The sequence below is a fragment of the Sebastes fasciatus genome, chromosome 8 (assembly GCF_043250625.1).
Source record: "Sebastes fasciatus isolate fSebFas1 chromosome 8, fSebFas1.pri, whole genome shotgun sequence".
Taxonomy (NCBI): Eukaryota; Metazoa; Chordata; class Actinopteri; order Perciformes; family Sebastidae; genus Sebastes; species Sebastes fasciatus.
Window position 1 is genome coordinate 5,267,398 of NC_133802.1, and position 129,424 is coordinate 5,396,821.

General features: G+C 40.5%; 8 protein-coding genes across 33 annotated transcripts; 4 read left to right on the forward strand and 4 right to left on the reverse strand.

The window, feature by feature from the left end:
- Window positions 1-1,269: 1,269 nt before the first annotated feature.
- dennd2c (DENN/MADD domain containing 2C) lies at window positions 1,270-30,213 on the reverse strand. The gene is made up of 19 exons (XM_074642887.1): window positions 29,979-30,213; window positions 25,958-27,047; window positions 23,585-23,709; window positions 20,809-20,891; window positions 20,469-20,627; window positions 18,123-18,201; window positions 17,788-17,832; window positions 15,407-15,597; window positions 14,893-15,002; window positions 13,404-13,473; window positions 12,684-12,761; window positions 12,158-12,298; window positions 10,236-10,384; window positions 8,618-8,795; window positions 7,648-7,689; window positions 5,484-5,592; window positions 4,320-4,562; window positions 2,273-2,359; window positions 1,270-2,192 (listed from the first exon to the last, which is right to left on the reverse strand). The coding sequence occupies exons 2-19, from the start codon at window positions 26,842-26,844 to the stop codon at window positions 2,161-2,163; spliced, it is 2,808 nt and encodes a 935-aa protein (XP_074498988.1). The 5' UTR covers window positions 26,845-27,047; window positions 29,979-30,213; the 3' UTR covers window positions 1,270-2,160.
- A 3,367-nt stretch (window positions 30,214-33,580) lies between these two features.
- ampd1 (adenosine monophosphate deaminase 1 (isoform M)) lies at window positions 33,581-53,408 on the reverse strand. 2 transcript variants are annotated; one of them, XM_074642889.1, is made up of 16 exons: window positions 53,285-53,407; window positions 49,374-49,382; window positions 48,240-48,405; window positions 46,158-46,320; window positions 44,040-44,205; window positions 43,707-43,926; window positions 42,605-42,734; window positions 41,859-42,053; window positions 40,485-40,616; window positions 40,081-40,244; window positions 39,742-39,868; window positions 36,663-36,826; window positions 36,272-36,392; window positions 35,412-35,585; window positions 34,910-35,020; window positions 33,581-34,008 (listed from the first exon to the last, which is right to left on the reverse strand). In XM_074642889.1, exons 1-16 carry the CDS (start codon window positions 53,304-53,306, stop codon window positions 33,853-33,855), a joined length of 2,220 nt encoding a protein of 739 aa, XP_074498990.1. In that variant the 5' UTR covers window positions 53,307-53,407; the 3' UTR covers window positions 33,581-33,852. The 2 variants fall into 2 exon arrangements, with proteins under 2 accessions (XP_074498990.1, XP_074498991.1); XM_074642890.1 differs by lacking the exon at window positions 49,374-49,382 and having other exon boundaries at window positions 53,285-53,408.
- Window positions 53,409-57,739: 4,331 nt separating this feature from the next.
- rassf11 (Ras association domain family member 11) lies at window positions 57,740-59,807 on the forward strand. Its single transcript, XM_074642918.1, has 2 exons — window positions 57,740-58,146; window positions 58,231-59,807. The coding sequence occupies exons 1-2, from the start codon at window positions 58,044-58,046 to the stop codon at window positions 59,547-59,549; spliced, it is 1,422 nt and encodes a 473-aa protein (XP_074499019.1). The 5' UTR covers window positions 57,740-58,043; the 3' UTR covers window positions 59,550-59,807.
- A 1,456-nt stretch (window positions 59,808-61,263) lies between these two features.
- csde1 (cold shock domain containing E1, RNA-binding) lies at window positions 61,264-82,129 on the reverse strand. 25 transcript variants are annotated; one of them, XM_074642902.1, is made up of 22 exons: window positions 81,990-82,129; window positions 78,477-79,158; window positions 75,712-75,900; window positions 74,870-75,068; window positions 73,432-73,598; window positions 72,484-72,570; window positions 71,029-71,126; window positions 70,863-70,944; window positions 69,652-69,780; window positions 69,411-69,536; window positions 68,693-68,908; window positions 68,378-68,518; window positions 68,098-68,262; window positions 67,626-67,643; window positions 66,597-66,704; window positions 65,120-65,298; window positions 64,887-64,999; window positions 64,676-64,795; window positions 64,390-64,568; window positions 64,075-64,238; window positions 63,054-63,186; window positions 61,264-62,811 (listed from the first exon to the last, which is right to left on the reverse strand). In XM_074642902.1, exons 3-22 carry the CDS (start codon window positions 75,868-75,870, stop codon window positions 62,764-62,766), a joined length of 2,631 nt encoding a protein of 876 aa, XP_074499003.1. In that variant the 5' UTR covers window positions 75,871-75,900; window positions 78,477-79,158; window positions 81,990-82,129; the 3' UTR covers window positions 61,264-62,763. The 25 variants fall into 25 exon arrangements, with proteins under 25 accessions (XP_074499003.1, XP_074499001.1, XP_074499008.1 ...); XM_074642900.1 differs by having other exon boundaries at window positions 68,348-68,518; XM_074642907.1 differs by lacking the exon at window positions 75,712-75,900 and adding an exon at window positions 77,180-77,433 and having other exon boundaries at window positions 68,348-68,518; window positions 73,489-73,598.
- Window positions 82,130-84,827: 2,698 nt separating this feature from the next.
- On the forward strand, window positions 84,828-89,578 carry sike1 (suppressor of IKBKE 1). The gene is made up of 5 exons (XM_074642920.1): window positions 84,828-85,247; window positions 86,567-86,672; window positions 86,757-86,899; window positions 87,021-87,134; window positions 88,434-89,578. Exons 1-5 carry the CDS (start codon window positions 85,089-85,091, stop codon window positions 88,623-88,625), a joined length of 714 nt encoding a protein of 237 aa, XP_074499021.1. The 5' UTR covers window positions 84,828-85,088; the 3' UTR covers window positions 88,626-89,578.
- A 1,015-nt stretch (window positions 89,579-90,593) lies between these two features.
- micos10 (mitochondrial contact site and cristae organizing system subunit 10) lies at window positions 90,594-95,604 on the forward strand. Its single transcript, XM_074642921.1, has 4 exons — window positions 90,594-90,734; window positions 92,141-92,188; window positions 95,156-95,262; window positions 95,376-95,604. The coding sequence occupies exons 1-4, from the start codon at window positions 90,671-90,673 to the stop codon at window positions 95,382-95,384; spliced, it is 228 nt and encodes a 75-aa protein (XP_074499022.1). The 5' UTR covers window positions 90,594-90,670; the 3' UTR covers window positions 95,385-95,604.
- Window positions 95,605-99,782: 4,178 nt separating this feature from the next.
- On the forward strand, window positions 99,783-106,157 carry htr6 (5-hydroxytryptamine (serotonin) receptor 6). Its single transcript, XM_074642923.1, has 3 exons — window positions 99,783-100,836; window positions 102,986-103,120; window positions 105,377-106,157. Exons 1-3 carry the CDS (start codon window positions 99,928-99,930, stop codon window positions 105,731-105,733), a joined length of 1,401 nt encoding a protein of 466 aa, XP_074499024.1. The 5' UTR covers window positions 99,783-99,927; the 3' UTR covers window positions 105,734-106,157.
- On the reverse strand, window positions 105,860-120,147 carry tmco4 (transmembrane and coiled-coil domains 4). The gene is made up of 14 exons (XM_074642922.1): window positions 119,995-120,147; window positions 119,181-119,331; window positions 117,979-118,153; window positions 117,766-117,793; window positions 117,546-117,675; window positions 117,130-117,227; window positions 116,709-116,852; window positions 116,469-116,588; window positions 114,538-114,702; window positions 114,162-114,298; window positions 113,778-113,862; window positions 111,842-111,959; window positions 108,380-108,497; window positions 105,860-107,080 (listed from the first exon to the last, which is right to left on the reverse strand). Exons 1-14 carry the CDS (start codon window positions 120,035-120,037, stop codon window positions 106,577-106,579), a joined length of 2,016 nt encoding a protein of 671 aa, XP_074499023.1. The 5' UTR covers window positions 120,038-120,147; the 3' UTR covers window positions 105,860-106,576.
- Window positions 120,148-129,424: the final 9,277 nt, after the last annotated feature.

The window sequence follows — 129,424 nt, forward strand, 5'->3', positions numbered from 1 at the left end:
ATCCGTGTCCCTGCAAATTTATTAAAATCTATTATTGGCATTTATTTCATCGCCGTTAATTGCTTTAATCATAATTCTTTTAAACAAAAATAACATTACAAGAAAGGAAGTTTTCTTTATTATGTATTGATTTATTTATTTTAGCTTTAATTTATTTATTATATTATTAATTTTATATTTATGTACATACTTTTTTTTCAGCATTGATTGATTTATTCATTTCATTAATTCTGTCATATTTAATCCTCCATATATACTGTTAGTGGACATAATATATTGTTTAACAGAATGCGCTTGTAGCCGCTAAGAGGCTGAAGTAGGCTCTTAACTGTGTGACTCGTTCCTAAAAGTCCAGATGTGTTTTACTGTTTATTAAATGAAAGGAATTACAAACAATAAGGCTAACTGGAATAACTAAACGTAATGTGACGGTCAACAGAAAATATCCAAACCTATCTCACCCTCTTTGTCGAACTTCCGCGGTCCAAGTGAACAGGTAAAAATAGGTGAAACTACACCCCTGTCCCAATTATAAAAATGTATTAGTATAGTATGTCGAAAAAAGCCATAAGTCATTGTATAGTGTGTCGACAAAAGTCATAGTATAGTATGTAAAAAAAAAAATCTTAAAAATGTATTAGTATAGTATGTCGGAGAAAGCCATAAAAATGTATTAATATATTTCGAAAAAAGTCCTAAAAATATCATAGTACAGTATGTTAAAGAAAGTCATACAAATATCATAGTATAGCATGTCGAAAAAAGTCATAGTATATTATGTTGAAAAAAGTCATAAAAAGTCATAGTTCAGTATGTTAAAGTCATAAAAACGTCATAGTATAGTATGTCGAAAAAAGCTTGGTGGGTCTAGTTTAATCATGGTAAGAGGAGATACATTTATTTTGAAATCTTGAGTTAAACTTTTAGTTTTGATATATCTCTAAAAGTATTTGAGTATTGACGACACACGCAGCATTTGGGGAAAAAAGGCTGCAAATAGAGAAAACAGATATCTGCCTTCTTTGTAATGAAAGAACAGGCAGCAGAAGACAATATAATGTGCTAACTTCGCCAGACAATCATTCACGCTCACATTAACGCTCACAATCACACCCATCTTAACAATGTTAGGTTATTATGGAATTTTTTCCCAATAAAGCCAAAAACATTCTGCCTACTGCAGGTTTAATCTTGAGTGTTTTTCTAGTTATGGTTTACTGTACACCCCAGTTTTCAAGGTATTTGCATTAGAAGTAGCATAGTCACTCATTAAATGCAGTCCTTGGGAACCCATTTATTTATAGGACACATCATGCTTTAATACAAAAATATTCCAAATACTGTACACTGGTTCTCAACAATGTGCAAAATCTAAAATATATATATATATTTACAACTCCAGTTAACAAGGAGAAAGACAGAAGAACAGACCTAATTTCCTCAAAATGTAAATACTCACTTTGATTGATGAGGTTTTAACCCGGAGTCTTAACACTTTGAAATGTTCTGATCACAGTTAATAAACCTACTCGATCTGAAATGCGAACAAATGGAAACGCAGTAAACAAATGGTTTGTGTACAGTTTGTGCTTACAGGAATGCAACATGGGTAATGGAGTTTTACATTAAAATGTATAAAAACATGCATCAGGTTGGAACCATACAGATTATTTTCAGTTGTAAAGTACTTACAACAGTAAATTTTACATTTACTGTATGTAATGCACACATTGTGTAGTAGAGCTCAATCTATGTGGAAAAAACGTGTTGCAAGTAAACATGTTTCCAGTCAAAGAGAACATAGTTACAACCTCACATGTTCAGGGTGATAACTGAGGTGAAGTAGCTGGAATGTTTTTTTTTGTAGTTTTCCAAAGACACAACGCCTCGTCCTCAAGGTTTCATAAAACAATGCTAGAAAAGAAAAAGCCTTTCCAGTTTTCATCCAATAAAAAAGTGCACTGCTCTCAGACATGCATACTGTACAAGGAATGTACGACGTGTACAATGAATCCCGTCCTCTCATACCTAAACGTCTCATTCACATCTAAGACACAAGACTCTCATCCACGTTCATTTCCTCCGGTCCAGCAGCAACAAGAGTTCTGTTTGTAATTACAAAGTCTTTCATTTAAAAAGCCACGGTGTGTTTGTCTGGTTTCATTTTATTTGTAGGAGTTTCATCTTGTTTCCTAAAAAAAAAAGAGAAAAATATTTAGCTGTTGAAGATTAACCTTTGAAAGTGAACATTTGGTGAAAGAGCAACACTTACCCAGTCCTTTAAGAAATTTGTTCACACCGCTTGGCTCCGGCTCAGGGTACGAATCCAGATACTCGGCCACTCTGAGCTCAAAGAGACCTGGGAGGAAGTTGGAAATGTTGAGCCACCGAGACAGAGCCAGTACAGAATCACATATTCAATCTTAAAAAGGAACAAAGTTTCATATTCTCTTCAAATGTTTCATTGTTCTGGTATTTGTGTTTAATTCAATCATACAAAACCCGACATGTGACCTCCCATTGAGTCATTTAACAACTTATTTTATGGAAACATCTGACTTCTTTACTCCAACTTTAATGTGAAATCTTTTTAGGATGACATTTCCTTCACAGGGTGCATCCACGCTACTCTTCAAACTGATTTCACAAGCAGATAGATTACAAGTCAAGATGGAAGTGGCTAATTTAGTTTTTTATTACTCTTGTCTTTTGTTGTATGTGGATAAACTTTGTTTGCACAGCATTATGGGAACATTAAAAGGTAGGGACATCTTAGGCAGCAATGACATCTAGGGCCCTATTTTAACCATCTATAGCGCATGGTCTGAAGTGCATGATGCAAGTGTATTCAGGGCGTGTCCAACTACACTTTTGCTAGTTAAGCGCTGCATAATCTGGGCGCAAAGTAAAACGGAAAAGGGGCTGGATTTAGTAATTAATCATAGGTGTGTTTTGGGCGTGACAGGAATTAAACCAATCAGAGTGTCATCTCCCATTCCCTTTAAAAGCCAAGTGTGCCTGCAACAGGCGCATGGCTGGTTAAAAGGCGAATTCGGCAAATTGGAGAAGCGAGACGTTTTCTGCTGAGGAAACGGATCAAGTTTAAAGTTCAAGTTTCCTTATTTATCAATTGCACAACAATTAGAGCAAAGCAGTCGTTGGCAATGAAAATAGGATGTAGTATGATGAAAAGTGGAACCTCTGCCTCCGCTGTCTCCCAATCCTCTGTCTCATCAACAACTCCATTTGACGGAATATGACCAAATGCACCGATAGCCTATCTAATTCATTATATGATAATGAGCACTAGGCTAAATATGATAAACATGAAAACGGCATTTCTTTCCAATGCAACCCACGAGGGGCTCGGACAAGCTGAGCGTAATCCTCCGGTGATGCTTTACGCACGGGTTTTCAGCTGGGCGCTGCCGGAGAGGCGGTGCGTAACGCGCGGATCCATCAGCCTCAAAACAGCGCCGTTTAGGTGGAGAGGGCCCGCAAACTTTGAAGTCGCCTACGTCTACACTCACACGATGAGAGGACGTCACAGAGGCGGGTTTGCACCGTGACCTCTCTGGTCAGGAGAGGTCAGGAGCGCTGAGGTTGAGCAACACAGAAAGCCTGAGAGCCTTACTTCATTGTATTCCATTATATTCTGAATTGTCACCTGCAGCCTGAATTTTGTGTTTTTCGTAACATAAATAAAAACATAGTTCTTGAGTTGACACTGTGGTTTAACTGAGGAGGAGGAGCGCTGCTGTGTGTCACTGTGTGTGTAACAAGCAGAGTGTTTGCGTGTTGAGACGCATCTTACCATCTGAATAATGCGCCTTTAAATTGCAGGAAAATACTGCACCAGAACAGGTTTTTCTTGGTCAATGGCACAATCGCTTTCTGCATGCCTTAAAATAGCAATGCGACAACGAAGCACCAGAACACACCTCATTTCCATGAGGCACACAGATAGGCGCGAGTACATTTGCTACTTGCACTACGTGGGCGCTGGGCGTGAAAATTACAACTGCCTCAGTCTGAAACTAGCAATGACTAGCAATATGAGGATTGTATTGACTTGAATATTTATTTTTCTTCCTATTAATTTTCTTACGATGAAAAGTAGTTCCTCTGTCAGAACTGAGTGTGAAGAAATTGCATCTCTAAGTTTTGTTTCGTCTTTTAAGAACTCTATCAGTGCACCTAATAATTTGCTGTTTCATAAAGTCATGTAAGAAAAAAAGTTTTCTCAATGCTTTAAAAAAAAAAAGAGAGAAAAGAATCAACCCTCTTGACTATTGGCACTGCTACATCAACACACTTACCTCTTACACCTCCGCTGCGCAGCTCTTTGTCCTGAATGAAGCCGGCAAACATCTGAGTGTCCATGAAGAGCTGCAGGAACTGGCGGACTCCACGGGAGGGGTGAGATTTGCGAAAGCTTTCGCGCTGGACCTCCCTGCTTCCGTTGGAGGACTCGACCATGTGGAGGGGATAGTGGCCCACCAGCTCCACGAAGAACCGCACAAAACCCTCCGACACCAGAGAGCTCAGGTCAGCCTGCTGACCTAGACGGGACACATTTAGGATGAAGACAAAAGGGTTGATGACAGACTCCAGAACAGATGAATTGTACTGTTGTTTTGCAATAAGATTATCTGACCGATACATTTGTTTAATAAAACAATAAAACAGACTTACTACAAATTCTGAGACAGGTTAAAGGCTTTTGCTTACTTTACGACTTCATATTGAAAGGTCTCTATTGTGGTGCACAAATGGATGTATTGCAAATTGTAATCTAGTAAACGACCTAAACGGGTCATCATTGAACATCAGTTTCAACTGCCCAGTTTGGAACATGTAATATCTGTTTACACCAGTGGGCTACCTCCGGGTCTGAGAAGTGAAGCCACTGCAGAAGTGCCTTAAACTTGCATTCTTTCTAATAGCCAGCAGGGGGCGACTCCTCTGGTTGCAAAAAGAAGTCTGATTGTGTAGAAGTCTATGAGAAAATGAGCCTACTTCTCACTTGATTTATTTCCTCAGTAAACATTGTAAACATGAGTTTATGGTCTCAATCGCTAGTTTCAAGTCTTCTTCAATACAGCATGATGTTCATTTAGTGAATTATGGTCCCATTTAGAGTCAGATAGACCATAAAGCAGGGGATGCTTTGGGGCGTGGCTACCTTGTGATTGACAGGTCGCTACCATGGTGTTGTCTGATATGGGAGTTGTTTTTGTCTTAGAACTTTAAACCCTTTCACTGTGTGTTTGGAGTTCATGAAAGTTATTTACAACCTTTTTGGTCGCCTAAAAATGTCTTATTCAGCGTTCGGTGGTATTTAGCTCCACCCTCTCGTGTCACAAGATGGTGAGGGCCAAAATGCCGAACTCAAAGCTTCAAAACAGCAGTCCACAAACCAATGGTTGACGTCACGGTGACTACGTCCACTTGTTATATACAGTCTATGAGTTTATACCAACCTCCACAGCTGTCTCCGTCCCCCTGTCTCAGGATATCTTCCCTGTCCTCCAGGATCTGCTGCAGTGCTGCCTGCAGTTTACTGGGCAGGATGCAGTCTTCATCGCCCAGCTGTCACACATCATAGCAAAGGTCAACAGCAGTCACATGATGCCATTTACAAACATACTGTACATCTAAACTGTCTCGCACACTGTCACAACATACATTTTGGTCTCAGTGGGAATCATTGCCTCACCCGTGGACTGGATCATAAATACCGTACGTACTTCTGACTGACTAAAAGTGCTGATTTCCCATGTATTGGTCACGTTTGGCCAATCTGTTCTGATGAACTAACAGCGGTACATTTTCATTTCGGAATTAGGTTTTTTGCTGTGGTGCATGAAGATGGATTTTAAATCTGCTGTACAAAAAACAAAAAGCTAATGCTGTTCAACACTAAAGGCAATCTGTTATTTGGACAATGACCCATTTTAAATCCAATGTGCCACGAGCCAAAAGAACAGATAGCGTGAGGCCGTCTAAATACCATACAGACTACACTGTGTAAGTCAAATCATCTCTAGCACTTTTATTTAAACAATGATGTGATTTATGTAAAATGCTGAGGAGGGAAGCTACCAGCAATATTGAAATTAGAGTTCTGTATATCAGACAGCTAATGTTGGAGTGGGTGGCAAGTCAATCGCTGCGTGTCCCATTAGCTTGTTAAGAGAGAAAGAGACTGTGCCTGAACAAATCAAATGTCAAATAAGAACCCAGTCAAATTAAGACAGACATAAATATAAATTAGGGCTGTCAAAGTTAACATGATAATAATGCGCAAACGCAAATTCATTTTAAAGCCACTAATTTCTTTAATACATTAACGCAACTTGTGACTTTTAGGTTGTAGCGGAATCAATTTTAAAGCTAGAGTGAAAATACTGGCATCATATGAAACTATAAAAACCTAAGGAATCCATTGGTACCAACCATGTCATACTAGCTTGTTGGGCAGGAGTCTAAATAACGCTCCAAACTTACACTAAATTTTGGAGAGGAAAACCTGGCATGGCCATTTTCAAAGGGGTCCCTTGACATCTGACCTCCAGATATGTGAATGAAAATGGGTTCTCTGGGTACCCACGAGTCTCCCCTTTTACAAACATGCCCACTTTATGATAATCACATGCAGTTTGGGGCAAGTCATAGTCAAGTCAGCACACTGACACACTGACAGCTGTTGTTGCCTGTTGGGCTGCAGTTTGCCATGTTATGATTTGAGCATATTTTTTATGCTAAATGTAGTACCTGTGAGGGTTTCTGGATGACATTTGTCATTGTTTTGTGTTGTTAATTGATTTCCAGTAATAAATATATACCTATATTTGCATAAAGCAATCATATTAGAGTATTGTTGATAAGAGTATTAAATACTTGACAAATCTCCCTTTAAGGAACATTTTTAACAGATAAATGTGCGATTAATTTGCGATTAATTGTGATTAACTATTTTAATCGATTGACAGCCCTAATATAAACACAACCAAACAAAAAAAACACATTTGTCATTAAAGGAGCAGTGTGTTGTATTTCGGGGGATCTATTAGCAGAAAGGTAATATAATATTCATAACTATGTTTTCTTTAGTGTATAATAACCTCAAAATAAGTATCCTTGTGTTTTTGTTAGTGTAGAATGAGCCCTTCATATCTATGTAGGGAGCGGATCCTCTTCACGGAGTCTGCCATGTTGCACCGCCACGTTTCTACAGTAAGTTTGGACAAACCAAACACTGGCTTTTTACATTACCTGAAGGCCACTGTAGTTCTCCAAAATGTTTAGGAAGGGAGGGGTGAGCGGAGGGGTATTCAATCTGCAACCTCACCACTAGATGCCACTGAATCCTACACACTCGTCCATAAATTGAATAGACTGACAGATCTGCAGCTCTGAATCTGCTGCAAAACCGCCTTCATGTTCGCGTCATGACATGGATTGCGGTCTGGGCTTGCATCCTATATAGTTTCATCTCCGCAGCGCTTGTGGGTGTGACAGAATTTTCTATCTGTCACCCTTAAAACATTCTGCATGTAAACAAGGGACAAGTGTAGGCAAAGCCATCTTTCCCCACTGGGACCACACCTATCACTCCCTTTATAAGCTGCTATGTGTACACACCTGAACGACAAACTTGTCTGCACACAGATCCACTATGAGCACCTGGGAAGACAGCGAGAAGAGAGAATGACAGTTAGACACTGCAAGAGTTCACGGTTTCGCAACAAGGTGGGGTGAGCCTGAGCAACAGTCTCCTGAGGGTGTTTCTCCACTACTATTCACACGCAGAGGAAGCTACTGTGGAGCCCTCACTGGTTCTGTTCTGATTCATTCACATTATGCAGTAAATATACACTCAGTGGCCACTTTATTAGGTACACCTGTACAATCTAATGCAATCCAGTACAACCGTTCTGCTATTAATTCTGCTTTTATGATGCTTCTAATGTTCTTTTTATTGACACCGTCATAGCACGTTAGCATTGATGACATAGTTAGTGGGGGCATTTTATTGGACTGCATTATATTCAGAGGCCTTTGTAATATAGAGCTGAAACGATTAATCAATTAGAGTCAACTAATTAATCGCCAGCTATTTTGATAATTGGTTTGAGTAATTTTTAAGAAAGAAATTCTCTGATTCCAGCTTTTTAAATGTGAATATTTTCTGGTTTCTTTACTCCTCTATGACAGTAAACTAAATATCTTTGAGTTGTGGACAAAAAAAGACATTTGAGGATGTCATCTTTTAAGACCAAAAAACTCATCGATGAATCGAAAAAATAATCAAAACATTAATCGACAATGAAAATAATCATTAGTTATCATTATCATATCATATCATTACTTAAACTATGACCTCAATAATAAATTGAATTCACACATTTCTGACCAATGAGTTTCTTGCCATGTTATGGCAGGGCTGTTAATAATGGATGGATTGTATTAGATTGTACAGGCGTACCTAATAAAGTGGCCACAGAGTGTACAGCCAAAAGATGGCAGTAAAACCTCTATACAGACTGACCGGTCTATTTAAACGGCAAATTGGACAATGCTTTGAAAACATTTTAACAGAACTCTGACCGACCTCCTCGATGGGCAGTTCCAGCAGCGGTGGCAGGCACGGTGACAGCACCCCAATGAGGAATGGGGTGGGGGAGCAGCTGATGTCCAGCATGCTGGCCGGTAGCACAGGTATAAAGGTATGCTGCCAGGTGAAGGGGTACAGCAGCGCCAGCACTGCATGGCTACACCGAGACAACACACTGCGGTGAACAGCAGAGAGAAAAGATTACAACACAAAAACACTATTCAGTTCTCACGCAGATCATATGACACAGAGACATCAATCATAGCTCCTTGAATGTAGCGTGGGCACACTAATACAAGTCTTTACCAGCACATTTTCAAAGTTACCAACTGTAAGAGCTTTCAGCAGTACTTGTGTATCAAAGAGTTCTCCCAAAATGCAACTGATGTATGCTAATACTCTTAGTGCGGTAGCTACTACTACTACTAGTTCTAGATAACACTCCTTGTCCCTGTAGATACTGCTGTTATTATACTAATAATATTATAATTATTATTATTATTATTATAATTATAATTAATATACAGCAACTCTGAATCCATTTTTTTATAACTTTAAACATCATCATCATCATCTACATTTAATAGATGTTAATAAATCCAATCAACGGCTAGATAATTATATTTCTAATAACTAGAGGCTGTCAATCGGTTAAAATATTTAATCACGATTAATCACATGATTGTCCATAATTAATCCTGATTAATCACAAATGAATTACACATTTTTCAGGTCAGAGGTCAAGGGACCCCTTTGAAAATGGCCATGCCAGTTTTTCCTCGACAAAATTTGGCGTAGGTTTGGGGCGTTATTTAACCTCCTTCGCAACAAGCTAGTATGACATGGTTGGTACCAATGGATTCCTTACATTTTTTAGTTTCATATGATACCAGTATCTTCACAAGTTGCAAGCTACGTTAATGCATTAAAAAAATTTGTGGCGTTAAAACGCGTCAACGTTGACAGCCCTGTTAATAACCCTTTTAGTCCGTTTTAGATCACTCTGTAGCACCGAAACTACCGTAACATGCTGCTGACTCCATCACAACATTCACATAATTCTCAATCTAACCACAGCGTTTACCATTGCTGATATTGGCAGGTTGATACTGGCTTGTTTTCAGTGTCATTATGTATGTTGGCAGATATGCGAAAAGGAATTGCAGTACATTCTTTTCTTGTAGCCTGCGTTTGCATGTATATATGACAGTTTACGTCATACAATAAATAAAAACATTTAAAGTTTATTATTCAACTGAGAAATGTCCTGCTGAGTAATAACCGGCTTGGGATGGGTCAGGACCTGTTATTGTTGTGGCTCTGGAGAGCCCACTGACACACTGCATGTGGTACTCGGCTGTACAAATAAACCTGACTTGACTTGCAGTTGAGACTCTGCCAAAGCTCAGCATTGAGGCCAAGGTACATAAATGACATTGGCGCTGTGCCTGTGTGATGTAATGTAGCGCAAACAAAAGGAGGACACATCAAGGGGGGAAGGGGAGAATTTTCAAATTGCCGATGTCATTATTTTTGAATTTCTACTGTATGTCATCCTTAGACATATACCGACAGTTAAGTGGCCCTGTAGTGTTTTGTGTTACCACAGCAGTACCTGAGTTTGTCAGCGATGAAGATGACCCTCCTCTCAAGCAGAAGGGAGGCAAACACCTGCAGGAGATTCCCGACACTGAGACACTCCAGCAGACTGTCAAAGTCCACGTGCTCCAGTCTGGAGTCCACTGGTCGACACAAAGTCAGGACCTAAAGTAAAGCAATAAGAGCACATGGAGCCAGGCTAAGTGTAAATGCAGTGGTAGAACTTGTAGCTGTTTACATTAGCTGTTCCACTCTGACTGTTGGGTGAGTGCCTGAAAGCTGTACATTAAGCAGAAACAGACTCTTTAGATGCATCCAGGTGGAGGATGGAGTTTAGAATCACAGAAGTGGAAACATAAGTTGGCTTCTTAAAGAGATAGTTCAGGTGTTTAGAAGCGGGGTTGTATGAGGTACTTATCCATAGTCGGTGTATTACCTAGGGATGCACCGATACCGATACCGGATCGGATATCGGGCCGACACTAACTCAAATAGCTGGATCGGGTATCGGTGACAATGGGGTAGATCTACTCAATTCAGATCTATGTTTGTATACTTCATACATTATATACTGGAATTTTAATTCCTGTTTAAGTTTTGAACAATTTGTTGCTGCATTAAAAAGGTTTACACTTGAATTATAATTTCTGTTCATTTTGAACAATTTGTTACCAAGTTGCTGGTGTACGATTTATTATTTTAATAATAATATATAACAATTATTTGGTAAATGGACTTGCGTTTATGTAGCGCTTTTCTAGTCTTCCGACCACTCAAAGCTCTTTACACTACATGTCAGCATTCACCCATTCACACACACACATTCATACACTGATGGCAAGAGGCTGCTATGCAAGGTGCCAACCTGCCCATCAGGTTCTAATCTAAATACTCATTCACACACCGATGGCACAGCCTTCAGGAGCAATTTGGGGTTAAGTATCTTGTTCAAGGAAACTTCGACATGTGAACCGGAGGAGCCGGGGATCGAACCACCGACCTTCCGATTGGTGGACAACCTGCTCTACCTCTTTTTGCTTTATATCTATGTATTTATTTGTTACATTTTGTTTTATAATGTTAAAGATAGGGTCGACGATGTTGGAAAGCTAGCATCATTTGAAAGTAGCATGGGCTCAGGAGCTCCGTCTAAAGCACCCCCCCAGCCCTCGGGGCTCCTTCCAAGACAAACGCCCCCCCACACACACACATGCACGAGCACCGCCGCGTCGTAACTACTTCACAGACACAGAGCGGAGAGAGGACCTCAATTCAACAACGCTACCTCATGACAAGTAACCACAGCAGTGCTACTGCAGGGCTGAGTTTTCTCTTCCATTCTCCAGTAAATGTGCGGCGGCGACACACTTTGAGTTCAGGCTGGTGCAAGCCAAGGGTAGAGTACGAGCAGGGAGGCAGGGAGGCAGGGAGGCAGGGAGGCATCTGATTGGTTCTTTCCAAGCGGGCCGCGAGGCAGTGATTGGTAGACGTTTTTGGCTAAAATACGTTTTTTTGCCGTCCGCAGCACTGCATTGTTTTGCTCCAGTGTCGATACTCCTGTCTGGTTCTCCAAGCTGGGGGCGTGCCGACTGTCATCTACTGGAGGTAATACACTGACTATGGATAAGTACCTCATACAACCCCACTTCAAAACACCCAAACTATCCCTTTAAGAGCCACCTAACTGCTGAAAGAGAACAAAGTAGTGATTTTGCAGCATTTCCTCTGAGTTGTGGAAACAGTAATGACTAAATTGATTATTGTTGACTGTTATTATATATAGCTGTCCCGACATGAACCCTTCAAAGCTGAAAAATAGCTATCCCCATTGTTTACTCAGATAACCTCCCATTCTGAGTCAGTCTGAGTGTGCAGGAAGGCGTGGTTAGAAGGAACAAAACTACTAATTAACATTTCCTCTTTTGGTTTCAGGGTTACCTCATTCCCGGAGCCCGGGAGGAAGCTCTTCACTGTGACTGTGCGTCCGGGGGCTGGAAAAGGGGCCTCCATCACGCTTCGCATAAAAGGGCTAACCAGCGGTGGGGAAATCTCCCTGCGCCTCTCCACCTCCTCTAAAATCTGGACAGACAGAGACAGACGAATCACTTTGTGTGCTGAAAGAACAATTTTTGATTAAAGTCTAAACAATAGAACAGAGCCAAAGTTTTCCTCCTGGCCAGATTCACACTTGCTGTTTGTAAATTTCACTCGGCCAACTGGAAAATGGGTGTGACGGACACACAGTTACATGCATACAATTTATTTTTTGAAAAACACACCCAGGGATTTGATCAGGATTATTTTCTAGAGTAGCCTCATTCCATCCTAATACATACAAGGAGTTTCAGGGCAGCAGCTTTCACACACTTCAAGAGGATTCCCGCTGAACCAGCTCCTTTCATCTCCCTACAAAGGTGTCTATCGGCAAACACAAGGGAGCACATGCATTGTATAGTTGCCTCACCTTTGCAAAGAGGTTGAAACAGCCCAGTTTGCTGACAATACAGTGCACCTCAGGAAGCCTCTTTCCTTTTCCAATGGGCTTAAAGACAAATACAGTTTCATATGTCATAAAGCAGGTAACAACAGAGAGAACTATGCCAAAAAAAACATCAAATATTAACATTTAACTATATAAAGTACAATCAGATTCTCATCAAGAGCTTATTTTTCCCTTTTGATGTGTTTAATAGTACTTTCAACTTTGTAGATTGGAAGAAAAGGAGTCTAAAGTCTAAACTTTTATGATCGTACAGTGAGCTTATCTACCAATAAAACTCCTCATGTTATCTTTGGTCTAACTGTCTACACTAAAGATAGAATAGACACATCAGAACACAGTTAAAGAGAGCTTAACAAGACAACCACAAACAAAATAGAAAAGGCAGATACACCACATAATGTCTACCTTAAAAAGTGTCTTTTGAAAAGTGTCTTAAAAAGACCTAAAAGCAGCTCTCCTGGTGAGGCAAAAGAAAGGGGAAAACGATGAAATTCTTCTTGCTCTCTGTCATGGATTCAGAAGTGGTTTATGGTCTGTTATTCACATATACTGATTCACATCTCCTCAGAGATGTTGAGTAAGCATGTGGCGGGCTGCCATGTCATCACACACACACACACACAAACACATAAGTGCTCGAGTCAATGACTCAGATGCAAATGTTGACACATCCAAACTCACCAAGATCTTACGGCAGTAACAAAACCAGCGGCTGCCGTCCTCTCCGGTCAGGACGAAGGAGAAGGTCTCACTGTGAACAAGACATAGACACAGGAGATGATATTCAAATGACTTCAGTTGACTTATTACTGTCTAATAAACATATACACATCATTGTGCAAACGTCCTTGAACAAAAGCTGAAATAAAGAGATTGAAAAATATCTTTAGGGAATTACTTCATTAAAAAAGCAAAACAAAGAAACAGACATCAAAACAATGTGGTTGATTAATGTCAGGACTGTTAAAGCTGCAGTAGGCAAGTTGGAGCAAATATAATTAAAAAAAGTTATTTTTATAAAACGGTCACTATATCCTGACAGTAGTGCATGAGACAGGTAATCTGAAAAAAATCATGTTCCTCTGAGTCCTCTGGTGTTCCTAATGGCATTTGCAAGATTTCACAGACCGGAGGAAAACAACCAATCAGAGTCGAGCTGGAGCCTTTCCATCTGAGCAACTGTCAATCACTCACAAACTCAGATCAAACGGTCAAACATTTTACAGCTAAGCAGTACACTACAAGATGTTTCTGAAAACATTTTATGCGAGAAATAGGCATTAGAGTAACAGAATATTAATTAATATTTGATCAGCGCTGCCTAGTTTGACTGTTTGATCGGAGTTCGTGAGTGATTGACAGCTGCCTACGTTGAATGAACAGCCAATAGGAACGCTCTCTCTCTGAAATGACCTGTGATTGGCCAACGTCTCCCGTCACAGGAGATTTTTTAAAGCCTGAAAACAGAGCCATGAGGAGGTGCAGAAGTCTAGTTGTCTCTCAGAACACTTGAATTACAATATGCTGCAAGGTTATTATGGATTTTTTGCCCAATGATGCCAAAAATATTCTGCCTACTGCCGCTTTAACTCTATGGAGATATAAAGGCAGAGCGTCTAGAAACTAGGTAAATGGACAGTGTGTCTTTTGTTTTTTTTGCACTACAACAGATGAGTGTTTTTAAGACAGGGAGGCAGTGGAAAATGAGCTCATAACCCACATTACAACAATAAACCATATCCGGTTGTAAAAAAAAAAGTAAAGAATGCCCACTGCACCTCAGCACTTCAACAGAGATTTAATTAGATCAGTTGAAATTTTAATTATCCCTCTAGGGAATTTGAGTTGCAATTTATGGGTTACAGCTGAGGTTATGAAGAGGAAAAGAGGAAATGGGGGGTATTAAACATAATACGACTGATAATTACGGTGTTAGAACTTAGCTAAATACTATACAGGAAAGAAAAGTTAAGACAACGTTTATTAGAGCACATGAAAGGTGTGTGTACCATAACAAACAAAAGAAAAGACTGACATAATGGAAATGATGAAAGATGAAAAAAAGAATACAGTAGTTACCATTGTACCATTGTCATAGCCTTTGGGATGCAGTTACTTCTGTATACATCTAGCATGCTATTAACAATATTACTGTAGCGCATGTGCTGACCTTGGCATGTGCGCAGAGGGCTTCCAGTCGTGTGAGTCCGGGAAGCAAAACTTGGGAATGACCCTCAGCTGATCCTCCGCCTCTTTGGACAGCCGGGATGACTTCTCAAACTGAAACAGAGGGACTCCAGTTACAGCAGTGCTTCTCCAAATCACTTTCTTGAACTGGTTCCAGAGGGACCCAGGTGACATCAGTGGTTATTTAATTGCATTAGAATATAATTTAATCTTAATTAAGTATGAGATATTTAGAATTTATTACTCAAGGTTTACTTGTCTCGAAAATGTATATGGAAATCTCTTGACTACTGTAAACCTGAGAAATTCCCCTCGAAATGAACATCATCACTTAAAATAGGAATCATCTTCCTTTCATTTTGCCAAACAAGATTATATTTTGGACATGAAATTAGCCCAGAATGCCATTCAGTTAAAGCACTGTGATCAAATTACAGTTCTGTCGTTTGCCTAGAAGAAGGGTTATGATAAGGGTTATGTTAAAAGGTCCTTCTGACCAGTTTGGGGAACTGCTGCGTGATTTCAGGGGAGTAGGTATTTCCCAGGGAGCCTTTTCTCAGCGACACCACCACAAAGATCTGGAAAAGCTGCTGCTTCTGCTGCTGCAGCTGGATCAGGTCTCTCTCCAGGGTGCGGTAGCCTGGCCGACGTTTCAGTGTAGACTGGATGTAAACTGATCTCCTGGAGCCTGTTGGACACCACACAATGAGACGATATGGTAAATGCTTGTCCCGGGACACATCCCATCCAGCACACTGGGGCAATTTGAGGCATTTTAAATATCAATTTACAGTATAATGGGGAAGTTAACTCTGATTACACAGTTTCCAAAACAATTGTCTTGGATAACTGGTAGTCTGTGTCTTACAGCAGTATTTTCTCAAAGTTAAAGCAACATTTTTAAAGCCTCTTGGCTTAAAGAACGGCAATGTCGGTCAGTCGACCACTCTGGTCCAGACCAATACATCTTCAATTTCAATTTCAATTTATTTTTATGTGGCGTCAAATCATAACAGAAGTTGTTTCGAGACACTTTTCATAAAGAGCAGGTCTAGACCATACTCTATAATTTAGACACCAAACAAGAGATCACCCATGAGCATGCATTGTTATGCGACAATGGCAAGGAAAACTCCCCTTTAGCAGGTAGAAACCTTGGGCAGAACCCAGCAAATTGACAATCTTGACAATATTGTGTCACGACCCGGCTCAAAGGAAGGACAAAATATGGAGACTACACATGACTCTTTAAAGTAAAGAGTTTAATGGTGCTAAAAATGGGATTGGGAGCATTTCTATTGCCTCTCAACGGCTCTCAACATGGCGATGACAAGTCGGCGGCTCGCAGCCAACGGTGCTAACAGTGCAAACAACGGCAAGAGTGCTGACAGACATAACAGTGTTAACCTGAGGGGGAACCGGAGGGTGGGTGCTATGCTTCTGCGACAACGCCATTGGTCAGGACTGTAACCGCTGTATGAGCTAGCCAGTGGGGCATGCTCACATGCACTGAAAACACGTGCGGCCGGCCCGGCGATGTCAACAAAGCAAGGAGAAGCTCGGATTACAACACACACAAAAGGGAGAGCGACTTCATTATCTGCTCAGGTAGACCTTACTCCTCTATAGCTTTACATAGTAAGTAGTTGTTTCCTGCTATATTAATGCTGTGAATATCAAATTTAGCACCTTTAAGGACGCTAAATTAAGCGTCCAGTCCGTTCATCAGTAATGTGTGTAGTGTGTGGATGTGTGAACATGTATAGGTGTAACAACACAACCAACTAAAGTCCAACCAAACCAAATAACTTAGAGAGGAGAGAGACCGACTGCTCAGACACACATATACTGTATATGGCTGAGCAGTCACACCAACCCAGGTGTAAGCCATCACACCTATTGAGCAACTCCCCAGATCAGGGAATTGGTCTTGAGGCCTAAGGGCCATCACAATGTATTAGATGGATTTACAATAAAATCTGGTACAGACAGATGTTCCCAGAGAATGTAATGTAATAACTCCAACAAGTAGCTCGCTAGAAACAAGTAGCTCACTACCCGTTTCTGAGTGGCTCGCTAAAGGTTCAAAGAATACGTGCACAAATTTGATAACACAGATCCACTTAGTAAACCTGTTTAAATTTGATCTAATCTTTCCGGCTGGTAGCATTCTACAAACGGAGAAGGTAAAGCAGCTGAAAACGACACTTAAAAGACAACAGTCTCTGTTAACCAAACTGATGAAGAAGGCCAACGCAGCAACAGAGGCTTCGTTTAGTGATGCACATCCTAACCAAACACAAAAAGCCTTTCGCCTATGGCGGGATTGTGATAGAGACCATGTATGCGGTGGCTGAAACGTTAAATGTCTGCTATTGGCGATGTACAATTTGGTGCTCTGGCTTGCTCACAGCCACTTTTATATTATCAAATTAGCTCTCAGAGGGAAAAAGCTTGGAGAACCCCTGCTCTACAGCCATCACCGGGTCAAAGTTTCATTCTGTCCAACACTTTGGTTACCAAATACCTTCCAAACTAGCTGTACTGTAATATACTTATTGCTTATTAGCATGCTCACACGCTAAAAGATGGTGAATCTGGCAAGTATTTCCTAGTAAACACAAGTATGTTGCTGGCATTTAGACCAAAGCACCCTTTGTGCCCAAGTACAGCCTCACGATAGCTGCTAGCATGGCTGAAGACTATAAAACAGAAAAAATGCAGATGCTGTAATGCAAACGATGCAGTCATGTGTTTATACTTCGGGAGTGTCGATAATAAAAACTGACTGACAGATAGTAAGCTGTTCTAAAGTTGAACCTGAAAACCAGATATACCATAAAGGGACATTACAGACATATTAACTCTATGGTGATACCTGTGGTGTTGTCCTCGGCGTCGCTCTCCGTCCCACTGGTCTCCTCTGTTGATATGAATTAGAGGAGAGAGAGAGAGAGAGAGAGAGATTAGGGAGAAGTAGAGGAATGGAAAAGACTTGAGAGAAGCCATAATCAGATGCAGACAGTCATCCTCTGTTTCATAATCAGCGGCCTCGCCTGCTGCAGCTGGTCTTGTGTGTACCATCAAAAGCTGGGTATTTCCACCGAGAGGCTCGACTTAATCTTGTTGAAGTGTTGATGTGAGTGACATTTGGGCCTCTGTGACAGTCTATGTGTGTGTGTGTGTGTGTGTGTGTGTGTGTGTTTGTTTTACCTCGCAGTGAGAGTCCCTGGTTCTTTATTCTCTTCCTCCCTCGCTTGTCGTCAAAGATGGTCTCAATCTTGTTGACGTACTGTGTAGGAAAACACACAAAGGTACTTGTCAGCCCCATAATTTCACAGCCATTATAGAATCATGATTACAGGGAATCATGGTATAACAGCCACTAAGTACATAATTATATTATAGATTTAATGCATTTTTTGATCCTTACATTCCTGCATTTTTCTGTTGATGCCCTGCAAGAACACAGTTGAGTATTTGGTAGTGGACTCTAGTCAGCTAAGGCCCTGCATTGATACACAGCCTCAACACACAAACAGGAAGCTGAAGCTTATCTCTGAGAGGACACACAACACACTGCCAGTTGAGGAGACAAACTTGTTTGACAGTGTAGGGAAAGTAAGTAAAAAGCCCCTACTAAGATAATGGTACCATTGTTGAGCAGAAAAATACATAATGAGGTGTTATCATGTCTGTGCCCATTTTCATCGTTTTAACATATTTTTCAAAGATGTGATCTAAAAGATTTCAAAGACAGTATAGGGCTGTCAAAGTTAACGTGATAATAACGCGTTAATGTAAATTTGTTTTAATACCAGTCATTTCTTTAACGCATTAACGCAACCTGCGATATTTTGGTTGTAGCGGGCTCACTGTTGGAGGCTAAATAACGCTCCAAACTTAAATTTTGGTGAGGAAAAACTGGCATGGCAAGTTTCAAAGGGATCCCTTGACCTCTGACCTCAAGATATGTGAATGTAAATGGGTTCTATGGATACCCACGAGTCTCCCCTTTACAGACATGCCCACTTTATGATAATCACATGCAGTTTGGGGCAAGTCATAGTCAAGTCAGCACACTGACACACTGACAGCTGTTGTTGCCTGTTGGGCTGCAGTTTGCCATGTTATGATTTCAGCATATTTTTTATGCTAAATGCAGTACCTGTGAGGGTTTCTGGACAATATCTGTCATTGTTTTGTGTTGTCAATTGATTTCCAATAATAAATATATACATACATTTGCATAAAACAAGCACATTTGCCCTCTGCCATGTTGATAAGAGTATTCAATACTTGACAAATCTCCCTTTAAGGTACATTTTGAACAGATAAAAAAAACGAGATTAATTTGCGATTAATCACGATTAACTATGGACAATCATGCGATTAAATATTTTATTCGACTGACAGCCCTAGTGATTTGGTTAAAGAGACAGTTCAGAGATACAGTAGTTTTGGGAAATTTTACTGTTTTTCCAATATTTAGAAACTAATAAAAGCCGAAGGACAGACCTTTTTTTATATATTTGCTGTTGTCTGAAGTTATGTCAAACAACAATATTAGACTATCTTGGTTCAATTGTTGAGTGTCTATGTGATCAAATAACATAATCATGATCCCATAGGCATCCAGGAATTGAGCGAAATTAAGCAAGTAAAGCTGCAACGATTAATCCATTAAATCAAATTAATTCGCCAACTATTTTGATAATCGATTAATCAGTTTGAGAATTCTTTTAAGAAAAAAAAAGTCTAAATTCTCTGACTCCAGCTCCTTAAATGTGAATATTTCCGGGTTTCTTTCCTCCTCTATGACAGTAAACTGAATATCTTAAGTTGTTGACAAAACAAGGAATTTGAGGAAGTCATCTTGGGCTTTGTGAAACACTGATCGACATTTTTCACCATTTACTGACATTTTATAGACCAAACAACTCATGGATTAATCGAGAAAATAATCAACATATTGAACGACAATGAAAATAATCGTTAGTTGCAGCCATATAAGCAAGTAAAGTACGGCCTGAGGAGAGGCCCCCAGTGTCAGTCTTTGAAAACCCCAGCTCTAAACTAGTTGTTATTTGAAAGTTATTTCATGGAAAAGAAACACGTCAACGAAGACATCTTGTTAAAATGCCGTCCGACAATAACCTTGATTGGCATTTGTCAAATCTGCTGGTACGCACGGAACAAGCGTAATGTGGGTCATGTTAATACCTCTGTCTAATTACTGTACCTTATTATTACTGTACCTTATCGTTAAAGCTCTCCCATGTCCGCGCCCTTCCAAATGCCATGAGACGTATTTTCAAATTAAATATGAAATGTTATGTCCGAAATTCCCTTGAAGCATTCATATACGTCGCTCTACCACTATCTCTTTCTTTCAGTGTCCTCTCCTTCCTGCTCAACAAGTCACGCCCGCTCCTGCTCTGCTCAACGTGACACGTGATTCACCATTCCACAGAGTACATACTTTGTTTTGTAGGGCAATATAAAAAAACAAAACATCTAGGTCAACCAAACTAAAGACATATTCCACATATCATTTACCTGAGGCGTCCTCTGGAGTTTTTGAGTGCTTGCACGCCGGGGTGTCGCTGGTTTTGGAGTATCGGCAAGACTTGTGGATTTAGATGCTGTGGTCGTTTGGAACCTCTTCCTTTCCACTTTGCTAGCGTAGTCTTGCAACGCTTGGGGTTTAGGAGGCAGCTGGAAGACAAGAAGTGTCGAGTTAAAACTCAGTTTTAGGTAATAACATGGTATCAAACCACAATATCTCCTCCCTTACAATCTCAGATTAGGCAGGGCCCATTTGATACACCCATTAACAGCTAATGAAAGATACTGCTGTAGCGTGAAAATTAGGCATAAATGGTACATCCTCCATTACCTTTGGGCGGCGAGGCCTTGCAATAGGGAGACACATGGGAGATCGCTTGACATCCTCATAGGGGTTATCTCTGGTCACTTCACCTGGGGGAGGACAGAGTGATGGGAAAGATAAGACAGGCTGACAGAAGTTTCACCACATACCACATCTTATGCATGCTTTCAATAAGATACTTTATATAAAAGCAAATAACCTTATTAGAAATGTTAATTCCTAATCATTTACATGGCTACTTAAATGAATATGGATACAGAAAGGGCTGTGACTAACGATTATTTTCACTATCAAAAGGGTTCCTACACATTTTGGGCAATGCTGCTCAAGGTGAAGAACAATTGTGCCACCCCTCTATTAGCAACAGGGACAGATTGGAATAGAAATCCATCCCGGGGTTTTGAGATGGAGAGGGCTTTTATGTGCAAGCCAAAACATTTTGGCAGTAATTTTATACTAATAGAGTTTTTGTGGTATAAAGAGAATCTGATGATACTGAAGACCTTCAAGACACTTCCTAGTGGATGACACCTCCTCAGTTTGTATAAGCACGTCGCCACTGCACTGAATCAAAACAAGACTGGCCAGGCAAGCTGAGGTGAGCTGGAACACTAGCCACAGTTCATCCCGTTCACGATGTAAACGACTGAGCCAATCAGATTTCAACAAAAATGAGGATCAGTCCAAATTAGGAGGGGCCGCTGGATGGCCCAGTCGGCCAGGCAGCGTTCAGCTCTGTGCTGTCTGCCTCCAGTTTTTGGTTACTTTTTATTATTATTATTTTCCGCATAATGAAAAGTTGACCCACATTTCGCCGCCAAAGTGCCGCCTTCGGAAATTGCCTAGTTTGCCTAAATGGACGCGCCGGCCCTGGCTGTGACGTACAGATGTAGAGGCAGCTCTGCGTAGAAGTGTGCGTTCTGTCGTACAACATAGACTACTTCTTGCCTCGCTTTCAACGACTTCAAGCTCGCTCTGGCCCGCTCTCTCTCACACAGTAGTGAACATTTTAGCTGCACTGGCTGCTCCAAATGCCATGAAAAACACTCTGCTGCTTGTATTATCAATTATATTTTTATATTTATACTTTTTATAATCTTTTTTTAATGAATGTTATATTTTAGAAACAGAATAAGGGCAATAGTCTGGAAAGAGAAATGTTTTTCCATACTCTCTTTTCTTTTTTCCATACTTATCCAGACCTGGAAATTACTCAAATGAAATTCCATACTTTTCCATACTGCATAGGAACACTGTATCAATCAATTATCAATTAGTTAATTATTTTCTTGATTAATCGATATATGTCCAAAAAATATGTACATATTAAAGGGACTGTTTGTAACTTTTTAAGCATATAAATGTACCGGGTCGGGACACATGCGCGCTCGTATATGGCGCTCCGCGCGCTTGCGCGTGGCTGAAGTCCCCGCTCCTCTGCCTGCCTGCCTGCCTTCACTATCACAACGCGCGCATTCTCGCTGTCTCACTCCACCTCTAGACGTGAACGCGCGCTCACTCCACACTGCAGAAGAGTTAGTTTAGCTCTGAGAATATCTAGTGAATGTAGAGCGGACGTTTGTGCAGAAATAAATGCTGCAGCTCCTCCAGACCAACAGAGGTTTCCTGTGTTTTGTGAAGTGGCAGGGCTCCGAAGCGAGTAAAGTTATCGTCTCTGACCAGGTGCCGGTGTCTCCCTGCGGGCGCAGTCGGGAGGCGATAACGTTTCTCTTCCTGCTTCAGCCCCGGCACCGACCCGCTTTTCCTGCTTCGAAAAGCCAACCCTAGGATCAGCATTGATTCATGGAGAGACCTTCGTCTGGTCAGCTAACATTACTGCCAAGCAGCTGAAATATAGAGTGATATTGTGCTTTTAGCTGACGTGTGTCGCCTCACTGTTTTGAGCGATGCTCGTTCATGTCTATTAAGAGCGAGCAAGCGCGAGCCCGACGCTGACTTTCGTTGACTTAACGACCACAGGTGTCGCTGTTAACAAGCAATTCTGAAAGTTACAAATAGTCCCTTTAAAAGACGCCATGTATAATTTTGCAGCGACCAAAGTGATGTACTAAAATGACTTGTTTTATTCCACCAATAGTCCAAACCCTAAAGATATTCACTTTAATATCAGATATAACAAAGAAAAGCACATGTGAGAAGCTGCAACCAGATATTTTGGGGCATTTTTGCTTGAAAAATGACTAAAACAATTAACTGATTATCAAAATAGTTTGGTAGTTGCCCATTCATTTTCTGTCGACCAACTAATCGTTGCACCTCTGGATACTTTTCACTTCACTGCAGTACCACCATGTATCTAATTTCTACCATTGGAGGTTACTTAACTGCAACAGTTGATGTAAAAGTCTAAAAAGCAATGTTTTTTTACTACCTACAATATTCCACAAACTGTAAGATCTGTGGGAAACCAGGAGGAGGAAACAGGCGCCTTTTGTAGGCATTTTTCCCAAATGTTCTCAATGATTTTTCCTGATCAGTTCACTGGTCCCTGTCCAGCATCACTCTTTAACAGGCTCTGTTATGGTAATATAAGAAGTTCTAAACGGGGCGTTGGAACTGTAAATTCAACCAATGACAGGCCCCCAACGGTCTTTATGACTTCCTGTCTTTGTCTCTTTATAAACACAAAAACAGTGCTAAGTTAAGTGGTTTAAAATACATGACAGCCAGACAGTCAGTGTAATGATCAAAAGCTCCAGACGTTCATTCACTATCAGCTCCACGATGTCTCTGTTTATATGACACAAGGAGTTCCACTTACAAACGATGTCCTCGTAGATATTGTCGTCAGAGTAGGCATGGTAAAGGGCTGAGTGTCTATCCTGGCCTCCCGGCGTGCCTGGCTTCGCCGTCAGCCGCGCCGCATCCTCGTACTCAAAGGACTTCCTGTGGCGGGTAGAGAAAGGGAAGGCAGTGAGAAAGAGGAGCCTGGCTGCTGTCCTAAAGATAGCCACCATACTACTGTTCACTCTATTGTCTTATGTTTAGTCAGCGTCCCACCACTAAATTCCTGATGTTGATATCAAACACAGCTAGACAGAGAGAGTGTGATAAACTGTCATAAAAGGAAATGACTGAGCATAAAAGTTAAACAAGGAAAAAGACTTACAGGAATTAGACAGAGATAGCAGTTGGCAACATGACAATGTCAGCTGTCATAGTAAAAATTAGGTCACAACTTTCCTCTACTGAAAACTTAAAAAATGAAGATATAGCTGTTAGAGCTGATTTACCATCGAGTGCAGTTCAGTGCAAGTTTTATATGGTTCCATTTTGTTTTTACATGTACTTGATTTTAGGTGCTTTTGTAATGCACACAAGTGTCGAAACAGAGACCGTTGCATGAGTCATGGTTCAGTGTGATGGGAGAGCTAGCCACATGGAGGGATTTCATAATGCATAGGAATGAATGACAGCTAATGACTTCCTCTTAAATTGGTAAACAAGGAGCCCTGTAGAACTGGGCTAACTGTGTGTACTGTGCAGATATGGCAGAAAGACTGGAGGTGAGAGACAAGTTATTGACATAAACTAAACAATTAACATTTGTAAAATGACAGAAATGTACCACAATTAGGCGTTTTCATCATTAGGTGCAGTGTTGCCAGATTGGGCTACTTCTTATTTAATTGGGTGGATAAAAATCATTTCATGCTGTGATAATTTGGCCAACTATTATTACTATTTGGGGAGTTTCCCCAATTAAAAGGTTATATTCCAATTAGGGCGGTCGAAGTTAACGCGATAACATGTTATGGCATTCACACAACTTGCGATTTTTAGGTTGTAGCGGGCTCAGTTTTAAAGCTAGAGTGAAGATACTGGCATCATCTGAAACTTCAAAAACCTAAGGAATCATACTAGCTTGTCGTGAAGGAGGCTAAATAACACTCCACACTTATGCTAAATTTTGGTGAGGAAAAACTGGCATGGCGACTTTCAAAGGGGTCCCTTGACCTCTGACCTCAAGATATGTGAATGTAAATGGGTTCTATGGGTACCCACGAGTCTCCCCTTTACAGACATGCCCACTTTATGATAATCACATGCAGTTTGGGGCAAGTCATAGTCAAGTCAGCACACTGACACACTGACAGCTGTTGTTGCCTGTTGGGCTGCAGTTTGCCATGTTATGATTTGAGCATATCTTTTTATGCTAAATGCAGTACCTGTGAGGGTTTCTGGACAATATTTGTCATTATTTTGTGTTGTTAATTGATTTACCAATAATAAATATATACATACATTTGCATAAAGCAGCATATTTGCCCACTCCCATGTTGATAAGAGTATTAAATACTTAACAAATCTCCCTTCAAAGTCCTTTTTCGAACAGATCAAAAATGTGTGATTAATTTGCGATTAATCGCGATTAGCTATGGACAATCATGTGATTAATCGTGATTCAATATTTTAATCAATTGACAGCCCTAATTCCAATAAACCGTCCCCTACTCTTCATGAGTAGTATGATTAACGGAGTTCAATGACTGATAACTGATGAGCAACAAAAAACAAAAGTCAATTCACTTAATTACTTCTAGGCTGACTTTTTGTTCCATTCAAATTATTATCTTAATTATATCTTTGCATTTTATTATTATATTCTTTCAACAACTCCTGGACAGTGTTAAGATGATAATGACAGACAACACCCGGACATGACAGACAGTTACAGAGAACCTAATAAGTCCTGATCTAAATGTACACATGGGTTACAAGTTGTGTTTTGTTTTGCTTAGCCTTCATTTAATGAGAGACAGCGAGTGTGAGACGCTGTGTGTTCCTGCCTGTAGATAATGACCCTGGACCCGTGGCCGCTGAGGAACTAGGCCACATCCAGACAATAGAGAACAATGCTGCCAGATATCATATGTCATCACACCTCGGACCCCAGCCAACAATTAGACTCAGTATCCTCCAAAAAACTGTTGATATTCAATAAGATCTCTGTTTTAGCCAGAGTCTAAAGCTGAATATTTAATGTGCATTTGTGAATTTCCTTATTCTATCAGCAGGAGCTGTTTTCTTCAAACACAGGATTCAGATCCACTGAAAGAAATTCCACCCCCTTTCAATTTTTTTAAAAGTTTTCAAGAGTTATTTGTGCTCTGCTTTTAGTGCATTGGCTCACCTGTTCTTTTTATGCCTTGAAAGCCCATTAGTCTTTGCTACGGGACATGGAGGAGGTGGGAAGCTCGGTGGGTGGGCCACCCTCCTACTCCTCCCATTGGAGTGGTTGCTATGAGGGGATCTGCTGTCCCGTCGCACGGCGTGCCCCGTGATATTGTTGTTGGCTCCCCGATACTGGAATGTCCGCAGAGGTTTGGGAGGAGGCTGAGCTTCACCTGAAGACTCCCTTCCTTTCTCCCACAGCAGCCTGTCTCCCTCCAGCTTACGCCAGAAACCCCGAGAAGTGTAGAAGTTTCCAGCGGGCATGTTGTCATCTTGGTAATCGGTCGACAGAGGTAGAAGTTTAGAAACTACTTCAACATCCAAGATACGATCCGTTTTTTGGTCGCCGTTGGCGGTGAAGATTGGTTTACCTGTAGAGTTAGCCTCCCCTTTGGGAGACGCAAACATTTGTGTTGCAAGTGGTTTATTTCCTGGGGTTGTGGTTGAAAATTCCGTGGAACATTTCTGCAGAGGTTCTGACTTCCTACCAACCACACCATATCCAGCTTGTGCCGGGGATTCCCGATAATCTAAGTCCAAACTCTTAGATTGTGAGTAGGTAGGTTTTGTGTGAAGCCCCCCTCTCGACCCGTCGCTGGAACGTCCGTTGCAGCCCAGGACATCTCCAGACAGAGTTCGGGATACGGTCGGAGGATGCTCCTTCACCCCGGCATCCTGGCTGCGACCTTCCCACTGAGAGATCTTCTCCCTGATGGTGCTGATGCCCTGCTCGTGAGAAGGGGGCCTCCCTGACTGGCGGCCCTGCCGAGCCACAGTGGCCCCTTTCTGCAGGCGATCAACTTCACCACCCCCTCGCCTGCCCTGCTCCAGCCTCAGAGCCAGCATGTTGAGAGGGGGCAAACGAATGCATCGGGGATTTCCTCACAAAGACGGACAGGCAAAAGCCACGTAATCTGTTGTCAATTAATAAAAGAAACGATGAGTAAAAGCAGGGGGCGCCACGAGGTTTATGGCTGTAACTGATTCCTTTGTGCGTCTTATTGTGCTAGCAGAGTGTCATTTCCTCCTTGTCTCCTCTCGTAAACAACCTAAAGAGAAGACAAGACACAAAGATTACTCATCAATCACTGTACTTAAAAACAAGTCCAGACAGCACACGGCAGGGTCAAAGGGATACTGAGGCAGCACAGGTAGGACACAGTTACATTTGAAAGAGCGCACATCTGAAGCAGTCTACTACAACTTGAAGGAAGGGACAAAAAGAAGGTCAGGAAGGATGGGCTCCTGTCAAGGTCGGTATCCAAAAATAAATGCAGTAAGAGAATAAGGAAAGACAGTGACAGGAACAAGGTTCCCGCAGATTTCTGCTGCTGCTGTGTGTCTTGAACTGCCCCTACACCCTCCTCTAGCCCCAGGGGAATTCTGTCTTCTCTGTAGCTGTCGTTCTTAACCACATAGCTGGCAAAATACAAAATGCCAATGATACAGCAAAGCATTAAGTCTATTCTTGCAAAGCTGTGTTTCAGATGAGTGGGAAGATTGCACATTTTATGTGATTTCAAAGAGCTTTAGAGGCAAGAAAACACGTGATTCTCAGAGCCAGAGACAATTAAGTGAATGATGGAAAACACTTTAACCACACCTTTCTACGCAGTGAAATAAAACCTCCTCAAATGCTTTAGCTATTTATCAGACGCAAGATCAAAAACATACAGGACGATAGACCCGGATTAACTGATGGCTCTGTGCTATGGTTAGAATATGTATGGTATAGAGCTATGATCTGTGATCTTGATCCGTCTCACCAGATGCTATCAAACACTGAGTCTTGATGTAAAGTTCTGCAGCGGCATCCCCCCCGACTCATAATCCCTGAGTCGACATCAATGCGGTCACTGTACACTCTTGTACTGCAGCTCCTGGCTTGCTGGAACCAAACCATTTGGACACGTTGCACATTAGGACCGAGGGCTGAGAGAAATGTGGAGAAGGGGAGACATGGTAAAATTCCACTGCACAGCTCATGATCATAATAACTCTATGAGCTGCATTCCTGCAGAGCTGTACGAGAAGGGGGTCGGGGGAATAAATTGAACCAGAGACAGTCGGTCAGTCAGTTTTGCAAGTGATGCCTTTGTTCGGGTTTGACCTAAATCAAACGTACGTGTGTGCGGGCTGGAATGCTGCCTCGATCATTGCCAGACCACGCGATGACAATGCGACTCGCAAACTGACCCACTTGCATTATTTGTCTGTGTGCGGTATGTTGTACAGGAAGGCATGAGTTGCACTTCCTGAGCTGCAGGAAGAAGGATCAGCCGACTGTCCATAATTATGGTGCGGGGAGATTTGCACCCAGTTGAAACCACTGGTTTGAGCTATGTTTGGATCATCTATATTCAAACCATCTGATGGTAATCAAACATTGTCTTTGAATCACAGTAAATCCAGAAATATACCAGCGGTTACAGTAACATTTACCAACAGGTCTAAAGTTGTCAGTTCCTCCTTTCTCATGGCGTACAGATAAAGTCAAATGTTATTGCCAGTGAGGCACACTATAAGGTGCTGTGATATCAAGTGACAGAGCCAGAGGGTCAAAATGAACTTCACTGACATTTATTAGGCTGTCAACTCTGCAGAATGTATATTCCAGTGAAACTCAGTGACTCATCAACGTAGAAACCAGACAGGGGACCAATGAAGCTGAAGTACCCCGTCATCACTTCGCAGCTAAATCAAACCTAATTGCACCTTCAAAACCACCACAAAACGCCCTCCCGAAGCAGGACGGCATGACACAACATGTTGTAGGTGAGGTGTTGTACGACTGTGGTTCACCATGTAGAGTGACAGTTGAAGCTATAATAAAAGAAAAATGTGGGTTTGCCCAAGTGCCAGCATAAAAGGACACATCAAGATTAAGTGCCTGAAAAATGACTGATCCATCACCAGCCACAGTTTGTGAGCATCCAAACATTCATTTTGACAGCACAGGTGAGAGAGTGATAGACCACTTTATCAACACAAGTTTGATCATTTGTGTTTAAAATGTCTTCAAATTTTCCCATAAACTCAGACCAAGACAGCTTTGATATTAAAAAATTGACAAAAATGTTGTGTCATCAAACTGAAGAGTTTTAGCACAGAATTAAAAGTAAAATTGACCCTTTTCGTCTGACGGGATTAGTGGAATAAACATATCAGATGCTTTCAGTTAGTCAGTTATTCATTAACTCAACTGCTTTTCCTAAATTTGACAACACCTGCAGAAGATTTCCATATAGTAGCTGTACTTTCTGCAATGACCTTAGCCAACTCTGCAGCATGAATTAGTTTAATTCCTAGTATTGCTGTTTAACATATATAAATAATCATAAAATGGCAATAGATGCAGGAGGAGAAACAAAGTGCCCTTGTTCTGTTATGGAGAAAACATATCGCCAGACTCCATTCAAAACTATAGACATTTTAAAAGTTCTTCTTTATTGTAAAGCCTCGTTTGATATAAATGAAACTCAATCGCTCCCCTGACTCATTAACATCTACTCTTTAATTCGGCCGTAACAAAAAAACAAATAACAATAAGTAAGTAAAGTTATCTAACTAGTTTACACTGCTCACTAGTCGCTTCTTACCAGCAGGTTAAACTACTCCAGCTGTCTGTTGGAGGATACAGGATATACGTTTTCGTTAACTCTGAATATGTTTAATGCACTAAAAAGCACATTTTAAACTATTATAAGCATGCCGAATTAAACAATAGGACTAATTGATACAGAACAATATTTGATACTTACATTTAGTATTAAATATAACTACTAACTATTAAATATACTTAAACTACTTATTTTTATGGTCAGCAACTGGTAATGTTGAGCTGATTACTGAATGCAGCTAAATACTCGCGTTAACTTAACGGAGGAGGAGAAAGACACTAACGAGACACTAATTAGATCAATACTAGTTACCATAACACCACATGGGAATATGCATAATCTATATGTCTCATCACTTACCTCTAGTAGTTTAAAATGATGAGCAAAACTCATGTTCTTCCCTCATTTTCCTCTCGATAAGATGAAACAAATAAAATCCGAGTCGTCTCGCATCGTTCACACCGGTAGAGGTTAGCAATGTGAATGAGTCCACAGCCAGTTATTGCTCACTTATTAGATCAAATGGACTTTTATGAAGCGTTGAGCATGTCCGCTGTACTAATAACTACACACAACAACAAAGAAAGTGTCCATTGACTAGAGAGAAGTAGAGCAGAGCACTCCTCGCCCTCCTACTCACACTAGCTGATGTCAAGCCAACCAGGAGATGTGTGACTTCCGTTTAAAACCTCCAAAATAAAATCTTTTGTGTTGTTTCTATTTTTTTATAATTTGATAACATACTTTCAGTGTTATTTTGTTAGGGAATTTAAAGGCAACTGTATTTTTATTAAAGTGGCAGTAGGTATATTTTTGACATCATTGGGCAAAAATTCCATAATAACCTTTCAGCATATTGTAATTCAAGTGTTCTGAGAGAAAACTAGACTTCTGCACCTCCTCATGGCTCTGTTTTCAGGCTTTAGAAAATCTAGCCGGTGACGGAAATCTTTGACCAATCACAGGTCATTTCAGAGAGAGAGAGCAAGAGCGTTCCTTTTGGCTGTGCTCCGGCTGGTGGGCGGTGCTTGGTATTTCCTCAACAGATCTCAACATGGCTGCCGGTTCACAAACTTTCTCATTTTACAGCTAAACAGTACACTACAAAATGTTCCTGAAAACATTTGAGGCGAGACATAGGCATTACAGTAAAAGAATATTGATTCATATTTGATCAGCGCTGCCTAGTTTGACCGTTCGGTCAGAGTTCGCGAGTGATCGACAGCCGGCTCTCATAGACGGCAGCTGGACGGCAGACTACAGATCAGCTCTGACTGGTTGTTTTCCTCCGGTCTGTGAAATCTTGCAGATGCTGTTAGGAGCACCTGAGGACACAGAGGAACAGGATTTTTATCAGATTACTTGTTTCATGCTCTACTGTCAGGATATAGTGACCGTTTTATAAAAATAACTTTTTTTAATCATATTTGCTCCATTTCTACCCACGGCAGGTTTAACTGAAGTTTTCGCAACTTCCGAAGTTAAAGTACACAATCAATGTTGTACCTTCACATTAAAAAGCGCCATTTTGTGTTATTTCCATTCATATATTTTGATAACATACTTTCAGTGTTATTTTGTTATGGCTTTTAAATGCATCTGTCTTTTTATTAACTGCAGATGGTATGTTATTCTGTTTCTTGGTCTACAGTATATAGGTAAATGACTTGTCACTAAAGTTTGGAAACACCAAAATTCCCATTTTAAGTCAAAAGAGGAGTGGGAGGAAGAAGAATGCAGATGTTTGAATTACAATCTGCTGCAACACAATCTAAAGCCTAGAGCAGTGGTTCCCAGAGTGGGGTCCGGGGACCCCCAGGGGGTCCTTGAGAGGGTTCCAGGGGGTTCCCAGCAAAAAGGGGAATCATTTCTTTTGACTATAATTCAATCCATAAGTAACACAATGACAGAATTAATTACTATTTTGGTCATGGGTTTCATACACTTTCTGTAATATAACATCTAAAAACAAAAATCCTATCAGATAGGGGACCCTGCGACACAATCTTATCAAAGGGTAGTCTGTGGTCTAATTTGTGTCCGTTTATGGTGTCCATGACGTGAAAAAGTTTGGGGAGCCATGGCCTAGAGGATAAGGGCTTCATGCATACATAGTAACTGCTATAGACTATGTACCAATTCAAGGTGAATCCACACTGTTGGAGGTGGTCGGCAATAGTTGGTGGACACGTTGTTTTTGTTGTTGTTGTTTTTTAACAAAGTTCATTTCTGTATTGTGTTAATACAACTCTGACAATCCACTGCACAAACATGTTTGGACTGATAGATATCCCACCCACCCTCCACCCATGACAATACTAACGGGGGCACTGAACTAAAAGGAAAACAAGTGAACAAAAAATTAAAAATAAAATAAATAAATACGCACAAATATACAAATGAAATAAAATAGTCATAGTTAAAATTAAATTAAAATAAATAAATAAAAAAATAAACACATAAATAAATAATGATAAATTGTTAGGAGTCTACGTTTTTTTTTTTATATGTTTGTCAGAGGCAATATCAGCCTAACATCGTTCCACACTGCACACCTACTTTTCCCTCTTGTTTCCTCCAGGTAAATGTCTATTTTATTTTTTAGACACAGATAAACAATTCATCGCAGACTAACTCCACGTCTGTCTTATTTATAACTTGGCTACACTATTTTGTAGGCAAGTCCTTTGACTTCCGGTTCTCCTCTGGGTGTCTCTGTGTGAACTTGACGCAGCTGCGACTGTGAGAAAAGTTCAGTTGGATCCTCTCGATCCAGGAGGGAAGACGTCATCACATCAACTCCTGCAGCTGTCAACGATGAATAAATACTGTTGTCTTCAAGTGTCCTGGGAAATATGGACGCTGTTATATGAGCTGCACCTGCGAGACTCCACGAGTTGATAAATACAACTGGGACTTTACTTTTATTTACAAAGTAACGACGAGATGTGATGTTCTGTGATGGAAAGCATTGAAACTGTTGAGAAAATACATTGTACAAGTAATGTGTTCATTCAATTTGCCTAATCCCAACTAATATCAAAGTCTAGTAGCCTAAATTTCTTCTTTTTCAAGGACCCATAAACTGAAACAAATTAGATTTTGTCCCAGGGTCCCCCATCTGATAGGATTGTTGCTTTTAGATGTTTTATTACAGAAAGTGTATGAACCCCATGACCATGTAGTCATACATTCTGTCATGGTGTTACTTATGGATGATTATACTGAAAACAGATTATTCCCCTTTTTTGCTGGGGACCCCCTGGAGCCCTCTTAGGGACCCCTTGAGGTCCCTGGACCCCACTTTGGGAACCATTGCTCTCGAGCATAATTTAATCGACATATTTGTTCAGTTATTCCAGACAATCCGTGGACCACAAAACTATGAGCTAAAGGGAATCTATTATGATTAGTCTTGAACGCCCCTGTAATTTTGTTCTTTAAACTTTCAAATGAACCTCAGACTTGTTCCATGGAACGAGGTTGAATGTGAACTCAATCCAGCTGAGATATAGCAAATGTTCGACTTTGCCATCCCAGTTTTGGTGTTCAATAATATGAGGGGTCATGGGAAATGGCAGACATCATGGAGAATCTGTCAATAACTAATGGTATAAGTGATGCATTATGCAACAACTCAGACTAATAACTTCATGACTAATGCACATTTCTCCCCTTCATTCTGCTGATACAGCTAAATGTCTACACAGCTAAGCTTCTAAAGGAAACAACAGCCATCGGAAAACTACTTTTGGTGCAGTGTAAAAGAAACAAGGCGCCCAATAAGAGTGCACATCATGTCTCATTTACAACTTATATGTCAGAGCTTATGAGGAACATCTGAAGGCAGCAGTAGCTCTGCCAAGTAAAGAAATCAACACAAGACAACTAAATAATGTTCCAAAGTAATTCTGATTAAATTATGAAATGCATCAATGGGGCAACTACCACACAAAGACACGTGTTATTTCACATTTTATTCCCTTTCTTTCTCATACACGATGTTTCTCCACATGGAATACACTCATACTGAAGTCAGTTGGACAGGGTGTGCAGATTATACAGTGAAGAGCAAACAGGTTTCTTCTTCCAAAGGAGAGAAGATCGGTGTGTAAGAAGGTCAGTTTCTTTAAGATTCAATTGTTTAAGAGTTAATGTGAAAAACAGATGTAGAAACGTTTCTACATCCCGACAGAGATGAGTTTGAGCAGGTATAATTCGTATTTGAGGGTGTTTACTCTGATTTAAGGCCCTCCTTGATGAGGTTGAGCTCATAGCACAGGGTCTCGTAGCGATATGCCATACGGATCTGGGCCACATTGGTCTTGCGGATGTCGTTGCCCTCTGGACCCTCCTTCAGGAAGTCATGACCCAGGAAGTGGCTCTTCTCCTAGAACACAAAAGGAAACCACAAGCGTGTTTTGGTGCGAGTATAAAATCATCTTCATGGAACATGTTTAATCTCTTTGATTTAAGAACAGCCTGCACATTTAAAGCTGAGGTAGGCAGGTTGGAGTAAGTATGATTAAAAAAACATCCTGACAGTAGTGCATGAGACAGGTAATCTGAAAAATAAATATGTGCCTCTGTGTCTTCCGGTGCTCCTAACAGCATCTGCAAGATTTCACAGACCGGCGGAAAACAACCAATCAGAGCCGAGCTGGAGCCTTGCCGTCTCTGAGCAGCTGTCACGGTCAAACTAGGGAGCGCTGATCAAATATTAATTAATATTCTGTTACTGTAATGCCTATTTCTCATATAAAATGTTTTCTGAAACATATTGTAGTGAACTGTTTAGCTGTAAAATGAGAAAGTTTGTGACTCGGCAGCCATGTTGAGATCAGTTGAGGAAATACCAAGCACCGCCCACCAGCCAGAGCAAACTTTCTCATTTTACAGCTAAACAGTACACTACAAGATGTTTCTGAAAACATTTGAGGCGAGAAATAGGCATTACAGTAACAGAATATTAATTCATATTTGATCAGCGCCGCCTAGTTTGACTGTTTGATCGGAGTTCGCGAGTGATTGACAGCTGCCTCCGTTGAATGAACAGCCAATAGGAACGCTCTCTCTCTGAAATGACCTGTGATTGGTCAAAGTCTTCCGTCACGGGCTAGATTTTTCTAAAGCCTGAAAACAGAGCCATGAGGAGGTGCAGAAGTCTAGTTTTCTCTCAGAACACTTGAATTACAATATGCTGAAAGGTTATTATGGAATTTTTTTTCCCAATGATGCCAAAAATATTCTGCCTACTGAAGCTTTAAAGTTCTCCATCAGGTGTGTGTTACCTCATGAGACATGGCGCTCTGCAGAACGCTGTTCCTGGAGATCTCACACATGTCGCAGGTACTGAGTTTGAAGACCTGGGCTGCAATAGCGTACTCCTCCATCAGGGGTTCCTGTGGACACAGAGATATTTGGATCACTCTTTTTTCAAGTTACTGAGGCTCAAAAGAGACCTCGTAGACACAGCTCCCAAAAGCTATAGTACATACGTTTGCCATGAACTGTGGAAGGCAGCATTTTCCAGAGGTAACTGTGTTTATGCAATTCACATTATTAAATAGCTAATTTTGCACACATCTGCATGCTCTACATATGGCATTATGCTTGCAATGCATGTTCAATCAATGCATGTTCTACTCCATTTCCGTTTGAGTGTGCTGTACATTACTTTGTCTGTACAATATGAATACAAAAACTAAAATGCATTCATCTGTAGATGTAATACAATACTCATTACACACAGCACAGCATGTGTCACTTTAAACTCTCTCCATGTGCTCAGACCTTGGTGTAGTGGAACTGCATGGGGTCGTCGGTGGAGAGAGAAACCACCAGGCCTTTCTTGTGGAACTCCAGCAGCGGGTTCTTGGCGTATTCCAGGAACAGGCTGTTGTTGCTGAGAGGGGACATGGCGACGGGGAGCTGGGTCAGGAAGTACAGGTACTGCAGCACAGGACTCTGGGGGTGGAAGAGTCATATATGTGATCAGTTTACAAAATCAGGTTCAGTCCACCTAGCATTTTGACTTTGATTTTTGATAATAAAGTAGGCAAAATTACTTGAAGGGCAATAAATAATGTATTAACTGCATGATTACTCATAGGATGAATCTCAGATCTGAGATTGCACTTGACATTAGATTATCAACTGTACTGTAGTCGAGATATCTCCTTACAAAGTTGCTCTTTTAAGGAAACCTAAAGAAGTTAAAGATTGTTGCAATAACTCAATAGTTATCAATACAGATAAGGCCTGCAGAGCCGAACAACATAAGGAAGGATAACACCCACTTGGATACATATTTCAAACATTGGATATTTCTTCCCCCTGTGACCTCTCTGTGTCCTTATGCACTTTAATCAGTTTATTAGATTATTGGATAATCTAACATCTTACATTGACAATTAGATATAAATTCAAATCCGGTGAAGATAATAAAGCATTGGAATGTATTTTAATCTTCTTCTCTTATGACTCAGTTGCACACTGTGTATAATGATTGCCATATTGTGCTTTAGGACCATGGAAACCTTGTGGTTCCTTTACAGAATCCAAGTCTGACACCAAGAACTGTTGGTTGATCACGTGCAGATGAAAGTACGTATGAGTGCTGCTGAGTTACGGTAAGTGAAGAGAGGACTGACCTTCTTGAGGTTGAGGCCGTGAGAGATGTTGTCAGCGGTCATGAAGGCAGCCAGCAGATGGGTGATGGCCCCGGCCTCACCGCAGTGAGGCCTGAACATGAATGTGTTCATCCCCCTCTCACTGGAAAGCAGATGAGAAACACATACAGTATTATACTATGGAAAGGACACATATTCCTAATGGACTTATTGTCCTTTTTCGTCAAATATGTACTCACTGTGAGTATTTACAGAGGAGAAGATGAGATTTAAAGTAATGAGGGAAAAGTATCATGGATATGAACACAAAATAGCAGGAATCTCTTTTAAAAAAAACAACAAAAGAAATTCATGCACCGCTTGCTAATACAGAAAAAGACAAAACTGTGTGTCCAGAGACAAAGTTACTGACCTGCGGAGCTGGTTGAGCACAGCGATGTTGGCATACATGTAGTAGATGTAGTAAGTGTAGGAGGGGTTCTTCGCGATGTCCCACTCCTCTGGTTTGGGGCTCTTAGTGCAGAACATGTGACCACTGTGCTTAGACTCATCGTCCACGCTATCGAAACCTGTCACCTGCACACCAGGAGGCAAACGGTTAATTATACAGGGAACAGAAGGCTCTCCTCTGGAGGTCATTCTGAGTCTTTCAACTCAAAATAACTGTGAAAAACTGGTTGCCGTCCTTTGTGTGTGACTACATTTCACCAGAAATTGGTGGTCTACTAATTTACTATCCACATGTCTGGTCACTGTAGTCTAAAAGGAGCGGGGGGTTCCCATCCACCATGGATGTATTTTCCTAACTTACATTTTTGTAATCCTCAAGGTGTCTAATAAACACATTTGATGTTTCCGAATCCCAACTCAAAATATTGTCCCAAGGTGCGTTTGGCGGCCATCTTTTCGGCCATCTTGGATTTCCAACGAAAATTGAAAATCAACGTAACATTTGAATTAGACATCATACAGACACAAATGACCCCATTTTGCTGTGTAATTTTTTTTTAACAAGTTATACATATGTTTATAATCTATACAAGCAAGTTGTCATTGTTCAAACAATAAGATGGGGTACCCATGCAAGATTTGGGTTGTAAATTAGTTGTAAAAGGGGTCCCTTGACCTCTGACCTCAAGATATGTGAATGTAAATGTATTCTATGGGTACCCACGAGTCTCCCCTTTACAGACATGTCCACTTTATGATAATCACATGCAGTTTTGGGGCAAGTCATAGTCAAGTCAGCACACTGACACACTGACAGCTGTTGTTGCCTGTTGGGCTGCAGTTTGACATGTTATGATTTGAGCATATTTTTTATGCTAAATGCAGTACCTGTGAGGGTTTCTGGACAATATCTGTCACTGTTTTGTGTTATTAATTGATTTCCAATAATAATTATGTAAATAGGGCTACGTTTGCATAAAGCAAGCATATTTGAGTATTAAATACTTGACAATATTTTAATATATTTAAATATATATATTTTAATATTTTAAATATTTTAATCGATTGACAGCCCTAATAATGAGTTTACTCATATGGTGGCTGTAATTATTGTTTATTTAGCAGCTCTTTACTCAAACATAGAGAGCGGCTGTATTTTCACCATTATATTTTTTAGATACAGACGTAGGCAAAGTTGTTGGTAACGTTCCGTTAAAGAGAGAAAAACCCACAATGGTCACTGAAATAACTTGAAACTGACAAAAGTAATAATAAATAAAAATTTACTGAAAATGAACTAATGAAAATCAGATATTGTTTTTGAATTGTGGTTCAACAGAATCATTTTAAAAAACAAACTAATGAAACTGGCCAGGACAAAAATGATGGTACCCCTAGAAAAGATGTAAAATAATGTGACCATAGGGACATATTAAACTAAGGTGTGTCCTGTAATTAGCATCACAGGTATCTTCAAACTTGTAATCAGTCAGTCTGCCTATTTAAAGGGTGAAAAGTAGTCACTGTGCTGTTTGGCATCATGGTGTGTACCACACTGAACATGGACCACAGAAAGCTAAGGAGAGAGTTGTCTCAGGAGATCAGAAAGAACATTATAGACCTTCATGTTAAAGGTAAAGGCTATAAGACCATCTCCAAGCAGCTTGATGTTCCTGTGACTACAGCTGCACATATTATTCAGAAGTTTAAGGTCCATGGGACTGTAGCCAACCTCCCTGGACGTGGCCGCAAGGGGAAAATTGATGACATATTGAAGAGACGGATAATACGAATGGTAACCAAAGAGCCCAGAACAACTTCCAAAGAGATTAGAGGTGAACTCTAAGGTCAAGGTACATCAGTGTCAGATCGCACCATCCGTCACTGTTTGAGCCAAAGTGGACTTAATTGAAGACAACCGAGGAGGACACCAAATCATAAAAAAGCGAGACTGGAATTTTCCAAAATGCATATTGACAAGCCACAAAGCTTCTGGGAGAATGTCCTTTGGACAGATGAGACAAAACTGGAGCTTTTTGGCAAGTCACATCAGCTCTATGTTCACAGACGCAAAAATGAAGCATCCAAAGAAAAGAACACTGTACCTAATGTGAAACATGGAGGAGGCTCGGTTATGTTATGGGGCTGCTTTGTTGCATCTGGCACAGGGTGTCTTGAATCTGTGCAGGGTGCAATGAAATCTCAAGACTATCAAGGCATTCTGGAGCGAAATGTGCTGCCCAGTGTCAGAAAGCTTGGTCTCAGTTGCAGGTCATGGGTCCTCCAACAGGATAATGACCCAAAACACAGCTAAAAACACCCAAGAATGGCTAAGAACTAAACATTGGACTATTCTGAAGTGGCCTTCTATGAGCCCTGATCTAAATCCTATTGAACATCTGTGGAAGGAGCTGAAACATGCTGTCTGGAGAAGGCACCCTTCAAACCTGAGACAGCTGGAGCAGTTTGCTCACGAGGAGTGGGCCAACATACCTGTCAACAGGTGCAGAAGTCTCATTGAGAGTTACAGAAATCACTTGATTGCAGTGATTGCCTCAAAAGGTTGTGCAACAAAATATTAAGTTAATGTTACCATCATTTTTGTCTAGGCCAGTTTCATTAGTTTGTTTTTTTAAATGATTCTGCTGAACCATAATTCAAAAACAATATCTGATTTTCATTAGTTAATTTTCAGTGAATTTTTATTTATTATTACTTTTGTCAGTTTCAAGTTATTTCAGTGACCATTGTGGGTTTTTCTCTCTTTAACGGAAGAGTACCAACAACTTTGCCTACGTCTGTATTTTGGGAGACTATTGTAGTTTCTTTGAAGGGGAGGGTGCAAAGAAAATATTGATAATGCAGCAGAGGGCCTTGCTTTTTTATAAAATAAAATACCCCAGTAACTTTCACAGAGTCCCTAATTCATGGCAGGGAAATTTGTCCTTTAACCAAGATACAATTTGGTGTCTTGTTGTGTCTCAGCTGTTATGATCATCCCAGTTACCTATGAATGCTTTGTGTAACTGTTTGTGACTCACGTGCTGGAGGAAGATGCTGAGGTCTGGGTTGGACTGTGGGTCGATGGTGGCCTGGAACACGGGAAGGAAAATGTTCTCCAACATCTTGCCAAAGTGGGGCACAAAGTCCCTGCTTCTGAAGATGTCGCTAAGGTAGAAGAGGGAGAAAACAGATTAATTCAAATATGAATTCTAGCCATCTTTCACACCTTTTGAGCCTTTTTTTCAGCAGTGGATTCTTTAATATCATATCCTAGGCAAAGTAGAATCTGTCATTTATCCACAAGGATAAATTATTTTCCATCTGTCTCACATTTTGGTCAAACTGCATAGAAGAAAGAATCCAGATTGAGAACTCACTAGATCCTGGGTATTTGAATCATCCATTTGAGGTGTGGGGAGAAGACTCTGTGCCTGACGAACCAGCCGGAGAGCTTGTTCCACTCGGTGGCGTTGCAGCCGTAGATGGACAGACGAGGCTCAGCATACTGGTACTTGGCATCCTCCAGGTCACTGGCTACTTCCTGGTTTACACAAATCACACAAATCAGGCTCAGATCACATGAAGTTCAGTATATAGATCATAGATGATCCATTTGGCAGACCAGTATAGGCTGATAAATAGACAACAGAAAGCTGTATAATATCTCCTTCTAGGATGTTGGCTTACAAAAATATGGATCATTTCATTATCAAAACCTATTTTTCTAGAACTGTTTTTCTGTGATGTTTTTTTTATCTATTCTTTTTATATAGAAACTGACCTTGATGATGGTGGCAAAGTACTCTCCATTGATGTGGTTCTCTGTCTTCATGTACAGGTCACGCAGCTCACTGGCTCCTACGGGGTTGTACTTGGCGTTGAACTTATCAAAACGTTGGAAGGTTTGTCTTCCCTTCAGGGAACAAATAACAAAGAGACAAGAAAAGAGATTTAGACCATGAAAGGTTGACTGAGGAGATGGGGCAATAGGATTGATTGATTTATTCTAACTGCCTTGGATTATCATTTTGCTTTAAATGTACTTGTGTGATTTTCCCCTTTTATATATACATACTTTATAAGCATTGTTGAAGGAACCTGAGACTAAAGATTTTCATTGCCAATGACTGCTTTGCAGGAATTGACAAATAAAGAACCTTGAATGTTGCAATAATGTCAAGAAAATTTGGATATTTACTTTAAAGGACCAGTGTGTAACATTTAGGGGGATCTATTAGCAGAAATGGAATACTATTCATAAGTATTTTTCCTTTAGTGTATAATCATCTGATAATAAGAATTGTTGTGTTTTCATTAGCTTATAATGAGCCCTTCATATACATAGGGGACGGGTCTTCTTCACAGAGTCCACCATGTTGGTCCGCCATGTCTCTACAGTAGCCCAGAACGGAAAAACCAAACACTGGCTATAGAGAGAGACTTTCATGTTTTTATGTTACCTGAAGGCCACTGTAGTTCTACGACACGCTTGTGAAACTGCAATAACGTGAGCCGCTGAGTGCAAAACCGTGGCATCGCCAGCCGCCGTCTGACTTCCGTTGCTCCTAAAGTAGTGTTATTATGGTAAGGATGGCCTCTGAGCGAGGGAAACGGTGTTACTAAAGTTTTGCACTCGGTGGCTCACGTTACCGCTGTCTTAGAAAGGGAGGAGTGAGGGGAGGGGTACTCACTTGGTTGCAATTTGCAACCACACCACTAGATGCTGCCAAATCTTACACACTGTACCTTTAAGTAGTCGTTTTCCAAATAGAGCGAATAAGGAAATTACATTTTAATGTCCTTTAGATGTTTAAATTGTGGTAATTTCTGATGTAATATATTTATTGTATTATCTACCAGTATGTATACAATCTACAATTTTAAGAAAAACTATGAAAAAAATGATTTTTAATATAAAACCTTTGACTGTTGTTCTCAGCATTTTGATATCAGAAACTCCTCATTATGTGTACTTACAATAAAAAAAAAAATCAATACTATTAAATACTTGGATGCTTTCTGACACAGTCAGAGAACAGCAACTGAAATTTCTCATGTTTCCTTTACATACTAATTCAATTTGCTGCTATGCATTTTTATTACTCTGTCTCTTCACATCTAAAGCTGCCAGTGTTCCAACAAGAGAGTAACGTACAGCGTGCACATCCAGGGAGTCCACAGTGAGGTCATAAGGGTGCAGGTGAAGGGACTCGAAGAGCTCCTTCATGGTGACCTCTTTCCCATTAAGCTTGTGTACGACGCGGTCGGCGTCCACGCGGTAAGACCTCTTGATGAAGCGCAGCAGGTGCTTCTGGTTCATGCAGGCAGCAGCATGGATGTGGGTGTCCACCTGGGATGACAGAGAGATGAGTGAAGAAGAGTGGATCACTGAGGTTTGGGGTTTATGTGGCATGTAATAACTCTGCTTGGACACAAGAGGGAACTAAACACACACACAAAAGGTGCATATAAGTGAGGGCAACAGCAAACTAAGTGGGAAATAGAAGTTTAAGATTCAAATGCATAGACCTAATAAGAAAACCTAATTTCATAAAATGTTTGAGTACACTGAAAATGTTGATATTCAGTGTACTCAAGGGACGTTTTTCAAATGCTTTGACTTTGAATAACTGTTTTCAATGATTTCTGTATGAACATAATGTGTTTTTTTGGGACATATGACACCATACATTCTACATTTATAAGATCTACGGCACATCCTCTCGTTAAAAGTCGATGTAAAGACTTTCAGATCAGGCAACGGAGGAAGAATGCAAAGATTCTACATTAAAATGCCGAAAAGCAAAGGTTTAAGGTTGATTTAGAGTTATTTGTGCAGCTTTTTTATGTTTTAAAGCTAAATTAGAAGCAGTGTCCGTGCTAAATGCTTTTCTTGGCTACCTTCCTGCAGTTGTAGAAGTCCCTGTGGGGGTTCAGCTTCAGCTCCTTCATCTCTTCCATCTCATTCAGCATCTCATGCACATTGAACTTGGACATGAGGAACTTCAGACGGCGGTGAGTGTAAGTCTTACTGCAAAACAAAGAAAAGCATATTAACACATGAGCTGCACTGTGGGCGACACAGTTTTAGAGCTAGAGTGAAGTTGCTGGTATCATATGAAACTAGAAAACCGAAGGAATCCATTGGAGGAATCTAAATGATGCTCCGAAGTTAGGCTAAATTTTGGCGAGGAGAAACTGGCATGGACATTTTCAAAGGGTTCCTTTGACCTCTGACCTCAAGATATGTGAATGAAAATGGGTTCTATGGGTACCCAAGAGTCTCCCCTTTACAGACATGCCCACTTTATTATAATCGCATGCAGTTTGGGGCAAAAACAATGCAGTTTTGTGTTCATGTGTGATGGTGTCAGTCCCAATAGGAGCCATTTCATTGTAGTGAGACCATTTTTTGAAACTTGACCTCACTGTATAAAATGACCTGTGGTAACCTCTAGGATAATCACAGCCTCATGAAACTTTACAGCCACAAACTAGAGACCTAGAGAATTCAGAGGATGGATGGCTGTCCTAGGTAGACTGACAATAAGGGGGTTTCTGAGCAGTTTCCAGAACAGAAGAGCTCGCCATCCAATCGCCGAAAAATGCAATTCTTGCAGAAATCTCCAAAAGTCAAAAGGTTTTGATACCACATCACAGCATGGTTTTTTCTATGGTGTTCCTCAAGGTCTTGGTGTCTTAATGTGGTATTTTGGAGGGATTTTTGATCATTTTTATCAATTCTTGAGTGGTAAAAAATGGTTCAATTTAACACCAAATCTGTGTAACAAATGGTATCAACCTAACATAGCATGGGAATGGCCATCATATACTTCCATCATAATGTTCTAAGCCCTTATACACTTTCAAAATTTATTTTAATCAATTCATTATTTATTAATTATTATTTTATTTCTGATTTATGACTAGAACATCTTGACAGTGGAAAAGGTTAAATTCTAAAATTCAAAACAGAGCAATCAACACATCTCAAGGGACTCACGTTGGGCCCTGTGCAATGAGAGCAATGAGGAAGTTCATGTCATCGATGAAGGTGTCGTAGTCGGGGTGGGGCAGGTCTTTGGGCTGATGTTTGTCAGCAGCTGCGGCGTCGTTGTACACATAGATGAGACCCTCCTTCATACGAGCAACGTATCCCAGATTCTTTGGCAGGTTCTTGGTATCAAAGGGGTCCTCCCCGTTCTTTGGAGGAGCTGTGAAGACTGTTGTATGGATGTAACATAGATATGAATCATTATCATTATTATGAATCAAATATCTCACATAAGCTCATTTATCAAAACCCCAGGTCCGCCATCCTATTGAGCCTCCTCACCTGGCTGCAACTGATCTTCAACTTTGAAGGTCTCCCCCTCGATATCACGCAGGTACTCGGAGGTTGTCCGTGGGAAGCGCTGGTAGGCCAGCCTCATGTACTTCTCCCTGATGGTCAAGGCACGGTACACACCCTTACAGGACAGCTCAAAGTCATCCATGGTCACCTGATTGGCAGATATAAGACATGTCACAGATTTTTAAGTTACGCATACCTGTGCAAAAATTGTAGCCTTACAGTTACATGTGGCTATGTCAACTTTTGAAGCATTCCTTTCAAAAACAAGATGAACCACCAGCTCTCAACTCCAAAAATACAAAATGTAATTCATAATTTGTATTTGTTTGATGGAAGGGGTGAAAGCTTCATTGCTAAAAAACTTTTCTGTGCAAAACATTGTCCCTATTTTGCGGTTTGTGTTTTTCTGATATGTTCCATTATTACATGAGAGGTCATTTGTTCTCTTTGAAATTATGCCATATGTTATATAGTCAGGGTATATGTCTTAACAAACGAGAGGTTTTGAGTAGGTTAAAGCAGGAATAACAATCAGTTCCTCCAAAGTGTTTCTCTCTCTGTAAATGTCAAACCCACAGTCATGAAACCTAAACCCCGGCCTGCTCTCAGATGAGCTCCATTCATGGACCTCTGGCTCTGTGGCCTCTGACCCACGGACACATATAGTCAGTGAAATTCAAAGTCTGCATCCATGTCCACTTGACCCAAGTCTAGTTTAGGAACCTTTCATGACATGCAGTAAATACAGTGGAAGAAAGCTCCTACTACTACTGCTAGTGGCCTACACTGTAAAACACCATACTGAAATTCAGTGCAAATCAAATATTTTTTTATAATGAACTTATTTTAAAAAGTTACAATTTCTTATAGGTCAGTTTCCAATCTTTATGCTAAGCTAAGCTAACTGGCTGCGGGTTGTTTTAGCCTTATATTGAACGGACAGATATGTAAGTGGCATCAATCACTTTAACTTTTGGCAAAAAAGAGACTAAGTGTATTTTGCAAAAACTGATTCCTTTAAATCAACTTGACTTAAATTTCTTGTTAAGTCTAGTGATTTGAAATGATGATTGAATGAACGTTCTCCTGACTGTTCGCTGAACTAACTAAATGAAGTTTCTGAAGAAAGTCGTTTGCAGCTGTCAACCTGCATGTAGCAGCTTGTGGAAGATTCCGGTGACGCACAATGACTGCACGGGTAGAGTTTGTGCAGAGAGGCAGGCAGCCAGGTATAGGTAGACAGGCAGATAAAAACCCCATTAAAAAAACCTTTGACTTTGAGACGAGGGAACCGGAAGTACACAAAATTCTAACACATTTCCTGGTTTTAGGATTCCTGCAGCACTCTATTGTCTAGTGGTGATACAGTGCTACCCTGCAAAACATTTTTAGCTAGTTCAACTAATTCCCTCCATTTTTGTCTGAAAAACTAAATGTTGTTTTTATCATTCTCCTCATAGCGTTCCCTGAACTTAAAGGGGGAAAAAAAACGTTGCTTGACTTTGTTAAATGTATGGGATACTATCCTTCATCATGGCTGGAACAATTTCAAAAAAATTGTCACTATTAGTCACATAGACACAAAATCATGGGAAAATATGGTCCAGGTTGAAAAATACAGAAGTTACCCTTTAAACGTCATCACGCCCAACACTAGTCCATCTTTAGCTAAGTGGTGGTGACATAAAGTCATGTGACCATGGTGTGGTTTGTTTATAGCTTAACGTTACCGTTTTACTTATGGCGATTGCATTTACATTTAAAAAATCATAAAAGTGGTGTTCATTCTTGAAGATTATCTTGCTGAACAGAATGTGCAAGTATCATAAACGTTTGTTTGCCACAGAGCTTATTTTCTGCAATAATCCAAAACCCAATGGAAAAATCATTGGCTTTTTGTGGAGGGAACCAGGGCGATGTTAACTTCCTGGTTGGCCTACAAACATAAGCACTCTATGAGTTTGATGCTACTTGCTGATGATTTTACATCAAAGATTAATTGAAGTCTAAAAAGGTGGGTGATCTAAAAATATAAAGGCAAACAAAGTACTCCAAGTTCACCAGTGAATTTGAATGGAATGAAAGGAAAGTGAACAGTACCCCGGAGGCGTAGTCTCCGATGATGGCCACTCTCTGGAAGTCGGGCACTTCCAGGTAGAGGGGCGTGTCCACCTTCACCGACACAGAGGAAGCAGTGTGGGCAGCAGGTGTGTGGGAAACGGCTGTAGGCACGGCCATGGTGAGGCTGCGCTGGTGCCTCTTGCTGTGGATAAAGAGAGGTGAGGTTAAGAGCAGTGGTTCCCAACCTGGGGTTCAGGCCCATAAGGGGGGGCGACAAAGATCACAGGAGATGCACCAGGATTTGTCTGCTCTGAGGTTGTCAAAACTAGATTTGCTCATCTATAACTAAAATTCTGCTTTAATGTATAACTAAAATTCTGCTTTAATCCGTATTTGTTGGCGTTTAGCCTTTCAAAAACAACATTTTCACTGCGGTCAGAAACCTATTGACTCTCCCGGTTGAGGCACACAAAGCGAGCCCCCCTACTGCATTAACTGGGCAGTCTAGCAGCAATCTAACAACATCATAAATCACATTTATATAACCACAATAACAAAAAAATCTATTTTGTCACTAACACTATTATAGTAAATCAAAACAAAAAAATACATAATATTATGTATCTGCATTCACTTGGTGAATCCGTCAAATTGCATCACTTTATTCATGTTGACGAAACTTACGAGTTCTATTCATTAAAGAAAGTTAATTTAATTAAAAAAAACAAAACTAATTTGAATCACACTGAAACGCCTTATTCAAATTGAGGATTTTGTTCGAGGATTTGTAATTTTTTTAGGGTGATGACGTTGGGGGGCTCAGCTTTTCTTAGATACAAGTAGGGGGGGCTTCAAGGAAAATTGGGAACCACTGGTTTAGGAGTTGGCTTCACCCATTTTCAACTTTTTTGAAAACAGAAATTACCCTCAAGACTAAAACTAAATGTAAGAGCCAAAACATGATGACATACTGAGGTTGTGGTGTAATTCAATTTTAGGAACACTAGGTGGCACTGTATTAATTGACTGACCCAGCCACGGGTATATAGGTAAAGAGGTGTGTTGTTGGCGTCAGGGTTTAGCCCGTTAGGGCTAAGGGTTTTTGACCGCAGGGACGCTGAATTGTTTGCCGTGTTGTTGTTGTTTACTCGTTGCTATGGTAACCGGACTTGCTTCTTTAAAGGGACTATTTGTAACTTTTTAAGCGTATAAATGTAGCGGGTCGCCACACATGCGCGCTCACATATGCGCGTTCGCGTGTTGCCGCTGCCTCTCCAACTCTGCCTGCCTGCCTTCGCTCAGAGAGCGCGCGCGTTCTCAGCTTGCTCCACCTCTAGACGTGAACGCGCGCTCACTCCACACTGCAGAAGAGTTAGTTTAGCTTTGAGAATATCTAGTGGACGTTTGTGCAGAAAAAAAATGCTGCAGCTCCTCCAGACCAACAGAGGTTTCCCGTGTCTTGTGAAGTGACGGAGCTCCTCAGCTAGTAACGTTATCGTCTCGTTACCGACCGGGTGCCGGTGTCTCCTCTGCTCTCTCCGGCTGCGGGCGGAGAGAGCAGGGAGACACGCTGCAGAGCCCCGCTGCATCAGCCTGCGCTGAGGCAGTAAAAGCCAACACTAAGATCAGATCTAAATCATGTTCATGGAGAGACCTTCGTCTGGTCAGCTAACATTACTGCTAAGCAGCTGAAATATAGAGTGATATTGTGGTTTTAGCTGACGTGTGTCGCCTCACTGTTTTGAGCGATGCTTGTTCAGGTATATTTAGAGCGAGCAAGCGCGAGCTCGACGCTGACTTTCATTGATTTCACGGCCACAGGTGTCGCTGTTAAGAAGCATTTCTGAAAGTTACAAATAGTCCCTTTAATACACTATCAAGAATAAATGAACTGTTATTGAGAAACCAACGAGCGGCTTGAGGATCAGTTTTGTACAACACAACAGACAACTAAAGGTACTATCTACAGCAAAAAGCGCGTCAGTCCAGGGCTAATCACCTCAGTAGCTACAGTATTAGACTTAGCTCCTACACTAAAAATAAAACCTTATTTTCTCACCATGTAATACCGTGATGTTGCGCCAGAGGCACAAACTGGCAATACATAATCTCCCGTCTCACCGTTTATCAGCATCATCCTCAGTGTGCAGATGGTGGGCCATCTCATGGTGCATGATGGGACAGTCCTCATCCACATCAAACATAGAGATCTCATCGCGGGTGTCCTCGCTTTTGGTATCAGATGCAAAGACCTGTTCGGCGAAGGCCCGCATCTTGTCATCGGTCTCTGTCAGGCACAGCAAAGGTTCGCTCCGTTAATAACAGAAATGCATTCTGCTCCCATCACACCATGCAGCACTAAACTAAATAGGCTGTGGCCATGAGGCGAGCCACTAATAGTACTTCTTGACCGTTAATCTATGCTGCATGAATATGACTGGAGAAGGATGGAGATTCATGATGAATGAATGGTGCACATGACATCCGACTACATCTATGACATAAAAAGGCACATACATTACCGAACCTGATGTGTGCAGACTCCAGCACATGCGTTGTATACATGACATGACAGGGTGCAACTCTGACCTCCAGTTTGGTCCCATGCACATAGAGGAACTACAGTGATGAAGCACTGACACACACTGTCGGCTCAACTCATAGGGATACAAGATAGTATAAAGCCTTTTTACATTTTTAACTCCAGACCCAGTTTTCCTATCATCTCTCACTCTGTGTTTAGCATTTTATTATTTGCACTCCATCAGTCAGGATGGAAATGGCTCTAACCTTACCAAAAGAGAGAGTTCACTTACAAGTATACTATTAGTACATTGATATTAGTATACTTACTAAATAAAGTATACTTGCGAAATATACTTGAACTTTACTTAAGTTGACTTCATAATAATAACTTGAAGTATAATGTTTTTTTGTAAGGGTATATATGGATGTAAGTGAGATGATTTTGATCAGAATTAATCAATATGTTGAAAAAATGACAGGAAAAGAGGGTCAAGGTCCAAAATGACTGGAGTTACGAACCAAGCAATGAACAACAGTTCTTTAACAGGCATTCAAGTTTCATAAGGAACACAATGACAATACGCAGCAAGAGTGGCATGACTTGATGCCTAACTACTGTCAAGATCAAACTATACTTGTTACATGCACTTACTAGCCAAGAGCCAAGGCTTTCTACTCAACAAATCCAGTATGGCACATGTGATTAACCCTCTCACCCTCCATACTTACTCTGTTGACCTGATTATGCCCAGCAAGAAAGTAGCACCGCCCAGAATAAGAATAATAAAAGAGAGTGTTAGAAAAGCATTGGTTAGAAAGGTGATATACAAACGTGAACATGACATGTAACTGCCATAGTTATGATACACAACATTTTAGGAACAGACACTGTATAATATTTATCAGTTCTTAACAATATAGAATATAGATTAGAAATACATGCAAAGTAGCTGTTGAGGATATGAACAATGAAATGAGACAATATGGTAAATGGACTAGTAGGATTAAGGTAACATACAGGGTCAGGAGGAATAATGGCAAGGACACGTGACTGTTAAATTGAATTCACAGTTACTTTTGAAATAACAGCAGCTGGACAAAGAATTGGTAACGGCATTTTCATGACACATGCAGAGATGATTTCGTGGTCTCAGCGCTCACAGTACTCCCAGTGCTCCCAGTGCTCCCAGTGCTCCCAGTGCAGTGGAGTAACACGTTTGGAATATGCAGGATACTCAGGTGATGTGATTCCATTACTGCACCGCTACCATTTCTAAACATCTACAACGTCAAACAACATTAAATAGGCGTTATCAGTCGCTATAAGCACCATAGATGTGGGTCATTAGGGGCCTACTACGCCTACTTCTAACATGTTGTAAAACTGAATAAAACGTCACGTTTTGAACACAAACAAAAAGGCTTCTTTAGGTTTAGGCAATAAAACTACAACTTCTTTAGGTTTAGGCAACAAAACTACAACTTCTTTAGGTTTAGGCAACACATCTACAACTTCTTTAGGCTTAGGCAATAAAACTACAACTTATTTAGGCTTAGGCAATAAATCTACAACTTTTTAGGCTTAGGCAACACATCTACAACTTCTTTAGGCTTAGGCAATAAAACTACAACTTCTTTAGGTTTAGGCAATAAATATACAACTTCTTTAGGTTTAGGCAATAAATATACAACTTATTTAGGCTTAGGCAACAAAACTACAACTTCTTTAGGTTTAGGCAACACATCTACAACTTCTTTAGGTTTAGGCATAAAACTACAACTTTTTTAGGTTAAGGCAAAATAAACACTTAAGTTTAGGAAAAACAAAGACAACTACATTATTGGTTTCAAACAGAATGTGGACTCTGGTCTCCTGGGTGAAAGCCCTGTGTTTTGTTTCCCATCCATCGTTCCTGATCTCCACCCAATATGGAATTTCACGCTGTCTATACTACAGCACCTGACTTCTGCTTCTGCTCCTGTAATAATTACTACTGTTGCTAGAGGTCGCTGTCGTGTTCTTTTTTTACCTTCTGTCGGTGATCTACCATGTGAATAGATGATAAAACCTACTAGTGGGTGTAGTAGCCCCCATCTATGGGGCTTATAGTGACTGATAACACCTATTTAATAGCCTTACAACAGTCTAATCGGCTGTTCAAACAAGTCTGGAGGTCAGTTAAGTCTTGTTTGTGTGCTGCTTTGCTAACTGAGAAGCATTCCCATGGTGGAAGAGTCATTGAGCTACCTGGGAAAAGTCATTTATTGATATAATTGCTCACATTCAGTTCAGTTTTGATTGGTGATGCTCTGTTTGTAAAGCATCTGATTATATACAAATATAATGAACCAGAGAACCGATATTGAATGTGAACAATAGATTAATAAATGGTGTCAATCTCCACTGTATTCCATTACTTTCCATTTCATATGGAATAGACGTTCATTTACTCAGATCCACATTACCAGGTTGCATTCAAATGCGCTTTGGAGAAAGAATATTTGCTAATGTGACTGTCTCACATCCATACAAGAAACCATGCATTTGAAATGCTTCACATCTTCCCCAAGCTCCTAAGGACGTTTCTCAGCTCCATACTCACTTCCTCCCTTTGCTGAATAAGAAAAAAGTCCCAGGCAGGGTGGGACAGTCCAGGTTAGAGGGAAACAAAACAAGCGTGGTTATGTCTCAAAGCAGCAATAATTGGGAAGTAAGTGAGCTACAAAAAAAAAAAAAACTGTCCACAGACTTTGCGTTTTTTTTTGGGACTATTCCTTTAGTAGAAAATAGTCTACAGTTAGTTATGCTGATTATCTATGGAGTGTCCAGGACATTCCATTTTGTATGATTTGGGTAAACTGACCCATTGAGACTCATCTGAATTTGATCAGTTTGATCATTAACACATTTGTTGTCAGCTGTCCACACCTGCTCCGGCAGATCGTAAAACCTGCCTGCATGGATCCGACTGCCCGACAACACTGGTGTGAAATCTCTGCAGTCACATCAGAGTATCACAAGTTGAAACAGTCTCAAACACATTCTCCACCAATACCTGCCAAATCATTACAACCACTTAACCTATTAGTTGTGAAACAAGCTCTTCATACAGCAGCTGGTCAGACCATTGCATTTCTATTCCTCACCCTTTGAAAAACTCTAAACAGCATACTGTTCATCATACTTGCCAGATGTCTGGTGGAGGTGAGCCTATAATTAGCCACCAGTACAACATCACAGCTATTAATAGCAGGAGTGGGCCTGATGATAGAGCTGTTTATTACAGAAGCCCTAAACGGACATGGTTCAAACATTTTTTTAAATGCTGTTATCTCGAGATCACGAGTTCATGAGCTTTGTTATCGCTAAGAAAACAAAACGTTGTTTTCTTTTATTACTTAAAATGTTTAGGTCGACGGTAAATGCGTTCAAATGGCCCAGATTGAGCTGACAGTGTGGATGTACTATGGCTGACAGTGATGGACTTGGTGAAGTTAGTGGAAGGATACACGTGTGACTATGTCCAGTTTTCAAAATAAGCTGCCGCCCTTGAATGAACAGCCAATAGGAACGCTCTCTCTCTGAAATGACCTGTGATTGGCCAAAGTCTCCCGTTATGGGCTAGATTTTCTAAAGCCTGAAAACAGAGCCATGAGGAGGTGCAGAAGTCTAGTTTTCTCTCAGAACACTTGAATTACAATATGCTGAAATGTTATTATGGCATTTCTGCCCAATGATGCCAAAAACCTTCTGCCTACCCCCACTTTAACAACATAATTAACTTGTGATGTCGAGATACTGGTATTAAAAAAATAAGCTTGAATCCTGTCCGTTTAGAGCTTTGAGTAGTTCATAGTAGGGATGAACTACAAGAAGGAACATGAACAAAACTAAAAACTGAAGTACAAGTTGAGCATCACCTGATCTCCTGTCACACTTGACCTCTGAGAATCTGCTGGCACATCACATCCATCAAACATCTCTTGACATTTTCACCGCTGAAATTCAATCACTCACTAACTAGATTATGCACCGACACACAACCCCCGGAGTTTTATGATACGAATTTAAAATGCTTGCAATTGAGCTCAAGAAAGGTATTTTGACGTAGGAATCACGCAAATTGCAAAAGTAAAAAGTCTTTTCATTTAAAATTTGATGACATCTTGTGATGTCTTTATAGCCTTCATATTTGAACTATATACATTTTAACCCCGATGAACCTGTCATTAAAGCTGTCAGTGCCATCCATTAGAGTGACAATGTAACAGTGGCAAACAGATGGGGATTTATTACCCTAACAGCTGGTGATATTACACACAGCACGGGGTGAGACCTCTGTAATATGCATTCAAAACATATTTGCAAAGTTTTGTGAGTTCTCACTTCCATTCTTTCCATACATCTCAACAAGCAGACATGAGGGTGGCTTTCTGACAGATTTTTCAGTTTTTCATGTGTTGGCCAAAGCATCCATGGAAAAGCATAACAAAAATGAATTCACTTAAGGTGAAGGCTTCCTCTGTTCATCTTTATAGTCGTGTGTCAATGTCAAATAACATTTGAAAATGCTATCCAAACGCTCCTTCTATAGATGAGAGTGCATGTTCAACCCCAGAGTCATTGTGCCCATACTCACCTGGCACTAAGACTTTCGGCATGGTGACGCTCTTCCTGTGAAACGCTCCCTGAGGACTTGGTAAAGGGTGAACAGCCACTGGACCCCTGTAGACGGGAAGTGTGAAGCCCTGTGCTTGGTCTGTGGAATATTAAGCTCCTTCTGCCTCTCACGTGTAACCAGAACCTGAACCATGCCCACACGGGACACGCCTAGACGTAACGGGGCAACTCATATGTGTCCAACTCTATTTTAAGTTGTCTATGTGCACACAGGACTCCCTGAGAGGCGCAGTGTGTAGACAAAGAGACGTGCATGTGTGTGTGTGTGTGAGGGAACTTGTAGTCCATTACATAACACCCTGATATCTGCACAAGTAGATCTGCACATGCTGGGTGGGTTTTTAGATGGGTGCTCATGTGTTTAAGGTGCAATGTGATCTGGGCAGAATTTTAGTTTCGAAAATTTAAAATATGAACTAATATTATCAACAGAATTTGAAGAGGTTACAGTGTTGACATTATGTCAAAGATGTCTGGGTTTATGTTGCAGAGATATCTACTGAAGTTAGCATGCTAAACAGCTAGCCCTGGGCCGTCCTGTCTTCTAATAGAGTGATTGCATTTACACTTCAAAAATCATAAAAGTGGTGTCCATTTGTGAAGATTATCTTGCTGAACAAAATGTGTATGTACCATAGACATGTGTTTGCCACCGACCTTATTTTCTGCAATAATACAAAACTCAATGGGAAAATCCCATTGTGTTTTTGTCGAGGGAACCGGTGCGATGCTAACTTCCTGGTTGGCCTACAAACCAGTCATCCCTGGAGCTATCTGCCCTCGCAGTTTGTTTCACGTCTGCTGGTTACAGTGTTCTCCCTCAATATTGGACCAATATCAAAAATTGTTGTCCCCATTAGTCACTTGGACACAAAAACTTTGGAAAATAGGGTCCAAGTAAAAAAAAAAAATAGAAGTTACCCTTTAAACGTCATCACGCCCAACACTAGTCCGCCTTTAGTGGTGGTGACGTGAAGTAGTGTAGATTGTTTATAGCCTAACGTTAGCTTTTCACTTCTGGTGAATGCATTTACACTTCAAAAATCATAAAAGTGGTGTTCATTTGTGAAGATTAAACCCATTGGCTTTTTGGAGAGGGAGCCGGTGCGATGCTAACTTCCTGGCTGGCCTACAAAAATACTTTATCCCTGCACCACTCTATGTTTAATTTTAACCATCTTAGTTTAGCATGTTGGCACTAATTAGCAATAAAAACAAAGTAGTATAAAGTCAGTTTTGCAGGTATTTGGTCGATAAGTAAACATTTTTGACCAACTGATGGCACTAGACCAAGGTCAGTAGGATCCATCCTCATGGGACCCCAAATATCTGTTCCAAATCTCATGGCAATCCATCCAATAGTTATTGAGATATTTCAGTCTGGACCAAAGCGATGGACCAGCATTGCAACCCCATCTGTTAGCAAGGCTAAAAAGTGGGAAAGTAATATCCACTGTACCTAAAAAGCCCTATAGACAGGTGGAGGTGACATCCTCACAAATAACCTGCCCTTAATTACCAGGTAGTATCTATCTCTTACGGGAGTAACTGGTGAGAGCAACTTTTCCACAAAAACAGCAATTTCAATTGCTGTTAAATATTTTTAATGGCATTTTTACTGCTGTCAGCATCACAAAGAAAATTTCATTCAACTCCATTGTACCAGGGAGTGGGCAGAAATCTCAGAGACAGGTATTTCAAAACCTCCACTAATAAAACCAACACTATCTGTACTGCTGAATACCAGAAGAGGAAAGTAGAACAAATTTGTAATTTTGGGTTGGTAGGCAGGAAAACTCCACTTGTGTAACACACTTCTGCTTCTCCGTTCATCCTAAGACGCTGTGCAGCTCCAAGACACTTAACAAGCTGTCTATTTTTAGGGAATGTGATCCTAAATGTCAACGTTCCTCTGGAACTAGTGAAAGAGGTCAAGTTAGAAACTGTCAGTCAGTCAGTTCAGCCAGTAGAGAAATAAAAATGCCAGACAGAAATTTTTAATAGGACATTTTGTAAATAATCTTTTTCAGCATAATTATACCTTTAAAATATTTTAAGATTCCAGCTAAAACTACAGTTTATGGTTTACTGGTGATTGGAATTAAAGTAGTGACAAGCATCAACAGTATTGAAACATTAACGTGAATGTTAGAGATGAATTTAACCTACTCATGCCTTGGCTGTTGTGCTATTTGGACAGCATGTTCTCAATATAAAATTACTTTTATAATAAAGAAATAGAATGAATTTCCTTCCAACAAATGATCTGATACACTGATACAAGTTTGAGCTTGAACATTTCCTCTCTGTGTGTGAATGTTTTATCCTACATTTCCACAGCCTTTGCCAAGTTGCCACATGAATGTGAACTTGAAGGACAAATGCACAGGCTGACATGCATGACCGGTTCTCTCAAGAATTTATCATCTGTGGTCTAGAGAGATCTGACTGTTCCTCACTGTGAACCTGAGAAACTATCAGCAGCTGGACATGTGGTTTACATGGGCAAGGGGGAGCAGGGAGTCCAAGTTTCCCCGTCTCATATTCCTCCTATCGTCACCACCCGGCCTGTCAGGGACTACCAAATTACAACAGGTGGTCCCAGAGAGAGTGGGTCGTGTTTGGCCACACAGACATTTCCTGTGATTTATACTTTTCTAATTAATTTCAAGCATCATATGGTAAGCTTGGAGAAGCAGCTGTGAAAACAACACCTCCATTAATATATTTACAATATATAAATAGTTCATGTTGGTGTCATATAACAATATTTGGTTTGATATCGAATATGATGTCAGGTTAAGTGGTGACTACTGATCATGTGGGAAGACATCTGAAACCTGAGCTCCTGCAACGGCCACACAGAGACTTCTGACATAAAGATCAATGCAGCGTTAAAGCCGCGTTAATGCACCGTGTTGCACTCTGCAAGTATGAACCGCAGAGTTTATTACATGCAACATCTTTTGTATAGTCATTTGATTATACGGTCCTTGAGTGAAAAGCAGAAACTGACACGTTACCAGAAAAAAAAGATAAATTGGAGTGCATTAGCTGAAATGAAATAGCCCTGCTTTTAATGAATGACAGGCCAGAAGATTTAGCAGCTCTGAGGATCTGAGGAATGAGTATGTGCGATAGTACTCACTCACTGCACAGTTTACAAGATCTGCATGTTTACACGTTCCGTTTGGATAGTAATCACCCTTCCTGTTGGAAAGATAAAGAGGAACACCCAGATCTAAAAACAGCATGACCACATAATCAGGAGTGAATGCACGTATACAGGACCTGTTTGTTTTCAGGAACAGCAAGTTTCATTAGACTGTTTAGATTCAACTCCACAAAAGGCACTGCCTTCAGTCTTAGTTATGCTAGGACATCATAGATTATGTTTTCTTAAACTACAGCTTACTGCACATTAAAGAGTCATTTCACATTTTAAAATCTCTCCATACAATAGTTTATAAAAATAGAGTTTGCTGATAGGGATTGAGTGACCTACAAATGGTGGAGATAGTGGTGATGAGTGAGAGTTGGGTGGAATCACACAGGACACTGTCTAAATAAAAAAGATGCTCAATAAAGTGCTACAGGAATGAGTTCTAAAACACAGAAATGAGTTAGCATTTTAGCACTTCTGGTTCCCTCGTCTGGAGGTCAATGGGTTTTTAGTTAGATGCCTGAAATAAGGTCTGTGGTCCAGCTGAAGAGATTTACGTTTTGTTCTACGCCATAAAATATGTCAATAAATACCCCACTCGTGAATTATGACGCCTTTATGTGTCTTAAAAAAGGCCGTTGTTAACAAGTGGCTAAATGACACTACTCAACGGTATCACGCCTACTCGTCCTCCTTTACAGCCTCGTTGTATATACTTGCGTTCATGTGACCGTGGTATTAGTTTGTTTATAGCCTAACGTTAGCTTTTTACTTCTGCTTATTGCATTTACACTTCAGAAATCATAAAAAGTGGAGTTCATTACTGGAAATAATTTTAAGGAACAAAAAGTGCAAGTATAAATGTGTTTGACAGAGTTTATTTTCTGCAATAATCCCAAATCCAGTGGAAAATCCCATTGTCTTTTTGTGGAGGGAATATGTGATCCCTCCACCACTCTACAGACAAATATGGAATGCAGAAAACTCCAGTGGTGAAAATTTGTCCGAATAACATGACACTGATAATTTGCATCAGTACCGACTGTGACTTACAAAATATCTCCTGCTTCTCTATTTATTTTTTTCCTGTTGTACAAATTCAACCTTAAGAAGTTCAACTTTGCTGGGGTTTTTTCAGACTACACAAGATGGGTGGGATCATAAACTGTCCTCCAGTGGTAGGTGACTCCAGGAATTTTAATCGCTCTTAATTGCTCCAGAGTTCCTCCCAACCAGAATGTTCCCCGGCCGGAGCAGAGAGGTCCGAGCATCTGTACTACAGACGGGACACAAAGGTAGGTGCTTCTAATGTTTTCTTTTGAAGCCATTATTAACAGTGTGTTTTCTGTTCATTTATTTTCAGTATTATGGGGACACTGTCACTGCAGACAGCCTACAAAAATGCTTTAAACTGCCATCAATCTTGACCAACACATGCTGGGCAGACAGATTACAGTGAATGTTAATGGGGGTTATCTAGCTGTCTCCACCACTTCTGCAGAATGTGCCACACATCGACTGAACTGTGTCCTTTTCAAACAACAGATTGGGTACAATGGAAGTGAAGGTGTGGGTGGACGGCATCCCACGCGTGGTATGTGGTGTTACAGAGGAAACAACATGCCAAGAAGTAGTCCTTGCGTTGGCTCAAGCCTTGGGTATGTATGTCATCTGTGACTCTGCATAGTAATAAGATTTATGTTCTGACATGCTGAAAACCACAGTGTCATCCTTCTCTTTAGCTCAAACCGGGCGCTACACGTTACAGGAGAAATTTAAAGACTTTGAGCGGTGCATGGCCCCCAATGAATGCCTTCTGGAGACTCTTGAGAAGTACGGTGAGCAGACCAGGGATGTCCGACTCACGCTGCTCCACAACGGACCCTCGGTCTCCGATGAAATGAGCAGGACAAAAGTTGGCAGGTACCAGCCCTGCCCGCCGCTGAGAAGGAAAGATGCGGGCACCAGAATGCGGCGGGGTAGTGGTTCACTAAGTTCGCATCGTCGAAGCTTGCCACCGCTGTCGTGTTTGAGACCAGAGGCTGAGCAGCAAAAGGAGGACCTGAAAAGGCCTAAAAGAAAGTCTCTGACACTCATGGAGGAGGCCTGGGAATGGCTGGAGAGTCTGGGTAAAGGCAAGGTCTATAGCACTGCCTGTGATAAGGAAAGCAGTAAGCGGACGGATAAAAGGAATCGTACCTCTTTGGGTATTTCTCTCACTGTTGACGAAGGTCGAAGAAGTAGAAGCAAAGCCAGAGGTCAGAAAAGTTTAAAGTCGGACTTGGATCATCAAACATCCTGCTGCATGGGAAGTCAGACGAGGGGGAAAGAGAGCAAACGCTCTGAGAAAGCAGAATCTGTTGACCCATCCAGTTCAAACTGTGCTACAACTAAAGATGAGAAAAACAGTCTAAGAGAAACCATAATATATCAGCTCAGCTGGTTGCAGGACTTACGGGTCCAGATAGCACGCATAGACAAACAGATTTTGGAGCTCGAGGAAAAACAGAGGGCTAAAAAGGCGGAGCAGGAAGCCCAGCAGAGAACGGCTGAAGAGGAGATGGAGCAGATCAAGTTTTGGGAGAATGAATTAAAGGCGGAGGAAGGTTACGAGAAAGATTTGCAGAGCCAGTTCCTTGAGATGAGGGAAAACGCTGTGGGGTGCAAGGCCAAACTGGAGGAATACAAGCGCAAAATGCAGGGGCTCGATTTCTTCGCCACTCAAAACGTCGTTCACTCAGATTCAGAGAGGTTTGCAGAAGTTGGTGCGAATGATGCCTCGGAGATTTCAGCCGTTTCAACTAAGGAGCTAAATCGGCAACAATCTGATCCAGATGGGGATGTAAATGTTAACAGGAAGTTCCTGCCCAGAGAGGACTTGGGCCCTCCTCATGTTCTAGTTGCTCCCAACCAGATAAAGGAGCGCCGGCCCACTGGGCCCAGCGAGCTGAGGGAGTGGTGGAAACGCTGGGCTCAAACCCAAACCCCTCAATCACAGACTAAAAAGAAGATGATTCATCGCTCTGAGCTCACTATATATCTGGGCAGCACCAAGGTCTAGTATGAAAATAACAGGGTCACAAATATTAGGAATGCTTCATTGCACACCAATTGTGGTAATTTAATTCTGCAAAATGCAAGATCGTCCTGCTTTATCTTGTATTGAGTATTTCTATCCCATACTTGCTGTCCCGTATTAGAAGTGCACCCCTGTGATCCTCAGTAAGGGAACAACGGCAGAAGATTGAATTGAATGTCTTTCAACAGGAAGTGCCTCCATAATAGAAAATAATAATAAAAAAAATAAGTTTTAAGCCTGTTTTTGTGTACAGCACATTTCAAATTAACAGACAATGAAAGAACATTCACAAACTTTACATCTTAAATTCAAAGGACATGTGCAGGTAGGGCTCTGGTAACACGTTATAACGATCATTTATAAATGATAAATTGATAATTAAAATGTATTTATTTTTCTGTTAAACCATTAAATGATAATTAATGTTTACTAATTAGTAATGCTATAATTTATGTTATTTTAAGTTTATTATTGCACACAACATTGTATATGCTATATACTGTAGAAGTATTTAATGATTATGAATTGATTTGTAAACCTCTTTAAGAAATTGTTTATAGAACATCTATAAACATTACAGATAGCTGGACCAGATATTTGTAACACTGATGATTATAATACCGTGTTAAATTGTTAATAAATATTTTTGTAAAGCATCTATAAACATTTAGATGGTTAATTCTTTGTCAATGGTTAATAATTGGTTTTTGGTCCATCTATCTCTTTAATGTTTATAGAGGTTTTACAAAGATTTCTTAAAGGTTTACAAATGATTTGTAATTATTAACAAACACTTAATGTAGTATATTAAATGTTGTGTGCAACAATAAACTGATAATGACTAGATTAATATAATCAGAATGCAATTGTTATCTCTTATCAGCTATGATACAATATATTATTTATAAACTAATTATTTCATATTACACAAACTGAGAAAATAACAGAAATTATAGAATTACTAATAATTAGTAAACATTAATTATCAGTTCATTGTTTAACAGTAAAATAACTATTAATTAGCTATCAATTTAACATTTATAAATGGTGGTTATTATAAAGTGTTAGAGAGGGTCCTTGCCATAGCGAGTATTCAACACGTGACCCTGCATTCTGGTAAATTATGAAATAAATTGTGCACTCTACACCCTTAATGAAAGAGAGGGAAATCAAAAGAACTGTATTCCTGCCTTGGCTTCAAAAAGACCGCTTTCATCTGCCCTCGATTTGAGGAAAGATTACTTTTTAATACTGAACTGAATGGAACGGTGACCCTGGAAGAATGTGCGGTCTCTGAGGATGCAAACAAAGAATTAGCCCTGAAGAAATTATGGATTGGATGATGCATTTTACTATTCTCACAAAATAAAATACATACAACTGCAAACCTCAAGAGAGCTGGTGCAAGTATTCATTGAGCTTCATCTCTAGAAAATTTGTAAATGATGTCCTCTGCTGAGAAGCCCTACTTGTTAATGTTTGTTATATAAGCATATGCACCTTTGTCTTTTTGTAATAACCGTTGGCTAATGTATTTTTTTTTAAGTTATTTCTTGCCCTCAAGTGAACACCGGAGTGCAACATTGGTCAACATAATAAAATTGTTTTCACAGCTACATTATGCTTGAAGTTGTCCTTATTAGGTCATAAATAAAGCAGGCTTTTCTCTGAAATGAGACAATTACAAAACAGCTCATGATTTTCATAAAACTTTAATTCAATTGTTTCATTCAAGACCATTAACAAAAGTACATGAGAACCTCTGTTCGTGGTTCAACTGAAACCCGGTGATCTCCAAAGTTGAAATTAATTTAGACTGTAACTTAATGTGCAGAGGCACAACAGCTCACCCACCATGTCTCGGGCGCACAATAACTGGTAACCTGATTTCTTAATGCTTTTTATTTTTTTTATATTTTTTTTTAAACTGAATTTCTAATACTTTACCTTTCTCCTTCTTTAAGTTAAATTCGTTTTTTTGTTATATCTGAAGTTTCAATGAACTTTCACTAAGCAAAAAAAGCACACATTACATACAGTATAGTTCAACCCACAGGTTCGGGATGCATATCAGTATTATTTCTACTAGAAAAGAAAGCCACCCTAAGATTGTTCTCAATGTTTTGGCGGTTGGCTGGGAACAGAGGATACATCTAATTTTTTCTTTTTTTCCTTTTTTTTTTCATTTCATTTTGCTTGTAGTTTTTAGGCACCTTATTCTTACTTAATTCAATATTAGCAGATTGAGTTTCAATGGAAAAAAAAAGCAGAAATATGTGCAAGAAAAAAAAAAAAAAACGTAGTATAAAAGAACTGCAGATATAAGATGCCTCGAGGAATTCTGCACCTGGGAAAATTGCTTAGGTGGAGCATGTGAATACCAAAAAGGTATCGAAAGGCTCCAGATTGGTAAAAGTAAATCCCATTAGATTAACTACATTGACATCCACATACATCACACACACACACAATCACACACCATGCTTTCACTTCAGCTCTTCAATAAAGCGTTTTAAAAACTGCTCAAAAAACCGAGCAGAGAAGAATCCTCAGTTTAAGCCCGCACATGAGAAATATGATCCTCCTTATGGAGGGAACTTTGCTTTGCTTTATGCGTCTTGTAGGAAAGCATACAGTAGTGGAAACTTGACAATGTAACCATTTTTTAAGTTTCCATGGGTAAAGGAGCAAAAATATGAGAGAAGAAAAAAAAAAAAAAAATGGAGCAGATGCTCAAAAGACGTGAGACACCCAGGCAAAACTACTGGACAGATTACAGGTGCAGAATTCCAGACAAAGCAGATTCAAAAGATAGGGACATAGACAGCCACACAGTCATCACTCTGATTTAGAGGGACGCGACCCTCAGAAACAAATACCTCCGTTACACACTATTATCACTTCTAGGATACGTCACACACGCGCACACACTCAGAGACCCCGTGGACACTGCAGTGTGGAACTCCGCATCAAGTACGTCATACATGGGAGGCAGGGAACTGTGGAATGAGAAAAGTTCCCTCGCAGCTATCGATGGGGATAAAGATTACACATGCCGATTACTGTATGTGTGCGTATGTTTTGTGTATGAGTTTGTGTGTACAAGCATGTGTCAAATCAAATTCCCTTATCCCCTGCTGTCACCCATTGGGACAACATCCCACCAACACCAAACGGGGCGGGGGCTCTTTATTGCTCAGTCAATGACGCCGGGCTGGCGAGTCTTGCGCTCCACATTGAAGCCCTGTATAGAAGAGGACGGATGGGATTAATGTTGCATCTTACAGAAATGCAAGTGTATATTTCATTCCACCCAGTATAGAAATGTTTTCTCAACAACTTTATATTAACAATTTTTGATAAAAAAAAGTAAGTTCAAATTGGCATTTGAAGTTTTTATTTCACTAGAATTACATATAAGGTCAAAGACAGCAGCTACATTCACAGCATGGACAAAATGTGCCAATAGCACAGGCTTGGTCGTACCTTTGAATTGTCAGGACCACGAGGCTGTCTTACAATCACCAGGCGAGGAGCACTGGCGTCGTCAAGAGTGATGCTCTTCAGTCGGTTCACCAGACGATCTGGACGCGGAGTCACCACTGGTTTAGGCCCCTCGCTGTAACGTCAGGTACATAATGAGCATTCAAGATCAACATTGAGACCAATTCTTTTTCATCTTGTCACTTGAAAATGTCACCAAAGATACTGTAAATCGTTAGGGTTGGCCAACTGGCTGAGTAAATCGCTGGGTGTTTTTTTGGGTGACATTCTGGTCAAAGTTTGTCATTTCATCAATTTAAAAGAAAAAGTGTGTAGGATTTAGCGACGTCTAGTGGTGAGGTTGCAGATTGCAACCACTTTAAACCTTTCCCGTGTGCCAAGCGTATAGGAGAAGTATGGTGGTGGAAAACGTGGATGGCCCTATCTAGAGACAGTTGTTGTAAGAGTAGCATAGGTCATTTGAAGAATAAAAGGAGCCAGAGTCTGTCTGTGTGTGTACGTGGGAAGTGAGTGGTGAAGCAAGAGGGAGAGAGGCGGCTGTGTATGTGAGGGAACAAGTGAGCTAGTGGAGCAGAAGACAGTTTGTTTAGCTCTGAGAATATTAAGTGAATGTACAGTGGAAGTTGCAGTTTGTGCAGAATTAAATGCTGCAGGTCCTAAAGACCAACAGAAGTTTCCTGTGTCTGGTTTCCCGGCCCAAGCAGGAAAAGTTAAGTGTTTGGTTTGTCCGTTCTAGGCTACATGGCAGCCAGCTACGTGAAGAGAGGACGCACTCCCTCTATGTGGATATAAATGACTCATTCTAATTTAACAAAAAAACGATTCTTATTTTCAGGTGATTATACACTAAAGAAAACATACTTATTATATTCCATTTCGGCCAATAGATCCCCCTAAATGTTACACACTGGTCCTTTAATGGTCTGCCTCCGATGAAGGAGAGCCGCTCATTCAAATTATAGTTAACTGAACCAAAATGTAAAGCTGGTTGTGGAGTCCTTACCTGACTCTGCGTACGTTGCAGGCACTACATTTTCCTGTGCGTTGATTGAGGACAACGGAGAACTCCACCTCATCCCCGGTCTGGAGCTCTAGGCCATCTTGCACTTCTTTTACATGGAAGAACAGCTTCTTGCTCTCACCAACCTCATATGTGATGAAGCCAAACTGGGGGGAGGCAACAAAATAAAACAACTTCCGGATTCAAAATGAATTCATTTCAGCACGACCTGTGCTGCAGTAACAGTAACTGCAACACTGGAGTTTTCTGATAAATGTGTTGCACTAATGAAACTGAAAACGAATAGCTGATCACTACCTGGTCTTTGACACACTCAACCAAGGCTCTACGTTGAGGGACCACATTACAGGCCATCTTCTGTCCAGTTTGGGATACTGTGCAAACCTGGAACTTCACAAGCTCTCCTTTCTGCAGACAGTCGCCCTTGTTCGACATACCCATGATTCCAAAGGGATAATTCTGGCCTTTAGTTGCACCTGAAACAATCAAGAAGGGAGGAGGGGTGATATTGTCTTAATCGTCCCAAGAAAACACTGTGCTTCAAATGTTGGGTCTACAAGTCCCACCATAACTTGACACCAACCTTCCTCTGTGACTTCAATAAGCCCTTGGTATTCTGTCTGGGAGGGGTCCACACTGCGTAAAGGACGGATGACTTTCCCCATCATCGCTGTCGCACCAACATCCTCACTAATGCCATTCACTAAAATGTGGACAACAGTGGATTTCACACATCAAATAATACAAATATGAATTATGAAAATTAAAACTGGCTGGAATTAAAGCCCTCATACCTGCAGCCACTTTGGTAACCTTTTCAGCACTGACTTTGTTTCCTTTTCCTTTAGACAGAGTGTACTCAACTGTGTCGCCCAGCTCCAAATTCTCCAAGTCTCCACACATTTCACTGTGGAAAAAACAGATATACACTGAGGCTCTGATTTGAATTAACAGATCTTTGGATGCAATTAACAAGTAAATCCTCAACTAACTCATCTAAAAAGGCATCTAAGACATAAGCCTTTACCTGTAGTGAAAGAAGATCTCCTGGTCATGATTTGCTGTCTCAATGAAACCAAAGTTGTCCTTCAGTGTGGCAACAAATCCAAGCAGTCTCTTGGCATTGGAGGCGTTCCGGTTGAGGACCCTAATGGAGACGGCGCTCTGCTGGCCAGTTCGCTTCACTTCGTTGATGGAGAACTCCACCTAGAGGACAAACAATAAGTCACACACGGGGTAGACCAAACAAACCACAAGTTTGAAGAAACTAAAATCACCACTACAAACACAGCCACAATCATTGGGTAATATTAGCAGCATTTGTCTGCTAGAGGAGCAGACCTCATATTACACACCTCTTCAGCAGTGTCTGAAACAGTTGTCATTCCTTCAATGTGCTAGTCTTTTCAATGAGGAGTTTACTTTTTTTATTCTTTGTGCAGTCTTCATTTAAAGCCCCCTCCAGTGTATTTTGGCATGTTTGATATTTCATATGTATTTGAGTGACAATTTTCCTGAAAATGATGATAAGCCACAGTTTGCCAATTTTTTTGACAAATAACAATTTTGTCTCCAAAGTAAAAAAAAAAGGTTGTTGCCAAAACAGGAAGATAACATGACTATAGTAGAAGCAGCAGGTCATATGTCATCTTCCAAGCTTTCGCAGGTGCACTCACGCTTCTTTGCGTCTGACCGATAAACATCGTTGTGAGCTAGCTAACGAAATCCCATCTGCAGAATTATCACAATACACTGTCTCTCTCACTCGCTCTCTTCTTCACCGTCTCCTCCTGCTGGAGGTAAATTAACGGAACGCCGGTGCTGTGTCCAGCCCCAGCGCACTGCAGGACAGATCATAGACACCGTTGCCTGCCGTTTTAAATGCAGTTTTGGGATGTTTTGGAGGTGCACCGGCTTCTAACAGGTCCGAACGCCCAGGAGCGTACAACTTTCAGCCCAAGAGAAAACAAGTGAAAAGTCCCGTTAGAGAAACAAACAAATCACAGTGCAGCCCGGTGTGGTGTCGGTGCAGGGCGCTGAGGCGACAGCGGCTGGTGCACCTCTAAAATGTCCCGAAACTGCATTTGAAACGGCTCTGCAACATGTCTATTCGTCCTGTGGTGTGTTGTAGCTGGTGTGTGGCGTTGCGGCTCCTCAGTGCAGCAGCAGCCAGACGGTTGCCTCGCCAGGAGGTAACGGTAAAGAAGAAAGCGAGTGAGAGAGTTGGTGTGTTCTTTTCTCATTTGTGGTCTGATAAACAGTAAATTCATCAAATTCAGTGCCATTTAGCCATATTCCAATATACTGCCGCTGGTTTCATTTAAACTGGGTTGAAAAAGGATGCAATCTGGTTGCCATGGTGATGAATTACGTCTGAATATTAACCACAGCCCATTCTCTGTTTGAGAAACAAGGTTAACCGGAAAACCAGAAGTAACACTGGCTGGAGGGGGGGGCTTTAATCTCAAGCAAAATGACTGAGTGCAGTGTCACTCAGTGGATACCTTGTCTCCGACCTGTGGGTATCCTCCTCCTTCTAGGTCCTTGTTATGGTATGGCACAGTGAGCTTCACTCCACAGTCTTCATATGCAATCACTCCTTCCTCAGATTCCTACAGGAGTCAACAAATCACATCATCTTTCCAATAATGAGCATCACCGATGCTTGATCCAGCAGGCTCCAGCCAGGGCCAAAAGTCCCATCAATGCTTTCTCAACAAAGCTGGTGGAAGCTACCTATCAAGGTCTCAAACGCTTCAATCGGATGATTTGAGAGTATGTAGTGTATTAGAAGATGTGTGCAGACAGCCCACACAAGCATGTGAGAGTGCATTATTCTGTAGCAGCTGAGTTGGTTAGCATTAGCCTAGTCTACTGTGACAGCTCAGAGTTACAGCCTACTATGAAGGGCTGCATAATTATCCATCACTATTGCAGTTTCATTGAGAACACTTCTGTATTCTACCCTCAGTTATTCACAGAGATTGCCTGAACCAATCACAGCATGTGATTTACTGGCATCATCTTGTTAGGCATTTAATCCCAAGAAAAGCACGAAGAGTACAAATTAAGTGTGCCAGGCTGCTTGATCACAGAACATGAGCAGATTTTTTTATGCTTCTTAATCGGTTGTTGTGTTCTCGCTGCAACTTCCAATTACTATAATCGTTTTGAGTGCAAAAATATTTATCAGCCGTCTTAATTTCAAGTGCCAAAAAAAGACCACCGAGTAACAGAGAACAGAAAATAAGTTCATTAAATGAAGGTGCTGCATATCTTTTAGGAAGCACCAACAAAAATAAATAAATATTGTTACCGATATACTGTACATTACTAAAGACACTTAACAGACAAACCATTCTAGAAATAGGGACTTCTGTTTCATCATTAATTGTGCAGCCCTACAGCTCACTAAATCAGTGAAACAAAGTTTGAGTCCATGTGTCTAAGGGTTAATTGGTGATCAAATATCATGCCATCAACTAAAGAGGTAAAGCAGGATATCAGTGGGACAGACGCCTGCAAAGACCAACCTTTTCTACAACTTTAGCCTTGAAAAGTAAGAGAAACGGACACCTATTAGACAACAAGTCTGGTCAACATCACACTTGTGAATACAGTATTATTGCACTGCATTGTCGGCTTTTAAACTGTTCATATAAAGGTCTCGGAATCAAATTATTACTTCTTAGACTAGGGTTAGTGAAAGCCATGGACTATTGGCATAAGTCTGTATCTTTAGCATTTATTTGTGAGTCTTTATTCATGTGGCTTCATGCAGAACGTCACAGTCCTACCTTGTCTTTTTTCTAACCAACAAGGAGCATGAACAGGAGGTCGTCATAGGACGAGAAAGCAAAGAGGAAAATTAGAACTAAAACAGAAATTTAGAAGAGGGGTTGATGCGATTGTGGGATGGGATGGACTATAAGGCTATTGTTTTTGGAACGTATTGGGTGTAATTTCATGTACAATAATATTTGTCATAACTGTGCACTACTGTACCTTTTCCTTGCTCTTGGTGGGACTGGCATTCTTGTTGGAGGCAGCCACAACTTCCTTCTCCACCACACCCATAAAGCGCTGCTCAGACTGGGTATGGAAGGACACTGTGCCCTTGGGCAGCTTCTTGATGCGCACTGCATGGTTCCTCTGAGCAGACAGCATATCCTGGAGACAACAGGACATCTACTTTAGCTTGTTAATAACAAATAATGAAAATGTGCCCGATTAAGTAGTAAGACAGAATACATACTTTTGTGAAAAGCTTAAAAACAGGACCTACAGGCACAACAGTGAACTCCACTTCATCGGAGATGTGCAGTTGGCTTTCCTCCAGGACTTCACTGAAGTGAAAGAACATCCTGGCGTCTCGATCCACACACTTAATGAAGCCAAAGCCATCGCGTATAGCCGCAATCACCCCCTAGAAGAAGATCGGATGACGCAAAGTTACTGTCTGTGAAATTCACTTCAGTTCAAAGAATGTGGACGCCCCTTCAAAATCAGTGGTTTCGTTCATCTCTACAATGATGCATTACATAATATAAGTGACCACTTCTAGAAAAATCACATCAACTTATTCTTTTGTAATACCCACCATTTCGCGGGTCTCCTTGGTGAAGTTGAAGGTATCAGGGAGGATGTCGATGTTGGTAGCCCTTTCCAGCTTATCTCTGCGGTCGGTGGAGATGTTGAACTGTATGTGGTCTCCCTCCAGAAGGGTCACCTTGGACTTTGTGTCCTTCTCACCAAACGGAAGTTCCTTGTCAGTGAAACCAATCCGGGAACTGATGCGGCCCGGTAGAGGGTCGTTCTGCGAAAGCATGAAGGAAAGATTTGTGAAAGTTGTACCAGGGCTCAACAGCAATGGTTGTCTGGTTGCCATTGGCAAACCTTTTTTTTTTCTCCAGCATTTATTAGCTCCAACATGATCTGCTCCATTTCTGTCACTATACTGTTTGAAGTACACAAAGAAACACAGTGCCATAGAAACCCCACCGCCAACTAGCGTTATGCCAGTCTAATTGCAGAGCAATGCAAACACAGAAAATATTAGTATCGCTAACACTCCCAGTTGCCTGCATGTTATGCTAAGAGGCTCGAACTGAATGTTGTGGTCAGGACAGGTCTGGCAGTGGTCAAATTTTGTTTCCTAGGATGGCATCTGAAAACTCGCACACCAGAGGGTGGCACACTTTTGGCGCCAAACAGGAACGTTCTATTCTTGGTTGGTGGGTCACAGTTCCATGCTTGCTTTTACAGCCAAAGACTTCTCAAACACATAATTCAACTTGCCAGACTTGTAATCTACTTGCCTGGTTTTTGGTGGGAACCTTGGGTATGACCTTGACAACACTGCCTTCGAACTGCTCAATGCTGATATCCTCGAAGATGACAGTTCCTTGGGGGAGCAGCCTCACATCTGTGGCGACCTCTTTACCCTACGGCCGCAAGAACAAAAAAAATTTAAACAATGTTATATATGCACATTCAGGCAGGTCAAATCTACTCAGGTATTTCTGGACGGGGGGAGTTGAAAAGCTTGACAACACCTACATTCCTGTCTTTGATGGTGAACTCAACGTCGTCTCCAGCCTGCAGAGCCTCCAGATCACCCTTGAACTCGCTGTAGTGAAAGAAGATCTCCTTCACTACATCGGCCCTCTCAATGAATCCAAAGGCCTCCTGAAAGACAACACATGGTTCAACATAACAGGTACATCATCAACCGACTACTCAAAATGGGAGCTCCTGCCACAAGAGTTAGGTTGGGTTACTTTATGGGACTAAAAACAAAGGATTAGCAGTTGTTGAGGCCAAAGATGCTCCCATTCAAAGATTTAAATTGTGATGGATTTTAGTCAATATTCCATCATTCAATTAATCTGTATGGTGGAAGTCTCGGTATGGAACCAGATATAATAATTAGCATTTAAATATGATGCTGGGCTACGCAACATCACCATATCTAAAAGCAGATATGATCGTTACAAACACTGCCTCCTTTGCAAACAAGCGAGTGGCTAAGTTGGTAAATCCTGGACTGAAAGTGCGTTTAGGGGCCGTTGCATTTTTTGCACCCTCAAATCCATCCATGGTTATAAATGTAGATGTGCGGAAGGTGCGCTCAAAAGCGGAGTGTGACGCCGCCGCAGCAAGCACGTGTTCCCAAGCGCCTTTTCAGGGAGCGATGGCTGCCCCCTCCAAGATAATAGTTCAACTTTTGAAACACAGCAATGCGCGCCGCATGTCATGTGACGAGGATCAATCAATTACAGCCAGCAGATATCTTTTCTTTTCTCTGTAAATATCAGTCTATGGTAAATATAGGGAGGAAAAGTTATTTTAGTGCAGCGCTACCCAGAGCTTTACATCTGTCCCGCGGATAATATTTACCTGCTTCACTCTTTACATCCAAGGATGTCACAACATCCAGTTGAAAGGTGAGCCAAACTGACACTTTTGACTTTGTTCAGTTTAGTCAGTGTAGCTTACTGCTAAATTACTCAACTTCATCATCATTGTCATCGCAGTGCACAGGTTTTGGCTGCTTAGTAACGGCAGGCACGACAAGAGTGCAAACTCCCAAGCACCTTGGATAAAAGAATTAAAGCGGCATGGCTGCCGTTTTCTATGCGCTTTTAGACGCAAAATGTGAATGGCCCCTCAGTTGTGTTTTTATGACATCAACTGTCACACAAGATAACCATACTACGTCCAATTTGCTTAATAAGACGGGTCCATATAATGATATTAGTGGCCCTTACCTTTGTAGCACACACCACACCTTGGCACCTCATTTGCTTCTTCTTAACAAGTTGAATATTACGAGCACTGACTGCACCAGTACTGAAATACAAAAAAAGGTTAAATATAAAATCGAGCGCAAGCTGTAAATTATTAAGACAATGCTGACATGGTGTAAAGACTTACTGCTTGTTGGTTTCCATATAAAAGCTAACTTTGTCGCCTGTGTCCAGATGGATATTTCCCTCCACATCATCAGGAGTGTAGGTAAGGTAGAACACTTCCTGTGGAAAGTCACAACAGGGTTTAACTTTGTTAATAAAAGGGTTTGGGTGACACCTTTTAACCCTTAAACAATATCATTTATTAAAATGCCAGCCATACTGTCTGCCCAGAGAATTCACCTATGTTTTTGTTGCTACCGTTTACATTCCTCCTGATGCAAATTCAAACTAGAAGAGCACTCCGAGAGCGCACACCTCCGCCAAGGCAGGTTTCATGTAGGCTGGGTGACGCGTCATCAGTTACACTGCGCATGTCTTAAAGCCTGTGGTGTTAATGCACAGGCTAAGCAGAGTTATTAAAAAAAAATCCCGAAGCCGGATCATGACCTGGATCGAACAAAATATGACAAATAAATACATAGATATAAATCAATTAGATTTATTTAAATAATGAATTGTACACCAGCAACTTGGTAAGAAAATCTTCAAAATTAATGGAGGGAATTACTATTCAAGTGTAAACCATTTTAATGCAGCAACGCTGCATACTGTAATATTTCACCGGAAATAGTATGCAATTCGCGTACTATTGGTTTCATACTGAGGCTTCGGACATACTAAAATATGTCACATACTGTTTTAGCGTACTAAATAACATATGTATGGAATTTCGGATGCAACCAGTTTCATGTATACACCTTTACCCGGTTATTGTGCAGGTGCGGCTTCAGCCAAGTGCCCTAACAGAAATACAAACAATGGTGGCAGCGAAAGCGCCACATCTGGAGCGACAAAGAAGCGGAGTTTTTTCGTACGTAGTGGTAGTGACAGTGAATGGCTGACGCCGGTCAAAGTGGAGGACAGTGTTAAAAGAGTAGCGTTGCTTATTTCAGGAATAGCTCAGTACATAAATGTGTGTGTGTGTGTGTGGTTTTGAGAGCAAGAGCAAAAGAGCAAGAGCAGAGAAGAAATTAGCAGTTATCAAGTGGTAGTAAATGTACAGTGTAGTGTCTCGTGTCAAATTTCCCATCGCTCGTCTCCCAATGCCTTTGTTTTTGTAAACATCCCAGGTGCCTGCGCAAATAAAATGTAGTAATCAGTTACCGGATTACTAGTATTTTTTAATGCATGCAGGGAATATCAATAACCAACTTCTCTGAGCTCATGTAAACACCATATCCCAAATATGATCATAACCAGGATAAACCTCATAAACCGTTTATTCATGTCCACGTAAACGCATAACATGAAGCAGATGTAAGTATGCATTTAGCAAAACACAGGCAAGAATAGAGCAAGTAATTGAGTGTTGTCTGTACAAGATCCTCAAGAGGAGAAGGATGACATTTAAATTACATTAACATTCCACATTTCATTGATCAGGCGTGCCGCTGTGGTCCATAACACTTACACTTACCCCATTTCTTTCATAACAAACGCTGCCAGTGGGCACCTGGCCGGGAGCCGACTTCCCATCCAAGTGCACCGGGATAGCAGAAACAACCTGCAGAGATGGAGGGAATGACAGATGGAGGCCATCAGCACATTGCTCTGCCAATAGTAGGTTGAATATCCATTGTAATTACAAAGCCCAATTAAAAATATTTCTGGACATGTGATGGATGAAATGACTGAATTTCAAATGTCACAGTAACAAGTATATCAAGTGTCACAAATGTGGTGCACCACCCACAGGTTAGCATGGTTGTATGTGCTTCAGTGTGAAATCAGTATACACTGTCAGGCCTCCCAACGGACTCTAGCATGTTGATGATATCCTAAATGAACAACTTTGTGAATGACATTGAGTCACATTGTGCTCTGCGTGTAGACCTAGATGTACTATGTGTATATTTGCAAGGAGAGCATCATCACTTGCATGTTATGAACTGTACATCAACAATGAGCCAAGCACCAAAGTCTGCCATTGCACAGTTCTGCTTTCCCCTGCCGAACTGAACTTAATGATCCAGCATTTGGGCTCAACAGACCTGTACCAGACTGGTTCAGGTACAGATCTGTTTTAGTTTGAGAGACTGACCAACTTCTCTATACTAGTTGCTGTGAGCATTCACAGAGAAATTAATACACCCACTGGGCAATTACATTGATCACTTGACCATATTTGTTCTATGGACATACAGCACCTCCAGCAAACATGCAGGTCAGCACAACAAGCCAATTTGAAATTCAAATGTATTGTAAATCTTGATGGGAATCTTTAATTTAGATGCAGGATTAGAAGGTGGATCAAATTCAATAATTTACTTACAATAACATCCCCTGCCCACAAAACACAACGGGCCATATAAATGTTAAATTGACAAGACAACGACAGAACCAAAAATAAAATGGTGTTCTTAACTGGATGAATATAACCATGCAGCACAGTAAAGGGATAGGCGTGCACGTCTGGCCCCACCTGGCCCGAGATGCGCTCCTCTGGCAGCACCTCTGGCTTTATCTTAAGCAGCTTCACTGCTATGGGCTTGCCAGTGCGCCTGTCAGAGGATACCTCAAACTCTACATCATCTGAGGACAGAGAAGCAGGAGAAAAACAAACACTTAGCACACTTGAAATGATACAGGGACAAATTCAGGTGTTTGTTGGCTTTTTTTCAACAACGTTCTACAGTCGGGGTGTCACGATTCTCCAAATCCACGATTCGACATTCGATTTTAAGGTCACAATTAGATTTTCGATTTAAACATGACACTGTTAGACTATGGAGTCTTGATTCATAAAGATCAACAGATCATTGGTTTTATGCCCTGACAACTGTCCATTACACTTTCTAATTCTTCTTTAAAAAGAGAACTGAACTCCTTTTTTATTTAAAAAGTGTTTCAAAAATGAGATTACAACCGTCAATATAAAAAGCTGCATCTTTTCAATATCAGTATCTGTGCGACCAACCTCAGTACATAATCATTACAAAAACAAAACAAATCCTTATGCAGTGTATTACAAGTGTGCTGTCATCTACAAAAATATAGTTTTGTTGTCATTTACTGTCGCGCTTGTTTCTCTCCTTCGATCGTTGTTTGTCACCGAGGGCGGAGGCGGAGTATTGGACACAGAGCTGAGAGACCGCACTCAGCAGTCCCGTTAGCTTGTGGCTAAGAATATCAGCTGCTCTGATTCAACAATGTTGAGCTGACAAAACGTGCATGTAGACTGAAACTCAACCGTGGTGTTATTCTATGGAGATGCAGTGACTTAATGTTAAACCAAGTAAAAGTAGAAGAGCTATGTAAGAAAAAGTAACTAACTAACTAAAGTCCTCTAACCGCTAGGCTAATTTATGCACTGTAAAATGCCACAGGCATGCAGGAAGTGCCCAGAGTATTGTAGAGACAGGGACAGCCCACATTTCTCATCAAGCCTGCCTCGTCACGAGTGCTGGTCTGGGTAGTTTGTTAGACGTTTTATGTTCCAAAATGCAAATGTTACTTTTGTTAGAGTTTGTAATGTAAAGTGTGTTCAGAACACGGTGGCTTATGTTAATTGTGATTTTTGTGCTGGTATATATTTTTAACAATGAGTGAGGTGGCTGTTACATCTCTAGAATCCAGCTGATTTTTCCTTGTACTCAAGTTGGCGGGGGCGGAGAGAAAAAAAAAAATAGATCTATCTATATATATAGATATATATATATACAAATCTACGAGCCTGCTTTTGATTTCGATGGTCGACATTGGAAGCCAATTTGGATCGATTTCCAATTTAGAATTGAAATCGTGACACCCCTATTCTACAGGTTAAGTATTTATGAGTGGTACACAAGTCAAAGGCCTCTCACCTCCTATTTTAAGCTCCTGCAAGTTGCCATTGTACTGGGAGCAGTGGAAGAAGAGGCGGGCCTGACGTTCAGAGCACTGGATGAACCCGTAAGAAGTCAGGAGCTTCTCCACCACACCAGTCTCTCTAATGCCAGGCCCCGTGCCGTTAGCGTACGCAGTGTGCCCATTGTTATGGAGCATGCCTGGGTCGAAACTCATCTGGGGAAGAAGAGAAGTAAGTGTTAAAACACATCCAGTAGTGAATCAACATGAAGCAGACAAGAAAAAATTAAGTTACAGTTTAATGCAGTGTTTGATGCCATCTTTAAAAAAAAACACAAAAAAAAAACCCCACTTCAAACATGCAGGTAGAGCAGACTTCAGGAGGAAGTGGGGGGTGGGGTGGGGACAAAGCAATAGTGAAACTACATCGGAGTCTTCTGGGGCTATCTGGTCATCAACAGAGGGGAACACACACTGGTAATGCCTAGATAGAATTTCAGGATAAGTGACTGGGGAAAAAAAGTATGGCACTTTCTGGTTTTCTTACAAGTGACATGCACTTAAAGTTAAAATTCACTGAACTCGTCATGTGGTTTTAGTCCGAAATCACCTCAGCACTGACAATTTTTCATGCAGCTCTGGTTAGACAGACAAACGTTCAAAAACTGTTCACCTCCCTCTACCAACCAACCAGTACTGGAACACCAATTAATACTCACTTATCAAAATCTGCCACTACACCCTGATTAAACTCGCTTTTCACGCAACTACACACCATGCTGTTAGCAAAAGTCTCATGACAACAGCAGCTCACGGAGCTGTTAAGTCAGTGTGGGCTCCACCGAACATGCCCTCTTACTGATCTCTGATACAAGGGAGTCCGCTTGTGTTTTTTACTTCCTGGGTGGGGGTGGCAAGAGACGGAGGAGGAGCGGGGGATAGGCATGGGACCGGTAGAGGTAGATGGGGCAGAGTCAGTGTTGCGAGCCACTGGAGGTTCAGAGGAGCCTCTTTCCATTTCTGACACTGGGGATAGGACTTGGGTATGCTGTTGGGGAGGAGGCAACAGCTTTGAAAAGGAGCATTGTCGTAGCCTTTAACACATTCTTCAAATTACCCTTTTCCAGATATCACAAGTTGTTATTCAGCATTACGTTAGAAAATACTGTATCTTGACCTTGCTAATCTGCCATTATTTCATAAAACACCCAGTTTTTGGAGGCCCAACATGTATACATTTTGCAATATCACAGCAATATACTACGTGTTCTTGTATACAACCATTTCTCCAATGCCATTTCATTATACGTTAGTTCATCACAACCACCAATACTCAAGCCCTGATACCAAAATACCAAGCCGTAAGAAAACCAAAACGCCACTCTGTAAAACAATGGATCTGCTACCATGACAATCTCCCATTACAGCATCTATCACTAGCACTAATTAGTGGTTGAAAGTACTGGTGTATCCAGACAGGATGGCTCTTCAGAGAAGGCAGACTAAACTGAAAAGATTAACCAACCTCATTGCGCAGCCAGTTAAGGTGAAGTGGTTTAAGTGCAGTGTCGCGAATGTTGCTCAAGGTCGAGCAAAATAAAACTACTGAAGATGGAGAATCAGAAAATGCAAATGACAGGTCAAATAGCGGTGTGTCTACAGTGGACAGAGAGTTTGTGATGGGTTATGGGTTATGAGAGGGGGTGTGGGGGTCCCAGAGCAGCCTCTTCAGTTAGGCCCTGTACTGCACTACCACGATGAGCTAGAAGACGGAACATATACGGAGGTCTTAGATACTTTAATGTTCTTTAACACAGGACATTAAAAGACCTGAGTAAACAGGCCGCATGCCATTTTGATTTGGTTGCCCTGCAGCGATTACTCTCATTACATCCACGTAAAAAACATTTTGGTCTCAGAGATAACAAAGGACTTTAATTCAATGTCGATGGGTAAGTACCCATCTAATTTATTTCAGTTTTGAACTACATACCAGGACCAACTTATGCAGTTGAGCTTGTATTTGAGTTGCCTTGATTTGAGTCAAGTTGCGGCCCAACTAAGGTTTTACCGGATTGTGACGCAAATTAAAAATGGAGAAAAAAAGGCTCTTCAGGACTTGTTAAAAAGCATCAAATTTCTAAAGTCTAATCAACGGAACACCTCTCACCCTGCAACAATATAACTGAGCAGAGGCTAGTCTCGGGAGCCCAAAAAGGATGAAAGAGGTTAGGCCATTCACAGCAGAGAGATGCAGGGCAAGGTGGGTGGATGGGTGTTCGATGGGGTGGGGCACGTAGAAAAGGAGGTGGGAAGGTGGAACTTACGGATCGGCCATATGGCGACAGGCTGAGTCCGACGGGGGAGGTGCTGCTCAGGTCAGCGCTAACAAACGCGGTGGGTGGCGACGCAGGCAAGGTAAACTCAACAAAGCCTTTCCAGGGGCTGCCCATATTTTCCCATAAACTCGGACCAAACTTGCTCGAGCACTTGCTGAACTTGATTACTGGTTTGAATTTTTTTTGCTTGACTGTTAAGTTCTATTTTTTATGTAACCACCCAATGATACACCGCTGGATGTCTGCAAGGGTGAAGAGAGGAACAAACATAACGGGTAAGGCAGAGAGGTCAGCCAGTGTGCCAAGTGTCACAAACAAAAAGGAAAATAGCTGTAGGCTTTTATCCCCCAGGGAGGGAGTTGAAGAGGCAAAAATCAGGGAGGATATGACTTTTAAAAACGACAGAATAGGAAAAAGGTGCGGGCTGGGTGTGGGAAAGCAATCAAATCATTCTCAAACTAGATTGAATAACCAGTCTAACTGTTTGGAGGTGGTGGCGGTTCAGCTCAGCTGGCTTTTGTTTTAAGAAGTTATCTTTAGCAAATAGCAATGTAGAGTAGAGGTCACTGACCTGATAGAATCAAACTTTCAACACAGTAGGACTTATCACACTCATTCCACATTAGAGATGTGCCATCATGTGCAAAGAGGAATGAATATACAAGGTTTATTTCAGACTACGCACTGCAGCAGCTGCTTTCACTGATATTTCCATCTCTGTGGTTGAAGATGGGCATCTCAGTGAAATCAGCTGCTGCAAATAACCATCGAAGATGTTGCCATTTAAACGTTGAGAACCCCAAAATTTAGTTGACGAGGCCACAAATCCATTTAAAGTTTCAATAAAAGCCATTTTAAAAATAGTAGCACACGTGTTTGTTTGCTGAAACAACATCCAACTTTGACAAAGAGGACAAATTCACTTTTATATGGGTTCAGTGACAAATGAAAACAACCTCTGCATTGCTGCCTAAAATCAGCACAGCTGGCCAAACTGAATCAGAACCGAGTGTTACACAATCTGTGTTTGTTCATCTGTATAATGGGGTAATGTGTACAAACTGGGGATTTGCCAATCACCGCTTCTGAATTCCACCCAACTTGCAGTATCAATTTTTTTTATCTGAATCCTTAAACCCCATACAGGGATATATTTTCAGCACATTGGAGGGGAGAGGAAATCATTCAAAACATGACAAATGAAATCATAAGTGATTAGCCTAGCCTAAACAATTAAAAAGTACAATTGTCTCATGTTGTGACTGGAATACCAACTGAAACCCACCTTTATTCGTCGTCTTGAATCTTGCAAGTATCAGGATCAATGACTACGCAGTTCCTGCGGATCTCTTCACGCACACAGTTGAACACACACACACACACACACACTTGTTACAGGTTTCTGGCACAAGTTCTAGATGGTTGCATAAAGCAAAAAAGGGGGAGAAATCTAGCGCAAAAAAAGGCAAAACGCAGGTGCAATAACACTGCTTAGAAAAAAATTACAATGAAAAACAATGGGAGGAGTAGAGAAGGGGACAGATGGGGTGGGAACTATGGGGGGGAAATAAAACTAGCAGATAGCAGCCCACTCCACACCCCGGTGGTGAGTCGTGGTGTGGTGAGGATGAGGAGGGCTAGGAGCAGCGTTGGGACGTGTGCTTTGTCAAAGCTGTTGAGTAGGCACAAACTTCTGGTTTCAGATCAGCTGGTCTTCTCAGAATATGCTTGGGCATAGGATTGCTTCTCTTCCGTGTTACAATTGGGCTGATGTGCGTCTTCTTTGGTCGTTTCAGGATTTGGTTACTTCTTGTGTTTTAAACCCTTGAAGTGATCCGTTTTTTTTCTATGCGTCTTCGGTGTTGCAACTTTGCTTGTTTTGGAGGTTGATCTTCAGTTTCTTTGTTATGATCTGAACTTGAAGCAGTTGCGGATGGTACAAAAATTCAGTTCCGTTTCACTTCATACTGTTGGGGGAAAAGCACATTTGGTTAGCTGAGCAGAACTGATGACTTTGACTTCACTTTATGTTGATTAACAACAACTTTACAGATCAACATTGTACAGTTATCACAAAAGACAACAGGCCCAAGGGCTCCATGTGTTTGCAATGAGGCAGAGAAATTTAATTTCACTGTCAACTGAATATGAAAAACAATAAAGTTTTTTGAGAACACTAGACTCTTTGCCCCCAGGCTCATAAAAATAAAAAAGGGTTTTCCTCAGATGCCTCTGGCTAAAGCCCACAATGCCAGCTAGCTGACCAGCAAGCAAGAGCTGTGGATCAACAAGTCAGTTTGTGCATACCTTCAGCTCAGGCCATGATATTTATGGCACCATTTCTGACCAGGGCCCTCTGTTTTGCACACTTACTATGTTCAGTGTGCAGCTGAGGCCCACCAAGCAAACAAGATGTTTGTGTGTACCATGTGCGCAAGTTTTGCTAAACTTAGTTAGAAACTCAGTAGGTTAGAGGAGAGTGTTGGTGACCCAAATACACTGCTTTGAAAACAAGCAGTGTGAGCCAACCCGGGACACATGATATCTATCCTGCTAGGACTGTGTTGCAATGACTCCCATCCCACGTACTTCCCCAGAAACGTTCAAATATAATGCTGTGAAAACAAATAGGACACCTAGCAGTGGAGAGGAGGGCTTTTTTTTAAGCTACCACCATGATATTCCTATCCAAATGTCAAATCCACATTAACCAACAAGCACTATTGTGTTTGCAAGGCTCGGATGAAAACTAGACCCACAGGGTACATTTGTATTTACATAGCGCCAAATCACAAGTTATCTCATGACTTTTCATACAGAACAGGTCTAGACCTTACTCATGTATTAAAGCTGTACATCCTAGTGATAGTACAAACAAAGAAATCAGTTACCACAACATGGATTGTTTAAGTGGGTTAAAGGTTGTGAGCAATGGACATGGACGACTCTTCAGGGAAAACAACCTTGGGTAAGAAGGGCTTTTCTGTTCCCCTTTGGTGACGCAGAAAGAGAAAAAAAAGTCCACCCACTAAACCACCAGCACCGATTGGACGTTTCACCACTTTCTAATGAGTATAAGACTAACGCTTCAGTTTATCTCTGTAATCATTAAACAACAAAGACTAGGAACCACACTGACTGTCCCAGTCACGGCAGAATGGCTAATAAACCCACGATAAAGTCTCTAGTCTCGCAACACGACGGTGCTACCCTGGTCTGGGCCCGAACAACAACCGCCCTGACAGTACCAATCATGTGACTTCCGAGCGATCCGCCATCCTCAGCTGGAGCTGCTAACATGGCCTCATCCAACACGTTGCGGCATGCATTGCAACGCTGTCGGAAACGTCTCATCTGAGCTAGCCAGCTAATGTCCACCACATCTCAAACTCTAAAATATAAGCATGAACAATCGAAGATGAGTTATGTTATGGTGACTGTTTTACTGCTTGCTAGTCAAACTAACGCACACAGTAACAGTCAGGTATAAATCGCATCATTTTAATGACCTTGTGTGGACAAACACAACCAGACTGATTAGCATTTCGCTAACAGCTCAAGTCGTAAACAGCCATCACCCCCGGGCGTTTCCGACTTTTAAATGTAAATGAATTCACTGCGACATTGTGTGACATTACACCACAAGTTAGATCTAATAGTTAGCACATCAGGCATTTCTAGTTATCTGGTCGTTATTGTCACAAGTACGTGGCTTGGGTTCTGATCAGAAAGTTCTCGGAAAGTCAGCTAACCATCATGTTGTTCTTGTTCACCAGGCTCCATCCACAACATTGCCTTTTTAGTGTTTGGTGCTTTATTCTTAAACTTATACACTTGTCAGATGATTATTTGAAGCTTGTAAAAAAAAAAAACAGAGTGTCGCAACTAATTCGGCCCCAGTGTTACACCCCAGAGATTAATGTGTTTAGTAAAATCACATGTTGTAGAGCTGGAGAGCACCGCGCACTGCCCTCCAGACACCGGCTACTCTGACAGACATTTAGTCTAAAGGAGAGAGTTAGGACTGGCCCATATGAAAGCGACTGCAGAAATAAAGACTGGACCGTGTGTGCATGTATAACTAGCTATTCGTCGATCTAATAAACTATCAGTAACTAACGCTAACTGAGTTTATTTTATATATAAACACAAAGATAACGTTATGGGAGCTAACGGCACGAGGACGGAACAACAAAGAAGCCATGACAACCGACCGGAGTCTCCTACTCTATTATAACCAACTGTCTGACACTAATGTTTAACACAGACACTTTAACACACTAATTTCACACATGTGTTGTCTCTTTGGTACTCGGTTTAAAGATACCGAGGTGTTTATGTGTGCCGTTAACAGTGTTAGCTAGGCCGTTCATTATGCTAAGGGGCTAGTAGCGGCCAAGGCCTGTTAAAGGAGGATGGGTCACGGGTCTTGGAAAGGGGGTACGAAGCATGCGCAGCGTAACTCAAGCTGCGGTCGTGCGTTTTGATTGGCTCAATTTCGGCGAGAATTTACTGCGCATGCGTAATACCCCCGAATATATGACTTGTGACCCAGCCTCCTTTCATAGGCCGTGGTAGCGGTTACAGTTAGCTAGCATGCTGCTGGTGCCTGTGTGGTGATTTATGGTGAGAAGAGACACGGCTGCCTCCACCAGGCCCGAGCTCTGCGTATGGCGAAATGCTACACAACCCGCTCAATACTAAAGACTCACTGGACAGGAAAGAGACATGTCTTACTGACACAGTTCAAACAAATGTTTGAATTGTTGTATAAAACAAGAATATTAATAAAACTCACCCCAACAGCTTTCAGCACTGTCACCAGCGCCGCTAGAAGCAGCACGGCACATTACGTAGTGATTAGGGAGGCAGCTATCGCGATATTTGACAACGTTAGGACCATCCAAAGAGCCTTAAAGGAAAGAGTGGCCACTGCCGCAGAGCTGCTGATGACTAACCACCATTGTGGTCTCGCAATGATCCATGGGGGACTGTTTGAAGCATACAGATATATAGATGATGGCAATATTTTCTCTAACCTGCTATCTGGGCTAGAAAGCAGATCTATACGAGACGTGTTACTGGAGATATAGTCATCATCAGCACGTCGTTCACTTGTTCAAGACAACTAAACTCAACGCGTGTCCCTCATGGTGTCCCTCATTCAATCACCTGACTGCAACTTTTCTTCTCCAATAATAGGGTTTCTGAGGCCACACGTTGCAACTTGGGGGTTGTTCAAGAATTAACTCGTTGTTAATTGAGGCAGCAATACTGGAGACTTCAATTCTTTATTGCAATTGTGCACATACAAACGAAACATATAAAAAAACAATTATCACATCATTAATGTATGAATAAATTGTTTTTGCAGCTTTCTTATTTTTTTTGCATTAAAAAATGATTGGAATTTACTGTTTGGTTTCATTGTCAAATCTTATAAATAAGGATTTAGAGTGGCTACATTTGGATTTAAGAATATTACATTTTGCTAAAACTATTATTAAATGTATTATATATAATTCTTTACATTTTGTATTATTGTTATTGTAGAAACCAAACTGTACATTATACCAGTACAACAAAAAATCAGAGTCAATATTATCAGTAACATAACAAGACACCTCCGTCTGGACATTGACAGAACAGGTCCAACATTGTGTCTTGAGACATTTCACAAAAAAGCAGTCAACACAAATGTCTTTTTTAAATTTAAGAAGAAAATGACCTGTAGGATAATATCTATGTAACATTTTAAAAGAAACTTCCCTTATTTTATTGGTAAGAAGATATTTGTAAAAGCCCATTTGCATTAATCTATTGGTTAACTAAAGGTATATTATTGTTAAACAAGTTTGTATAGAATTGGGATTTATTTTTTAATTAGATATGCTGATTATTTCAGAATTATGTTACTGGAGACTTTAAATGCTGATAATACTTAAAACTCTTAAATACAGTATACTGTATGGTTAGATCTTTGATGGCTGATCAAACGTGTTCATCAAATTATTTTAAAATGTGTTGAAATCTCAAAATATATATTACTGTGAAATCCCACAATTCTTTGATTTCAAGTACCATAGAGGGACTATACTGTATAAATAAACAATTCAGTCCGAAATCTATATGCATTATTTTATTGTTACCATATTCGCATGCGTGTGCTGCTGTGAGATGACAGGCATAGTCATGCGCACAGACCTTTGTCCCCTCCTGTACAGTGTTGTTTTGTTTCAGGAATTATTTGGTACAGTTGTACAGCTAATCAATCCCCACTACGTGTGAAAATCTGTAGTTCTGAATACATACAACATTGGTGGGTTACATTTTATAGACTTCAGATCTCTTAACAATACATTCAAACAATATAAAAAAAAAAATCCTACCTCTATTTGGAACCTCATCTCTCATCACATCTTCTCACATTTAGGTGGCCTAAAATTAATTCTGCTTTGTAACTATAGTATTAAAAAACTGCCACTTAAGCTTTCCAATTTTCATCAACAGGTTCTATTGGCTTGGGCACTGATTTACCAGAACAATTTCTCTCCGCAGAGATGTTATATTTGGAACAACTGTAATATTTTGTATTAGAACATGTCTTAATTTTATGATAAAAGGTTAAACAATGGTATTATACTAGTGAGTCAGTTTAATAGAGCAGGGCTAGTACATAATTACTCCAATAACCTCAAAAGAATTTTCTATAGTTTTTGACTCTAGCTCATCTGGTATGTACATGTTATTTAAGAATGTTGACCACTCTCTGCCCTTGATAGCATCGCCCCCTGACACAATTCAATCTACATTCTGTAAAATTAGTTTTTCTTTTAATAGATGTATGAACTCGAGAATAAGGGCCTTTGTTTCAGGACAACATGGTTTCTATTCCGGCAGCAACATTTTATTGGAGTAATTTTGTTAGTGATATTGACTGGAGGAAAGTTTGGTCCTTACCACAAAAGTTCCATCTAACAAATAAGGTAAAAGAGGTGTCATTTAAATTGATCCATAGATTCTATCCAGTGAAACATTTCTTACATTAGTTAAAGAGTGACATAAATGTAAATTGTTCTTTTATGCAATAACATCCTGAAACTTGCTTTCACTTATTTTGGTCCTGTAAATTTACATATGAGCTGTGGATAGATGTTAACAGTTTTATACTTGACAACATTTTCTCAGATTTTGCATTTTACTATAGAAATATGATATTTGGTTGCTATGATTACAGTGACAAAGACTGAAATGCAGTTTTCCTTATTAATATAATTATAGTTCTCACCAAATGTGGAAAAAAAGCCTAATTCTGTGTCAACGATGTCTTCCTCACAAAACAACAAAGCTATGAAAACAATGAATGCATTCTATATCTTCATCATCAGTGAACTTATTGTCAGACTCTCACGTGTTTTTATTTTTTATTTATTTTATGTTGGATTTGTTTTATTTCTGTTGCCCTTTTTAAGTCTGGCACTGCTTTTCATTTATGTTTATGTTGAAATAAAAACTATTTTAAAAAAATCAATAAATTGCTACAACCAGACGACCAATAGAGGGCGCTACCTACCAAGGATTTATTTAGCAATTCCTGATATATAAACAAAGAAGAAGAAGAAACGGAAGTGACGTCATCGTTCAGTCTCACACGGAAACGGTGCACTTGACAACAAAACAGAGAGAGAGCAGTTTGTATGTGTTTGTACTGAACTCCTTCTGTATACAGACACATATGTCTGAAGGCCCGCAGTAGTTAGTACACGTAGCTGTAGAGACATTACAGCTGCCTCGGCTGACCGAGGCTAGACAGCTGTGGTAAGGTGTTTCAGTCTAATCCAGCTGGAGGTGTGAAGCAGCTTGGTTGCGTTGCCTTCAGGAGTTGTCAGGTTCCAGTATGGCCTGCACTTTGGAGAAAGTGTTGGGCGATGCCCGGACCCTTCTGGAGAGGCTGAAAGAGCACGACACGGCGGCCGAGGGACTGATCGAGCAGTCCGGGGCTCTCAACCACAGAGTGCAGAGCATGAAGGAGGTGGGCAATGCCCTTCCAGACAAGGTGAGGACAACTAACCACACTGTTACACAGAGATCTCATTCAATGCTGCATAACTTACATACAGACTTCTTAAATGAGCTCTAACTTACCCATGAATGTATAATAAATGTAGTAAAATAGAATTTAATGCACCACAATTTCACCAATATTTCTGATGATCCCACAATCTTCTCCCATCAACAGAGGGAAACATGTGAACTAATGCTAAGAGCAGAGATTATGATGAGATGAAGTGCTGCTTGTTGGGTCTCTTCTCTGTCCAGTTTATCTAAACATCCTCCAATGTTTCAAAAAGATGTGCTGAAATGTTTTGTACATGTGTATGTTTGGCATGACATTCATTGATAGAGGTTTCATTTTAAAGGTCCCATATTGTGAAAAGTGATATTTTCATGTCTTTTATATTATAAAGCAGGTTTAAGTGCTTTATACATACTGTTAAACTATCAAAACGCTCAATATATGAAGAAATACACACAGCCCGTATTCAGAAATTGTGCGTTTGAAACAAGCCGTCAGGATTTCTGTCCATTTGTGATGTCACAAATATACAATATTTAGACCATTACACGGTTTTAAACATAAACATTCTAAATGTGTCCCAGTTTATTTCCTGTTGCAGTGTATGTAAATAACATCAGCTGACAGGAAGTAAATATGGACCCACGCTGTTGCCTAGCAACGCAATTCTGTTGAAATGCACTAAAACGGTGCGTTTCAGACAGAGGGTAAATACAGGTATATTCAGGCAGACAGTATGAGGAAAATAATTATTTTTTTTAACATTACAGTATGTAAACATGTTCTAGTAGAAACACAAAATACAAGTATGAACCTGAAAATGAGCATGATATGGGACCTTTAAATCTTGCATGACACCCCTCTCTTCCTGAGACTAGGTGTTATTTTGCTGTTGTTAAGCAAAAAAGCAACATCGAAAGCAACCTTCAACGACTATATGTTGTGAATGTCATGGAAACTTTCCTATGGAGACAATATTTTAGTAGTAGTTTACCTTTTGATGCTTAGATTTTAGTAAGTAAATATTTTTCAGAATAATTTTGTACCTTGAAAATGTAAATTAGGACTCTCTTGCGAATGACGCCATGGCTTCAATCTATCCTGCTCTGTTGTTGCCATTATACCACTTTTGAAGTGAGATGTCTTTCAGTTTGTAATTCTTGATGGTTGTAATATGTGTTGTTGAAGTTTATATATATTCCCCTATGTCATGGTTGATTTACTATGAAAATAGAGCAACACATCTTTCTATTCCTTATCATTTCTCTCCACTGTCCTATTCTGCTCTCTCCTCTCAGCACACAGAAGACACTTCGGAGATTCACGAGCTGACAAAATATAAGCCTCATGTCCTTCTGACTCAGGAAAACACTCAAATCAAGGAACTACAGCAGGAGAATAAAGGTAAAGAAAAGCCCACTCTATTCTGTTGATTGTGTGGCTGGTGTTTTATATCTTTGCTCAACCTCTTCACGACTGTCTCGGCAGAACTGTGGTTATCACTTGAAGAACACCAGTACGCGCTAGAGTTGATCATGGGTCGATACCGCAAGCAGATGCTCCAGCTGATGATGGCAAAGAAGGAGCTGGACACCAAACCTGTTCTCAGCCTCCACGAGAACCACGCAAAGGTACACCGGCTGTCTTCACATTTTAAAATTCTCGGTCATTAGTAGGTTAGGATTCCAGATGGTTGTACGGTTCAAAATGCATTGGCTTTGGGAAACGTCTTGTTTTCTGACTGTTCTTCAGGAAGTGCAGAACCAGGTGGAGCGGATATGCGAGATGGGCCAGGTGATGAGAAGAGCAGTGCAGGTGGATGATCAGCACTACTGCTCTGTTCGAGAGAGGCTCGCTCAACTAGAGGTGAGCACAGCGCTTTAGTAGAATCGGGAACTGTAGTGGTTTTCTGAGTAGATCCATATTTCTAGAAATTGCACACTGATACTTACTCTGTGTCTCCACGTGGTATCCTTTGTAGGTAAGATGAAGATATACATAGTAATACATACATACAAACCTGCATTATTGCATGTATCACCTACATAACTATACCGTAATTGAATAATATGTGTACATATAAAACAATATATATGATTGCTCTTTCTGTATATATATGTTTAAAATCTGTAGATCTGTAAATCTGGAGAGGTTAAATAACGCTCCAAACTTGCACTAAATTTTGGCGAGGAAAAACTTGCAAAGCCATTTTCAAAGGGGTCCCTTGACATCTGACCTCCAGATATATGAATGAAAATGGGTTCTATGGGTACCCACGAGTCTCCCCTTTACAGACATGCCCACTTTATGATAATCACATGCAGTTTGGGGGCAAGTCATAGTCAAGTCAACACATTGACACACTGACAGCTGTTGTTGCCTGTTGGGCTGCAGTTTGCCATGTTATGATTTGAACATGTTTTTTATGCTAAATGCAGTACCTGTGAGGGTTTCTGGACAATATTTGTCATTGTTTTGTGTTGTTAATTGATTTCCAATAATAAATATATACATACATTGTGGCAGTGGTGTAGTGGAGGGTATACACAGGTATACGGAGTATACCCACTTCTTTTTCTGGCAGTGTACAGTATACCTACCTATTAGCCAAAACGCCATTGGAATATACTGTATGGGAGAGTACACCCACTGCGTCCTCGGTAACCTACCCATCTCTATTTATTAGTACGCCTAACTACCACCACATCATCACTGAGTTTGGTTTTATGATATCCACCTCTGAGATATTTACTGCCAAGGTGAATGGAATTATGTTTTGTGGCACTCACAGAATTGAAAAATTACAGGGACCGTTTTTTCCAGTAGAAAATAGTTGCAGTGATAACTGTTAGCAGCAACGTATGTCGATTCATCGGAGTAATGGAGAGAGTGTTTCTGGAAGAAGATGCAACTGTTGAACATTTTAAAATTGTAATTTTTTGTAATTTTTTGTAAGTTTTCAATGTTGTAAGGGCCACATATGTAATTCCATTCACAATGCGGTGGAGGCAGAAATCCCAGAGACAAAACTATCTGCATGAATAGATACCACTAGAAGTAAATGAGAAAATACAGGATTATATATATTTTGGATGAACTTTTTTTAACTCTCAAAATTCCATCTGGACATTTTCCTAAAATATATGGTCATTCTGTCTCGTTCAGATTGAGAACAAGGAGCTGCGAGACCTCCTGATCATCAGCAAGAGCTCTGTGAAGGCAGCGAGAGAAGAAACCAGCCAGCCAGCAGCAGCAGCAGCAGCAGCAGCAGCAGCAGCAGCAGCAGCAGCAGCAGAAGCAGCAGAAGCAGCAGCAGCAGCACAAGAACAGTCCCCTCAGCCAGAGTCCTGCGAGTGACAAGAACAGCTTCAGTGTGAACTGTGGTTGGGGCAGCAAGTCCTTCAGGACCAGGAGACAGGGTTGACGATCTCTTTACCTGTGTTCAACACTTTATTTTTTTACATAGGATGGAATGCATTCAGACCACAGCATATTTTTTGTAGCGAAGGCCACTTAAACACTTAAAAACACCCTGGCTATCAGATGCATTTACCTGCAGGTATATCTGGATGATAGCTATTGTTTTCATATGTACAGTATGTGTATAGTCACTGCAGTGAATTTCACATAAACCGGGACTTTTAATGAGGTGTCTTGGTTATCGCTGACAAGAATTGAGTGGAAGCTAAGACATATGTATTGGAGTAAAGGCAGTAAAAGCAAAGGGGTGTTATTTTGTTTTTTGGCCAAAGATACATTTACTCTTCAAGGACACAGTTTCTACCTCTTTGGTGCCCCTTTGCTGTTAACACACATTCACGATGTGTAAAATACTCATAACACCCCTACTATGAGTTCACTTGAAGTCCATTAAGATACCAAGTATCCAAGTACCAGTGTAGTCTGCACCATTTTAAGAGGCTGTGCTTGATAATCACTCTGTCAACAAGATGACTTTTGGCTGTTTCACACAGTTTGCCTGCTGAGGAGTGACAGTGGATCATTTGTATGGGATTGTCTATCATGTAATGAATTTGATACGTTTGTCAGTCTGTTTGTAGAATTCCTATATATATTGGTGTCCCAGCTGATGGCACATCTTTATTTAATGGTAACAATTTCAAAACATGCCAAGTTTTCGTGTAATGGATATCAAATGTTTGCGCACTGTATGTGTCAGAAAATGTATATTGTCATCTCAGGAAATCAGTGTTAATAAGGTGAACATGCTGTAACGACTTCATGACAGTGTACTGATTTGTGTCAAACGGAATTTCATTCAGAAACTTTAAAATACATTTGCAATAAAATGGTGTGTATGTGAATATTTTTTTCTGCCATGACATGCATGTATAGACAGTAAATACTGAATGTATGGACAAAGAGTATAGAAGCAGAGAGGTGAAATTCTGGTGCGTTTTTGACAAAGCAGCTAGATGGCCCTGCAGTAGTGCTGCCGCCATTCTGGACTGTAAATGACAATGAGTCCATGGCCATGGATGTATAAAGAGACGTCTGTTAATCAGGATAATGTTATGCCTGCCCACTGCACATTTAAACTTGCAGTAGGCAAGCAAAAAAAATTCAGCATTTTTTTCAACAATTTCAAGTAATGAAGTAAAAAATAATTGGCATTTGTATGATTATTGGGCTGAGCTGAAGGCACAGGTGTCCAACTTCAAGACATTGGGATAATAATTTTTAAAAATCATATGGGAGGATGTGATTGTGTCCTATGTGGACAAATAGACCAGCAACACTCTGTCTGCAACACAAAATGTCATTCTTTCTCTCCCTATGTCTGTAGGACAGATGTACACCCATGCACATCCATGCACCCATGCCTTTGAGCCCACTCTGATCAGACTGACAGTTAATCCCCCAATTTCCCTGAAGCAGGAAGGCTGAAAAAAAAATTCAGCCCGAATATAGCTAAACCAATTAGTTATTCTGATGTATTAATCTGTAATAAAAACAAAATAGAAGAGCCATAATAACTCAACTTCATGTTGGCCCCTCAGAGATTCATGCAGTAGTTAAACTATTCTCTCCTTTACCACACGATGGCGACATTGAGCCGTTTTGCTTTTAACGCATCGCGAGGTTTGTAAAAGCGGCACAGTGTTGCGTTCAGTAACCAGGCATAAACCTGGTATAAACGAGCTTTTCCATGTTTCATTATTTTTTTCCCCCACATATATTGTATCAACAAAATCGTGCCTATAAAGTAAGACTTTCTCTAACTCTGGTGGCCTAAAAATCCGTGGTTGTATTAAGAGAACGCTAAAATCCACTACCCTTTCTTACGCTCCCCTCGTTAGAATCCTATATCTCCGACAGCACATGAAAGCAGCACCGGAGCTTTCGTTTGACAGTAGTGAGAGAAGCTAACGTCCAGCAGCATGTCTGAGAAGGAGCTGGGGAAGAAGTGGGACCGATGCTTGGCAGACGGTGCCATTAAACTCGGTAAATATCTCAAAGTATTCCACGTATGTTGACATTGTATCGTCCCGGAATAAGGACAAAATGAGCAGCAGGTTTGACTGTAGTCCACCGCTGTCATTGACTGGCTGAGAGGCTAGCTAGCTAGCGTAAAGGGCTCGTAAAGGACAACTCAATGACCATCAGATGACGTTACCCAAGACTTATTCATTATGACGGATACAATGAGGGTTAATTCTGTAGTTTCATTAAAGTTTGCCCTAACGCTATTCATACATATATGTGTTTCCCATCTGAAGACTTTGCTGTTGGGAAAAAAACCTAAGTGAGAGCTCCATTCAGAAAATGACAATTTGTTGCTTTTCTTGCTTTTCGATACGTAAACCTTCACTAAGACATTAAATCAGACGTTTTGACGAGACAATAGTGGGCCCTCATGAATTCGGCATATATATAAAACATCTATTTTAACAGCATGTAAACTTTTCCATTGTCTCAGATTATAACTCAACAGCTTTCCAGAAGGAGCTATCTAACGGTAACGTCATGGAAAATACAACAGGGAGCTGGGACAAGTTGAGTTTATTTATTAAAGCTGGATGAATCAGTGGTATTATAGACCAGTGGATCCTGTAATCTGGCTAAAAAGTCTTCAGTCATGTATGTACTGCTAATAAGAAAAGCACCATAAATGTGGCAGATGTTTGAATGGAGTTTGGTGTGATGCCAGTGACACAGCATCAGCTATTAGGAGTGAGGTAGCTGTGATCTACTGGGTATAAAGACTACAGCTGCTGTTTGACACAGTGAGATGAAATAACACCAAATTATTGACCAGTTTTACAGAAAATGTGGGGACATATTGATACTGTAGTGTTACTTACCGCCACCCTACTGTATGAATGAGAGGAAGTTCAAATTTTGAGTTTCAAGTTTATTGCCATGTGTATTTTCAGGTGGAATTTCATTCATTCATTCTCACTGTGCAATATCATTTTCCACTTGTGCAATTTTGTTAATAGTCTGTTTATTGTCAATACTGTATATACTGCTCCTATTTTTATACTTCCTTCTATTTAAATGGTTCATATTTTGTTACACTTTGTTTAGCTCTCTTTTTTTACTGTGTTATCTGATGCATCTTGTTTTTTGCACTCTCCCCTTTGCTGCTGTACACTGCAAATCTCCCCACTGCGGGACTAATAAAGGAATATCTTATCTTATCTTATTAGAAAGTAGTACATTACAAAGCAACAAAGCTTGTGCTATGGCTACATGAATAACATACATACTGTTAATGTAGAGACAGTATGAGACAGCATATGCACACAATAGATACATTTTAGCAGCATAAATTAAACAGTTAATTAAAGGTGCATTGTCATCAATGTAATAATGTAGCTTTTTTTATTTCCCCTTTTTTTCTTCAGGCACCGGGCTGGGGTTAGGAATCGTGCTTTCTGTTCTGTTCTTCAAACGTAAGTAGTTTCAATGGATTGTTGCTGTACTGCATCTTGAACCTTTAATTTAACTCTTGACAGGAAGAGCAGAGCTAGGAGTGATGCTCTCTAGCTACTTGCAGTCTGAGGGGTGAAGAATATCAAAAATCATGCGCACTAGTACCCATCGCCCAATGTCAGCTGAGATCAGCTCAAATGGGATATATATATATATATATATATATATATATACTTACTACATATATATTTACTTACTACATTCCTATTTACACCTCTGTGTACATATATTACTTCTCATCATGCATATACTGTACATACTAAATCCTGTTTACATATTCAGTCTTCCTGTCTGAACTACTGTCGTCAACAAAATTACAACTTTACATTTACATCTCTATTTTATACTTACTTATGTTTATATTTATTTTAACTGCACTATTTTATGCCTTAGATTAGCATTTTGCTTTTACATTTACTTGTGTGATTTCCTATTTTATATATACATATTTTATGAGCATTGCTGAAGGAACCTGAGACCAAAGATTTTCAATGCCAATGAATGCTTTGCTGGAATAGACATATGACAAATAAAGACCTATAAAACTTCCAGTTATATGAAGAGGCAGGTGTGGTGCTGTCGCGTCTAGTGTGGCAGATCAGTGGAGGGTGGAGTGAAGCTGATGTCATCAGGTGCGAAGCACTATGTCACCACACCTGACACTGCACCTAACTGATTAACTATTTATTTTACAGTGCAAAAACAACATTTGTTTATAAGCAGGCTGCACAGTTTTCACAGGGACTTCTGTGCTATAGTAGTTTTTCATATCAAATAGTGATTAAATATTATTCATTATATCATTAATTATTTTACCCAAATTTTAGTAAAGCCTAAGCAATAATGTCTAATCACATGTAGATGCAGGTGTGGCGACACAGTGCTTTGCACCTGCCGGCATCAGTTTTACTCTACCCTTCACTGATACGCCACACTAGATGCAACAGCACCACACCTGCTTCTACATGGAACTGGAAGCTTTATATTTTCTAGGTGTTAGATGTAGCTGCAATGGTGCTGTGCTCCTGACCATTCACTTAACATCACACCTGCTTTCTACACGTGACTAAGTTAATTTAGTTACATCAGATGAAGTGTTGGTGTGGCATATATAATAATGATAATAATAATAATACATTTATTTATATAGCACTTCTCAAAACAGATGTTACAAAGTGCTTCACAAGACAATAAAAGCAGATCAATAAAGTAAAAGATATGGTAACTGTTAAAACAGAACATCAGACAATAAAAGCAGATAGAGTAAAACAAATATGGTAACTGCTAAAACAGAACATCACAGAACATATCAATAATAAAAGAAGTGGTAAAATGGTAGGACAAGTTGCTAAAACAAATATACAGTATATATACATAAATGTGTATAAATGTACACATGCGTCCAGAAACGGATGTGTATGAATTCTGGGGTCAGACCAAGTTGTGCTTTAAAAGTGAGTAATACAATTTTAAAATGTATTCTAAATTGTAGGGGAAGCCAGTGCAATGATGCCAGGACCGGTGTAATGTGTTCCCTTTTATTAATGCCCATTAGAAGCCTGGCAGCAGAGTTCAGAACCAGTTGTAGTCGTGAAAGTTGCTTCTGACTGAGGCAGGAATACAAGGAATTACAGTAATCTAGTCTGGAAAAAATGAAAGCATGTATGACTTTCTCCACATCACTGAATGACAGAAAAGATTTTATTTTGGAGATTGTTCATAATTGTAGAAAACAGGCTTGAACAACTGTCTTGACCTGCTTTTCAAAGGTGAGATTGGAGTCAAATATGACTCCTAGGTTTCTGGCAGAGTGTGTGGCATAGGGAGCTAAGGAACCCAGCTAGTGTTTAAGCACTTCAGTCGTGCAGTTTGGACCAATCAATAAAAGGTGTGCATACACCTTAAAGTGTAGCGTATCTGTGGCACAGGCAATCATGTTGTTAACGTGTTAACGTTGCACCTAAATTAAACACACATCGCCTACGCCACATGCATGACGCCTGTGTTACCAGTATAAGTCAGAGGTCAGGTCAGGCGCTAGTGAGGCGTTTGATGTACTGGTGTCTATGATTTTTGATATGTTTCACCCCTGATACTGCAGCACATACAAGCAGTTGTCTGCTACTGCTAGCAACAAAATCACTTTTTTCTTTTGACGCAGTAACAGTCTTTTGACAGTTTTTTGTCAAACTAGGGATGCACCGATACCGGATCATATATCAGGATACTGACTCAAATAGCTGGATCGGATATCGGTGACGATATATTATATGCATTATATACTGGAGTTTTAATTCCTGTTTAAGTTCTGACCAATTTGTTGCTGCGTTAAGAAGGTTTACACCTGACCTGAATTGTAATTCCTGTTCATTTTGAAGATTTTCTTTGCCAAGTTGTTGGTGTACAATTTATTATTTTAATAATAAATAACAATTATGTAAATTTATATCTACGTATTTATTTGTTAGATTTTGGTTTACAAAGTTAGGAAAGTAATGTTTAAGACAAGTCTGATGTTGCCTTGAACATAAAAGAATGATCCCAGTCACTTCCACACAGTTAATTAAACACTGTTTAACGGATCGGTACTTGGTATCGGCCGATACCCAAAGCCCAGGTATCACTATCGGTACCGGGAATGAGAAAGTTGGATCAGTGCATCCCTATGTCAAACAACACTCTTATCTAACTGAACACATTATTCAACATACATTTATAATCGAGAGTATTTATTGTGAGTAGAGCATCGACAACATCCATCCTCAAAAGCACAAAATGGAGCATGTGAATATTACAGTTAAGTATAGACAAACAGGCAAGGTGACACAACAAGAGTGTGAAAAGGATTTCACACGCCATCTCTGGTATGTTTTTAATAACACTGTGACGTTCTTGAGAAGAGATAAAGTACCTGTTTTCATTTGTAGGGCACACTTGGCCGATTTCATTCGGCTCAGGAACGGGACTCGGCATGGCGTACGCCAACTGTCAGAATGACATGAGGTCCTCGTTTTTGCTGCACAGAGGCGAAAAGGTTTGTGTGAGCAATAAAACACAATAACAACTTACAAAAAATGATTCCTTATCACTGTGTCATTGTTGATGTAAATCAAGGTTCATGTAACTGATTTCTGTTTTCTTTAACAGGAGCAATAGCTGCAAGTCAACGAGGGACTGTCGTTTAATTTTTTTTTGTTTTTGAGTTGCTCTTTTTGTTTTGCTTTGTCTGTCGGAGAGTCGCCATTTGCACTGTTCTACAGTTAGATCCTTAGTCTCCCTGTTGAACCATCCACCCTAGTATGACTCTATATCATTTGTATGTGCCTGATCAGGACAGTCTGTATGTATTTAATAAAATAATCACAACAACAAAAAATGATGCCCTGGTTATTCATTTTTCCTCAGATGCTTTATAATGGATGAAAACTATTTAAAGTGGCAGTAAGCAGAATTTTTTTGTGCATCATCGGGCAAAAATTCCATAATAACCTTTCATCATATTGTAATTCAAGTGTTCTGAGAGAAAACTAGACTTCTGCACCTCCTCATGGCTCTGTTTTCAGGCTTTAGAAAATCTAGCCCGTGACAGAAGACTTTGGTCAATCACAGGTCATTTCAGAGAGAGCGTTTCTATTGGCTGTTCATTCAACGGAGGCAGCTGTCAATCACTCACAAACTCCGATCAAACAGTCAAACTAGACAGCGCTGATCAAATATGAATCTATATTCTGTTACATCAATGCCTATTTCTCGCATAAAACGTTTTCAGAAACATCTTGTAGTGTACTGTTAAGCTTTAAAATGAGAAAGTTTTCTCCGGCTGGTGGGCGGTGCTTGGTATTTCTTCAACTGATCTCAACATGGCGGCCGGGTCACAAAATTTCTAATTTTACAGTTAAACAGCACACTTCAAGCTGTTTCTGAAAACATTTTCTGTGAGAAATAGGCATTACAGTAAAAGAATATTGATTCATATTTGATCAGCGCTGTGCAGTTTGATCAGCGTTTGCGAGTAATTGACAGCTGCTCAGAGACGGCAAGGCTCCAGCTCGGCTCTGATTGGTTGTTTTCCTCCGGTCTGTGAAACCCTGCAGATGCCATTAGGAGCACCGGAGGACACAGAAGAACATGTTTTTTTTTTTTTCAGATTACCTGTCTCATGCACTACTGTCAGGATATAGTGACTGTTTATAAAAATAACTTTTATTTAATCATATTTGCTCCAACCTGCCTACTGCTGTTTTAACATCATATTGAACTAAGTAGTACAAAAAAGAAAAAGTAATAATGAATTTGAACAGCTATAGCTTATACTTCATATACTCCGAGCAGTAATGGGGATACTTGGGGGAGTAATAGGAGTCAAGTGTTAATGCAGCTTTGAAAAGGTGGGGTTTCAGTTTATTTCTGAATGCGAGTGGGAGTGATTTTCTGAGATGGTGTCGTGGAGGAAGGTGGGGAGAGCGATACAAACGCTGTCACAGACGGTGGTGGGCTCGGTGTGGGTGAGAGGGGGTCAGAAGGTTGGCAGCAGCTGATCTGATGTGGCAGATGACAGGGGCGTAGTGATGGAGGAGATTAGTCAGCTCTGAGGAGGCATGAAAATCGAGAGCTTTGCATATTATGTTTAGTATTTGACAAGGCTATTGAAATGCTGGAGTGCATATTATTTTACCCCACGAATGCTATTGTGTTATTTTGTATTCAAGTGCTCCTGTTGGGAAGTGAATAATTACCATGTCTGGATTGAGAATAATGTAGGAGCAAGGTGAAGTGACTATTGTTTTCTGAGTTGTTGGAACAGGGAATGTGAATTTGTTTGAGTTGAAATGTATGAGTCACTGAAAAATATTTCATGAACTTTAAACCACTTCTACTATTGATGAACTGGCACCTTATGCATCTGAGGGTTTAAATGAACATTTTTCATGTCTTTTTGTTGTAGAACACTGAGCCACAGTGAAAGCATTTTCATTTTTTGACCCTGACAAAAGAGAAAAAATTAAGACAAAGCTTCACAAATTTATGTCTGTTAAGTTCAATTATAAAATGCAAAAAAAATGATTGCATAAGTATTCCACCCTTCCCACTGATGCACCTGAATCATCATGACTGGTGAAGACAATTGTTTCAGAAGTCACACAAGTTGTATGGAGATCACTTAAATTCAAGTTTTGACAAGTGATTTGAGGTGAAATACATCCATATCTGAAGGGGCCAGCAGTTATAAACAACAATATCATGAAGTCAAAAAAGGATTAAACAAATCCAAGACAAGGTTATTGAATAGTGAAAGATACAAGACCATTTCTATGGCATGGACTGTTTAGTAAAACATTTTAAAGGTGCAATGTGTAAGATCTGGCCAGCATTTTAGTTGGGGAGACACCCCAGGCAAAATTATTGTTTTTCAGGCACTCATGAATTTTGAGATTTTGGGCTATTTTGCTTCCATAACATGTCTTCTTTCAGACTAGTGGAAAGAAAACATCCAAAATACACATGTAGGTGTGTATTTTACTACACTTTGTCTATTTGTGTCTGTAGATTTCTCCTAAATTCACCAAAGGTTAGTTCATTTATGTATACAAGTTATGTCTCATTTGCATATTTCAGCATTATATTTAATTTTTTTATTTGTAATAAAAAAAGTAATTGTCTTAAAGGGCTAGTGTGTAACAATTAGGGGATCTATTGGCAGAAATGCAATTATTTAAAATGAATAAGTATGTTTTCTTTAGTGTATAATCACCTGTAAATAAGAATTGTTGTGTTTTCGTTACCTTAGAATGAGCTGTTTATATCTACATAGGGAGCGGGTCCTCTCCACGGAGTCCAACATGTTGCACCGCCATGTTTCTACATTAGCCCAGAACGGACAAACCAAACTCTGTTAACTTTTCCTGCTTGGGTGGAGTCGATAACGTTACTCGCTCCCGTCGCTGCTGCTCTCTCTCTCTCGTGCTTCACCACTCCCTTCCCACGTACACGTACTCTACTCTTACAACAACTGGCTCTAGGGCCATTCATGTTTTCGCGTTGGCCATCGTAGCTCTCCAACACGCTTGGCACTCAAGAAAAGCTGTAATCGGCAACCTCACCACTAGATTCCGCCAGATCCTACACACTGTTCCCCCCCGCCACTTCAGTGTGCGGCAGCTTCGGGAGATGGACCTTCAATCAGCGGTTAGCTGTAACGTTAGCAACTCGGATTCAGCCAGCGCCGGGGGACTGCCCTGAGTCCCTGCCAGATCAGCAAACTATCTGTTGCTGCCGTGACACAGGTTAGACCCCCCTTTCGCTGGGTGGACGAAATGAAAATACGAGTCGTTTTCTCGTTTCTGCCACTTTGGATATAATCCCAAAAAAATACTATCAAAACGTACACCATACAGCCCCTTGTTAGTGGTACAGTAAACACAATATAGACCGACGCCACATGTGAAGATGTATTCTGCGTATTCTTGCGTATATCTTACACCGTTACTTATATCCAGTGTGAGTCATTCAAACATGAAAAAGTCAGAGAGGGTGACTTCTTTTTCTATATATACGCTAATGGACCTTGCTACTGCTGCTCTAAAAAAGAAAAAGAAAAAAACATGATCTATAACTTTTTAAATAGATCTCACACTCACTATGTCTATAAATTGTACACATGCCATGAAAAAAACAAAAACAATAATTGTCTTAATGTAAGTAAGGTAGAAAGCACAATTTCTAGAAAGTGCAAGCAGCACATCTTACCTTTTTAATGCCTTACAAACATACCATAATAGTTGTACCTCAGTAGTTAATAACACCATGACCAAACATGGAAAAAGACCACCCACACCAATTCCTATGCTGAAGAATTAGCATTTCTTGGCTGTGATTGTGGCATGGTTATGCATTAACAGCTCAATGCTTTGACACGCTCCCTCTCAGAAGCTGTGCGCTCCGGCTGGGAGGCGCGCTGGAGTGGCCGACACAGGGATTAACAGGAGCGAGGGATATAAAGGCAGCCTTACGAGGACCATGATACCTGTAGAGCACTTATGAACGGAGCCTTGCCTGCAAATGACTGCTTCACAATTTTGTGTCGGTTTCTGCTCCCTTGCGCTGTTTCTCAGAATAAAAGGACTTGTGAAAGGCAGCAGAGCTCCGGCTCCGCTGAGGACTTGCGGAAGCTGTACAATTCCACCTTTGTGAGGTGAGGTATTAATGCTGACAATTTGTCCTTCCTCTTTTCATCTTCAGTAGTTCTTCTCCCCGTCACAGCTCTCGTCGAGCTTATCTGTCTGTGTGCCCTCCTCCACTGACTGTCATCACTGTGACATGATGCTGCTTCGAAACCCTCTGTCAGCCATCGAATGGCTCATTCTGGCTCTTAGCTGTGGATGAGGCAGGGACGTGCTGGCCAGGATGGAGAGATGAGTGAAACTGTGTTAGTGATTTTGATCACTATACTGGTGGCGGTGGAAGTGAGCCCAGAGCACCTGGATGTATTCCTGCCAAAGGGAGATGGAGATATTTCCCCATGGAGAACAGTCCGGTTGACAGGCACAGGGTTGGATGGCTTCTTAACACGAGACCTTCTTTTTATTCAACAATGTCCCTAAAGTGAGAGCTTTGGCTGCACAGAAGAACTGGTTAAGGTGTGTAACATCTGCAGAGGAACCTTCAGGAGCTGGTTCACTGATTGTGGCCAACCAGCGCCATGGCTGACTCTCACTTGTCTGGCTCCATAGGAAGCTACAACAGCACCACCACCAGCGCTTGGAACATCACCGGCAGCGGCCCGTGGTTGCTGGCCTTCATGTTGACTGTCATCATCCTCATGACTGTCTGTGGCAACATGTTGCTTATCGCCGTGGTGTTCGCCCATCGCTCTTTGCGCTGCACCTCAAACTGCTTCCTGGTGTCTCTGTTCCTGTCTGACCTGATGGTGGCCCTGGTGGTCATGCCCCCGGCCATGCTCAACGTCCTGTGCGGGGCCTGGGTGCTGTGGCCGGCCTTTTGCCCCATTTGGCTCTGCTTCGACGTCATGTGCTGCAGCGCGTCCATCCTCAACCTGTGCGTGATCAGCCTGGACCGCTACCTCTTCATCATCTCGCCGCTGCGCTACAAGCAGAGGATGACCCCGCCGCGGGCGTTGCTCCTGGTGGGAGCTGCGTGGGGGTTGGCAGCGTTGGCCTCCTTCCTGCCCATTGAGATGAAATGGCACAGCTTAGGCCATGGGAGTGGACACTCATCGGTTCCTGGGGTCAGCGGTAGTAACATCAGCTCTTACTCTGACACACTGTACCCAGCATCCTACTTTCAGCTGTCGCCATCAGGAGGCCTTTCCTTCCAGTGCCGCCTGCGGGTCACCCTGCCCTTTGCCCTGGTGGCGTCTGTGCTCACTTTCTTTTTGCCCTCCAGTGCCATTTGCTTCACTTACTGTCGGATCCTCCTGGCGGCGCGGAGGCAGGCGAAGAGGGTTGCAGCACTGAGCCACCCGCCGCACCCACATCCCTCTCTGGGGGAACCTTCCAGGCCTCCGTCACCTGGGGTTGCAGCAGGGCAAGCTCACCAGGACGGAGATGACTGCAGTCACCAGGAACCGCCTGTGTCACAAAATGTACCGGTAAGGTAGAGAGACCAAACAGTACAACAAAGCAGCCAGGGCAGATATATAGTGAATAAAACACTCAACAACCTCTGAGAGAAAGCCAAACTGAAATGCCTGATAAATAATCAGCAGTGATGCTAAAATAGTAGACTGGCCTTTAAGTTGAGCGGACCGTAATGAGAGTAGGAGTTGAAAAGGTTGATTCTGTGAGTGGAGCAGGTGGCACAAAGATAATAACCAACAGATGTCCATCTAGAGTTCTCAAACTTGTCTTTTCCTTGACATTTTGAAGGTTTTATATAATACTTATTATTATGCTATTCCCTTAAAATGACAATTGTACTGTTGAAATCCACTCCTAAGTTCAATATCATCTAAGTGCAGCACTTATAAACCTGGAGATGTTAATTTTATGATTATGCATGCTTCAAGCGTAAAAAACCTACAAGAACACTGTTTCAAAGTGTTTTTTGACAGTCGAATTTGCATTTTCTTTTTTTACCTCTCCGCGACCTGAGTGTACACCCTCTTGACTGTACTGATGTGCTCAATTATATAAAAAAAATACCTTGGATTTGACCTGATTTGGAAGTATATCTGAAAGTATGTCTGACTCGGCCCAAACTGTTTTAATGTTTCATGAAGACTACTTTGTGTTCAACATCGTGGAGGTTTACAGTCTATCCAATGAGGCTATTTAGTATGAAATCATTCTGTCGTCATGGCAAATATCTAAACTGTAGTCATCATTATCAATCTAAAATCTATAATAATGCTGCAGCTAGTATATGATGTAGAGCTGAAAAATGTTTTGCTCTTCATTTATGAAAGGAAAGCAGAGATCAGTTGAAAGGGAAGATGTGTTAACCCTGCCCCCGAAATGTTAGAGAGACAAGTACAGACAGTGTCAGATGTGCTGCCCCCGTCTGCAAGGATCACAGCCTCACAGTCTGTCACTTTTGCCTGCAGTAAAACCACACACACACACACACACACACACACACACACACACACACACACCAGAACAGTCAGTTCTCAAAAAACTCAGGTGAATTTTAACCCCTTAACACACCATCAGAAGCAAATGTTTTGTCGACCTTCCGCTCACATAGAATGGAAGAGAACGGGAGGCGAATGTTAATTTTGTGCATGTTTGACCGTACCTTAATGTTCAAACCTTTTATAGCTGCACCATTCCATCAAATGGAAATATGTCTTGTGCATAATTTTATACACATTTCCCCCAAAATTAGGCTACGCCTGATATTTTGGGGAATTTTACGATCTCCACTAAAATGTTTAATTTCATTTTGTGGGTTTCAGCAGCTGTTTGGCTGGATAAATATTGTAATGACTGGCCCACCGGTGAATGAAGTTTAAGGTATTTATAGCATAGCCTCATTTTTAACCATATATATTTTGTAGGAATGGAAAAGATAAATAATCAAGAATCAAATATTTGCATTTGATCAAAATTTTAAAGGAATAGTTTTGGGAATGTGCTTCCTTGCCGAGAGTTAGTTGAGAAGATTGACAAAGAACGTATATTGCAGAAGCAGAGAGACGAAATTCTGGTGTTTTTCTTTACAACAGCCGCTGCCACCATTGTGGACTGAAAATGTTTATTATATTTATAATATTTAATTGTTCAACACGGGCCATTTCGGTAGAATATGACAATAGAATATAAATATTTTTTTAGTTTTTAAGTTTCACTTTTGTTTTTACTTTTAGATGGACGTTTTACTGGCGTCCGGTGGTCGCTTTCGGTCCAAAATGGCGGAAGCATAGCTTCGCTGCTGGGCGCTGATGTTACAATGGAACGACCAATTGGCTTTCACTTCTTGGCAATATACGTTCTTTGTTTATACTTAGCGTACGTACATGAGAGTGGTATTGATCTTCATATCTAACTCTAAGCAAGAAAGCAAATACCGTAAGGGCATTTCCTAAAATGCGTGACAAATTTAGTTTATTAACTTGGTAAGCTTCAAGCTAACCACTAACTAAATACATAAAGGAAGCCAAAATGAATTAAAATAATGTAATTTGCTTGGCAAAGAGGGAAGCTTTTCCAAAATACTAACATAGGCAAGGGAGACTTGCATTGTATATTTCTATATAATTAGGATTAACCCTTTCTGTTGTTCTCTACTGTCCACAGCCGTCAGTGACCAGTGAGCGTCGTCTGGCTCACAGGCAGGGTCGGAGGGCACTGAAGGCCAGTCTGACACTGGGAGTCCTCCTGGGACTCTTCTTCAGTGCTTGGCTCCCCTTTTTCATCACCAACATGGCTCAGGTCAGTACAGGGACCAGACACTGACTCTACCACAGATGTGAAAATGAAAAACATACAGGTAACATGACCTATTAGCGTCCATCTCATACAGTACGTCAAACAAATCTTGGATGTGAGATGCATGATCAGATGAGCTGGAGGAAAGGGGCGAATAGCTTCAATGTATCCAGGTTGCCTTCACCTGTGTGCACAGGCGAGTGTCCCTTTACATGGTGTCCCACCATTTAACAAATCTGAGGTTGTTTGTCTTTTTTTCTGGAATAGATCTCCTATTCCAGATATCTGAGTCACTCAGTTTTCTCACAAATTCTTATATGTGTGGTGGGCACCAACACAGTGTGAAATAAATGCAAAAGAAAGAAAGAAGAAAGGGGAAAAAAACACTTGGATACCAATCTATTTTTGTATTGGCCAGCCTTGGCGTCACAGCCTTGCCAAGCTATCCAACGAGGAAATAGATTGGCATTTCAGCTTCGTGCGGCTGACTCATACCAAAACCCAGAAAACAACACACCACAATGCCATTTATAATTGCTATTCTGTTTAAGTTGCAGATTTTGGTTTGATTTGACTGAGCACACACTCATTAGTCAGCGAACAAACATTGGCGGCCACGGAAGAACCTCGGCGAGAGTAAATGAATGTCGAAAAACAGCTTAATCTAAATTGGTAATGACACTTGTCCTGTTTTTCAAGCTTTCAATGATCCAGTCATTTTGATTTCCCATCTGTGCCCTCTCGCCTCTCCCCTGCATAACATCGAGCACAGAGACTTGACTGTGTCTGCGCTCTCCTTCCTTTTCACACTCAATGTGGTGTGTGAAACGCACCCCTCCTTTCTGTCCTATTCCCACCGCCTCCCTGTCTCATCTTCATAGTATTGGAAGCTCTCCTCTAACAGCTGTCTCCTCCTTCACTGTCCTTCTCTAAACCTAGTGGTTATGTTCAAGATCAGTGTTTTTAACAGCCAGACGCAAATGTCTTTACAAGTTCCACTCAGGGAAAATTAGATGTCCAATAAGTGAAAAGCGTGATGGACAGCTGTAGTGAGCAGCATCTTATTCTTTTTTTGATGGTTTCAGATTCATCTATTCCAAATTCATAGGGACCCTAAAGGCACAGAGAGAGTAAATAAATAAATATAAATAAATACATGTTGAATAAATAAGTAAAGATTAGATTATATTTAATATTTTGTTTGTATTTATTTATCTACTTATTTCTGCATTTATTTATTTATTTGTTTATTTATTTCAGAGCTGCCTGTCCCATAAATTACCTTGTTTTTGGATGATTCCAGGGACACAGAAAGTAAATAGACTGGAAAAAAAATATATGCAATAAATTATAGATAGATAAATGTGTACAATTAGCTAAAGATAAATCAACATGTTTCCAAAAAGCATATATCAATGAGTGGTCCAAAAAATAAACTTTTTGTTGTATTTAATTTATTTATTTATGTATTTATTTTTATTATATATTATATTATAATATATATATTATTTTGAGTTTTACCATAATTAAACCTCTGTTTTTGATGGAATAAATAAATAAATGTGAATTATAAATTTAGAATAAATAAATATACATTTAGCTAAAAAGGATAAATATGGACAATAAATGAATAAATTGATTTTCTATACCTTATTTCAACTCATAAAACATTTGCAAAACCGATGTTTTGAATATTAGAATTTGTGCATTGTTAACATCTATTTTTATTTAATCCTAGTTTGCAGTCTTCTACTTCCTTTAATGTCTTTGCTAATTGGTGAAAAGATTTTTATTATAAATAATACAATTTTAAAAGATATTTATATATTCCTTTATTTCCTGATTTATTACTATATTTATTTATTTATACGTTTTACCATAAATTAACCTCTGTTTTTTGAGGGAAGTAAATAAATAAATGTGCAATATAAATTTAGAATAAATAAATATACCGTTAGCCAAAAATGATAAATAAATACATGAATGGACAATAAATGAATAAAACATTTGAGCATTGTTCAAATCCATTTTTTTATATTTTAGTTTGCAGTATTTTACTTCCTTTACTATCTTTGCCAATTGGCAAAAATATTTTTATTATAAATAATATATATTTTTTAATATATATAAATATATTTATTCATTTATTTAATTTTGCATTTATTTTTTCCTCATTTATTTCAGATTTTTTCTGTTCCCATTTTTTCTGTTTCTTCTGATGCTTTAATGCCTGTGATACTCTCCACCATCTTCATTCAGGCAGTGTGTGAGTGCGTTCCCCATGCGCTCTTCGACGCCATCACCTGGCTGGGCTACTGCAACAGCACCATGAACCCCATCATCTACCCGCTGTTCATGAGAGACTTCAAGCGAGCTCTGGGGAAGCTTTTGCCCTGCTGTTCCTCGCAGTCCCCCAGAAGACCCTCACCGGCGCTCTCCCTCTCTCTCCGCAACTCAGGAGAGCCCAACATTGCCAGCAGAACCCCCTCTCCGCTGGCCTCTGACCCCACGCACCCCCCTGCCACCGCCACCGATGCCGTCAACCTGCTGGATGCCGAGCATGCTGGCATCGAGCTGCCTCTGCTGCTGCCCAACCAGGTCGACACCCTGGATTGAATAGCAATTATGGAAATGCTAACATGTTATGTCAGGGTTTATGGTGATTCAGGACAAGCATCGAGACTCATAGCAATTCTTGATTTACTCACTGTGAGTTAACAGTTAGAGGCCTAAGAAAAATGATTTGAAAAAAGAATCAACATTTTTTTATTGTCACAGAAAAATGTCTCTCCACTTATCTTGAATTGTGCATTTCTTTCCAATTATGAAATATGGTTGAAGAACCCGATATAGGTGCATTACCGAAACAAAAAAAATCTCCAGTATTATCAGTGCCAGTAAACAATGTAACTAAACCCTGAAACTTGATGGTAAGCAGCGCTTCACATTGAAATGGGTGGAATAGAGAAAAGAAAGGCCTTGAAGACAACACATTCACTGAATTACCCCCGGCCTTATGGAAATTAAATGACTGTGATAATATCCATAGCAACCAGGCCAACGGATGAAAACTAGAAGGACAAGAGGAACAGAGATATCACCTATTTTGTAGCATCCTCTAAAACCTGCAAATTAATACTTACAGGTATCTGATCTCACAGTGGGTTTAGAAAATAAATTATGACACTATTTACAGTTTGTAAAAAAAAATTACTTAATTTACAAAATTCTAAATTGTTCTTAAATTATTACATTAGTCTAAAAACGACATTTCATGGCCAGTTAATTCAGGGGCTTTTCACTTGAGGCAGCCATGTGTGCAGTGACTCTTTTGTCGTCTCTGGCATGTCAGTGTGTCGAGAATGGAATGAAGATTTTCTCCAACAAAGCTTTGATGCTGAAAAAGACTTGAGAAGAGGAGATTTTTACAGGGAAGCAGCCGGTCCAGTAACATGCTCTTTACAAGTTTGGCTGCCTTTGTTTGTGTGTGTGCTCCGTATTCCAGCGTGTGTCTTCCCAGCTCCATGATACGTGTTCGTTGTCAGGGTCGGCCTCCTCTGCGCCGTCACACGGGGCGTTAACAGCAGATGCCGTGTCCTCGTTAGTCGCATTCTCCTCAGAAGTAAGTGGTGAATTGTTCCTGTCTGATTCTGTGTCATTTAATGAGTCCAGCAGGTCTGAAATATCAGGGATATCCCAGCCGTCACCCACCTCGTCTGTCTCTGCCACCTCTTTCGCGTCTCTTTCACTTTCTCCCGTAATAGTCTCAGCCTCCTCAGCTTGGTTTTGTGTCTCAGTCACTTGTTGCTCATGGGGGGTTTGGTCAGGGATGTCCACTGTCCCTGTTGTAATAATTACAGGCTGAGGAAGATCAAAGTAGGCTCCTTGGACTTCTTTGGTGGGAACTCCTACTGCCACCAAGATGGTGTCCATCTGCCGCATGTAGTCCAAGTGACCTTTCACCTGGGAAGCAGAAACATGCTTTTTACTGTCTCTGACTAAAAAGGACACACATGGAGAGGCAAAGCCTTCGTGTGGACCACCACGGGACCTTATTTCGGAAAAAATATGTACAGTAGTCAACAGGGAGAGACTTTTTTTTATTATTCCGTTTGCATTGCGCCATGAATCACACATATAATGTTTGTCAATTTAAAAGATAATTTTGCAAGTTGAGAAAGTCGTAGTTTGTTGTAAAACTGTGGAAGTATCAGACTGTGAAAATACAATATTAGAAAGACTACACACCCAAAATTTGTTGTGTAAGTGACCCTCTCTGAAGCTACGATGCAAGGTGTGTTTCGTACTGGGATTGTACTCACACCAGCAACGGGTCTGATCGTTCTCTCTCTTCCCGGCTGATAAAAAGACCAGGAGTCACTGGATACATGCGTGGAACATAGCTAAATTAGCTACCGCTAGCTAGTGTTGGTGACGTATAATGTGCGAGACAAGTACACTGAGCAACTTCACACAAAACTAAATGATACTACCACAAACTGTGACTTTCTTGACTTGTAAAATGATCTTTTAAATGGACAAACATCATATGTGTGATTCATGGCGCAATTCAAACGGGATAAAAAAAAAAATGTATGTCTCTCGCCGTTGACTACCGTATATAACTTTTTCGAAATATGGGACCACCGGAAGGGGCGGGACTTCGCCTCTATTCCTTTGTAAATTACAGTGTATCATGTCAGTTTTCTTATTCCTCACATTACATGAGCAGGTATATAGTGTACGGTGCTTCATACATGTCGAGTATCTCTTTCCTGTCTCTTTTTTAAATGTTCAGTTAAGTGATATGTGAAATCTCTGATGCTCTACCTAGTTTTGTAAAGCATCGACTAGTTTTGTTGAACCAGATGTTGTCCACATGTTGACGTTTCATGTGGAATCATGTTGATTTACAGGGTGGCAGAAAGGCGTTGCTGCAAACTGAAACAGACCAGCAGGGGCCTTATTTCTTTCTCTTTTCATTTTTATTTAAGCAATACAATTGTCTCTTTTAAAGTGCGAATAAAATTCTGTATTTAATAACATTGCATCAATTAGTCAAGGACCCATTTTATGACTTCACAGACTCTGTTCTAACAAACAAAAGTGACATTTTTTATCCTTGAAAAGTGTCAATGTGAGGCGACAGCTGCATGTGTTTTTTTCCGAAGGTGAAAACCTTGAGACGATGAATAAGCTTCAGCTCATGTGTACTTGAAAAACTATTCATTAAACTAACTTTAAATATAAGTTCTGACTCACCACGGAGGAAAGATCCACATTGATTATACGCCGATCCTTGATGTTGATTGGCTGTAGCCCAGCAACAGACAGCTGTGCAGCTGAACTACGGTACAAGAACCCCAGCAGCCAGTCCCCTCTGACGGGCAGATAGTTCAGACAGAACAGTCAGTTATTCATGAAATATTAAATCACAAATCCTGCTGTAAAGGCCGTAGTTTCTGAATCCAAAACATTGGACCTCAAACATACAATGACTAAACAGGGGGCCTCATGCAAGAACCACTCGAACAGATTCGTTCTTAAGTGGCTTGTACGAGTGATTTAGGAGAACTTTACGCATTCACCAATTTTCTCGTATTTTGAATTTTCTCTTAGGAACGAACACAGTTTACGAGTTGTCCAGACCTGTCGTAGGAGCCATGTGCTGTTATCCAAACCGATGTTTTTTGCTCATGGATTGTATATTTCATTACAAATAATGAAAAAAATAATAATAAAAAAAAACAATCCTATATATATAAAATTATGTTGACATTATCCTGTTTGACTCTGCAATTGCAATTATAATATAATTATAAATGTATTCCTTAACTTAAAGCAGCGGTAGGCAGAATGTTTTTGGCATCATTGGGCAAAAATTCCATAATAACCTTTCAGCATATTGTAATTCAAGTGTTCTGAGAGAAAACTAGACTTCTGCACCTCCTCATGGCTCTGTTTTCAGGCTTTAGAAAATCTAGCACGTGACTGGAGACTTTAGCCAATCACAGGTCATTTCAGAGAGAGAGAGAGCGTTCCTATTGAGCGTTCATTCAACGGAGGCAGCTGTCAATCACTTGTGAACTCCGATCATGCAGCGCTGATGAAATATAAATCAATATTCTGTTACTGTAATGCCTATTTCTCACATAAAATGTTTTCAGAAACATCTTGTAGTGTACTGTTTAGCTGTAAAATGAGAAAGTTTGCTCCTGTTGGTGGGCGGTGCTTGGTATTTCCTCAACTGATCTCAACATGGCTGCCAAACTTTCTTTTGACCGTTTGATCGGAGTTTGCGAGTGATTGACAGCTGCTCAGAGACGACAAGGCTCCAGCTCGGCTCTGATTGGTTGTTTTCCTCGGTCTGTAAAATCTTTCAGATGCCATTAGGAGCACCAGAGGACACAGAGACACATGACATTTTTCAGATTACCTGTCTCATGCACTACTGTCAGGATATAGTGACTGTTTTATAAAAATAACTTTCTTTAAATCATATTTGCTCCGATTCTACCTACTGCTGCTTTAAATTGGCCATTGATGCTATTGTACAACACTACAATATCAATATGAACATCTCAAACTGCAAAAACGACTTAAATTCCACACTAACTGAAGGTTATTATATATATATATAGATATATATATCTATATATATATATATATATTTGTCTCTGTATATAATAAGGTCAACAGGAAGTGTTACCAGGCATGTCACAGCTTCTTTTGGATGCGTGTAAGGCTCTTGGAAGAGAGCGTGTCTTTAGAAAGCGTGCTGATATACAGACGTAGGCAAAGTTGTTGGTAACGTTCCGTGAAAGAGAGAAAAACCCACAATGGTCACTGAAATAACTTGAAACTGACAAAAGTAATAATAAATAAAAATTTACTGAAAATGAACTAATGAAAATCAGCTGTTGCTTTTGAATTGTGGTTCAACAGAATCATTTTAAAAAACAAACTAATGAAACTGGCCTAGACAAAAATGATGGTACCCCTAGAAAAGATGTAAAATAATGTGACCATAGGGACATATTAAACTAAGGTGTGTCCTGTAATTAGCATCACAGGTGTCTTCAAACTTGTAATCAGTCAGTCTGCCTATTTAAAGGGTGAAAAGTAGTCACTGTGCTGTTTGGCATCATGGTGTGTACCACACTGAACATGGACCACAGAAAGCTAAGGAGAGAGTTGTCTCAGGAGATCAGAAAGAACATTATAGACCTTCATGTTAAAGGTAAAGGCTATAAGACCATCTCCAAGCAGCTTGATGTTCCTGTGACTACAGCTGCACATATTATTCAGAAGTTTAAGGTCCATGGGACTGTAGCCAACCTCCCTGGACGTGGCCGCAAGAGGAAAATTGATGACATATTGAAGAGACGGATAATACGAATGGTAACCAAAGAGCCCAGAACAACTTCCAAAGAGATTAGAGGTGAACTCCAAGGTCAAGGTACATCAGTGTCAGATCGCACCATCCGTCACTGTTTGAGCCAAAGTGGACTTAATGGAAGACAACCGAGGAGGACACCAAATCATAAAAAAGCGAGACTGGAATTTTCCAAAATGCATATTGACAAGCCACAAAGCTTCTGGGAGAATGTCCTTTGGACAGATGAGACAAAACTGGAGCTTTTTGGCAAGTCACATCAGCTCTATGTTCACAGACGAAGAGATGAAGCATCCAAAGAAAAGAACACTGTACCTAATGTGAAACATGGAGGAGGCTCGGTTATGTTATGGGGCTGCTTTGTTGCATCTGGCACAGGGTGTCTTGAATCTGTGCAGGGTGCAATGAAATCTCAAGACTATCAAGGCATTCTGGAGCGAAATGTGCTGCCCAGTGTCAGAAAGCTTGGTCTCAGTTGCAGGTCATGGGTCCTCCAACAGGATAATGACCCAAAACACAGCTAAAAACACCCAAGAATGGCTAAGAACTAAACATTGGACTATTCTGAAGTGGCCTTCTATGAGCCCTGATCTAAATCCTATTGAACATCTGTGGAAGGAGCTGAAACATGCAGTCTGGAGAAGGCACCCTTCAAACCTGAGACAGCTGGAGCAGTTTGCTCACGAGGAGTGGGCCAACATACCTGTCAACAGGTGCAGAAGTCTCATTGAGAGTTACAGAAATCACTTGATTGCAGTGATTGCCTCAAAAGGTTGTGCAACAAAATATTAAGTTAATGTTACCATCATTTTTGTCTAGGCCAGTTTCATTAGTTTGTTTTTTTAAATGATTCTGCTGAACCATAATTCAAAAACAATATCTGATTTTCATTAGTTAATTTTCAGTGAATTTTTATTTATTATTACTTTTGTCAGTTTCAAGTTATTTCAGTGACCATTGTGGGTTTTTCTCTTAACGGAACGTTACCAACAACTTTGCCTACGTCTGTATTGGCAGAGACGGATGAATGGGGCAAGACGCGTAGCCTTATATTGTATCAATGGAGTGTTAATTATGCTTATTTACAATTCTCATTTACGCACAGGTGGCATTCATCATGTTTACGAAGGTTTACACGGTTATCTGAAGTTAGAAGCGTTTCCTGAAACTGCGGTACAAAATAATTAAGAGAAAGTTAAGATAAGAATACAAAAATGTTCTTGCATGAGGCCCAATGAGTATATACGGTATATATACAATATATATACATATGAGTATGTAGACATTTCACTCCATGCGTCATGACGGAAAGAGCTGTGTTAGATTACCTGCAGTAGCCGTTGACTATTTTTCCAGCCACTACCTTGGCCATCCTCTCCCAGGCCTTTTCAGAGCCGTCCACAGGGGCCCCCAAGAGGACTACATCCTCCACCACTCCTTCACTACCTGAGGAATCACAACAACAACATGGGACTCAACTAGTTTGTCAGAACAATGTAAAAAAAAAAAATATATATATATATATAGAAGATGAGAAACTGAATTTGGTTAATTGCGGTTCAATTACACAAAGTATAATCTCTATAAACAGATTCTGCATTCACATGTAGAATCTGTAGGCAACGGCACAAGGTTTTGGTATCGGAAGCGTTCTGGTTTCAGATTGTAGTCCTAGTAGTATTGACCAATCATGTTTGAGCGGGCTTTGGTTGAATGCAGGTAAACAGTCCGGGTGGAGAGCAAAAAAAGTGGAGGAATGCATCGGCCGAAATGCAATCTCAGAACCCACCAGCTGTCGTCTGACGATGATTTAGCTTTTTATTGGTTTGAAATTAGCTTGTACAGTAAACTTGTGAAACAATCCGGTCGTACACGTTGTCTCTCAACTCCAGTCTTGTGTCTCAAGTTGCTAATCGGACTTTATACAATGAGCAGTGCACAGAAAAGGTAGTCCTGGCCCGGATATCCGCTGGCTAAACCAGAACCCATGAAATATAGCTTATTTTTTTATTTTTTTTATAAACTTTATTTTAAATCTGTTAACAATACAATAAACAAAACAATAAATAGGTAAATACATATAAAGAAAAGGAAGGGAACATAAATAAAAAACATACAATGAAATAAAATAAAGTAACAAAACATGCCAGGGGTCAATATAAATTAATAAATACAATAAATAATAAATAGTAACTTAAGTAAAAACATCCGCTTTACTAGCCTTTTTAGTTTTTTGCTGAAGTAATTGTCCTAATATATAGTTCTATTTCTTTCTTGAAAACATAAGAGTGCCCCAAAAATACAGCCCCCTTGCCTCCAGAGGCTTAGCTGTTGTCAGACCAGAAGCCGATGGGTTCTGAGATTCCACGAGGTATAACCACATTTAAATGCTCATTTTTTAGAGCCGTCATCATAACAATTCTCCTCTGCTTCACCAGGGACTTACTTTTAAAAGTTACGACTGCAACGCAGGGATATCTCACATACAACACAGGCCTACACGTGTACAGATATTTTTTTTAAAATGGATATATTCCTCTACATTTTGTCCTCTCGTCCACACGCAAATGGAGTTTTGGGTCACAAAACAGATATTTTTGCAAAAAAAAAATGCCTTCTAAAAGGTGCAGATTTTTAAAAACTCTGGTTTCTTTGTATCTGTGTGGACATGATGTCCTCCCCTAATTTCGCGCAAAGATGGCAGACTACCGGCTTTTGTAAGCACTGCTCGGACTAATTACTACTTTACATTTGAAAAACGTTCCAGTCACAGGAGGCCAAAGCAGGAACACATTAAACATGTCAAGGCCGAATGATTATTGAATGTGCTTTTGGGCGATTGAAGGCGGGGGTTTGCAGCACTCAGAAGAGCTATGGACAGAAACTTGAATGACCTCCCTTTTGTCATTTATGCATGTAAAGAGACAGTTGATGACAGCAGTGATGAGTCATGCAGTTCGACCAGGAATCACAGCCCCCCCACCAACAATAACTGTTATCCAACTGACTGTAATGAAGCCAAAGGAAACGGAGTAAGAAGGGTGGTCTCACTTGTGGTGACGTAAATATTACAGTGAGTGTTTGGAGTCGTTTTTGCGTTCGTGTGTGAACGGAGATATTTTGTAAAATGAAGGTCGTGTGGACAGATTTTATTTTTAAGCGGAGGGGAAAATATCCGTTTTTAAAAGTGCTTGGAAATGTGAATGTAAATCCAGTTCCAATGAGTAATCAAAATATGGTTTATCCACAGAAAGGTGTTCATACCTTGGTCATTGGCCAGCTCCTGTAGGCAGTAGTAGATAACTCTGGCCCCAAGACTGAAACCTATGAGGCTGACGGGCCGCTTCCCCTTCAAATACAGAAAGAGAAAGAAAATTCTGAAGTAGCTTTCATCTTCCTAGTGTTTACTGAACATCATAGTTCAGGTTAATAAATATAGTATTTTCATTTCAAGTTTTGTTCCAATATTCTAGAAGTCCTTCAAAGAAACAACTAATAGAAACATCATGGTTGAAGTTGAGCAGTTAATAATGTGTACACAAAACTAACCCTAGACTAACTAACTAACTAACTAATCTAGAGCGATGGCTGACACAATACTGTGGTGCATTACGGTGTATTAACAGAGGTTAAGAGGTAGTATGATACCTGCTGTCTGCTTCGCAAAACCTGCGCCAGGTGTTTCCCCACCTCAGCTGAGTGGGTCAGACAAACACACCAGGGGTTGTCGATGACGCTGGCTGCTGCCAGCAAAGACGCAGGCCACGTCAGAGCCGCCACGATGCCTGGACAGTGCGACGGTGTAAAAGACATCAACACAGTACCAAGTGAAAGTTGATACAACAAAGCAAAGAGGCTAGAGAAGATAGTCAGGATCGTTTAACAGTCAATACATCAATGCCACAATAACACCCCATATTGCATGTCCCAACAGAAAATATTTGACCACAAGCACAAACACTCCTGTTATCAAATACAGATCCACAGAATAGACTAAGTGCTTCCTGCATGGCCATCCTCCTACCTGAGAGCACCGTGTACTTGAGCGCCTCCTGGGCCACCATGCTGACCAGACCATCCAACAGAGAGGCCATGGCCGAGCCCAGATCCCTGAGGAAACGGGACTCCCACACCAGGCAGTACTGTTCCCCGCACTCGCCCAGGCTGCCCCACGGGGCCTGGAACGAACCTGGAAGACAGCGCTTGTGTTTTTATATAAGGAAATCACTGAGCAGCACTTGTAAGTGAAGTGTTTTTTAGCTGTGAAAGGGGTACTGAGCTTGTAACAGAGTGTATTTTTAGTGGGGGAAGAGAGCTGCATTGTTTTATGCGAAACTTGAGTGGTTTGTTTGCATAATCTCGGGTGGACACTCTGGTATAGTTTTAGAAAATGATGTGCAGAACTGTTGCCCAGCAATCCCGTCTAAGTTCTTCTCGCTTCCTCTTTGATATTTGTATTCTTCCTCGTTTTTTGCCACCTGACTACTTCAACACCGCTCAAGGCATTTCAAACTTTAAAATGTTCAGCTCATTGAGGACATTACTGTTAGTGTTTGTGTCTTCCATACTTTTCAAAAATATGTTAAGAGGACCTATTATGCTTATTTTCAAGTGCATACTTGTGTTTTGGGTTTCTACTAGAACATGTTTACATGCTTTAATGTTCAAAAATCGCTTTACCTTTCTCATACCGACTGTGCTGCAGCACCTCTTTTCACCCTCTGTCTGAAACTTTCTGTAAAGCTGATTAATAGGGACAACAATTTCTGAAATTGGTCCAGTACTGAGGGAGAGTGCTGTACACAATAGCCACTCATGGGCAGTAATGTAATCATATTAGGGCAATTTGGCACCGTCATTTACATCCACTAAAAGTGCTTTTTGCCACCGACAGGCTGACTGATTGTTATCATAAGTGTCTGACATTATGGAAAGAGTCTCGCTCAAGGAGAAATCTTGCAAAGTGACGTGTTGCCGGAAAACAACAGTGGAAATGCGAGTGTCAGCCATGCAGAGTTTTGTGTTGTAGTTTTGTCTGAGTACAGAAAGCGTAGCTTAGTAAAAGATTTTCAATGTCATGGCTGAATATTGAGATGATTTCAATGTGAGGTCTTTGAATTCGATTACCGCCCGTATTTATTTGAGCCAGACTGTACGGATGAAGAGCTCCTACAAATTGAAGAGCGGACGAGAGCGGGGCAACAGGCAGAGGAGGGTGAACCAGCTGCTGCAAGGCCACGAATCTCGGGAGAATGGTGGTGTTCCTGTGGGTGCTGTGACCCTATGCCCACAGAGAAAGGATGCTGTAGAGTGGGACCTGTTGCTCAGATTTCACAACGAGACTTCTCCTTGAGCCGGATTTGGACACAAAACCAAACAGACCAAATCAAGCGGAAGGTAAGAAAAAGGTTTTATTTCTCTGTACAGGTCCTTTCCATAATGTTGTCAGATACGTATAATAACAATCTGAGCCTGTCAGTGGCAAAAACAAGCACTTTTAGTGAACGTGCAATTGCCCTCGCAGCTTGTTTCGTGGCTGCCGGTAACAGTGTTATCCCTCAATACTGGACCAATTTCAAAAATTGTTGTCCCCCAAAATACCCTAATTACCCTTTAAGAGGCTTAACTTTCATGGCAAAGACAGCTAGTGGAAGGTAGAATGATTTGTTCTGATTTCATCACACACACTGTACATGTCCAGTGTAGTTGTAGGGTTAAATTCAGCTGTTATGTTGCCATGATGTCTGAAGATTAACCTCTAAACACAACTTATCAAAAGCAGGCAGTCCTATCTGGTTATTTCATCCATGAAAATGTAATATACTATGATATATATATTGATATTGCCATGTAAATTTAAATATACATGATAGAGGATTTATCCATATCTACCTCACCTAATCAGTGGAAATTGTAAGTGGTTGTAGTGAGACAGGAGAAGCTGTATTTACTTACTGTATTTACCACCGCAGAGCCAACCTGTCACTGCGATGGTCAGGTGAAGCTGCTTCCCAGATCTCAGTGGCAGGAATTCAAATTCCTCTATCGCCCCGACACGCTTATTCATCTTATAGCCTGGAGAAACAACGAATGGAAATTAAACAACGGTAGTAATCTAGAAGAAGACAAAGTTCAGCTCAAATTCTAAAGATAACTTCTTTCCACACACAATCATGTGTCTTCCAACGCTCTTACCAGTCAATCCAGCTCCTGCTGCTCCAAATAAGGAGGCTATGATTGCAATGCCAGTGGCTGAGCCCAGAGCAGCAGCTCCTCCGGCCCCCAGCACAGCACCGGCCCCTGCTGCCATCAAGGGGGCAGCCAGACCACCTGTTACACCTGGCGAAGGCACAAAGAGTGCAGTCAGTACAGATATCTGTAAGGTGAAGCCTTTTAGAGAAAACTAAAGTATACAGAGGGAAAAATACGACTCTTGGAAGTGTGAGCTGATGCAGTCTTCGTGCATTATTCTGATAGTCCTAACACTCTATGGTGATTTAATTATCAGTTGATTAACTTATCAACTGAAGTTCATATATGTGTCCACATAAGATACTAGATGTTTCAAATGTCCATTTAAAGTTTTCAAAAGCTCTTGAAGCAGGAAAATAATCACCAATCACAGTTCCTCCTCCCACGGTGGCTAGTCCAATGAGGAGGTAGCGTCGTAACTTCCGTCCTCTTTCTCTCCTTAGCCGCCGAGAGGACTCCTCTCTAACGGAAGCAGAGTCACACAGATCATCTGTATCAGTTGGAATATTCATGGATTCTAAAAATGTCAAATGACTCTTCTAAAACAATAAGCTGCTTGTTAATGCCACACAACAACTATCTTTCATGCTATCGTTTTGGATACAAGTGTGAATACCATGCACGGTGTTGTTTAAACAGTCTGACACACACACAGGATTCGGCAAAAAAGTCAAGCTAAGACAGAACATATTATCATTAAGTATGTTAAATTAACTGAGGCACCGTGTAAACATAGCAACGGACTCACAATTGTCTATCATCTATCCAAACACAACTTACTCGCTCTCCTCTCCTCCTTCCCTCAGCCTCTCTCCTAATGTTTCCTCGAACTCCTCCAGCTGCTGTGGAAAGACCCGCAGCAGAAAGCTGACATGACGGATGAGAACCCTCGATCTGGCATCATACTGGCCTGAGTACACGACAGACCATCGAAGTTATAAAGTAGCAATTTATACCAACTTAAAGTAGATCAGTCATTCATTCATCAAAGGAGTCTTACCGTCTTTGACAGAAAAAGACACCAGATCCTGTAATACAAAGTGAAAGCTGGTTATAATTTGTTGGTTTGTAGAAATACAGACACAAGTACATTAGTAAAATACAATTTAATTCACGTTATTAAAAATAAAGCAAAAAGCTTAATTGTTCTGTTAGCATGATCAGTTGTGAAACAGTCCTATTAAACCACAAAATAATAGAACTCAAGTGACACCTGTATGATGGGGGTGGACCCAGAAGCCAGCAGTGGTTCGGCCTCTAAGATGGAGAGGAAGGTGTCGGAGCCTTCGAAGCCCAGGCCCGACAGGAAAGCCCCCATAACCGGCATCACCGACTCATCCAGGTCCAGCCAGCAGACCAGGCCCTGCAGATACTTCTCCCTGAACACACTGAGAAACACGCAACGGCTCATCTCCTCACATCCACAGTTCAGTTAAAGCATTATTCATTTACAGTTTAGTTGAAACTTTAATAATGCACAGATATTATTCACAAGGGGAAGAAGAAAATGCACCTTTCAGAAATGTTTCATTTGTGCAGAAAAATAAATAAATAAAAGGTCAGTCCTCATGATTTCTTGGAGGTTGTAACTGGATACTGCTGCTCACATTTTTTTCAAAATTGAATAACAAATATTTGGAAAATTTCTGGATGTCTGAAGAATTCCTCTTTCTCACCCACTTAAATTTGACCTTGGTGGATCACCACATGCACAACTGCACATGCAAGTCCAAATTTGATTTTGTAGTTTTTATCATTATGGAGAGCCAAGGCCAATTTATCTAGATATATGTAACAAAAACATAATTAAATCAAAGGTGTGTTCAGGACTAGTATCAGGTCTTAATGATAACATTTGTATGAAGACGAATATTTAAAAAAAGAAAAAGAAAATAAACATCCACAGAGCCTTTAGAAAGGTGCCAAATAAAAGTATGGTTTTTTCCTGAAAAAAAAAATATAATGATTGTGAATTAATAATTTAAAAAATGTTGGCCGATCCAAAAAGAATGTTTTGTTTATCTCTGTGGAAGATATCTGACATTTGGCTTCTACTTCTAACGAGGCTTGTGAGCCAATAGTATAATGACGTTGGCATCACACGGTATCTCTGGGTCGTCAGTTAGTGTGGAAAAAATGGATAAATGGCTGAGATTGACAGTAAGTGCCTGGCAACGACTTGTTGTGAAGTAAATGCAATGGCACAGGGGAGGGAGAATGTGACATCTAGTGGCTGAATGTTCTCAGGTGTACCTTTAAATAATATGTTAGGTGGATTTAGGCAAAGGTGGATGGTAGGTTTTTATCTTACCAGAAAAAAATAAGCTCTCTTCAACACAGTGACTACAGTGATATTACTAAGAAGAACAAACACACATAATGTCATGATGACATCATCCTTCATGGCTCTGTTACCTGTTCTCAGGTCCAGTAAACAGCTGGCCCAGAGAGACACCACACAGAGCAGCATAAGCAAACCGACCCTGTTCACTCAGCTGTCTACTGATCCTTGCCTCTGGGCTGGAGTCACGTGGGACATCTGATGTTGTTCCTGCCCCCCCTGGGTCTAAATGGAAAAAACGTAATGATTAACTTCAGGTATCATATTGATTCACATGACAGAAGAAACAGAAAAACAAACTAGTAAAAACCTCAAAATGTATTGCATTTGCATTTGAGGTTACACAGACAACATGTAAGATTATTTTAAATGCTGTTTGGTGGATCACCTGCATGCCGAATTTATCAGAAGACCCCAATGATTGATATGAGGTCTTATGACATATAATATATGTTAATGTCACCTATGAGAAACGTAACTTCCCCAGTTTTTGGTCGTAGTTTGGTGTGACGCTTCTTTCTACTCTTGCAGCTCATTACAGGTAACGGAACTAAACCAGGTTACTGCAGCCTTACTTTGTGCTTCTCATCATGTCTCTGATGAACTGACCTGAATTCAACATGCAGAGGCTGCTAAAGTGTGATCCACATGATTTCTCAGCATTCTTTATAGCTGTAACTTTAAAGCCTGTGTAACTTAAACCAGTGAATCGCAACAACACAACACACTTCCGTTATCTCTGCTGGAAACAGCTGTCTGTATAGTCACCCTGCTGCTTCAGCCAATTAACCAGCTAAAGTTCACTGGTAACTTTTGATAACGTCGTCAATTCAATAACTTACTCTACTGTCGCACTGGGGGAAATAATAAACGTATTGAATGTGTTACCTGGAGTAAACTTGGTGTCCGTGCTTCTCTGTTTCTCTTCCATGTTGTTCACAGATGTCTCAACACTGTACTCTAAACGTTTGCTGCCTTCACGTGTTCCTCCTGAGCTCTGACATCTGACAATTACACGTTAATGTCACTGACTCGTTCACGGTTCAAACAAATTGTGATGGTAATTAATTGGTAAATATTCCCCAAACCACCAATGCAATAAAACATTTCCTGAGGATGTTTTCATCTTCAATATCAACCCGCACAGAGCTTATTTGTGCTGGATTGATAAAATGAAGAGGAGAAATGCATAATGGAAACACGTTTAATGATATGATTAGTATGTTACTTTGAATAACCTCTTGCATATGTAGAATTGTTACCACCCATTAGTAGCACAGCTTCAAAATGCCGCTTTCTGTGTCACAATTAAAACTTTACTGGGTCATTCACACGATTGTTCATATTTTAATGTTAATATTTCCGACTGTCCTTGAAGCCATCATTTGTTTGCAACCTTTGAGTGACGTATCGTCCACGTACGCTCTGGACGGGGCAGATGCAGAGTTGGGGGTGTGTTCACGACTGACACGTTTTGGAAAGTTTTTGTCAGAGAAATTGATATTAAGTTGATGAATGACACATGGTTAGGTCAGGAATGAGAAGTTATGTGCCAAGTGGAGCGCCTAGTTTTAACAATGCTTTACACACAGAGGCGGGAAACCAGTGAAACCCTCTTATAGTGACACAAGATCCAAAATCAGAGCTACAGTTGCTGGCCAGCAGATGTGAGTGTAACATAGATTTTCCCCAGTAATTTTGTTAGTGATATTGACTGGAAGAAAGTTTGGTCCTTACCACAAAAGTTCCTTCTAACTAATAAGCTAAAAGAGGTGTCATTTACGTTGATCCACAGATTCTATCCAGTGAAACATTTCTTACAAAAGTTAAAGAGTGACATATGTAGATGTAAATTGTTCCTTCTGTGAATCCCATCCTGAAACTTGCTCTCATTTATTCTGGTCCTGTAAATTTACATGTGAATTGTGGAAAGTTGTCAACAATTTTATATTTGTTAACATTTACTCCGATTTTGCACTGTACTATAGAAATATTATATTTGGTTGCTGTGATTACAGTGACAAAGACAGTAATGCAATCTTTCTTATTAATCTAATTTCAATTCTCCCTAAGTTCCACATTCGCAAGTGTAAATTTACCCCAAAAAAAGCCTAATTTCTTTGTATTTATGAAAGAAATGGATCTATATCTGTCAACAATTTCTTCCTCACAAAAAAAAGCAATGAAAACAATGAATGTATGCAATATCTTTAAAGTTTTTAAGTGAAATTATTGTCATACTTCGCATGGTCTTTTTTGTTTGTTCTTTTTTGTTTTTAATTTTATGTTGGTTTTGTTTCATTTCTGTTGTCCTTTTATGTTTGGCACAGCTCTTTGTTTATGTTTTCGCTATGCTTCTTCTGTATGTAAATGATTTTAATGTTTTCTGCTGTTACTATGTATATTGTCATTTTGAAATTAAAAAAACAAAACAAAAAAAAAGCATAGATTCTCCCGCCACATATCCTTTTTCTGCAGTTCTGGCCCCACCACAACCCTGATTATACCAGCTATTATTGTTGGTCACTTCAGTTATCTGATCTTTTCATAATGTTGCATAGATTATTCTGTAATGCGGCAAAATTCCCTGTCAAATTGAATGATATGCTATGCCTTTTTTCATTTGTTCGCCTTCTATACACGCATATTTCAATTTGTTCAGAGTTCTTCCAAGGTCATGTATGACTGTGTCTGCCATCCGCAAAATGCTTTCTCTCAGATGCTAAAGGCAGCACATCATCAGGAGGAGGATGGTTGCCAGCCAACCAGCTTCACTCAAGGACATGGTCACGGAAGCACACTGGAATAAATCGATAAGATGTTGCCAATGGCTAAGAATGCAACAGAAAACGCCATTGTTCAATGGTGTTTGGTTAATACGTGGGTTTTAACAGTGGAAGGGTCACAAGCATGAAGAGAGAACAGCAAGAGACACTTAGAATAGACCAAGGCCAATGCATTTTGATTGACTGGGGATGAAAGTTTATGTGCAAGGGAGACATGCCTATGAGTCATACAGTAGCTACCATACCCAGAATGTGTATGTGTAGTATTATACTACATAGTATAGTATTACATAGTGTACTGCAGTATAGTACATTACAGCATGTGTATGATATGGTATAGGCCTAGGCCCAGTATAATATACTATGTGTATGATGTAATAATATAATATAGTATTGTAAAAGGATAGTAAAATATCTATAGTATGGTACAGTATGTGTGTAGTATGATATAGTAGGACTATAATATTATATAGTGTAGTAAAAGTATAGTAAAGTGTAGGATAGAATAGCACAGTGGTTTTCAAAGTGGGGTCCAGGGACCCCCAGGGGTCCTTGAGGGGGTTCCCAGCAAAAAAGGAGATTCATTTATTTTCACCATAATTCCCTCCATAAGTAACAAAATGACAGGATGTATGACTATTTTAGTCATGGGTTTCCTGCACTTTCTGTAATAAATAGGGCTGTCAATCAATTAAAATATTTAATGGCATGATTGTGCTTAGATAATTGTGATTAATCGCAAATTAAACACACATTTTTTATCAGTTCAAAATGTACCTTAAAGGGAGATTTGTCAAGTATTTAATACTCTTATCATCATGGGAGTGGGCAAATATGCTGCTTTATGCAAATGTATGTATATATTTATTATTGGAAATAAATTAACGTCACAAAACGATGATAAATATTGTCCAGAAACCTTCATAGGTACTGCATTTAGCATAAAAAAATATGCTCAAATCATAACATGGCAAACTGCAGCCCAACAGGGAACAACAGCTGTCAGTGTGTCAGTGTGCTGACTTGACTATGATTTGCCCCAAACTGCATGTGATTATCATAAAGTTGGCATGTCTGTAAAGGGGAGACTCGTGGGTACCCATAGAACCCATTTTCATTGACATATCTTGAGGTCAGAGGTCAAGGGACCTCTTTGAAAATGGCCATGTCAGTTTTTCCTCACCAAAATTTAGCCTAAGTTTGGAGTGTTATTTAGCCTCCTTCGCGTCAAGCTAGTATGACATGGTTCCAATGGATTTCTTAGGTTTTCTAGTTTCATATTATGGCAGTATCTTCAATCTTTAAAACTGAGCCCGCTACAACCTAAAAATTGTATGTTTGCATTAATTCGTTAAAGAAACAGGTTATTATTGTGTTAACTTTGACAGCCATATTAATAAAATATCTAAAAGCAAAAATGATATCAGATGGGGAACTATGGGACAAAATCCAATGGGGGTCTGTGGTCTAATTTGTGTCCGTTTGGGGGTCCTTGACGTGAAAACGTTTTGGAACCAATGGTAAAGCATATGTATTATACAGTATATACAGCACAGTATGTGGAGTATAGTATAGTATAGTAAAGTAAAGTATAGTGCAATATGTATGGTATGGTAAAAAAGTACAGACAAATTTAATATAAAATATGATAATGGTATTATCCAAGAGTGATGGTTCAGAGTATTTTTAATATAGTCCGATTGACTGCATGTCAATGACTCCTTTATTTACTCTTTATTTTCTTGTACATTACACGCCAACTTTTCATATAACTCTCTGATCTCTGTTCTGCTGATCTCTGACTTACTCTGGGGTATTTTCAGACTGTGTGGCTGCTCCTCTCCCACACCCACTCCCTTCCCATTTGCTTCATCAGCTCCAATTTGCTGTATATACTTGGCACCGCTCTAACCTCCCTTCACGTTTTCCAGTCTGAATTCTGTGTATTGACAAGAGATCAAGGCAAACACCGGAAAAGCACGCAAGGGCGGATTAAACTTCCACCAGGTCTTCGTGTGCAGGAACTGTTAGTACAGCGTAGGTACTTTGTCAAAATAATATCCTGGCCTTGTCACAGAGGAATCTCCAAACCTACGTGTGCTGTATTTGTCTGTCTCTAAAAGGCATCCTGTTTATACGGCCCACTGAACAGTCTCTAGAGTATCATAAACAAGACTTTATATGTAGCAAAGCCACTGCTTGATTACTAATGATAGCGCATCTTTATTTGGAATGTCTTTCTTGCATAGTATAAAAATGATTTCTATATTAAACACAACAAGTGCAACATATACAACTAACTGTTCTATGATATACAGATGAGAAGCATTGTTGAATAGAACCCGTATGGGTTCTCATTTTACAGACTTGCCTAGACTTGATCAGGGAAAAATAAAAGCCCAGTCTGACTTTGAAAACCTTGAGTGTTGAAAAGCAGCGATAGAAAAGATCATATGAAGTGAACTCCTGCTACCTTATGGAAGCCCATTTCTGCCACTGTGATGGAAAAAAAAGATCCTGTAAGCCATTATAATGAGAAAATATCTTAGAAATTAGTTAGCATCTCAAAATTATGACTTAGTATCACAAAATGATGAGAAACTTTCTCAATATTTTCCATTTAGTAACTCAATATTTTGACTTAAAGCTGAAGTAGGTGAGATTTGAGCAAATATGATTAAAATGTTTTATTTTTATAGAACGGTCGCTATATCGTGACAGTAGTACATGAAACAGATAACCTGAAAAAAATCATGTTCCTCTGTGTCCTCCGGTGTCCTCCGGTATTTCATATACCGGAGGAAAACAAGCAGTCAGAACTGATCTGAGACCTGCTGTCCAGCTGCTGTCTATGAGAGCCGGCTGTTAATCACTCGCGAACTTCGACCAACCGGTCAAACTAGGCTGCGCTGATCAATTATGAATCAATATTATGTTACTGTAATGCCTATTTCTCGCCTTAAATGTAAATGCGGCAACCATTGTGAAATCTGTTGAAGGAACGCCAAGTTCCAGTCACATGACCGGAGCACAGCCAATAGGAACGCTCTCTCTGTGAAATTACCTGTGATTGGTCAAAGTTTTCTAATGCCTGAAAACAGAGCCATGAGGAGGTACAGAAGTCTAGTTTTCTCTCAGAACACTTGAATTACAATATGCTGAAAGGTTATTGTGGAATGTTTGCCCAATGATGCCAAAAATATATTGCCTACTGCCATTTTAATATCTCAATATCAATCAATATCTCATTTTGACACACTAAATGAAAAGATACTAAGTCATTATTTTGATATATTAAGTCAAAATATAGTTACTAATTTAAAATGTTAAGATATTAAGTCATTATTTTGAGGAACTATCTCATTATTTTGAGATAGTTTGTCATTATAATGATTCACAGGATCTTGAAGCTGAAATGGGCTTCCATTGTCCTTTGCATGCAATTCATTTGTACTCCTGTGCTCAACATCCTTGGTAAACAGTGCTAACACTTCTGCTGTTAGCAGTGTTGACTTCTAGTTTCTGGGGTGGCATTAAAATAACAGTTTCTACAATCTGAAATGCAGTGTTACCAGTGTTTTGCATCACTAAATATTGCATGGGCTTTAAAGGACCAGTGTGTAACATGTAGGGGGATCTATTGGCAGAAATGGAATATAATATTAATAAGTATGTTTTCTTTTGTGTATAATCACCTGAAAATAAGGAATCGTTGTGTTTTCGCTATAGCCGTATATCTACATAGCGAGCAGATCCTCTTCGGTCATGTCTAGAAGGTAACCCGTAAATTGCGAAATCTGATCTGAAATCTGCAAAAACTTGCAAAAACTCTCGCGAGACTCGCTGCCCAACGACCTATAATCGGAACTATTCAAGGTCAATGCCTGATCACAACTATTCAAGATCAATGCCAAACCTTAACTATGCCGCAAGGGTTTCCCTACTTGTGGGTTCCCTTCTAGACACGACCGGTCTTATCCACGGAGTCCGCCATGTTTCTACAGTAGCCCGGAACGGACAAACCAAACACTGTTAACATTTCCTGCTTGGGCCGGACTCGATAACGTTACTCGCTGCTGTCGCCGCCGCTCTCTCTCTCTTGCTTCACCACTCACTTCCCACATACACACACACTCTACGCTCTGGCTCTGCTCCAAATGACCTACGCTACTCTAACAACAACTGGCTCTATAGAGCGCCATTCACGTTTTTGCGTCGGCCACCGTAGTTCTTCTACACGCTTGGCACACGGGAGAGACTTCAGTTGGTTGCAATCTGCTACCTCACCGCTAGACACCGCCAGAGTCTACACACTGCTCCGTTAACACCGTTAAATAATTCTACTGCGACAATTAGTCGATCAAAAATAATTATCTGCAACTATTTTAAAGGGACTCTATGTAAGAATCAGAAATTGTTTGTTAACAGTGACAACTGTGGCTGTTAAATCAAAGACAGTCAGCATCCTGTTGCTCGCGCTTGTGCTCGCACTATGTAGACGAGCATCGGTCAAAACAATGAGGCAACACACACAAGACTGAACATGATTGACAGCTAAAACCACAATATTACTATATATTTCACATGCTTGGCAGCATTGTGTTAGTTGTGGTGGGGGTTGGTCATTTGTTTGTGTTAGCGGACTCCATTTCTAACCAAATGTTAGCTATTGTTGCACACTGTCAGCCCTGTAGCGGAGCTGAAGAGAGTAAAGGCACTCGCAAGTCACATCCGCTGATAGAGGAAACCCAGAAAGTCGCAGAAGGTTTAATTTTTTAGGTTAGGTTACAACCAGTTCACACATTAGCAATAAAAAACGATTAAAAATGTTTATATGTGTAAAAACATACATACAGCCCCTTTAATAGAAATTAAAATAACCAAGAGGCCAAAAACCAAGATGGCGATGGCCATAATGCCAAACTTCAAAACGGCAGTACACAAATCAGTGGGTGATGTCACGGTGACTATGTCCACTTCTTACAGTCTATGCTAACAGCCAATACTGGTACTGTTTACCAACCAGAGGAGCTTCAGCACCTTTTCCAATAAGACACTCGTTAACCTTAAGCAGCAGCCTCCACGCCTCACACATCACCCATCGATCTCCCTAAGGCTAAAACTCCACTTCCCTCTTGTACTTGAGCTATGTCACACAGCCTGCCGGTGTGTGCGTGTGTGCTCAGTCTTACAATGGATTACTCATTGAAAGACAGACATGCAGACAGGCAGAGCTCAGGCCAGACAAGTTCAAACACAACACCCCCCCGTCTCCCTCCGTACCATATCACTACCAGACAATGTCAGGTTTCTTCTCTCATCTGTCACCTTGACACTCGACAGGAGGGGAGCTGAGTGAAACCAAGACAGAGTGGGCCGCGTGACCTGTGGGGCACTTTGGAGGGCGTGTTGTGTGTGCGTACGGTGTTAAGAAAGAGCAGGAAGTGGGAAACAGATAACAGGGAAAAGGCTGAAACTTTGAGCGTGTGTGACTGGAAGTGAAAGGCAACAGACTTTAAGTGGGGAGGCAGCGGATGTTGATGACAGGTGATTGTGTTAACAGGCAGGATGGGCCGGACGGCAAGGTTGTCATCTTTCTGTCATTAAACGACGGTGGGATGTTCATCACACCTGGTGAGGTGTTGTCAACCTCTCTGATATGTCTGCAGCACAACAGCAAGGATCTGATTTGACCAGGTGGACAGATTGCAACGTTTGAACAATATACGAGCCTTTGTGTGCATTCTCTTTTTATTTGTGCACTCCTTTAGAGCGAGCAGATGCAAGAGAGGGGGTGTTTTGCCTCACTGATAGCTTTGATAGGTTGCCAGGTCCTCCCCCAACTCAACCTGCCCTGACAGATTCCACTGCAGATGCACTTGTAATTACAACACATCCTTGCCTCTTTAAACTTTCATACATACCACAAAAGTGACTTCAGCTACCCTTTTTTTACCCTTGTGCATTTATACACTTTATGCGTGTGCACCTCTGTCAGTGTACATGTGAGGGCTTGTGTGTGTGTCTGTGTGTTTGTATAGTATTGAGGAGTGTTACTAAGGGTGGAAGGCAGCTGGGACTGCTGAGGAGGGATTGTGCGGGGTGGGGAGCAATAAGAAGGCGAGGAATCACAAAGGGAGGAGAGAATGGAGAATCCAGCTGTTGTCCACTGTGGCCAAAACACTTTGGAGGATCAGCTGAAAGGAAGATGGTGAAATAGAACAACTGATAGGCCGGCTGTATTAAAAACAGTTCAGGAAGGAGATGATTAGAGGAAGAATGGGAAATAAGGGATGAGTTTGAGCAGAGAGCATGAGAGGAAAGGATTTATTAGAGTCCTTGTGATGTGAACGCAGACACAAACACACTCCAGCATAGTAATGGATTGTGGTTTTCTGTGTGTGTGTGTGAGAAGCGCCTGTTACATCCAGCCAACTGTAGGCCGCCATCCTCCTTCCCACAGGCTGCATGAGCGCAGCCAGTGATCGGAGAACTCTGACATCGATGAGTCACCGCCACTGACCTTTCTCATGTGGTTTCTGAATAAGTGGGACTTCTAGTATTTCTCGGATTATAGCGAGCACTAGAGGTTCTTTTCTTTGAGCAGATTGCGTTTTTGGATGGAAGTCCTTCATTGCAAAGAGAGCACTTGGGGGGCAGACTGAGGCTGTGACTGGAATTTCCTCTTTATATTGCTGAATTTTAGTCAACAAAGCAGACTTCTTAGTTCTCAGTTACTCTATTCAGTCGTTTTGGAAGCCACAAATGGAGCCTTTCCAGAGGACTTCAGGCTCATCAGTGGTGAAGTTGCTCACATGCCACCGGAGTCAGAGATTTCCCATAAAATGTTCTTTCAGTCAGCCTCTTCATAAATCATGAGACTCTTTTACCTTAGGTGGTAGATGTCATCGAATCTTTTCCATCCTTTCAACTTTTTTATCCAACTTGCCATCAGTTTATATTCCTACTGAGCCAAAAAGATGAGTACATTTATCCTGTACCTGTAAATGTAGCCCTCCGGCCACTCCTCAACACAATAAGACCATTGTCTCAGCAGACCTCTCAAGAGGAGCCAAGCCAGCTATAGAGAGAACCTTCATCGACCCAACTTGGCACAACCAGAGGCAGCCTGTGACATTTTACTGTGGAAACTTGCAGTGGGTGTTGGCCTCACCAGTGTGGAGACTCACTGACTGTCGATTATTGCAAAACAGATGTGCTAACTGAGATGGATCTCGCTGTGTAAACCCAGTTTTACTCCAAGACAGTGAGCAGACACGTTTCTGTCCAAACTTAGATATACATTCTGATTTATTCTGTGAAAATGTGATCCTGCCTCGAACCCAAAGGTTGCTTGTGTTTAATGTAACTTGTCATATTTGTTTAGGGAAAGCAAAGATTAAGCGTTTTACGCAGTTAAGTCTTGAATTCTTGGAACGCAGGGAGATATCAGCAGGTTCGTCCAGAGGCAGCATCTGACCGAAACAACATTTTGTCCTGACTTTTTTGGTGCTAGAGCAAAACAAAATGTT

Bases quoted from the DNA above. Each gene is read 5' to 3' on its own strand.
- dennd2c (XM_074642887.1), bottom strand. From the start codon at position 26,844: ATGCTGGCTCTGAGGCTGGAGCAGGGCAGGCGAGGGGGTGGTGAAGTT. The intron at 20,628-20,808 runs GTAATGGAGGAT...CTTGTCTTCCAG, and splicing joins CAAGGCCTCGCCGCCCAAAG to CTGCCTCCTAAACCCCAAGC. The intron at 2,360-4,319 runs GTAAGTGTGTTG...ACTTCCTCCCAG, and splicing joins GCGCAGCGGAGGTGTAAGAG to GTCTCTTTGAGCTCAGAGTG.
- ampd1 (XM_074642889.1), bottom strand. From the start codon at position 53,306: ATGCCGAAAGTCTTAGTGCCAG. The intron at 43,927-44,039 runs GTGAGGAGGCTC...TCCATACAACAG, and splicing joins TGAAGATCAGTTGCAGCCAG to TCTTCACAGCTCCTCCAAAG. The intron at 42,735-43,706 runs GTGAGTCCCTTG...TTTGTTTTGCAG, and splicing joins CTCATTGCACAGGGCCCAAC to TAAGACTTACACTCACCGCC.
- rassf11 (XM_074642918.1), top strand. From the start codon at position 58,044: ATGGAAGTGAAGGTGTGGGTGGACGGCATCCCACGCGTGGTATGTGGT. The intron at 58,147-58,230 runs GTATGTATGTCA...CCTTCTCTTTAG, and splicing joins TGCGTTGGCTCAAGCCTTGG to CTCAAACCGGGCGCTACACG.
- csde1 (XM_074642900.1), bottom strand. From the start codon at position 75,870: ATGGAAAGAGGCTCCTCTGAACCTCCAGTGGCTCGCAACACTGACTCT. The intron at 65,000-65,119 runs GTAAAGGCTTAT...TTTTTTCCACAG, and splicing joins GAGATCTTCTTTCACTACAG to TGAAATGTGTGGAGACTTGG. The intron at 62,812-63,053 runs GTACGACCAAGC...TCTTCTATACAG, and splicing joins GTGGTCCTGACAATTCAAAG to GGCTTCAATGTGGAGCGCAA.
- sike1 (XM_074642920.1), top strand. From the start codon at position 85,089: ATGGCCTGCACTTTGGAGAAAGTGTTGGGCGATGCCCGGACCCTTCTG. The intron at 85,248-86,566 runs GTGAGGACAACT...CTCTCCTCTCAG, and splicing joins GCAATGCCCTTCCAGACAAG to CACACAGAAGACACTTCGGA. The intron at 86,673-86,756 runs GTAAAGAAAAGC...CTGTCTCGGCAG, and splicing joins ACTACAGCAGGAGAATAAAG to AACTGTGGTTATCACTTGAA.
- micos10 (XM_074642921.1), top strand. From the start codon at position 90,671: ATGTCTGAGAAGGAGCTGGGGAAGAAGTGGGACCGATGCTTGGCAGAC. The intron at 90,735-92,140 runs GTAAATATCTCA...TTTTTTCTTCAG, and splicing joins AGACGGTGCCATTAAACTCG to GCACCGGGCTGGGGTTAGGA. The intron at 92,189-95,155 runs GTAAGTAGTTTC...TTTCATTTGTAG, and splicing joins TTCTGTTCTGTTCTTCAAAC to GGCACACTTGGCCGATTTCA.
- htr6 (XM_074642923.1), top strand. From the start codon at position 99,928: ATGGCTGACTCTCACTTGTCTGGCTCCATAGGAAGCTACAACAGCACC. The intron at 100,837-102,985 runs GTAAGGTAGAGA...TACTGTCCACAG, and splicing joins CTGTGTCACAAAATGTACCG to CCGTCAGTGACCAGTGAGCG. The intron at 103,121-105,376 runs GTCAGTACAGGG...ATCTTCATTCAG, and splicing joins TCATCACCAACATGGCTCAG to GCAGTGTGTGAGTGCGTTCC.
- tmco4 (XM_074642922.1), bottom strand. From the start codon at position 120,037: ATGGAAGAGAAACAGAGAAGCACGGACACCAAGTTTACTCCAG. The intron at 119,332-119,994 runs GTAACACATTCA...TTTTCCATTTAG, and splicing joins GGACACCAAGTTTACTCCAG to ACCCAGGGGGGGCAGGAACA. The intron at 114,703-116,468 runs GTAAGTAAATAC...GCTGTCTTCCAG, and splicing joins GCTCTGCGGTGGTAAATACA to GTTCGTTCCAGGCCCCGTGG.